The sequence below is a fragment of the Cibotium barometz genome, chromosome 60, assembly GCF_041138505.1.
Source record: "Cibotium barometz isolate CiBa-2024 chromosome 60, ASM4113850v1, whole genome shotgun sequence".
Lineage (NCBI taxonomy): Eukaryota > Viridiplantae > Streptophyta > Polypodiopsida > Cyatheales > Cibotiaceae > Cibotium > Cibotium barometz.
The window spans coordinates 25,674,986-25,819,164 of NC_141105.1; the positions used below are offsets into that span (position 1 = coordinate 25,674,986).

Here is a 144,179-nt window from a genome sequence, read left to right on the forward strand (position 1 = left end):
CTCCAGCAAATGCAACACAGAGAGAAGTAATACTCAAAAGCTTAAAATCAACACAAGAGCAAGAAAATAGATGTAGACCAATCCAATAAGTAGCTTCAAAAGGAAGTGGCACATGCGAGAGAAAAGAAAGACCAACATGCACAACAGCTTAAGGACGCCCATGCCACGTTCAAAGGCAAGGAAGAAGGGTTTAAGGGACACATCACTGAGCTAAATGAAGCCATTGTTGCCGAGTGTCCATCCTTTAAACCGGAAGGGAGCAGATAAACAAAGCCCATGCTGACAAACTCAAAGCCTTAAATGAGGTGATCCAAGCAAAAAATGTGGAGATTGATCAGATGCTAGCCAGCCCACCATAGGTGCTTGAACATGTACATCAGTAGCTAAGCAGTAGTAGCCAGAGCTTAGCAGCAAAAAGGCTAAAGTAGATTGAAGATGCTAATGCTACAAGAAGATATGAGGAGTTGGCCGCTACTAGAGAGGTACGAGAGGTTGCCATTTCTGACCTTCTTTCCACCAACGACTCCAGGATACAAGAACTAGAATGCCAGCTTGCCATGCAACAAAGGACTCAAAGGACAAAAACAACTGATGAATTACAACTCCTCATCGACGCCTCGGAGATAGATTCGTTGCCAATAACTCCTCGAGCCCCTCCTCAAACACTAACATTATTTTTATCTACACTAACCTTCACTCTCCTTCAATACGAGATTAACCTCACAGAAGACCTGAGTCTAGGAGACCTCACACTCATTTGTCAAAATACGGAAAGACATGCGGACCCCACTATCATAATGGGAATCCTTTGTGTGGGGACATAGTACTAACCGACCCAACTAATATCTTTTTATCTCCCTTACATCCCATAGTGCTCAACCTTCATAGTTGGTGTCGGGTGCTACAACAATCAAACATCTTGGTGACAATGTCAATAAACTCGACCTGTTTATGCCAGATGATATCCCAATAACATCAACCAACTATGACGTTGTTTTGCAAGAATCTATCAGGTTTTTAATAACCATTAGCATCTAAATCTTTCGAAATCCACCTTATATCATTCTTTTGGTACTGTAAAACTTTATCAAAATATCCATAAGCATTTGGAGTCTATGCTCACTACTGTGGTTTATAATTTTGATAAACAACATATTGAATATCCTAATATAATCACATAAGATATAACTAAACTCCAAGAATTTATGAAAACTAACAAGCACACCCAGCCACCCCTAAGTTCAAGAGAGGGTCAAGAAGAGACACATGGCTCATCTATTTCAGTTACTTATCTCATGTTCTCTTCAAACACAAGTAAATTACTAAATCCCTTTCCAAGTGTAGCTCCTACTAACAAATCTGAGGCATTGCACATTCGCTCACTTACCTTCTATCCCTATTGATATTCCCACTAACCCTCTTACCCCCGAGGAGATGCCGGCATCCAATTTGTCTCCACCACGGCCACTTGATGAGGTACATAATATCCAACCGAGGATGACATTGAAGCTTTTATTGACATAAATGTCCTTGAGTCCTTGATAGCTGCTGCAGAATATGAGAGCATGAAACCCACTTTTAAAGCCAAAACTCATGTTGAAGGTGTTGATGCAAACCACACCATTTGAACCCACTTGAAGGATCGTGCCTGATGCTTATTCTACAATGGAATCACGAAGGCAGCCTTATGTGCCTTACCCTCTCCATGCACCAATGCCAGATTTAGAAGAGTTGTTACCAATCGGGGGAGAAGGCACATTATGGGAGAACGTCGCTAAGCACACAAAGCTGGCAAACCCCCACTTAGCCAGCCTACTGGAAATACAGATTGTCACCTTCATGATTGGCTTTCCGGTGGTGCAAGGCACACCCAGTTCGTACAAGGGAAGGCTATACAACCATCACCACAAATGATACCAATCCCCACATCGAGGATTTTGATATACAACCGGATTGGCGAAAGGAATATCTGACGATCCCCACATATAGTCATCTCAGTATAGCAGTGCTCCCCACCAACCCAATGAGTGGATCCGCTCTACATGCCCATCAAGTGAAGGCTCACTCCACTCCAAGTCCACGACGCAAAGCAAAGAGATTCTCATGTTTGCTACAATTTTTCACAATTCTTGCCATCTACCTTCCCAGATATTATGAGCCAACAATTCTTGCCATCTACCTTCCCAGATATTACGAGCCAACAACAACAAATGCTCACATGAATACAAGCATGGCATAGAATTCCTGATCTAGACATTGTGGTCGCTGTCAGCTTTCGGAAGTTGATTGTAGTCCTTATCGATCAACCAAGGGAAAGGTATAATGGATTTGAGGCAGAACAGCTTCTCTTTGACATGAATAGAGGCCCCAATGAAAGAGGCATGATGTTGTATTATCATCGCCTACGGTGTCTTCCCAGATATATACACATCACGTTTGAAGACATGGTGGACATCGGGTTCTAGACTTCACACTCAGCATTCAGAAGAACCCTGAAAAAGCTTCAATCACGCCAGAACTTCTAAAGACATGAGTTCGGTGACCAGGTCTTTCGACCTCAGTAAAAGGTTCTAAGGACAGAACCTACATTAGATAGGGGGAGATGTTAATCCCATTTTGGATTAACAAAGATGCTCCTCCAATTGAGGACATTAATAAGTGTCATATAAAGGCACTATAAAAGTTATATTGAGATACGAGTTAGTAAGTTTTGGGCGCCCAAGTGTGAATAAGAGCCGATTGTATAAAAGGTAATTCTCATAATGAAATGATACAATCCCCCTTTGTGCTATGAGAACTCTTGTGCTTTGCCGAGAGAGAGAGAGAGAGAGAGAGAGAGAGAGAGAGAGAGAGAGAGAGAGAGAGAGAGAGAGAGAGAGAGCTCTAGTACATGTGCCTCTTTCTTGCATGCATGTGTGTGAGAGAGTGAGAAGTCGATTGCCTTGCATTCATGGTGCAAGCGACTCCGTGGTGACAGCATGGAGGTGGAGTTCGGAGGAGTGGATCTTCCAAAGCGAGCATGGGGAGCCTCGAGGTACATGAGCTCAAAGCATTGGTAAGTACCCTAATGATTGTTATGTCTATTGCGTCTCTCGTTTTTGCGGTTGTGTGGAGTTCCCTCTTGGGAGATGCAGTAGCTCATAACAATGTAAGTGATGCAAGCTTTATTAACGTTGTAAATTAGTTATGCACACTCATCATTTTCACAGAAGTACTTGGTATTTTGGCCTTAGAAGGTTGTTTCTCTTCGGTTGATAATGCTTATGATTTAGCCCTTACCTGAATTTTGACAAATTGTCTAATTTTGAATTACACAATTCACAATCAAAGAAACTAATGCAAGTAATGTAAGATTTATTAGCATCATAATTCATTTCATTTGCGCATTCATTCACAGTCATCCTATTCATAGAATTACTTGGTATTTTGGACTCAATCTCTTCGCTTGATAGAGATTTTGATTTAGCTATCATCTAATTTTTGGGGCAGACTGTTTGATGAAACTAATTCACTGTCAGAAAAAATGTAAGTGATCTAAGATTAATTAACATTGTAATTCATTTATGCAAAATCATGTGTTCATCCAATTTTTGACCTTGGGTATAACATTAATTGTTCATAACCAAATGCATCTAGTTCGTCAGCCTCTAGAAGTGGTTTATATGTGATTTCTTCATCAATAATTTCTCTTTCCTCGGACATGATTGTTGACAAACTTGAATGGAAATTGGTATGTTTATCATATCGATTTATTCTCTAAATAAAGCTCCACCCCATGAGATGTGTCTTCCAAGTGTCAAAAATTCAATACCTAGCCATCCTTTATACACATGATCCATAGACCAACAAGCATGCACAAATATGGATCCTCGCATAAATGGTGCTTAAAGTGATATCATAAGAGTCTTGTTGCTTTAACAAAGTTCATCACTGCACAAGTGTAATGATACATAAATGAGAAAATCTTGATTTTCAAGTCACAAGGTATTCCCATTGGTGTAATAATAGTTTATAATGAGGTTAGTTTATCCCAAAGGAGGTCTGCCCCATTTCTCCCAATAGGTAACTATCATTACTATACACTAGCACCACCATCTAAGATTTCTATGGCTTCCCAAGATTTGTAATAGTAATCTCCCAAATTATTATTATTGTCATCCTCCTTTCATAATAATCTCCCAAACTATTGATTGGTGGAATGTTGGCCAATTTTTGTATTTTAAGTTTCATAATTATTTATTAGAATGGTGGCCAATTCTTTTCCTTTAAGTTTTTCAATGACACTTGGTTCTTGCTTGGTACCATTCAACAACAACCTCATTTTCAATTCGTAGGTTTTCATCCATCTAGTCTTTAAGATTTATTCGAAGAATTGAATTTCCCTACAGTAATGACCCAATCGATATTCTGATTTTTAAAGATCAGAATGATGTGAGTACAAAGATGTCTCTTGGATACACTCTCTCAATTGTCTCATAACCCCTTATAGCTATGATTGGGGTATGTTTAGCTCTTCTAGACATGTGTACCATCCTTCATCAAACATCTTGGACATTAAGTTGGGTTCCAAACTCCATCTCTTTAGGAAATCTAGATTTTGACTTAGTATATCCAAGGGTTTTGTAGGTTGTGGGGGTTGGTAATGCCTTCAGATGTATTGTTCATGTGCTCTTGCTAGGCTTCAAGTTAGCTTCAAATTTCTTTTGACACACAAGAACTAAGTTTGCAACTTCTTTAAGTTGACTCATATCTTATTTAAGATTGGGGTAATCTTCCATTCCTTCTTAAATTTTAGGTTGAGTCTCTTTCAATGCTGAAGTAGATTTGGCTTTAACTATAGTTGGCTTAACTTATTCTAGTATCATATCCTTTTTCAAAGGAATAGTTGAACAAGTGGTAGCCATCTTCATCAAAGCCACTTTAAACAATTACTCTTTCATCACCTTTCCCTACCATCTTCACTCTTCCTCTTCTTATCAGTTTTACCTACCATCTTCATTATTCTTCTTCGTATGGATTTTTGTATCCTGATAGCAGTGTAAGCAAGTGGAGATCTTTGTCGGTAGGGTTAGGCATTAGATACTCTAGGACAATGATATGAGTTGGTATCATGATTACACCATCTATGATTTTAGTAGCATATTGCATAGCACACTAGACCTTTACAAGGATAAACATGTGTATATCCTTCAAAATATACAAATATATATATATATATATATATATATATATATATACATATATATATATATACATATATATATATACATATATATATATATACATATATATATATACATATATATACATATATATATATACATATATACATATACATACATATATATATATATACATATATATATATATACATATATACATATACATACATATATATATATATATATATATATATATATATATATATATATATCTTGCATCATCTTACACATCTCTAGTTTTGAGTTATGGTTCCAATTTCTCTAACAGTGCCAATGAGCTCATTAAAGACATCTCAGCAAGTTAGTTGCTCCTTGGGAAGAACTAGATTAGTTGCTTGGGTAGCATGGAACACAACTAAAAAGAATTCTTTACTCTTAAATTCTTCCCCACTTTATCTTTCATGACCATTAAAAAGTTATGACAACAATTGGTCTCATCACTCATTCGCACAATCCATTAAAATTTTGTGACAACAATTGGTCATTAGTCATTCTCTCCCTTTTTTCACATCTTTGATTCAGATGTTTCATGATACAAGCTATGAACTCACAAACACTTTCATACTCATTTTGAGTAATATTACTCAACTCCATCATTACACTCCATCTAGCCATAAAAGTTGCTCTTAAAATTTTAAAGATAACTTTTTCTTTAGTTTTTAGAAATCTAAACCACTCTCACCTACTCTTTAGTTTTTAGAGATCTAAACCACTCTTCTACTTTTCCGTCTAGCATGAGACTAAATTGGGTGTGATTTTATTTTGCAAGCTTCCTTCACGAGCTTTTAACAAGAAGTGGCGAGCTTTTATATTTCTAGGTTTTATTAAATAATTTGGAGAGTTTCATATCCTCTCTCCTTTCTTTTTTGTCTTATCTCTCCTCTCTCAAACCTAATCTCTCTCCTCTCTCATACCTTCTCTCTCTCTCTCTCTCACACACACACACACACACACACACACAATACAACACACATATATACACAACTCACCACTATTATAAAAATGATCTAATTGCAAAATCTCTCTCTCTCTCTCTCTCTCTCTCTCTCTCTCTCTCTCTCTCTCTCTCTCTCTCTCTCACACACACACACACACACACACACACACACACATATAAACAACTCACCATTCTATTACAAAAATTGATCTATTGCAAAATTTCATGATTCAAACTTAAAAAAAGGGCTTCAAAGGCCTAAATATGGTGAAATTGATTATAAACGTGAGTATCAAGAGCACTTCGAAGTTACCACTAGCAGTTGCTCTCGTGGGCTTCCCATACCTCTTTTTAACACACATATACACATAAGTCATCATTATATTACATAATATTTTTTTAAGTCCATAATTTCAAACTTTTGACATCATAAATAGACTCAAAAGGCCCAAATATTGTAAAAATGATTGTAAATTTGGGTATCTTTCAACAAGTTTTATGGATTTCTAGTATTGAAATAAAAAAGTTTGGGAAGCCCTCAAAAGCCAGCGCATGTGCTAGGCTGTGAGCATAGTAACTAGAAACGGCGTTTCCGCCCTCTGGAAACAGTTCGGCCGTTTCCGGAAACGGAGACCGGCGAAAACGCCGTTTCCGTACATTTTTTTGGCAGCCGGCATGTCGATTATTTTGTAGTTTTTGAACCATTTAATTTTGAAAACTTGCAGTGCCACAGTGGGCACCTCTGACTCCCAAGTTTGATGATCATTGCTGATATGTATGATGTATTATGATCACAATTTGCAGCTCGCTATGTATGCTTCAGCCTTCAGCCTTCAGTTTTTTATGGTTCACATGAATTTGCCGCGACATCATACATGTCCATTATCTACATTCTGTTAAGTGTTATGATTCTAATGTCCACTTGAGTCTTTGATATGTCTTGTTTGAGGTCTCTATGCATGTTTTTTGCATCTCTTGACATAAGTTTATTTAATAGGATGTCTCTATGCATGTTTTTTACATGTCTAAAATAAATTCAAAAGAAACTCCGTTTCTTGCCGTTTTTGACCTCGCGGAAACTCAGAAACACCGTTTCCAACCCGGTCCGAACGGACCGTTTCTGCCGGTCCAGGTTACTATGGTTGTGAGGGCTTTCTAGACTTTTTTGTTTTACAAACTTTTTTTTTTTCAAGTGCAAAATTTCAGACTTTGGACATCATAAATGGACTCAGAAGGCCTAAATATGGTAAAAACGCATATAAACTTGGGTATCTTTCAATGAGTTTTATGGATTTCAAATTCTTGAAAAAAAGTATGGGAAGCCCTTAGGGCATGGACTTTTTTTTCAATATTTGAAATCCATAAAACTCATCAAAATATACCCAAGTTTATAGTCATTTTTACTATATTTAGGTCTTTTGAGTCCATTTACGGTGTCAAAAGTCTGAAATTATGCACTTGAAAAAAAAAGTTTGTTTTTTAAAAAAATATCTAAGAAGCCCTTAAAAGCCAATGCATGGCTTATAAGGGCTTCCATAATTTTTTTAAAAAATATTTAAAATCCATAAATTTCATTAAAATATATCCCAATTTACAGTCGTTTTTACCATATTTGAGCCTTTTGAGTCCATATATGTTTCGGCATTACACAAGTCGTGAGCTCAGAGATTTCTCATAATCAATTATATGAAGTGCATTGCATGTTACAAAAAATAAGGCTTGAAAATGTTCCCGCCGTGTGTTTAGAGTAATGTGGTTAACAATATGAAAGCTTACCTCCCAACATAGATTTTTTCTCCCAGGATTCTAAGAGGAAAAGATGAATGAATTCTTGGAATTATCTTAGGCAGGGAAATTCATTGAAGCATACCATCAATCTTATGCAAGCCTTGTTTACTATGCTGCCATAATGGACGATGAAATTCTTCTTCATTGATTCATTCAATGGTTGGATCCTCCTCTTGATAAATTCATGAAAATGTAAAGCCCTCATCCATAGTAGTAGTAGTAAGAATAACTAGACTTTGCACAAACTTTTCCAAAGAAACAACTCCGCAAAGATCTTTACCGCCCCCACCCCAAAGAGAACTTTAACCCCCAACAAATTATTCAGGGTTTCCTAAACCAAAGAGAAGTCAAGGACAAAGAGAAGTTGAGGACATGACTGAAGTCAAGGCTCTAATGTCAATGGACCAAGAGAAAAAGATTCTTGCCCCAGATTGCTATTAGAACTATAGTATCAACTCAAGAAAGAGTGCAAATGCTTTAGATGCCAGCAACCAAATAAATGGTTATTTGAACGCATCCGTTGTTGTTGTTGTCTGTTTTCCCAACTTCAACTACCCCATATACCAAAGGCATGCAACTTTAGTGCAGAAAGTAATGAGGGACCCTTACCTTAGAACTAGAGAAATCAGAGGATGTAAATTCCAACCCATCCAAATGCGTCATTACAATTGTTGACTAAGAGGTAGGATTCATGCCACCATTGTGAGCCTCATGGCCAAAATTAGTAATTCTCATGTAATTCACAACCCAATTACCAAGCTTAAGATTTTGGTTGATTCAAAAAGTGCTCATTCATTCATTTTGACTGAATGCTTACATAAATTAGTAATTGACCACTAGAACGGAGTAAACCAATGCAAGTGAAATTAGCTAATGGGAATATTCTTTTCACGTGCCATGAGATAGTCGTGATTCTTAGATTGAAACTTGGTTGAATGTAAGTTCAAAATTTTACCCTTATGCATATATGATAGAATCCATTGGCTTACTTGGAATCAAGCTAATATCCATTATCTCACAAGGGGACTATTTTGTTCGTGGATCCTCATGGGAATAAGGTGCAAGGACTTGGAGTAGCTAGAACTCCTAGCTTATAACTTATAAAGGCATCTAAAGTATTGAAGGAACTTAGAAAGAACTAAAGTATCCTCATGGGAATAAGGTGCAAGGACTTGGAGTAGCTAGAACTCCTAGCTTATAACTTATAAAGGCATCAAGCTGATATCCATTATCTCACAAGGGGACTATTTTGTTTGTGGATCCTCATGGGAATAAGGTGCAAGGACTTGGAGTAGCTAGAACTCCTAGCTTATAACTTATAAAGGCATCTAAAGTATTGAAGGAACTTAGAAAGAACTAAAGTATCCTCATGGGAATAAGGTGCAAGGACTTGGAGTAGCTAGAACTCCTAGCTTATAACTTATAAAGGCATCTAAAGTATTGAAGGAACTTAGAAAGAACTAAACACTTTATGTTGTTAAGCTAAATCTTATAGACAAGGAATCACAAACTAAGAAACCTGAATAGTTAAGTGAGTATGCCAACATGTTTCCCAAGGACTTGACTGAAATACCCCCAACTCATGAGGTAGATCATAAGATCAAGCTTATACATGGAGCTTAACCCACTGCAAGGAGAGCATATAAGATGGCCATTCTAAAAGCAATTGAACTCAAGGAATAGTTAGGATATCTTTGGGAACAAGGCTTTGTTTGACCAATGTATCCCCTTGGGGTGCACCCCTACTTTTAAGAATGAGACTCTCAGGCTGAGCATTGATTATTGAGGGTTAAATCCGTTAAGCATTAAAAATAAATGTCATATTCCCAAGATAGTTGAGCTTTTAAACTGACTACAAGGTGCACATATATTTAATAAGATTGACTTGAAGTCAATGTACTATCAAATTTAGATTAAGAAGAAGGATATTCCTAAGACAATCTTTAATACCCAATATGGAAATTATGAATGTACAGTAATGCCATTATGTCCCTACTACCTTAAATCAATTAATATACAAGAGATCTTTAGCAAGCACCTAGATGAGTTCACCTTAGTCTTCTTTGATGACATCCCAGTTTACTCTAAATATATTGTTGATCATGAGATGCATGTGTGTAAAGTCTTGAAAACCCTTAAGAAGCACAAAATTTTAGCACTAAGAAGAGTAAGTATACCTTCTTCACCAATTATATTGAATATCTAGGGGTCATAGTGTTAAAGGATGGAATATTAACTGATCCCACAAAGGTGCAAGCTGTTATTGACTGGCTAGAATAAAAAATGATAAAGGAGGTCATAGGATTTTTAGGCTTAATAGGGTCACATCGGATTTTTATCCCTTGATATACCAAGATTGCTTCTTCTTTGACCACACTTCTCAAGAAGAACACTCTATTTTGATGGTCTCCTATGTGTGGAAGTGCCTTTAATAAGTTAAAGGTGCATTAGTGTGACAAATCCTGTGTTGAAACTTCCAGAATTCGAAAAGCCATTCGAAGCCATCTCTTTGATGCCAGTGGGTTTGTTGCTAGTGGAATCCTAATGTAGAAGGACGCCCCATAGCTTATAAATACCAAAAGTTGAGGCTGCACACGAGAGAAACGTTGTCCATGATTTAGAGCTACTTGTAATGCCTTAAAGCTTTGGCGACTCTATCTTCTTAGGCAAAAGTTCACCTGGGTAACTAATCATAAAAGCTTAAAGTAGATCTTGACTTAAAAAGAACCTTCAAGAATTTGATTTTAAGATCAAATAGAGGTCAGAGAAAGAAAACTTGGTCATAGATTTGTTGATGTTCATGGTGGATCAAAGACAAACATTAACATTGTGGATTAAGCTTAAGCATGTACATCATTGAGTGATTAAAAATAAATAGAGTAATCAGCACATGACCAGCTCAATGATAAAATGTGAGAGATGTTTATTCATGAATATGAGCCTCATTATATAGGCTTTGGGTACATCTGATTAGGTAACCCTAATCTTGCTTAATTTTTTAATGAGATGCTCCCGTTTTCTCTCCTTGATTCGAGCCCGTAAAGTGAGCTGTTAATCGGCTATATTCTCACTGATGATCTCTCATCTACTAGATTCCTCGTGAGTTACTTCCACCTACTTGGATAAATCCTTTTGATAGTTTACTTAAGGATCTCACCTTAAGAGCTCTTCTTGGTGGTCACACCTCTCTTCATCCACAGTTTCTTATAATAATTTTTCAAGTGGATGTTTATTTTACTAGGGCATCTATCTTCTCTCCTACTCTTTTGGTTTTCTCCATATTATGAGCATGTACAATATGTAGTTCATCCATTACCTTTGTAGATAGTTGTACTTTCTTGCTCCTTGTTCACCCTTATGCTCTTGCATTTAATGTAAACATGTTAGTATTGCAACAAAGAATATTTGCATGTTAATGTAAACATGTTAGTATTGCAACAAAGAATATTTGCATGTAAATTCTATATTTCCTCCTTCATCTTAGTGATTTCATGTTAGTATTGCAACAACAAAGACCATTTGCATATTCTTTGCATGTAAATTGTTTATTTTCTCCTCCATCTTGGTGATTTTGTTCAATAAAGTCTAATGTATACATTTTCTATTTTTTTTGAATAAAAGGATAAAAAACTATATTAAAAGAGGACCCAACATAAGAAAAGGCTTTGTTACATAATCAGAGACCAAAACATTATATAGGTACTGAGACTATAAGTTAAGTTGGACTTGGAGAACCATACTGTCACCAAAAGGAGCCAGTAGTACATTACCAATTTATCACCCAAAGTGCATACTGATTTTAGGTATTTCTCTTCTTTGCCAAACATTGTTGAGCCATTATGAGGTATTTTTGCTCTTTGCAGATTGAAGTGTTATGGACGCAAGCACTAGTAAAGCTCAACTCCTGGCACAAATGGTCTTATTTCTATCTGATACATGAAGATGAAACAACTAACTTCATAAGCTCTAGCTCATAATTATTATATGCACTTTAGAGATATAGATTTACTACATTTTGTAAAATTTTATTATGCTCTCTAGCAACATTTGGTTTGACTCACTATTTAGCCATTCATGCATCCTTGGTTTGCCATTGGCTCTTGTGATTGATTTAATTATGTAATGGCTAATATTATTTTTCCAATTTTTCTTTGAAAGTATTAAACATGGAAAAATGTGCCTTTTCAGTACGATTGCAACTTAGATTTGCTTGTTGATGGCACAATTCAATGGTATGTTGTGCTCATTTTGAGTCTTTCATTTCTCATATGTGAAGGTGCACGCACTCACACACACATCTTCGTTGAAAAAAAGGCCTTCATGCTGTTTGCCATGCTAATGCACGCATGGGCACTTGAGAGAGAGAGAGAGAGAGAGAGAGAGAGAGAGTGTTATGAAGATGAATTCATGGAATATTTTATATATTCCCATGTTGTGTAAATTATGGATTCTTAAAAGAATTCATGGAATATTTATATTCCCAGGTTTATATGTTATGAATTCTCCTACTGTATGCATCTACAGGTGAATCCGTACATGTGTGGGAGTATTGGTTGCATCATCTCGATGATATGAAGTTTCATATGATTACTTGTATTCTTAATTAATTTATTAATTGATTGGCGTAGTTGATGTAAGAACAAACCATTGGATGTGATAATGGAAGCGAGTTGGTGGTGGTCAGGAATATATTTGGTGAGACTCAACTTTGGGTGTCGATAGATACGCATGCCCAAAATGTCTGTTATAAATAATTTAAGATTGATTATTGTTGTAATTATCTTTACTCAAATTAAAATAATATAAAATATAAAAAGTAAAAATAAATATACTTTTATATCATATAATAATTATATATGTATACTAAAAAGCTAATTGATAGAAAAAGTAAACTTTTCTTAAAATAGGCCTCTCCAAAGTAGTCTATTTTTACATACAATTGAATTTAGAGAAACGGCACACAGTGTAGGTCGCCACTATTCTCGTAATTTTAAGTATAAACTTGACTATATTATGGCAAATGACTAGAGAGTTATAGCTGCTGCAAGTTGCAAGCCTATACCTGCGTACAGGGAGCCAGGACATGCTATGATAGGCAAAAGTCTACAGAGAGTATCGGTTTCTTTTATTGTTTTTCTAGTATGGTTTAATTATTTCATGAGAGAGAGAGAGAACTCTTTTAAACGTGTTTTGTAAGAATTGCAGGTTTCTTGGATGAAGCTCTCCTTTCTTTCTATATTCTCTTGTCTTCTTTGGACGAGATGTCTCCAAAGAGATTGATTGTACCAAATTACTTCATATCTTAATAAATCATTGAAATACTCATGTGTGAGATTGGGTCTCACAGATGGGGGGGCAAATTGGACCCAATATGGTGTTTATGTCTCTATGTTTTATTTTCTTACAAATTATTATTTGAAGTAAAAATTTGATTATTTTGATTTCAATTTGCTTCACTGCACGAGAGAGAGAGAGAGAGAGAGAGAGAGAGAGAGAGAGAGAGAGAGAGAGAGAGAGAGAGAGCTTTATTAATGGAGACTTGAATGACGTGAGGCCACGTACAATAACGAAGACCATGAAGGATCTTGAACTAGATCAATATTACTGAGAAATAAACATCAATAGAAAGGATAAAAAGAAAACCATTAATAGTTAAGAGATACACAAGCTACATAGTTTTGGTTTGTGAAAATTATGGGTAAAGGCTCTCATATAAAGGATGAGTTTCATGAGGCTGCTACGTGACAAGAATTGGGAGGCTCAAGCATGAAGTTTGGAGGTTTGAGGAGGGGTAAGCTCTCCTACTCGTCAAGACAACTGAGGTTACTCGTATTATAAAAGATTGCCCATTTGTAAGTTGCTTAAACTTTAAGAAGTTCGATGCCTTTATGCTTGATTTATGTTAAAGTGCGAGCTCCTCCATTGTTCATAGTTTTGTGCCCTTGATTTTCTTCGACCTCCAACCCTATTAACTTAGTGTTGTAGGTGATGATTGCATGGTTGCTAAGTTGGTTAGGCTTTGTTATAGCTAGCATATCATATTCCACTAGATTGTGATTGTGAAAGGATGGGTGAGGTTACTCGTATTACAAAAGACTGCCCATTTGTAAGTTGCTTGAACATTAGGAAGTTTGATGCCTTTATGCTTTATTTACGCTAAGGTGCGAGCTCCTCCATTGTCCATAGTTTTGTGCCCTTGATTTTCTTCGACCTCTTCAGAATTCCAATCCGATCAGCTTAGTGTCGTAGGTGATGATTGCAAGGTTGCTATGTTGGTTAGGCTCTGTTATAGCTAGCATATCATATTCCACTAGATTTTGATTGCCAATGTTGCTGAGGATACAAAATTCGCATCCTGCTTGCACCATACCTAAGGTAATTCTCATCCTCCTTGCACCATATGTGAGGTAATTCTAACTAAGACTTGAAAAGAGAGAGAGAGAGAGAGAGAGAGACGCCACTTCATGAAAACTTAGTCCATGACCATAGCACCGTATGGTTTCATACGTGCAAGGAAGCTCACACGAAGAAAGTAGACAATTGGCGAGCTGCAACTCGTCACATGCCCATTTTTTCTGACGTCCTCCTGCACTATACTCCAACTTTGTGTGCAGACTTTTCGGCTTTGGGCATATCTCGCTTTTTTGTATCCTTCTTTATTTCTATGTGCATGCTAGGGACCGTCTCCATGGCAGAGAGGGGCAATGTCAATTGCAATGTTAAGCAATGACTATGGCGATGGCGGGCAAGGGAGATGTCAACGGCAGGCATCGAAATGCCACTTCTCGTAGCCTGGATCGTCTCCGCTTTCCTCTTGCTCTCCAGATTTGTGTACATTGCAGGACGAATTGCGCTCTGCAGTCGCCATTTAGGTTATTGTAGCAAGTTTCTCACAACGCAGAGCGATCGCACGGCTTTCCGGTGACACGGTGAAGATGGAGAACACAGGGATGGGGACGCAGCAGCTGCTGGACGCATTGACGGACCATCTAGCCCTCTACCATAGGAAAGCATCCTGCCGTAAAGCTGATGACAGAAAAACTAAGGGATCAGTGCAAGAGAAGGTCTTGGAATGGTTTCGAGGCCTTACCACAGAGCAGAGACACTCCATCCTTACCATATCTGACAGAAGATGGGTTGCTGTTCTGCTGCAAATGCAGAGGCGCTTGGAGAGGGAAGGCCCGGGGTTTTTCTTCCTTCTCACGGATGTTCTTGAAAGTGAACCAGTGATTACCAGCAGGGAAAAACCTAGTGCGCAGACGTGCATCAAGTCAGGGCAGGAAGCAGAGTTCAAAGAGTCCAAAAAGTCTAGAAAATCTCTGAAGTCCAGGAAGAAAACAGTACCCCCAGCTTCCTCTTCTTCTTCTTCTTCTTCAGGAGTGCCTAGCAACATGAAGAAGTCATGCCAACATGCGGCTGTAATGGCTCTCCCAGGCCTTTGTTTTCGTAAAGCAAAAGGTCTTTTAGCAAGGTTGGATGAGGAGAAAGCTGCAGGAGAGCTGCTCTGCAGAAACTTGGAGCTTTTCAGCACGGTAGAGGCAACAGCTGCTGGTCTCAACTTGCTTGATACTGTCTCCATAAGGGAGGATCTACTAAAAAATGTGGATCAGTTTCTTGCAATGATGGATGTGATTACACACAGTGAGTTCTTTGCGTCAGTTGGGGCAGGGCGGCAAGATTCGTCGTGGGAAGAGCTTCCATGGCTAAAGAGTATGGGATACTACACCATGCCGGCATTTGTGGCCAATAAGGTAGAGCTAGCCATTTGGTCAGCATGGCTTCAAGACGAGGGTGCACACCGTCCATCTAGAAGCTTGTCCAAAGAGCTTCGCAAGACAGGTCGGAGTGTTAAGACTCCCATAAACGACGTTTCTGCATCGACCATCTGCAGAAGAAACAAAAGTTTCAAAGACTGGTGGATGACGCTCGCAGAAGACGTGAAGTCAAAAGCGTTAAGGCTTGCAGTGGCTAGGGCTGCCAAGCTGGAGGTGAGGATAGTCGTTTCCTGTCATAAATCATATCATTTTGGTTGAATCATGTATTCATATTGATGCTATTATGTTCCATGTCTTTTATATTCAATGTGGTGTATGTTCTTAGGCTGGCTTTGAATGCATTTCCATTTGAGAAATGAAGCTTATGCTGGTTGAATTGGAAACTGAGTACAATATTATTTAAGGGTGAGAAGAGTAGTCGTACTGCCTACGTGTCGACATTGTCCAAGGCCCCTATGAGCTGACTAATGGAAAGCGGTGTGTGTCCATATAAATGGTGTTACGTCCCAAGGCCCTAGCAGGGTTAACAGGTTTAACTTTAGATCAGGTTAACTAGGGACTAGGAGTTTGGATCTAAACGGGGAGGTTAGGAGTATTTTAGAGGCATGGGCTATGTATGGCTCTTGGGTTTATAGGAGCCCACTTCCGTAAAGGAAGCCCTTTCACAGGATACTTGGAGGAAAGCCATGCAGGTGGAACTTGATGCCATCGAGAAGAACAACACATGGGAGTTGGTACCGAGGCCGTCGAAGCGGTCAGTCATTGGTGTCAAATGGGTCTTTAAGACCAAATATGTGTCTGATGGGTCGGTGGACAAACACAAAGCCAGACTTGTGGCTAAAGGTTATGCTCAGCGGCCAGGCATCGACTATGAGGATACCTTTGCACTGACAGCACGGATGTCCACGATTCGGACCGTTCTTGCCCTTGCTTCTTCTCAGAGGTGGCCCGTGTATCAAATGGATGTAAAATCTGCGTTCCTTAATGGTGACATGCAGGAGGAGGTGTATGTTGAGCAGCCTCCAGGCTTTATTGTTCCAGGATCTGAAGAGATGGTTTACAGGTTACGTAAGGCGTTGTATGGTCTTAAGCAGGCTCCCAGGGCTTGGAATCAAAAGATTGATTCCTTCTTTATTCGGCCTGGATTTCAGAGATCGGTTGCAGATCCAAACCTGTATCTCTTTCGGGAACGCGGCATGGTCACGCTTATCATCCTTTATGTGGATGATCTCATTCTCACTGGCGGTCATGTGGAGCACATTAGAGTGACGAAGGCTGCCTTGTCAAAGGAGTTTGAGATGACCGACTTAGGCTTACTTCACTTCTTTTTGGGATTGGAGATGTGGCAGACCCAGAGGGGGTTTTTCGTCTCTCAGCAGCGGTATGTTCATGAGTTGCTTGAGGCCTTTGGGATGGAGAACTGCAAGCCTATTACTTCGCCGATGGACCCGAACACAAAGTTAACCATTACTGATCCTTGTGAGCCAGTTGATGCCTCGCAATATCGGAAGTTGGTTGGTTCATTGATCTAGTTGCTGAACACCAGATTGGACTTGAGCTTCTCCGTGGGGCTGTTGAGCTCTTTTATGCAGACGCCATTGAAGACTCATTGGGACGCAGGATTGTGGATCTTGCGGTATCTGCAGAGTACGAAGGATCTGGGACTCTTTTATACAAGAGGGGATGGAGTTAGGCTCCAAGGTTGGAGTGACTTAGATTGGGGAGGAGATCCAGACACGAGGAGATCTACTTCAGGATATAGTTTCACCCTCGGCTCAGGAGCAGTTTCTTGGAGTAGCAAGAGGCAGCCAACTATTGCCCTTTCTTCGACAGAGGCAGAGTACCGGGCTGCTTGTGGTGCTGCTTGTGAGGTTGTATGGCTGCGGAGGCTGCTAGGCGAGATTGGGTTTCCACAGAAGGAGCCCACAGTCATCCAGTGCGATAACGAGAGTTGTATAGCTATTGCTCAAAACCCGGTCTTCCATGCCCGGACCAAGCATATAGAGATATAGTATCACTTTGTACGTGAGAAGATCTTGGCTGGTGACATCTTGCTACTTCATTGTTCGACGGAGGACAATGCGGCGGACCTCTTCACAAAGTCCCTACCTCAGGCTACGCTCAGGCGGCACTCCAGCTCCCTTGGGTTGGTTTCACAGCCAGGAGCTGAGAGGGGGTGTTAGAAGTCATCTCCTGTCTACTTTTATACACCAGGGCCTTTGTTGTGGGTGTGCCCGCCCTTATGAGGTGTTCTATCATTTTTCCTCACTCCCCGTATTTTTTTCCTATTTTTCCCCATTTTTCAATGGTGTGGAGGGATGCCAAAAGTTGGCAGAAGACTCTGGTGGATGGCCGACTGCCCATTCTGCAGTCGTGTGGCTGGCCGACTGCCTAGACATCAGTTGTGGAGTATTGCTTGTCCTCCTCTGTATATTGCCCATTTGCCATTCTTTCTTGCTTCTTTAACTTTATTCAGCTCTGCCGATTTGTTCTTGAGTTGTAGCGGGGTGAGTTCATCAGCTATCCATACCTTTGTCCCTTGGAGAGACCTTGTTTGCTTCATCATTGCTATTTTCTCATTGTTGTCCATATAGGAGACTTTGCCTGTGTACCCTTTACTATAATAGAGATAGGGTCTCCTAAGTCCACGAAGGGGACTACTTTGCTCAGTTGTGCTGTAAGTACATCTGTATCTAATATGTAGTCTTCTCGAAGCTCTTGAGCTATGTCTGCCCTATCCCAGCCTTGAGGAAGACCACCGACTCTTATTACCTTTTTGTTACTTTCCATTCGTTCCTTTTCTTTGACCGCTGATATGACTTCTTTAACAAAATCTTGTGAGTTAACTGAATTTACCTTTGAAACATGGTTTGTCGTTTCTGTTTGTAGTGTTGTAGGTATGGGTCCTTCTCGTGCTTCCTCTTGCTTCGTCTTCATGGCTTGCACTTGCACTTTCAGGTCGTTGATTTGTTCATCTTTCTTGATAGTCTCGTGTTTCAGTGCTGCTAATTCTCCCTGGAGTTTCTTCAGTTCTTGCATGAGGTAGGCTTCCCATGGTGTCGGCTTGCTCACGGGTGGAGGAATGGGCGATAATCGTGAAGCGGTGACTGAGGCAAAAGACTTCTTACTTTCGATGTGTTGCTGCTGATAAAGGAGAGGGTTGTTGGTGGAACGAGTCCCCCCTCAAGGGTACCCTCTCCCCTTTGGGGGAGACTCAGAAAATGCGACCTACAAGATGAAGACCTAGCTAGAGTTGGACATTAAAGCCATGAAGACCTAGCTGGAGTTGGACATTGAAGACGAGAAGTTGTTGGACATTGAAGCCATGCAGACAAAGCTGAAGTTGGAGATTAAGAGCATTGAAATATTCTCAAGAGATGTGAGTGGAGCTTGGAAGCCAAATATCAAGTTAGAGGACAGGTTCCTAAATTTTTAAAAATCAATCAGAGGCATGATGGCAAAAGACAATATAACAAAAAGAACTAACATTGATACCTAAGTAAATGTAGATATGTATGAATCATCATCGTCATCCTCATCATGGACTCTGGAGGATCACCATCCTCATCATCGTGGAGAGAGAGAGAGAGAGAGAGAGAGAGAGAGAGAGAGAGAGATATTAAGTGTCTACTAAAGACCCAATGGGCCTGTGAGACGAAAGTGATGCAATAATGTCCATAGCATATCTCATCATGGAATGGAAAAGAAAATAGAAACAAAACATAGCTATTTCATTGGGGTGATACAAAACTGTCCATGGAAACTCATCATGGAATACCAGGAACATGGAACATGAGAGGAGCATCAGCCCCCAATAGATGGTATACCACTCTCCAAAATTTCAAGCATGGAGCTAATGAGTGTGGCCTAGAAATCTCCCTCTCCTATCTCACGTGGAAAGGTAGCTCGATGGCGGTGGAGCATGTCCTAGATTTGGAGCTGATGAGGGGATTGTGGCCAACGTCTGGGGGGCGAGGGGCGTCGGGCATGCTAGAATGTGGAGGCCCTGTCCGAGGTAACTCCTCTCAAGCGAGGTGGGCCCGCAGCAGCTCGAGGTGGGTCCATAGGATCCATTGTATGGGTGCCCTCCACATCCTGGGTCCGGAAGAAATTGGTGATGGTTGGCTGGTGAGGGAGGGATTGGGGTGGCTAGGGCCGAAGCTCTCTCAAGAAAGTGTCCCAATGTTTGTAGATCTCGAGTAGGAAGAGCCCTAGGCAACGCTGGTCCGGGAAGTCAATGATCTTGGAGAGTGGACCAAATCCCTCACGAGACAAATAGTGAAACCTCGTGTGGATCTCATAGTATATTGGGCAGCGGCATATACGATGCTCTTTTGTCTCAACCTCTGTGGCATAATCGGCAGATCCTTTCCTCTCTGAGTCTCTGTATAAGCTCCCTGGCTCCGAAGACGCGCTTAGCTTTACCTGTCTCCACTCTGAGGTAGTGGGATGAAAGCTGTATCTGGCCAATCGCAATCTGCATGGCATGTGATATGTGAACACTCAGGTAGCCCTATTGTTGGATGAATCCATTCTCAATGAGCGTGAGGAAGTGAGCTCTGTAGAACTGCATCTTCGTTGGGAGCTCTGAAGGTGTGATCCATGTGCAATGGGTGTAGAGGTTGAGAAGATCTAATTGAATAACCCGGTTGGTGTCCTCATGAGAGAGCCGGAGAAAAGGGGAGTCCAAACTGTACTGAAGGGGTGGTAGGCGGCGGTCCATGCGGAGCCCATATATTGAGAATCAAGTGGAAACTAAGGCATACCATACTCGAGAGTGGCCCTCGAGTGCTAGCTGTCCCGAGGACTCGGGGCAAGCTTCGGGTACTTGTGGGGATCCATGTGACTGATGCGATGGAGGTATGTGAATGCCTGGAAGAGTGCATCCACTACCATCGGGGCTACAACAAACTCCGCCTAGATAATCTAGTGTGGGGCTGATGGTTTGGTGCGGGAGAACATCATGGCATGGGGCTTCTCAACTTGGCGCCAATCCTCATTGGATAAATTTGGCCTCCAAAAGGTTGCTCCATACATCAAGGCTAGTGTGATGAGGGTGTCAAAAAGCCAACCCTTCATTGTGGGCTCTCGGAAATGTGACAAGGGTGTCAAAAAGCCAACCCTTCGTCCTAGGCTCTTGGAAATGTGCCTAGAAGCACTGCCGCTCAAGTAAGCCCAAGGCTGCATATTCCTGTGTCACTCTCGCATGTGTTGGAAGCATGGTGAAGCGTGGGCCATTGAAAGTGACACCTAGGTAGACATAGGATGAGACAATCTCCACAGGATCTCCTCTGTATGTGAAGCTCAATCTGGATGTGAAGGGGCGGGAAGTATTGAAGACCATTACCTTGGTTTTACCAAGCTTAATGGAGAGGTCCCGTGAATCTGAGAGGACGACGATGTGAGAAGGGGGAAGGAAAGATCTATTAACGTCTACAAAGGACCCGAAGGGCCTATGAGACCATGAATAGTACAATGATTCCATGGGTATACAGTGCCATGGAAAAACTTAAAAAAGGACGTAAAACTGAAAACTGAAACATGACTCTATAGGCCTCCTGATGGCAGATGTTGCTATGGTTGTCACGTGCATCCCGCACTTGGATGCCACGTAGACATATCTGCACAGAAGGTGCAGGACTTGGGATGGTGAACTGGTCCCATGTGAGCCCAGTCCGGGACGAGTTAGCCAGGGATCCATCTTAGTCGTCTGAGGTCAGGTGTGCATTGTCCTGCACACGAGTCCAAGGTCAGGTGTGCACTGTCTTGCACATGAAACAGTCCCAGTCCGTGCTGTGAGTCTCCCTCTAGAATGATGTCAGTGATTCTGTGTATCTGGTATGGTACCGGATGCCAGATCATTGTGTAGTTAGTTAGAGTTTGCTTTTAGAACAAGGGGCCAGCCCATAGGGCTACCCCAAGTCTTAGTGTGGGCATGGGGATGGTGTGAAACCACCCCCATGAGGGCTAGGAAGGCCCTAGCTGAACCCACCAGCCATGGAGAGGCTGTAGGACAGCCCCAGGGGCAGGCTAAGGACAAACATTCAGGAGATAGAGTCTTTGTATGGCTGTAGGGCAGGTATGGGGCAGCCCATGCAGGCTGCCCAGCCCACAGACTGTTTGCAAAACAGTGTCCAGCCCATGTAGAAGCATGCGCCTGATGTCCAGCCATATAGGGAATAATGCGCAGCATTTAATGGGGTTTTTCTAGCATTTAATGCTAATACTCAGTCGTGGGACAGGATTATTGCTGGCCGCCTGGACTTCAGCTGGCCGACTGCTATTGCTGGAGTAGTATAAATAGAATAGCCCACAACCCCATTGTTGTATCTCATTTTTTCACCAAGACCTCAAGCATACAAGGGCTAGGACAGCCAAGAAGGTGCTAAGCTAAGGGGTGAAGGAATGCAGGTCAAGGGCAGAGTTTTCTCAGCCAAGAAAGGTCAAGATTTTTGTATTTTCTTTTCAGATTTACATCATTCTAATAAAGCAAATACACCATCCGTGGTGGGGGCCCTACAGAGGGTATTTGGGACCCAATATTGTGTCCTCTCCATCTCTCCCTCTCTCTGTGTCTATTTTCTGCACATCTTCATTCAGTTTGTGCGTTAATTCCGTCGCGAAAAGAGTGCTGATTTCTGAGCATTGAAGTTACCGATCTTCTCCGAAGCTTCCGCATGTTACAATGGTGAGGGCACCTGGCATGTCATGTCATTGGAAAATCTCATGGATCTATCTCTGTGTGGTAGAGATCCTCAGTGCTCTTGGTTGGGGGCACTTGGCACATAGGATGGAGTAGGCCTTGTGGGTATCTTTGCTGGGTTTTTCGGAGTCTCTTGTGTCGTGTATGTCCACCTTTGTACTTGTCAGAATGTGTGTAACCATCTATATATGTTTGTATAGGTGTGAGTAGGCCTTGTGGGTATTTTTGCTGGGTATTTCAGAGTCTCGTGTTTTGTCTGTCCACCCTCTGTACCTGTGAGTATGTGTGTAACCATCTATATGAGTGTGGAGTGCATGTGTGAGCATATCTCGATATATAGTTCTACACCCACTATTAGGCATTGATGACGTTAGTGGGGATGCCGTAGTATCTAGTCCATACTATGCATAATGGAGTTGATAGTTATATAGTCTTGTGGGTTGACTACCATGAGTATATAACATGCACGTTCCTAAAAGGTGAATTTGGGCATGTTCCTGGATTCATCTAGGTATATAATTCAGCCGTATTAGCAGACATGCAGATTTCACATTGTGAAGTTTTCGTTCGAGTTGCGGCCAATTGATATTGTGCTTATTCTTTCTATCTTTAGCGGTGCATTTTGTCATGTGCACAGAGTGTATCTACTGTGTGCTACACGCACACAGGACTAGCTTCGAGGCTTGGGGAAGCTTGGAGCTAGGCAGGCTGATTGGCGAGCTGGGCTAGGGATAGACTGATAGGCAGGCATCCAAGCATGGATGGGTGGGCGCCCAAGTGTGGACGCCCGGTGACCGGCAAAGAGCCTATAAAAGGGTGGCCAAGGTTGGTTAGTTGAATTAGATTTTGGAGGATATGCTTCGTGCATATGTCTCCAAAAGATAGAGTTCATGGGAGGATTATCTTCCTATGTTAGAATTTGCATACAACAATACTAAGCATACGACTATAGGTTTTAGTCGTTTTATGCTTATGTACGGTTTTCAACCTAGATCACCTGTTACCGTGGGATTTTCAGGACTTCAGCATGATGCAGCACGTAATTTTTTGCAAGATATGCAAGAAATGTTACAAGTTGCAAAGGAATCTATTAGAAGTGCTCAAGATAGAGACAGATTTTATTCTAATAGACATCGTTCACCTAGAGAGTTCTCTGAAGGAACGATGGTGTATTTGCGAGTTCTGAAAGATTCCGAGACTTTACGGACGGGTCGATCTCCGAAATTATCCCCTAGGAACTGTGGACCATTTTGGATTACACGCCGGATTGGTTCAGTTGCATATGAACTGGACTTGCCTTCTCATGTGAAAGTTCATCCCATATTTCATGTCCTTAGACTTAGGGAAGCACTGGGTGGAACATACCAATTAGTTACTCCTCAAGAAATCATAGATGTCAAGGATATGACATTTGTCCCACACGAACTGGAAAAGATTCTTGGATTTCATGAAAGACGGTTGCGAAATACGCTACTCACGGAACACAAGATCAAGTGGAAGGATCGTGTTGAGGAGGACGCTACATGGGAGACATCGACTACTCTTCAGAGGGACTACCTTGGGTTTTTACTGAGTTCAGGAGTGAGCTCTTATAGAGGAAGGGGAGTGTGCACAGAGTGTATCTACCGTGTGCTACATGCACAAGACTAGCTTCGAGGCTTGGGGAAGCTTGAAGCTAGGCAGGCTGATTGGCGAGCAGGGCTAGGGATAGACGGACGGGCGGGCGTCCAAGTGTGGACGCCCGATGACCGGCAAAGAGCCTATAAAAGGGTGGCCAAGGTTGGTTAGTTGATGTTAGAAGTCATCTCCTGTCCAGTTTTATACACCAGGGCCTTTGTTGTGGGTGTGCCCGCCCTTATGAGGTGTTTTCCCATTTTTCCCCACTCTCCGTATTTTTTCCCTATTTTTTCCCATTTTTCTGAGGCTTGGGAGGGCTGCCAGGTGATGCCAGGAGCACCCTATTGCTGGCCGACTGGATCTACATCAGTCGTGGGCTTCAGGGCTGCTGGCCGACTGGATTTGATCAGTCGTGGGCACCTGTTTTGCTGGCCGACTGCATTTATGCAGTCGTGGGTCTTTTTTATCAGTCGTGGGCACTCCTGATGCTGGCCCACTGCCCTCTAGGGGGGTATATATAGGACCCCAGCCCCCATGCCTTATTTGTATCATTCCTCGGGATCTTCTTGTGTATATAGAGGAGAGTTACACGACTACATCTGTCTCTCTCTTGTGCTGTTTTTCTGCCTGCGTTTTTGCTTTTGCTCTTGTGTTCCCAGATTTGGTCATCATCTCCGTTGCGTATTCTGACATGGTATCAGAGCCCTAGGCTCTAGATAGGTCTTGGGATTTGTGTGAGCAAGAGGGGGCTATTTTGTGGCTGATTGGTGGACTGTTTTGGACTGTTCGGGAAGAGGAGAAGCAAGAGGAAGGCGGGCTGATTTGTTGGACAGCCACTTGCAGGTATCAGTTCTTCTTTGTTCCCACCCACCCACCCTTTTCAGAGTACATCCCCGCAATGGCAGATCTGTTTGAGATGGCCGAGAGACATGTGAAGATCCCGACACTCCCCACGTTCCCGGTGGACCGTCAGTTGGACGGGAGCAACTACGGCATATGGAAGGTGATGATGGAATCTGTTCTGGAGTCTTACGACCTCGCCGATTTCGTCGTTGTTGGTGTTCCACGGCTGGAAGTAGAGGAAGGGGAGTTACCGTCAACCCGAAAGGACCGGGAGGCCCAGACGCAGATGTGGGATCGCGTCAACGCCAGGGTCCGTTCGTTTATTTTCCTCAATTGCACACCACAGGTAATTAATCATGTAAAGCATATGACGCTGGCTAGAGGTATATGGCAGCATTTGGCCTCACTTTACAACAGGGTATCGCCCATGAAGAGGATTTCCTTGGAAGTACAGATGCGGGTTATGAGCCCTGCAAAGTCGTCGACGATGCGGGAGCATATTAACAAGCTGCAGGCTCTTCAGCAGGAAGTTCTTCAGGCTGGGAAGGAGATATCGTCAGAGGACATGGCCATCACGTTGCTGTCACATTTGCCCTCTTCGTACTCAGCATTTTACTCGTCGTTGATTACCAGTGGCAGGCTCAGCACCATCACGTGGGAGGAGCTTGTGCCCATGGTCCTGGACCAGGAGGAACGATTTACGAACCCTCCTCAGGGTGGAGGTTCGGAGGCCTTAATTGGCCAACGGTCGAAAGGCCGTAACACGGGCAAGGGGAAGGCTTCATCGGAGAAGTCTTCTGAGAAGATGTCCGTTAGTGACCGCGAGAAACTGAAGGCAGAGAGGACCTGTAATGATTGTGGCGAGAAAGGCCACTACTGGAGGCAGTGTCCCAAGCGGAAGACCGAGAAGGGTGAAGACTCCTCAGCAGCAATCATGAAGACTCCGGCTTTTGTGCACCTGGAGGTGATGGACACCGATGCTTCATTTTCTTCAGGCGGGGAGGAGATTGGAGGACTCTCCGCAACGGATACTCGGGAGTGGATTCTCGATAGTGGTGCTTCCAGGCACATGACTCCTTCCCGTTCCGGTTTACAGGATCTCTGCAGGCTTTCTGGTCATATTCTTACTGGGGATACGTCCACTATCCCAGTTCACAGTGAGGGCAGGATGGAGATAGTTCCCGATGGCAGAGGGGGGAAGCATTCCTCCCCGGTGTTGTATGTTCCGGCACTTGGTTTTCATCTGTTGTCAGTGCATCAGGTTTGCAAGACTGGCGTACGGGTGGAGTTTGATGAGCATTTTGTTGCTCTCCGGGACAAAGCAACAGGCCAAGTGGTTTGGGAAGGCGGAGTGGAGAATGGAGTCTACAGGCTTTCAGCACTCTCTCTCCCAGGTCCTCAGTATTGTGATGAGTGGCAGTCTGGTAATGGCTACTCATGTGTGGATACGCTGCAGGTACGAGCTTTCCAAGACCAGGTGGTGGATAGCATACCAGTAGATGGCAGCAGTTGGCAGGAACTGAGGTTGGTAGTTCTTGTGTTTGTGAGTCAGAGGAAGCTGAACAGGTCACTTATGCTCTGATGTCTCGTCGTGTTCGGGACATAGAACTTCCAGTAGTTAAGGATGTTCTTTCCACGGGGACCTTTCGGAAAGCCAGGCAGGTGGCAGGTGCTTACTTGCAGAAGGAGGTGGTTTCTCCAGGCTTTGTGGTTCCGGATTCAGAGGGGGTGGTTGACAGGTTTCAGAAGGCCTTGCGTGGTCTTCAGAAGGTTTCCAGGACTTGTATGTGCACCGTAACAGGTGTTGATCCTTGTGAGCAGTGTGATGTCTCTGTGACTCAGAAGCTATATGGTTCATTGATCTGGTTGATGGACACCGGATTGGACGGGAGCTTCCTGATGAGGCAGTTGAGCTCTTGGTTGCAGATGTCTCTTTGTGAGGCAGGATTGCGTTTCCTGTGGTTTTTGCAGCATGCGAAGGATCATGGACTCTTGTACACAGGAGGGGGATTGTTGGATAGAGTCCGACTCCACGGTTGGAGTGACTCGGTTTGGGGAGGAGATCCGGACACGAGGAGATCTACTTATGCCCCAGGAGCAGTTTTACGAAGCAGGAGGAGGTTACATTGCAGGTTTGGGCTTCCACTGGCGGAACCCTTGGTCATCCAGAGGCACTTTGTTCGTGAACAGATTGTTGCTGATGACATCTTGCTGGAGTTCTGTTCGACGGAGGACAGTACGGTGGACCTCTTCACGAAGTCGCTCTCAGGATTTGCTCAGGCGGCACCCCAGCTCCCAGTGGTTGGTTACACAGCCAGGAGCTGAGAGGGGGTGTTAGAAGTCATCTCCTGTCGAGTTTTATACACCAGGGCCTTTGTTGTGGGTGTGCCCGCCCTTATGAGGTGTTTTCCCATTTTTCCCCACTCTCCGTATTTTTCCCCTATTTTTTCCCATTTTTCTGAGGCTTGGGAGGGCTGCCAGGTGATGCCAGGAGCACCCTATTGCTGGCCGACTGGATCTACATCAGTTGTGGGCTTCAGGGCTGCTGGCCGACTGGATTTGATCAGTCGTGGGCACCTGTTTTGCTGGCCGACTGCATTTATGCAGTCGTGGGTCTCTTTTATCAGTCGTGGGCACTCCTGATGCTGGCCGACTGCCCTCTAGGGGGGTATATGTAGGACCCCAGCGCCCATGCCTTATTTGTATCATTCCTCGGGATCTTCTTGTGTATATAGAGCAGAGTTACACGCCTACATCTGTCTCTCTCTTGTGCTGTTTTTCTGCCTGCGTTTTTGCTTTTGCTCTTGTGTTCCCAGATTTGGTCATCATCTCCGCTGCGTATTCTGACAGTTGATTCATAGTCTCGCGAGTCTTTGTGAGAGCTCTATGGTTAGGATCCTGGATCTCATGTAGACGTGCACCTGCTGCATGCAGCCGAGGCCGGCAGCGGTCTCGAGGCCCACGAGGGTAGATCCGTGGTGGTATGAGACGTCATGGGGTAGAGATTGGTCGGTACATCTTGCTAGTTAGCTCAGCTCGTGGCTCGGTGGGGACAGCCAAGACTTGTGGGTTTTGCCCACGGCTGTCTAGGTTGGGTGGTGAGTCAAGCTTGCACCCCCTTCACGTGATTTGACTTTGTTTTGCAGGTTTCGAGTCTTGTTTAGGAGCGTTCTACAAGGAGATCCGTGGGGATTTGATACATTTGCCCTATCAACTACTTATTTGCTGAACTAATTCTTTCTATTTGCTACTTCCCTTAGTGCGAGGCTTCATTATGGTTGAGTTTGCCCTGCATCTCCGGAGGTTTGACAGAAACTCAGTACGAAGGGCTTTGTGTGAATATATGCTCTTTTGTGTGTGTGTGTGTGTGTGTGTGTGTGTGTGGAGTGGTGTGTGTGTGTGTGTGTGTGTGTGTGTGTGTAGTGGTGTGTGTGGGTGTGTGTGGTGTGTGAGAGGCCGCCGAAGACCTGCTCGACTGCTCTCGACTTGCTCCCTTGCTCTGTCGACCTGCTAGTCTGCTCCCTCATCCTGTTCGCCTGCTCGTGTGAGAGCACATGTGGTGAGGCGATTGTCCCAGGACTGTATCGGCCCTGTAGCCTATACTGTGTCAGCCCTGCAGCAATCTACGCGACCTTCAGAGGCTACCCTGATGCTCTTTTTTCTCATCGCCAATCTGCTCTTTTTCATCTCTTCCTCGACCTGAGTGCGTGTATAGGAGTGAGTGTGTGTGCGCGTATGTGCTGTGCCTCGCTACAGGTCTATTTTTCCCCTTCTGTATAAGTCGCTTTCAGCTTTCTGTTTTTCCCCTTCTGTATAAGTCGCTTCAGCTCTTCGTTTTTCCTCTCCTTGTAAGATTGCATTCCAATAGTGCTGTTCCCCCTTTTTTCCTGATCTGTCTTCCTGCTGAATTGATTGGTCTCGATGGCAGAATCAAGCAAGTATTATGTCAAGAGAGCTCTTTCTCCTGAACCTAAAAGACAATCAAGGGAATCTCTGCCCCCCATAGCTCCTTCATCTGAAGATGCTTCCTATGTGTTTGACATGTTGAATGAGGATTTTCAACAAAGTAGAAGAGAATGGACACTACCTGCTCCGGAACTCACTTACAAGATGAAGTTACCTTCTCTTGTGCATCCTCTGAAGAAGCTCTCTCAAACTGCAGTCATCATCTTTTTTCCAGGTAAAATACCCTCGGCTAATGATGTGGGACAATGGGTGAATTCTCTCCTAGGTGGATGCTATGTAGAAGGAGTCTATTTTGCCTCCAGAGGATTTTATGAAGTTCATCTCTTGGATGTATTGACAAAACAAAAGATGCTGGAAATGTCCCCTTTATTTTTTGGTCGTCAAATGGTGCACGTCATGCCCTGGTCTCCTAACAAGGATTATCAGAATCTCATCAAACATCACTGCCCTGTATGGGTTGAAGTTGTTGATTTCCCAGATTATATGAGAACAGAGCTTCCAGGTTTAGCGATGACTTTGGGACAAGTGATTTGTCCCCCTCGTCCCACAGGTAACAAAAATCGTTTTTGCATTTTATGGGATACTGATAGACCAACCCCCTCTTCTATTGCAGTTGAGATTGAGGGTGTTAATTTGGGAAAGAAATATTTCACTTTGAAATGGGGCATTTTTGCCGGAGCTTGTTTCTCTTCTCACAAGTTCGGGCATCTAGCTTCGGAGTGTCCCTCAATCCTTCATCCGCCTCCTCCAGCTGCCATTCCTCCACCATCTAATAAAGGAGGTCAAAAGTCTTATGTGGAAAAGATTGAAGCTAAAGGAGCAAAGCCTTCACTTCCTACAGGGAACCAAGCCAATTCAGCCCAAAATAAGGATAAAGGAAAAAGCAAGCTAGTGGAAAATATTTCATCTTCTCACGAGGGTTGGCAGAATGCAAAGAAGACGGTGCCTCTCAAACAAAGACCTCTCCAATCTCGCAATTGGGATGCTTCTGCTCCATCTCCTGGCCAACCTTCTACCTCTTCGGACAGCCCCATCTCAAAAGCATGGGTCAATGCAGTTAAGAAGGGTATTCCACTTTGTGAAGAAGATGATTTAGTCAGGGAATTGGATTTTGAGGGTCAGCAAGACCCTGTGGCAATGGCAGAGGCTTGATGCCTCCCTTTCTCTTTCAGGATTGCTCATCTCTTGTACATATTTTCATGCGTGCTTCTCTTAAATGTTTTTCTTATAATATACAGGGCCTCTGTAATCAGCACAAATGGAGACTCCTATGGCATTATATAAACAATACTCATCCTGATGTGGTGTGTCTGCAAGAGCATAATCAGCATTCTTTTGCTGGCCAGCATGGGTTCTTTTCAGGCTATGATATATTTTATGCAGGATCTGGACATTTCTCTGGGCTTTGCATTTTAGCCAGACATGATCTGCAGCCATGTGTAGCATTTAATGATCCTTATGGCCGATGGATGATTATCCAATGCATGATCAATGGAGAGATTTTTGAAATAGGCTCCTTGTATGCTTATCAAATTTCAGCTTCCAGAGCTCAAATGTGGGACTCCATTAACCAATATCCTTGGTCTTCAAATGCTCTACTTTGTGGTGATTTTAATAATTCCCCTCACTGGAAAGACAATACCACACATAAATCCCATATGATTCCCTCTGAAATCCAGCGATGGGAACATATGAATTCTTCTCTTCATACTGCAGATTTATGGACAGCAATTCACCCTTCGGTTTTGGGATTCACATATCATCATAATGCTTTTACAGAATATTGGGCCAGGCTTGATAGATGGTATCTTATTCATGCTCAGCAATATGATGATTATACATGTCAAATGTGGACTGATTATTCTCAACAACTATCTGATCATACTCCACTCTGGCTCAACCTTTCTTTTGGTATGCCTCTGGACGACATTCAGCCCTCTTTAGTCAGACACTTGCAGGTTAATCAATTATATCTTTCTCATGAAAAATTCCAGCAAATGATCAGATTGGCTTGTAAGCCATTGTTAGCTCATGCTCGGGAGGATCTGGATTTTGCATGGAACTCCTTTGTACATCGTATTCAAAATGTCATTAAGGAATATGGAAGATGGTACATGGCAGAAACTAGACAGCATATCCAGTGGGCAAAATCATACAAGCAGTCCTTGGTACAGATTAGCCATCAAAGGTCTCTTTCTGCTTCTGAACAGAATTCATTGTCTTGTGCTTCTTCCATAATTGATGCTAATGATAAACGCAAGCTTTCCAAATGGCAGATAAGGGCTAGAGTTAAACCTATGTTGGATAAGGGTTGCTCCTCGAAATCTTTCTTTCGAAATTTACACACGTACAGACAAAGTCAATCTATCATGAGAGTCACGAAATCGGATGGTCTTTGGACCCAGTCTCTATCTCAGTTAGAAAAACAATGCCTGGATCATTTTCGGCTTCTTTTTTCTCTACCATCTTCTTCTACATCTCAAGCTGCATTGGCTCGGAGCAAATTTATTGAGCTTGTTTCTCCTATTGTTTCTTTGCAAAAAGCTTCAATGCTGGAAATGTCCTTTTTGGATACAGAATTGGATGAAGCCCTCAAGCATTTGGGTAAACATAAATCCCCAGGTTGGGATGGTTTGACAGTTGAATTTTTTGTAGCCTTCTGGGCTGAATTGAAGGATCCAATCTTGAAGCTCGTTAATGTAGCCTGGCAGCATCAACATCTTCCCTCAGCTTGGAAACATGGTCTGGTTAAGCTTCTGCCCAAAAAACCTCTGTGTGAAACAATGGATGACTGGAGGCCTATCACTTTGATGCCTGTTATATATAAACTTATTGCTAAAATGCTGGTACACCGGATAAAGGATATCCTTCATGATGGACTTCATCCCACGCAATATGGTTTTGTTCCAAGAAGGCATATACATGATAATATCTCCAATACTCTCATTGCAATGGAATATGCAAAATACTCTGCTCAAGATGTTTTGGTCATGCAGGTGGATGTGGCAAAGGCATTTGATACGGTGCAGTGGGATTATGTTTCTCAAATCATGTCTAAACTTGGTTTTGGGTCAAAGCTAGTTAATGTCATATACTGGCTTTATTCAGATTCCACTGCTCAATGCTTTATAGGGAAACATTTATCTGAGTCTTGGACTCTAGAACGATCAGTTCGACAGGGATGCCCTCTCAGTGCTCTGTTCTATGCTATTGCTTCGTTATGCAGATGATTCATTCTTCATGCCAAAGAACAGTCCTGTGGAGCTTCGTCTATTGATGGATACTCTTTCAGATTTTGGGTTGGCAGCTGGTTTAAAGATTAATTTTCAGAAATCGAAACTTTTACCTCTCAAGCATTGTGATTGGCATGCTATCCTGTGGCCTGGCCAGATTATTTATCCGGAAAGCATAGTAAGACACTTGGGCTATCCCATTGGCTGGAAAATCAGAAATAAGCAACAAATATCTTGGGTGCTAAACAAAATTAAGGACAAATTAGAATATTGGAAGATCTCCACTTGACCATTACATGTACGGCTTCGAATTGTTCAGTCCATTGTTCTGGCTTATGTCCAATTCTACCTTCCTCTATTACATTGGTCATCTCGAGATCTTTCTTCTTTTATGTCTCAAGCCATGGAAATTTTTTGGAAAACTAAGCTTCATAAAAAAGCTTTAAGGCTGCTCAAAATGGACCTGCTTTGCTCGCCAAAAATGCATGGTGGTTTGAATATTATAAACATCAAATTTCATGTGCTGGCAAGAAAGATCACTATGCTCAAAACCTTCTTTCAGCAAGAACAGCCTTGGTCTATCATGTTGGCTATTCTGTGTGGTCGTATGCGCACAAATGCTTATGGTCGCTGGTTGGTTGATCCATCGGAAGTAGTGCTTGGCAAATTTCAAGGTAAAATCCCTGGTTGTCCATTTTCTACTTCCTTGATTCAGGATTGGAAGAAAGTGCTCTCCCGCATCAAATGGTCTCCCCATCCTGCTTCTATAGCTTCCTCGCTTCGAATGGAAAGCATACATTGGAGTGCTGTTTTTTACTCTCCCCTTGCTGTACAACAACCAATCAGAGCTTACAATCTTATGAAATTGGGCATCCGCTTCATCGATGATGTAGTGGATACTACAGGGCAAATTCTTTCTTTTCCGGGAGCTTGCCAACAATACAATCTTGGGATGCATCATAGATCTATATGGAAAGTTATTGCAGATCTCTTACACCCTTTCATTCCGATTCCAACATTGGATGTAAGAGACAGGCTTCAAGATTGGCATCTTCAGTCTTCAGGCTCAAGATTATCCTCTCAATCTTTGCATCAGTTGACTTCTATACAGGCTTATCGATTGATATTACCTCCTCCATGGATTGCTCAACATGCTAATTCTCTTTGGCATCTGGATAAGTCTTTAGCTTGGTGGAAAGCAAAACTGACTTTGATATGGAAGTTGAAAATGCCACTGAAACAGAGAGACTTTCTCTGGAGATGCATTGTTGGTATTTTTCCAGTGGGAGTGAAATTGGCTCAAAGAAGCATTGCCTCTCCTTTTTGTCCAAGATGTCATCATACTACTGAGAGTGTTCCGCATTTATTGTGGTCTTGCTCATGTTCCAGAATCCTTCTAGACAAGATCTCCTATTTTTTATCTCTCAGATTTCCTGCACACAGATTCTACAAGTTTTTCTGGATGTTTGGCACCTTATCAGCTTCATTGTCACAGTATTCTCTTTTCTTCCATTGGATCAGATATTGGGCCTTGTGGACCCTCTGGCTACAGCGAAATTATACATATCTGAATTCACCCCTTCAGCAGCCTTATGAGTTCTTCCGAGCCTTGTTGCGGCAGTCTTTATATGATGCCGTGCATGAGGGAGATTTGGATGTTTCTTGTGTTCAGCTTTTCTTTTACTGTTTCTGATAGATAGGGCATAGGCTCTTTTCTTGAGCACTGCCCTGCTCTTGCATAGAACTTTTTTACTGCTGTTTCTTGAGTTCTAGGGTTTAGACATCCTCTTGACGCCTAACCCTTTTGTACATTCATGATATAATGCAATTTCAACTAGTTTTACTAAAAAAAAAGTGTGTGTGTGTGGAGTGCGTGTGTGAGCATATCTTGATATAGAGTTCTACACCCATTGTTGGGCACTGATGACGTTAGTGGGGATGTCGTAGTATCTAGTCCATACTATGCATAATGGAGTTGATAATTATATAGTCTTGTGGGTTGACTACCATGAGTATATAACATGCATGTTCCTAAAAGGTGAATTTGGGTATGTTCTTGGATTCATCTAGGTATATATATGTGTTTGTATAGCTGTGAACACCTCATGTATGTGTAAGTATGCATATATGTGTGTGAACACCCTCCTATTTGGATAAGTGTGTGCCATGTGTCATGTCCCCTTATGTACAAAGGCGCCCGGCCTCTTCACCCGTTATCCTTGCTTACAGAGGACCAGCAATTAGGGCCCCAGCCCTCATGTAAAAAGGCGTCCCAGCCTCCTCACTCTTCATCCTTCCTTACAGAATTTCAGCATCCAGCGTTGCCCTCTTCTTTAAGTGTGAGCAAGAAACCAGCAAGTTTTATCATTTCTCCTCAGCATCTAGTGCTTTCTTGCAAGCAGAGGTTCTTATGCAACTTCTTGGGTTGTTAGGAGATTTTTCTCTAGTAGAGTTTAGGTTTACTTTTCAATTTTCAGCCTTGGGTCACTGGACAGTCTTTGTACATAGGGCATTTGCTCGTGATATGATAGAGATAGAGTAGTAGTTGTTTGCTCTTGTGTTTCTATTAAGTATGCCATTGCATCAATCAACTTTGTTAACACATGCACTTGAACAGTAGCCTTACAGGAGGAGGAGCAGGATGGAAAAATTATAGAACGTAGTGGAGAAGAAGAGAGGGATCCAAAGATGACCAAAAAAAAAAGTAAGAAAAAGTGGTAAAGGGTGGCCTCCCAAAAGCTGACAACTGAACCCATTTGGAGCTATCTTGAAGCGTGTTGTTCAAAAAACTTTGCATTTGTTCTGGAAGTTTGATTATGATGAAAACAAGGTCGGTTGAGAAGTGTCTATCTTTCAGGTTTTGAAACGCTGTGTTGTTTTTTTTAGAGAAATAATTTTATTAGCATGTTGTCGTCTTTACAGCAACTTGAAAATGTAATATAAAGCCAAATTACAAGCTTTGTTGGCAACAAGAAGGCGACCAACAAATACCATCTAGGCAATATATAAAAGGTGTACTCATTCCATTGAATGCACTTATGCATTTTCAATAGGGAAGTACACTCTGAACGGTATGTCTGCACACACTTCAAGAATGGTACATAAACTTGGTCTTATTATGAATCATTGGGTTCATTGCCAAAATAATGCATGGATGATTATCATAATTAGTTGAGACCTATATAATGATAGCCTCTACAACCATCTAGTGTCCAGGTTGCTCCACTATTTCCTATGACCTCTTAAACATGAGAGGCTCAGAACCTCGTCAAAGCATCCTAAGGGTGGAACATTGACTTCTAGCACCCCTCCTCAATGGTAACGTGGGTGACTTACCTCTAAAGCTCAATTCTGAGCAAACTGTAGATGCTGCATGAATTGGTCCTGCTAAAAACATTGATGAAGATATGATCATAATTCTGTCACATACGATATGTAGAGTATGCGTATGTACGTTATCGTTGGGAGGTGGCTATTTATATTTCAGCTTGTTATTGACTTTAATGATTTATCATATGACCTTGTTTGTATACAAGATATCAATCATGGTTCACCACTTGACATGTTACGCTTTGTTGAAATTTGTAAGTCATGATTGAGTCACTGATGCAAGATGGCTTTTTGATAATATTTGTTAGTTATTATTAATGAATTGTAATGTAACCTTTTTTTTAAAAAATGTATCATTTTTTAAATGTGTTTTGAGATGGGTTCATTTTTTCAAAATTTTGGTTTTGCTACATGTTGTAGACTGAACTCATTTCTCTGGGTTTATATATTAGGTCATGCAGGCTGTAAGAGCATCACATAATTCTGTCAAAGTAGCGTCTTCAAAGGCACGGAGAAGAGGTACCCAGAGTACACATTTTTTAGACTCAGATTTGGACCAGCGGGGTGCACAACTTGCTGAAAATCTAGGTGCCTTTGGGTCGTACATAGTTGGGCTAGATGCGATCCGAAATCTTACATCGTCACCTTTGCGCATTGCACTTAGTGAGCATGCGGATATGACTCAAGCAGCAGACTATAAGTGGCTTTTTTGTAGCTCATTGGATTCAGCAGATATGCTGCCAGGCCATGTTATGAGAAGGGCACGAAGTGCATTACAAGAGGTCATGGTGGAGTCTATGGAGGCAGACCTTTTGAAAAGCGAAAGCTGTATAAGCCAAGTCCCTTCAAAAAGTTCTGAAGGCAAAACAAAGAAGGAAAGCAGAAGAAAGAAGAATCGGAACTCTGTACAGAGTAAATCACATACAAGCTCTGGGAATGAGGTAGTCCAGAACGCTTTGGTACTGTCACAGGTATACATTGCATTGCTTTATCAGTTGAACTTCAAAATTTCAAAAGTTAGTATTTTTGCTTACGTCCTTGTATTCTTTGCAAAACTTTCCTCCAGTGTTTTCCTTGTTTATGTTTGTTCTCTCCTTTGCTTTATATGACCGCATGAGCAAATCTTGGACTTGGCCATCTATGCTATTGTCTATAAGCTATTCAACTTGGCCATGTATGCTATGTTTAGGGCCTGCTTGCCTGCTGGCAAGACTACCATTAGTCAATGTGACCATTTCGATGGCATTTTTTATTTTTCATTTTTGGAAATAATGCAAGCCTTGACTTTTTACAGGAACAGCCAGAAAACAGTGCTTTTCATGCAGGTGTTCTAGGAGAAAAGCATGAAGGGGCTGAAGGACTGATGATTGAAAAGTGTAAGCTGGGAAAGAAGAAAAAACATTCTAGAGTGAGACCAAATGATACCAATGAGTCTTGTTTGGCTATGGCAGGCAATGAAAGAAAGGATAGCCCTGGTTGCACTCTCGAAGAAGATGGGAAGTTGAGGTCTGAGAAGGCTTCTGCTAAAGACACTCATACCGAGAAAGCTATAGACTCTGATCTTGCAGACTTTAACAGCCAAGAGCTATTTGCTTCTGGTATGCTTACAACGCCGCATAACAATGACCCAGCTGATTCTGGTTTTCAGCAGCTTGAATTGAGTAATGAGTTGTATTCTTCAAGTACTATTGAAGCTTCAAAGATTGCTGATAGCCCAAGCAATGCAGATCTTTCTGATCATGAGATTAAAAGCATGTGCAAGTCAGATGAACAAGGTTTTGCTGAAAAGGGATTGAGTCAGGCTCGAAATGAGCAGTGCACGCTAGAAGAAAGCTCACTTCACATGCCTCTAAAAACTGCAGCAATTGACTGCAGCACTGAAAAAGTTTGCTGTGAAGATGAGCCAGCTGAGACAGCAAGAGAAGACATGCAGGTGGATGGTGTTATTGGTGGCCTGAATGCCAAACCCATGGGATTTGAAATCAGAGGAACTCAGTGTCTCTCTTCTCCAGCTAGTAACCCTTCTTCCACCCCAACTTCCTTTTCCAGATCCCCTCGTTCATCCCATGTGTCTCGAGAGAGATATTGGGAAGGTTTGAGATCTCAGACATTCAACTCCCAGAGCTCCACATTTGGCCTTTGCACAGCACATGAATGGCCTGGGACCTTTCAATTCCGGTTTTCAAGGGGAAGATCTCAAATCATGTCACCAGCTACCGAAAGGTTGCATTTAGATGTAGGTAGGAATTGGCAGCAGCGGTTGCAGGCATCACTGATAGCATTGAGAAGTCCTATCATGAAACAGCCATCAGGCCCGGGGTCCAACTCAAAACGAAGCAGCAGTATACAGAACAATTTCAAGAGTCCAGATTGTGCACCACTGTTTTCATCTGGTTACAATATAGCTCAAAACAGAGGTTATCCTTTTGGGCTTAGGGAAGAGACTGGTGTTTTTCCATTATCACAACCTTCCTTTCCCTCACCATTTGCAGGCCCTGAGCTAAATGCATTAGCTAGGGCTCAAGAGGAATCAAAACATGATGATAGAACACCAGATGATACTGATTATGATGACTCAAATTATTTTTCAGGAGACTTTGATGATCATGAGGGGTATTTTATCTCAGAGGAAGAGGGTGAAAGGCAGTTTTTAGACTTGAATATTCAACGTGAGGGAGACTATAACCAGTATTTTGGTGGTGGTGTCATGTTCTGGAATACGGCAGATTATGCTGGCACAGGGTACTCACGACCTCCTTCGCTTAGCTCCGAGGATAGCTCTTGGGCACGACATGAAGCTGATTTGAGCGTTGTGCTGGATGACATTATGGGACTCTCTCCAATGTCGGGGGCGTATACCAATGTGGCTTCTCCTGGTATAGTAAGTACATCTCCTCCAACAACCACATATCATCCAGGATTTGAACACAATCCAGTCAATACAACACCACGTGTTGGCTTGCCATTGTCTGCAAGTGAGTTTGCAAAGTTTCCTCCACTTCCTCCTGTTTTATCAGTAAAATCAGAGGATGAGCAAGTTAAGTCCCCAAATGATGTGAGAAAAGTTGGTGTTATAGATGGGATTGTACCTGATATTGTCACCAGGCCAATTTTGAGGCCCATCATAGTTGTTCGTGACAGAAGTCTCGTGTCCGGATCTGAATCTATAAGGCACCACGAGGCCAGAAGTCCTCATGTGCCCCGTGGAAGGCGCGAATTGCCTTGGCAGAGGCGTCCTGCTTCACCAGTTTTGAGGTGTGTTCCACCTTCACCTCCTCCACCTCCCCCTTCCCCCGTCAGTGGACTTGGGAAACGGAAGGGTTTAACAACAGTTCGTTCGGGCAGCTCTAGTCCACGTCGGTGGGGTCTTGTTAATTCCTATCACAAAGAGGAACAGGATGTCCCACTTGTTCTATCTGAAGTCTTAGAAAGTGCCTTTGGAAACATAAGTATGAGAGACAAAGCTGCCATTCATCCCATCTCTGGGGCACTTCTTCGGGAAAGATTGTTTGCCATTCCTCCTCTGGCAATAGAAAAAGATCATGTGAGTGCTTCAAATATATAGCTTAGGTGAGTAGGATGTAATTTTAGTTCTTTTTCTAACATGGAAGTGTTTATTTCCACAGCCAGATATTGCATTGCCTATGCAAACTACATTGCTATTTAAATCAAATCCCTCTCTGCAGTCAGCAATCACTAGGCTCCATAGCATTCTGCACGAGGAAATAGAAGGTTTTTGCAAACAGGTAATCATACACTCCTTTCTTAAATAGTTTTGTTTTTTTTTGTTTTTTATGGTGTACCAGTCATTTAATCTTTTTTTTGTGGGGTTCTTGCTTCATTCTGAAAAAGGTTGCAGCAGAGAATCTGTTGAGAAAGCCATCCATTACCACAGCAGTTGACAAGGTTGCTCATGCTATGCAAGTTCTGTGGCCAAGATCCAGGCTGAAGATATTTGGATCAAATGCAACCGGTCTTGCCCTTCCCTGCAGTGATGTTGATCTGGTTGTCTGCTTACCACCCGTTAGAAATCTGGTGAGTACATTATGACCTAAGGTGTTCATATGTGTGTGTGTGTGTGTACGCATACACATACTTACACATATATACATACGCATACATACATATCATATATATATATATATATATATATATATATATATATATATATATATATATATTTCTCTTTCTATTTGCTACTTCCCTTAGTGCTAGGCTTCATTATGGCTGAGTCTGCCCTGCAACTCCGGAGGTTTGACAGAAACTTAGTACGAAGGGCTTTGTGTGAATATATGCTCTTATGTGTGTGTGTGTGTGTGTGTGTGTGTATTATAAACATCAAATTTCATGTGCTGGCAAGAAAGATCACTATGCTCAAAACCTTTTTTCAACAAGAGCAGCCTTGGTCTATCATGTTGGCAATTTTGTGTGGTCGGATGCGCACAAATGCTTACGGTCGTTGGTTGGTTGATCCATCCGAAGTAGTGCTTGGCAAGTTTCAAGGTAAAATCCCTGGTTGTCCATTTTCTACTTCCTTGATTCAGGATTGGAAGAAAGTGCTCTCTCGCATCGAATGGTCTCCCCATCCTGCTTCTATAGCTTCCTCGCTTCGAATGGAAAGCAAACATTGGAGTGCTGTTTTTTACTCTCCCCTTGCTGTACAACAACCAATCAGAGCTTACAATCTTATGAAGTTAGGCATCCGGTTCATTGACGACGTAGTGGATACTAGAGGGCAAATTCTTTCTTTTCCGGCAGCATGCCAACAATACAATCTTGGGATGCATCATAGATCTATATGGAAAGCTATTGCAGATCTTTTACACCCTTTCATTCCGATTCCAACATTGGATGTAAGAGACAGGCTTCAAGATTGGCATCTTCAGTCTTCAAGTTCAAGATTATCCTCTCAACCTTTGCATCTACTGACTTCTATACAGGCTTATCGATTGATATTACCTCCTCCATGGATTGCTCAGCATGCTAATTCTCTTTGGCATCTGGATAAGTCTTTAGCGTGGTGGAAAGCAAAACTGACATTGATATGGAAGTTGAAAATGCCATTGAAACAGAGACTTTTTCTCTAGAGATGCATTGTGGGTATTTTTCCAGTGGGAGTGAAATTGGCTCAAAGAAGGATTGCCTCTCCTCTTTGTCCAAGATGTCATCATACTACTGAGAATGTTCCGCATTTATTGTGGTCTTGTTCATATTCCAGAGACCTTCTGGACAAGATCTCCTATTTTTTATCTCTCAGATTTCCTACACACAGGTTCTACAAGTTTTTCTGGATGTTTGGCACGTTATCAGCTTCTTTGTCACAGTATTCTCTTTTCTTCCATTGGATCAGATATTGGGCCTTATGGACCCTCTGGCTACAGCGAAATCATGCATATCTGAATTCACCCCTTCAGCACCCTTATGAGTTCTTCCGAGCCTCATTGCGGTAGTCCTTATATGATGCCGTGCATGAGGAAGATTTGGATGTTTCTTGTGTTCAGCTTTTCTTTTATTGTTTCTGATGGATAGGGCACAGGCTCTTTTCTTGAGCACTGCCCTGATCTTGCATAGAACCTTTTTACTGCTTTTTTAAGTTCTAGGGTTCAGACATCCTCTTGATGTCAAACCCTTTTGTACATTTATGATATAATGCAATTTCAACTGGTTTTACAAAAAAAAAAAAAAAGTGTGTGTGTGTGTGTGTGTGGAGTGCGTGTGTGAGAGCATATCTTGATACAGAGTTCTACACCCACTATTGGGCACTGATGATGTTAGTGGGGATGTTGTAGTATGTATTTCAGCTGGGACAGTTTATGCCCTCTTGCAATCGGATGCATGGATAGTCAGACATGGTAATCAGCTATGGTCTCTCTCCAAATCTTCAATGTGGTGGAAACGTACATTGTTTCGCATTTGGAAAAGTCATCTGCCTCTTAAAGAACGCCTGTTCTTGTGGCGCTGTTTGGTTGGTGCTCTTCCTGTTGGTAGCTTGTTACATGCACGTCATATTGCGCTTTCACGTTGTGTCCGATGTGAAGCTACTGAGGAGACTGTCCCGCATTTACTATGGGGTTGCGTATGCTCCAGATCGTTCATTCGCCGGGTCTCGACTGCTCTTCGCCTTCGTTTCCCTTCGGGCATTTTTCACAGATGCTTTTGGCTTTTTGGGGTGTTACAAGCATCACAGTCTCAGTTTGCTGTATTTTTCAGCTGGGTCCGATTCTGGGTCTTTTGGACCATATGGCATGTTCGGAACAACCTCATGTTCCAAGCCGATGACGTTGTTCCCTTCCATTACTTCAAGTTCTCGCTTGGTCACGCGCTTCATTTTGCTTATGATGCTGGGGACATCACTCTTGATGCTTATAGGATTTACTTTGATTGCTTCTAGGTAGTGAAGCCTATAGTTACTCTTCTTTTTCTGGGTTTTCCTCGCTTAGAGGTTTCCCACTTGTAAATAAAAAGTGTGATCTTTTTGGTGGGTTTTCCTCGTTTTGAGGTTTCCCACCTGTAATTAATGACATGAAGCTTTACAAAAAAAAAAGTGTGTGTGTGTGTACGCATACACATACGTACACATATATACATACATATACACATGCACACACAAACATATACACACTTTTTTTTTTTGTGAAGTCACTGCTTCATTAAATTATAAAATTTTACTCCCCCACCTTGGATACAAACACATGCAAATCACTTGTGGCGTGTAAACAAACCTCTTCGTTGGTGGAAGGCCTCTTTGACTACAATTTGGAGGATGTTTAAATGATGGATGCAAGTATCCTAGATACTTGGGTATTGGTATTCTAGATGTTGTGACATGTGATTCGCAGTACCTTGATGTTAAGGCTAAGAGATAGCAAAGAGGGAACCACTCACCTCAACGTGTTGTGGGGATCTTTCCGATGGCCGGCTTGTAACCCTTGAGGTCTCTAAGCTAAACACCGCTATGGGTAGCTTACCATTCACCTTCTCTGCGAGCGTTGTAACACCGTCGTGTTGTACTACGGGCACCACTCCCTTCTCTCACCTCAAATCACTCACACATACTCATTAGCATGTATTAGAGAGAAGATTAAATCTCAAGTGATCGTGTCTCCTGCGTGTGTCCAAAAAGAGGTCTGGTGCGGTATTTGTACTCCACCTATCGCTCCTCAATGGATTTGAGCTTTGTGTGGGCGGCATCCAATTGACTCTCAACCCACGGGCTATTTGGTGCACACTGCTGAAGTCGCTATACAGAGGCAAGACCCCTACGAATACTCCTCGGTTGCTTTCGGAAGCCAGCCAACTTACTCTACGCTACCTCCTGTAAATAGATTGCTAATCTCGCCAAGGCCTGCATCCAAGGCTCCTGTAGCTGCTCTTAAGTGAAAATCCAGCCTCTCCTAAATCCTCTCTATCGTGCTGCAGATCTCTGGGTCTTGAATGAGGCTATTTGGAATTGGATAGTCATCTGTGTGCTCTGCTTCCAGGGGTCATCCAAGGAGAGAATAATCAGAGCGTGGTTAGAAAAATTAGTGCCAACCAAAATACCGATCATGCCGCCACGGCCACAAGCCCACTTGTCAACATAGAACCGATCGAATCTGGATAGGCTAGGGCCGGTGTTCCTCCTATCTGGTCTGGAGAAACACAGACTCCTAGGGCTACATCCGAACTCTGGAAGGTGCCAAGGGTCCTGTCCCCTGAGGGCCAAGATCAACTCCTCCCATGTTGGGTACTTTGCACGTGATATAGTGGCCATGTCACCTCCAAGTCTGTCATCGGTTGACTCCAACATGTTAAAGTTCTGTCCCCTGAGGGCCAAGATCAACTCCTGCCATGCTGGGTACTTTGCACGTGATATAGTGGCCATGTTACCTCCGAGTCTATCATCGGTTGACTCCAACATGTTAAAGTCCTTGCCCATACACCAGAAATTTGCTTGTGGTGGTAGGGATTGATGGACTGGACTCAGAAGGTGGCTTTGTTGGCTGCCACGTTTGGCGCATAGACATTCAAGAAGCCAACACAGTCCTTCCCTATCTGATGGTAACCCACCAGTGACGATGGTGCGTGAGTCTATCCCACTGCCGACAAAAACTGCTCACTGACCGAAATGCATATTCCACCCTTTGTCCCGGAGGGCCCAAAAGAATGGGACCAGAAGTTGTGACTCCTGCCTTGCAAGATCTTTCGGCAGCGTTGGTGGTCCGTCCCTCTGAAAGATGGTGCTTTTGTAAGAAGAGAATGTCAATGGGTCCAACTGCTGCTTTGTGGAGCTCTTCTCTAAGGACACCATGCCTCTGGAAGCACTATGGCCCTCCCAACCCTTGGATGTTCCATGAGACAATCCACATAGCTAAGAGTGGTGAGAAGTAGAAATATCGGAACTGCCCTCCACTCGAAGATTCTTGGGCGTGGGTTTCGATGGAGAGTAATCATTGTTAGTCCTGGGGCGAAGCGATGCCAGATGGGTACATATCTTGGCCTCCATGTGGACCCACTCTGTTCGAGCCCTAGAGTATGCATACTCCGGACTTCATTTGTCACAATGCAGGTATTTGTAGGATGGGGGAAGAGGTACTGCCATTGAAACATGTAGGAAAACAAAAAGCAGCACCTCCAAGCTCGAGGATACCATCTCCCCTAGGCCGGAGCCGCCCAACTCCATCCGAGCCAAAGGCCAGAGGTGGGTAAGCACATCTGTGATGCACCACAACAGGTCATGTAGGTTGTGCGCCTGAATAGTGGCGGATAGTGACTCTGATTCTCCGTGCTCTTGTGCTGCACTCAGGAGGGAGGAGGAGATCATCGCTCCACTCTCTGGGGTGGATGGCGTGGAGTGGAATAACACGACACAAACGCGGATGGGAGCCATAAATCTCGTCAAACATGCCCGCTCCATCAACAGGGAGGCATTGGAAAAAACTGTAGTCGACTGGCTATCCCAATACCCTGGGGGGGCCTCTTGGCGACTCTGGAGGGAGAGCCTGGACCAGCGAGGCTGCAATGGTCATTTCAACTGGCTTCGAAAAAATGATGAATCAGCCGGCGAATGGAGTTGACTGGCTATTGCCGCTCCGGATCCGGATCTGGCACGACCGGCGGAGGGTGACGGGAGTGCTTTGGAGAGGTGGGGGAAGGGATCTGGAATAGCAGTAGTAGAGGGAGCTAGAGAGGGGAGAGTTGAGGCAGACTACGAGGGAGGGGGAGAGGGAGGGAGGGATGGGGAAGAAGGGTTCGGTTCGCTGGCCGGGGGGGGGGGGGGGGGTGATGGTGTCGGAATATGTAGTGGATATGAGACAAAAACATAAGAGCACATGTAGCAGGACTCTATGTTGAAGACGAGAAAACGCAGGAGAGAACTACTAGCCTGAATCTGAACACAGAACTGAGCGTAGAAGAGCAAACGCAGAAGAGAGAGAGAGAAGCTGTATAAGCTCTGCTATACACAAGATCCGATACAAATAAGGTGTGGGGGGCAGGGGACATCCTCAGTGCTGGTCGGCCAGCCAAAAAGCAGTCGACAGCACCCTGGATGTCCACAACTGCTAAAAATAGCAAGTCGGCCAGCACAAAATCTGCCCCACGACCAGAAAAATAAGGAAAAACATGGGAAAAAGTGGGGAAAAATGATAAGAGCTCCTGGGCGGGCACACCCACAACAAAGGCCTTGGTGAGCACTGTGATATAGACAGGAGATGATTGCTAACACCCCCTCAGCTCGTGGATGTGGAACCAAGTTGGAGTGCTGCCGGAGCATCGCTTGAGGTAGAGCCTTTGTGAAGAGGTCCGCCGCATTGTCCTCCGTCGAACAAAACTCTAGCAAGATGTCATTAGCATAAAATTTCACACGAACAAAGTGACTTTGGATGACCGTGGGTTCCATTAGTGGAAACCCAATCTCACCAGGTAACCTCTGCAACCACACCACCTCGCAAGTAGCACCACAAGCAGCCCAGTACTTTGCCTCTGTAGACGACAAGGCAAAAGTTGGCTGCCTCTTGCTGCTCCATGAAACAACTCCTGAGCCAAGGGTAAATTTGTAGCCTGATGTAGATCTCCTCGTGTCTGGATCTCCTCCCCAATTGGAGTCACTCCAACCGTGGAGGCTGACTCCATCCGTCGTTCCCCCTCTAGTGTCATAGAAGAGTCCAAGATCCTTGATACCTTGCAGAAACTGCAAGATCCGCAATCCTGTGTCCCAATGAGTCTTCAAAGGCGTCTGCATGAATGAGCTCGATTGCCCCACTGGGAAGCTCAAGTCCAATCCGCTGTTCAGCAACCAAATCAATGAGCCAAACTACTTCCGATACAAGGAGGCATCAACCTGCTCACAAGGATCATCAACTGTAATTTTGGTATGCCAAGTCTTGGGAACCTGTCGAAGACCATTGAAGGTCTTCCGGAACCTATAAACCACCCCTCTGAACCCGGAACCGCAAAGCCTAGAGGCTGCTCAACATACACCTCTTCCTGCAAGTCAACATTTGCCACTTGCATGGCTTTTCTACAAGTCCCGTGGGAAAGAGCTTCCTCAACTGCAAGAGGCTCTTTGTCCCGAATGATACGAGACATCAGAGCATAGTTCACCTATAAAGGCTCCTCTGACTGACGAATGCAAGAACTGGAATGTCCCTGCTCCTATTGCTGACAACATCTGGCAAGCCATCCACCATCTGGTCCCGAGAAACCTGCCGCAGCGTATCCACATTCAAGTGGTCATGACAAAACTGCCACACATCACCTAACTGAGAACTTAGAGAGTGCTGAGAGTTTGTAGATCCCATTCTCCACTCCGCCTTCCCATACAATCTGGCCTGTCGCTTTGTCCTGGATAGCAACAAAATGCTCATCGAACTCTACCCGTACACAAGTCTTGCAAACCTCTTGCATTGACAACAGATGAAAACCAAGAGATGGGACAAAAAGAATGTGGGAGGAATGCTTCCCCCCTCTGCCATCAGGAACGATCTCTAACTCGCCCTCACTGTGAATAGGGATAGTGGACTCCTCACCAATCAGGATGTGACCTGCGTGCCTTCTAAGATCTTGTAATAACTCTCAGGAAGGAGTCATGTGCCTGGAAGCACCACTGTCAAGTGTCCCTAGCGGTGAGTCCAACCGCCTCTTTGCTGGAAGAAGATGAAGCATCTGTGTCCATAATCTCCAAGTGCACAAAAGTTGGAGTCTTCATGGTTACTGCTGAGGAATTTGCACCCTTCTCGGTGCTACGCTTAGGACATTTCCTCCAATAGTGGCCTTTCTCGCCACAATTGTTACTGGTCCTCTTTGCCTTCAAGGCGTCACGATCCAAGTCGGGCTTCTGCCCAGAAGACTCCTCTTGTGAAGACTTCCCTTTGCCCTTACTGCGGCCTTGCGACTACTGGCTAGTCAAGGTCTTAGAACCTCCACCCTATGGAGGGTTCGTAAAACGCTCTTCCTAGTCAAAGACCATAGGCACAAGCTCCTCCCATGTGATGGTACTGAGCCTACCAGTGGTGATCAAAGAGGAGTAGAAAGCCGAGTACTGAGAAGTCAGATGAGACAGCAAAGTGATGGCCATGTCCTTTGAAGATATCTCCTTCCCAGCGTGAAGAACCTCCTGTTGAAGAGCCTGCAACTTGTTGATGTGCTCTTGCATCGTCGAAGACTTTGTAGGACCCATCACCCGCATCTGCACTTCCAAGGAGATCCGCTTCATGGGTGATACCTTGTTATACAGAGAAGCCAAATGCTGCCGAATCCCTCTGGCCAGTGTCATATGTTTGATATGATTAATCACCTGTGGTGTGCAATTAAGGAAGATGAAAGAACACACACGGGCATTGACACGATCCCACAACTGTGCCTGAGCCTCTCGTTCTTTCCGAGAAGAGGGTAAAAGCCCCCCGTCGTCCAACTCCGGCCGTGGAACACCAACAATAATGAAATCAGCCAAGTCATAAGACTCCAATACAGACTCCATCATAAACTTCCAGATGCCATAGTTGGTCCCGTCCGATTGTCGATCCATTGGGAACGTGGGGAGGGTAGGGATCTTCACGTGCTTCTCGGCCATCTCAAGCAAGTCCGCCATCTCGGGGGGTTACTTTGGTCTTGTGAAGGGAGGGTGGGTGGGAAAAAAAATGAAGAAGAGGCTGCAAGTAATCTGCAAGGTGGCTGTCCAATGGTGATGGCCGCCTTCTACCCGATCTCCAAGTCCCGAACAGCCCAAGATATCTCCAATCAGCACCAAAAACCAGCAGTCCCGCTAGCTCTTCAAATCTCCCGCAAGCTCTCCAAGGTCTTCAAGAAATCAACAGTCCCGCAAGCTCTCCAATATCTCCAAGCTTCAAGCCACCTGGGGCTCTGATACCATGTCGGAATACGCAGCGGATATGAGACAAAAACCTGAGAGCACACGTAGCAGGACTCTATGCTGAAGGCGAGCAAATGCAGGAGAGAATCACTAGCCTGAATCTAAACACAGAACTGAGCGTAGAAGAGCAAACGCAGGAGAGAGAGAGAAGTGATCCGGTACAAATAAGGTGTGGGGGGCAGGGGTGCCCCCTCAGTGGTGGTCGGCCAGCCTAAAAGCAATTGACAACACCTTGGATGTCCACAATTGCTAAAAATAGCAAGTCGGCTAGCATAATCCAGTCGGCCTGGACAGGTAGAGTCGGCCAGCACAAAATCTGCCCCACGACCAGAAAAATAAGGCAAAACCTGGGAAGAAATGGGGAAAAATGATAAGAGCTCCTGGGCGGGCACACCCACAACAAAGGCCCTGCTGAGCACTATGATATAGACAGGAGATGAATGCTAACAGATGGGGGGATGGTTGTGAGGCCAGGCCTGCTGCGCTGCAGGCACAGAAGGGTCAGCGATCTCCACTGGCTGAAAACCTGGAGGGGAGTCCCGATGAGGTAACAATCTCCAGAAAGGGAGGGAGGGGCGGGGGGCATAGTCACAGGGGACGGAGGGGACGGAGGCTTGGAACGCTAGGACGGCGAATCGGGACGGCGCAGGGACGGGGACGGACGGGGACGGACGGACGTCCCCCACGGGACGTTTCTCACAGGGGACGGCGATAGGGACGGCGCTGTGCGGGGACGGCAGAGAGCCGTTGATCCTGCCGTTGCTCCTGCCGTTTTTGGCCGTTGCACCTGCCTGCCCGTTTCTAGCCGTTTATGGCTATTGGGCCTTGGCTCTTCTAGCCGTTTATGGCTGTTGGAGACAGCAGTAAGAGAGACAGTAAGAGAGACGATTTTGAGTTCGTTTCAAGATTCGAGGGCGCCGGCCCCCCTTGGATCCCCCCGGCGGCAGAAATTTAGAGAGAGTATTTTTTGAGTGCCGTTCCCTCCCCCGTCCCCGTTCCCTACTTATGGCCGTCCCCCGTCCCGTCCCCGTCCCCGTCCCCGTCCTCGTCCCCGTCCCCTGTCACCGTCCCCCGTCCCTTGTGACTATGGGGGGGGGGTTCCCTCAAGGGAACTGCAGGGGGCCCATCACCATCAGGGGACTGTTGAGATAAATGCTCAAAACTGTTTTTTGACAAAACTGTATCCTCTTGGATCTTGCCAGCCTGGCATGCTTGTTGCCGACGCCACTCAGCTTGTGGTCCCGCTGGCCGACAGGCTAGAGCGGTCTGCCACTCTCCTGCATCGGTCTCTTCCAAGGCTTGGTGCTCTGGTACATAGGGACGCGAGTCTCGCCCATCCCCTTCTGGAGGGTTTGAACGGGGAGGTGGCCTCCTGGACTGCCAGCGAGGGAAGACTCTTGGGAGGTGTCCCATCTGGCGACAGATGAAGCATTGGCCTAGAGGCTAGGAGACTAGAGTACTCCACTCTTTGCAAAATACCCCCCCCCCCCCCCCCCCCCCCCCCCCCGCCCCCGTGCAGACTAAGGAGCGAAATGATGTGAGGCACTGAGTCTGGGGAGGCGATGCAGATACAAAGGGATGGAATCCCAACTGTCTGCGCAAGAACCAAAGTGGCGGTTGGGGGGGGGGGGAGGGGGAGGATTCCATCACCCTCTTGATAGCACCACCTATCACTAGGAGGAGAGGAAGGTATTCCTTCCTAAGGCCTAGAAAGCAGACTGTCACCATAGTTGGATTCAGATGGGTATGATTGGAAATACCATACGTATCATACTTGTCATTTCATACAGGTATGAAATGAGATTTCATACTTGACTTTTTTTCCCCTTTAAAAACATGTTTTTAGGGTGTTGAATTAAAAAAAATGGGTGTCAGATAAAAAAAACGATTTCAGCTTTTGCAGTGCGTGCAACTGTTGGGTTTTGTGAAGGTACAGACATTTGTCTGAGTGGCTTTCGTGACGTGTGACTTGTGAGCAGCTGCAGGTTAAGGACTTTAAACTTTTTTTGTTGAATTGTTTCAGTTTTCAACTTTTCTCTCTCTTTCTCACTTTACACAGTGAGTTCACTGTGGCAGCAGAGAGTTGTAAACAGGTTACAGAACTGATTCACTGAATACTCTCTGTATTTATCAATGATGAATGTTCAATGAATGCATAACTTTGTATTATTGTAATTTGTAAGTTGTCACTTGTGCATTTAACACATTTTCTCTTTTTTTAACTTAAAAAATTAGGGCCACATATGATTCGTCTGAATCATACTCCAATCATACTTTCATACTCGTACATGTATGACGTATGGAAACGTATGAAAAAAACTATGACTGTCTCAGGAAAGCCTGAGACGCCCTAGCCAAAGGCTCGGACGCCCGGTCGAAGCTATGCTGCCAAGAAGGCCTGGGTCGTACGCAGTGCGACGGGGCTCAGCTGCATGACTCTATCTGAAGTTGCAGGCGAATCGAACTCAACCTGGTAGTAGCCACGCCCAAGAGGATGAATGTTTGTGGATCTTTCGAGGTGCGCCGAGAAGGCTTGCCTGTGATAGATCCTTGAACTGTCCGTGCGTTGGGCGGCTACCGACAATCTTGCATACCAAGGTGGAGGCCTCCAAAGAGGCAACTCTCGATGTGAGGAGTTGGAGATCTTCTTTGGAAAAGGAGAGGCAAGGGATGGCGGCCTCAGTCGAGGATGATGGAGCGGCTGCCATGGAGTCGTCCTGGGGGTACAAGATGAGAGAGTGCTGAAACTTGCTAGAGATAAAACTACCCTGAAAGCTATAAGCAACTGACCAAGGAGCCGCCCCCGGGAGGGTGGGGAGGGGGGGTTGGTAGCGCGAAAGGCAGGGGGCAATGGAACACAGCGGGTCCGGTCTTGTTGCGTGAGGGGCTGAGATGGAAAAAGAGCAGGTGAGGGGGCGCGAAGGAACATGGGGGGGGGGGGGGGGGGGGGGGGGGGGGGGGGACATGAGGCACTGGGGGGCTGCACGAAGGGGTGAAAACAGAGCATGAGGCGGGCGGTTGGCGAAGGCAAGGTGGCACAAAGGGGGTGGGGGCTTATTGGGCGGAAGAAGGCTGGGAATAGAGGCCCGGTGGAAGGGAAGCAGGGTGGGGCACAGGCAGACGGTACACAGGTAGAAGGGGAGATGGAATGGAAGAGTAGCACATGGTTTGGTTGATAGTGGGAGTACACATAGCTTTGCCAACAAGAGGTCTATGTGTAATCTCGGGCAAAGGCAAGGCCGTGCGAGGCTAGGGCGGAGGGAAGCTAGTGACGGCAGGCGCATAGTTGGGGGAGGCTTTGTGGTAGACCCGTTGGGTCTTTTCATGAGGACATTTACAGGGTAGACGTAGGCAAAGTAGGGTAGAAAGACTATTGTGAGCCCTTGATTGCAAGGGCAGGGCTGTTGGGTGTGTGTGAGATTAGGTTAGGGTTTGCAGAGAATAGACTAGGTGCATGGCAACGAGGGTCCAGCAATCCTTGGAGGCACAAGCTTATCAGAATGATCAAGTTGGGAACGCTTCCTGAAGAGCAACGAAGGTTGGTGTTATGTCAACACCAACCTTTGTGAAGAGCAATGAAGGTTGGTGTTATGTCAACACCAACCTTTGTGAAGAGCAACGAAGGTTGGTGTTGAAAACCGCTTTTGGAAGAGCAACGAAGGTTGGTGTTGTGGCAACACTATTGGAAATGCAGAAGGCTTGCATTAGGTCAAATCCATAGCAAATCAGCATGGAGTCGAAATGGACAGGTATGGGGCAGTTTCAGACGAGTTTTGGGCAGCCTAAGCACTTGTGGACCAACCTGGCCAAGGAGCCTATGGTTGGGCACTTTGAGTGGGTAAGTGAGTTTTATCATACTATTTTAGGGTTTCGAAAGGGCTGGCCCACTTGTAGTAGTTGGAGGGGTTTTTTCCTATAAATAAGGTCCAAACCCCTTCATTCCTCATCCTCTTCTACTTCAGGCTCCGGAGCAGCAAAGGTAAGCCCACAAGTGCTCTGCAGCCCGATTCAGCTGCACAACGAGCAGAATTGAGGCAACTTTGCAGTTTTTCAGCCACAGCCTTTTGTACTTTCATGCTTGTATCAGAAATAGATGCCCACAGGAGGGAGGGAGGGAAGGGAGGGGGTGGGTGGATGTGGTGGTGGCCATTAGAACGCAGCAGTTGTGTATGTGTGGATGATTTCAGTTTCTGTTGTCTATGTGATCCAAACTTTAATTTGATTTTGTTCATTAAATCACTTCGGCAAGGCTTATGTGTCATTTTTTTTAATGGATCATCAAAGTTTTTTTGAAGAGCTTTTGTGCGTGTCAAATATTACATTTCTCGAGTATACTTGTTTTTGAATAGTAGGGCATACAGATTTTGATGTCTCTTGTTGTGCATCTTGGTCAAGTAAGAACTTTGGTTTTGAAAATAAGAACTTCTGGTTTTCATAGGAACCAATCAAGGAAGCAGGCATTCTAGAAGGTCGCAATGGGATCAAAGAAACTTGTTTGCAGGTATCTTTTCTATGGGCCTTCTTTCCCATTTTCTGCTATACGTTTTCCATTTTATGAGTGGGCATCCAGAGTTTTTAAGAGCCATTGTAAAATATGAATTCTGGAATCTTCTTGAGAACATGGCTGTGGAGATGTTAAAAGGAAAAAAGTGCAGCTTCAGAAAACTTTCACTAGGTGCTCCTGCAGTAAGATTGAAAGCTGATAATGTAGGCATGCAAGAACCTCATCACTTAGGGTTGAGATGGTGAACCTCTGATTCTGCAAGTAAAAGATATTGAACGTGATGGGTCTCTTCTGATTTGCCTTGAGTTGAGCTGTGACTGGGAGGTTGCGGGGGGTCATTGTGACCTATGTTGTGCACTTTATGCTATGTTGACAGATGTTGTGCAAGTAGAGAACTACACGTCTTTTCTCATTTCGGATGATTTTTCCTTAGATCGAACCTATTCTTGAAAAGACAATGTTAGTGTCCTCAAATTCCATAGTATGATGAAAGGGTGATGGGTGTTTTTGGAGGCTTTCACATGTCTTCCCCTAGTGAATGTTCCTTTGCCCACTCCTTTGGTGTGGTACTTATCCTCCATACTTGGGGCTCAACTGCTGTTCCACCTGCATGTCTGATGAGACGTGTGTGTATATATGTTCGAGCTTGATGGGATTACACAGCTGTTTGAGGACCTTGTCCTGAGATGGTTGTGAGGGTGAGCCAAACTCATAGGTCGCTGTGAGAGAAAACATGGTCCTCTGTCCGGGAGGAGGGATGTGTCTACGGGTGTGGCCCCACAAGGCAGGTGGTCTCCTTTGCTGAGCTTCAGGTCTTGGATGCGTCCTGCTCATCTTTTGAGGATGTCTAGGAGAAACTCTTTCTTCTCCCATACTAAAATAAGGTATGGTGGATACATGGCTGAGACTTGGTAAGCAGCCCCCTTAAGCTATCCCCTTAAGCAGGTCTCTTATTAATAAGGTCTAAATAGCTAAGGCTACAATCGGTACACACCTAGGTGTCCAAGTGGCCACCCACATTGGGCCAAATTTCACCATTCACCGAAATCTTTAAGAGTGTTTTTTTTAAATTTTTTTTTGAAGATAATTTATTATTTTTCTCTAATAAATTCCTATTACACCTTACCCAGGCCAAATCAGGATTTATCTGTCAGAATACGCAGCGGAGATGATGACCAGATCCGGGAACACGAGTAAAACGCATGCAGAAAAAATACAGCACAAGAGAGCGAGAGAGATATAGGCGTGTAACTCTGCTCTATATACACAAGAAGATCCCGTAGTATGATACAAAATGGTATGGGGGCTGGGGGCCCCCATCAGCAGTCGGCCTGCTGCTGTAGGAGGGCAGCCGACTGGACACAAAAACCTCCACGACTGAATAATCACAGTCGGCCTGCAGCAAAAGTGGGTCGGCCAGCATCAGAAAAGTCCCACGACTCATGCAGTGCAGTCGGCCATGTCACAGATGCGGTCGGCCAGGTTCAGGGTCCTCCTGCCACTACTAGACTGCCTCCCATGCCACAGAAAAATAGGGAATAAATGGGGAAAAATACGGAGAGTGGGGAAAAACACCTCATAAGGGCGGGCACACCCACAACAAAGGCCCTGGTGTATAAAAATAGACAGGAGATGACTTCTAACACCCCCTCTCAGCTCCTGGCTATGAAACCAACCACAGGGAGCTGGGGTGCCGCCTGAGCAAAACCTGAGAGAGCGACTTCGTGAAGAGGTCCACCATACTGTCCTCCGTCGAACAGAACTCTAGCAAGATGCCATCAGCAACAATCTATTCACGAACAAAGTGCCTCTGGATGACCATGGGTTCCACCAGTGGAAGCCCAAACCTGCAATGCAACCTCTGCATCCTCACCACCTCACAAGCAGCATCACAAGCAGCTCGGTACTCTGCCTCTGTCATCGACAAGGCAAAAGATGATTGCCTCTTATTGCTCCGTAAAACTGCTCCTCGGCCTGAAGTAGATCTCCTCGTGTCCGGATCTCCTCCCCAAACTGAGTCACTCCAACCGTGGAGTCGGACTCCATCCAACAATCCTCCTCCTGTGTACAAGAGTCCATGATCCTTCGCATGCCGCAGAAACCACAGGAAACGCAATCCTGCCTCCCAAAGAGTCATCCGCAACAATGAGCTCAACTGTCTCATCAGGAAGCTTCCGTCCAATCTGGTGTCTATCAACCAGATCAATGAACCATACTGCTTCTGAGTCAAAAAGGCATCACACTGCTCACAAGGATAAACACCTGTTACGGTGCAAAAACAAGTCTGGGAAACCTGATGAAGACCATGCCAGGCCTTATGAAACCTGTCAACCACCCCCTCTGAATCCGCAACCACAAAGCCTCGAGAAACCACCTCCTTCTGCAAGTAATCAACTGCCACCTGCCTGGCTTTTCGAAAGGTCCCCGTGGAAAGAACATCTTTTTCTACAGGAGGTTCTTTGTCCCGAATACTACGAGACATCAGAGCATAAGTGACCTGTTCAGTTTCCTCTAACTGACTAACACAAGAACCACCAACATCAGTACTGGAGAGTTCCTGCCAACTGCTGCCATCTACTGGCAAGCTATCCACCATCTGGTCCCGAAAAGCTTGCACTTGCAGCGTATCCACACTTAAGTGGCCATTACCAGACTGCCACTCATCACAAACCTGAGGACCTGGGAGAGAGAGTGCTGAAAGCTTGTAAACTCCATTCTCCACTCCCCCTTCCCAAACCACCTGGCATGTTGCTTTGTCCCGGAGAGCAACAAAATGCTCATCAAACTCCACCCGTACGCCAGTCTTGCAAACCTGATGCACTGACAAAAAACAGATGAAAACCAAGTGCCGGAACATACAACACCTGGGAGGAATGCTTCCCCCCTCTGCCATCGGGAACTATCTCCATCCTGCCCTCACTGTGAATTGGGATAGTGGATGTATCCCCAGTAAGAATGTGACCAGAACACCTACAGAGATCTTGTTAACCGGAACGGGAAGGAGTCATGTGCCTGGAAGCACCACTATCGAGAATCCACTCCCGAGTACCCGTTGCGGAGAGTCCTCCAATCTCCTCCTTGCCTGAAGAAAATGAAACATCTGTGTCCACCACCTCCAGGTGCACATAAGCCGGAGTCTTCATGATTGCTGCTGAGGAATCTTCACCCTTCTCGGTCTTCTGCTTGGGACACTGCCTCCAATAGTGGCCTTTCTCGCCACAATCATTACAGGTCCTCTCTGCCTTTAGTTTCTCGCGGTCAGTAAACGGACTTCTTCTCAGAAGACTTCTCCGACGATGAAGCCTTCCCTTTGCCCGTGTTACGGCCTTTCGACCATTGGCCAGTTAAGGCCTCCGAACCTCCACCCTGAGGAGGGTTCGTGAATCGTTCCTCCTGGTCCAGGACCATGGGCACAAGCTCCTCCCACGTGATGGTGCTGAGCCTGCCACTGGTAATCAAAGACGAGTAAAATGCTGAGTACGAAGAGGGCAAATGTGACAGCAACGTGATGGCCATGTCCTCTGACGATATCTCCTTCCCAGCCTGAAGAACTTCGTGCTGAAGAGCCTGCAGCTTGTTAATATGCTCCCGCATCGTCGACAACTTTGCAGGGTTCATAACCCGCATCTGTACTTCCAAGGAAATTCTCTTCATGGGCGATACCCTGTTGTAAAGAGAGGCCAAATGCTGCCATATACCTTTGGCCAGCGTCATATGCTTTACATGATTGATTACCTGCGGTGTGCAGTTGAGAAAGATAAACGAACGGACCCTGGCGTTCACACGATCCCACATCTGTGTCTGAGCCTCCCGGTCCTTTCGGATCGACGGTAACTCCCCTTCCTCTACTTCCGGCCGTGGAACACCAACAACAACGAAATCGGTGAGGTCGTAAGACTCCAGAACAGATTCCATCATAACCTTCCATATGCCATAGTTGTTCCCGTCCAATTGACGGTCCACCGGGAACGTGGGGAGCGTCGGGATCTTCACATGCCTCTCGGCCATCTCAAACAGATCTGCCATTGTGGGGATGTACTCTGAAAAGGGTGGGTGGGTGGCAACAAAGAAGAACTAAAACCTGCAAGTGGCTGTCCAGCAAATCAGCCTGCCGTCCTCTTGCTTCTCCTCTTCCCGAACAGTCCCGTACGGTCCACCAATCAGCCACACAACAGCCCCCCTCTTGCTCACACAAATCCCAAGAACTATCTAGAGCCTAGGCTCTGATACCATGTCAGAATACGCAGCGGAGATGATGACCAGATCTGGGAACACGAGTAAAACGCATGCAGAAAAAATACAGCACAAGAGAGAGAGAGAGAGAGAGAGAGAGAGAGAGAGAGAGAGAGAGGCGTGTAACTCTGCTCTATATACACAAGAAGATCCCGTAGTATGATACAAAATGGTATGGGGGCTGGGGGCCTATTTATATTCCCCCCCATCAGCAGTCGGCCTGCTGTAGGGCAGCCGACTGGACACAAAAACCTCCACGACTGAATTATCACAGTCGGCCAGCAGCAAAAGTGGGTCGGCCAGCATCAGAAAAGTCCCACGACTCATGTAGTGCAGTCGGCCATGTCACAGATGTGGTCGGCCAGGTTCAGGGTCCTCCTGCCACTACTAGACTGCCTCCCATGCCACAGAAAAATAGGGAATAAATGGGGAAAAATACAGAGAGTGGGGAAAAATGAGAAAACACCTCATAAGGGCGGGCACACCCACAACAAAGGCCCTGGTGTATAAAAATAGACAGGAGATGACTTCTAACATTATCATCGTGACTGCATATAATGCTTTGCTTAAGAAATTTTCTAGCTCATTATGCAATAAAAAATTTCTACTATTGCCTTGTAAAATTTAGACAATTACTATTGCTATCTATTTCTGAGTCTTAGGATTAAGAATTACTATCATGTCCCCTTATAATGCTCAGCTTTAGATTTTTTCTAGCTTGTTCCCAGTAAAAATTCTCTAAAACCAATTGTTACAACACAAGTGTCCTGCAAAAATTAGGAAATATTAGGTATTATCTATTTCTTAGACAAAGGGACCCTACATAATAGATGGTATAACACTCCCTATATCAAGCATGGGGCTAAAGAGTATGGTTGAGAGATCTTAGGTCTCCCTTTGCTATGTCATGTGGAAAGGTAGCTCGATGGCGGTGAATATGTCGTGGATCTAGAGTTGATGAGTGGATTGTGGCTTTTGTCTGGGCGGGTGTGGGCACTGGGCACATTGGAGTGCGCATGCCGGGTCCAAGGTAACTCCTCTCGGGCGAGGTGGGGTGCAACAGCACGAGGTGGGTCCACGGGATGCATTGTGTGGGTGTCCTCCTCTTGGGTTCGGAAGAAGTTGGTGGTGATTGGTTGGTGAGGGATGGGGCTGGGTGGGTGGGGCCGAACTCTCATAAGAATGTGTCCTTGTGTCTAAAAATCTCGAGCAGAAAGAGCCCTAGGTAAGCATTGGTCCTGGAAGTCAATGATCCTAGAAAGTGGGACAAACTCCTCTTGGGATAGATATCGAAACCTCCCCTGGATCTCATAGTATATGGGGCAGCGACATATGTAATGCTTCTTTGTCTTAACCTCTTTGTGGCATAATTGGCTGATCCTCTCTTCCTTTGGTCTCTATATAAGATTCCCGACCCCATGAAGATGCGCTCAGCGTGCCCTCTTTCCACTACCCGTGGTAAGCCTCTCTCTGGGCTTTCATGTGTCTCTGTCAGAAACATGATGTCCCGGTTGAAGGCTTTCAGCTGTTAGGGTTAGGGTTTGGAGGTACTGCAAACACAAATGTGGAAAGCAGAGAGAGAACACGACTCTTGTTGTGTATTCAGTTGATAATGTGAAGTACAATAGCCACATAATAAAGTGACCTAAAAGATGTGTTCACATGTCCGGCCATAAAATGTGCCGGGTGGACCAAAACACTTATAAACTGTTTATAAGTGAAACTAAGCTAAACTGGGGGAAAAAACCTCCACTAGCTGAAGTAAAAAGTGCCCCAGTAATCTACTGATGATCACTAGCACTCCTCTTGGTGCATACACAGCATAAAACCCAACAAACCCCCCTGGAGTGATATGTGATCACTGTACATCATCCACCAAAAGGAAACAAATTCAAAGCAGTGCGGAATGCTTCGAATTTCGGACGTGGTAATGCCTTGGTGAAGATGTCTGCCACATTCTGATCTGTAGGACAGTAGATCAGACTGATATCACGTGCCTGGAGTCTCTCCCGAACAAAATGATAGTGAATCTCAATGTGTTTCGTGCAAGCATGAAACACAGGATTCCTGGCCACAGCAATGGCACTTTGACTATCAGTATAGATAGGTGTAGGCTCCTCCACTGAAATATCCATATCAGTCCATGAGACGACGTAGCCAAACACACTCAACAGTAGTAGTGTAGGCTGCTCTGTACTCTGCCTCACAAGACGAAGTGGCCACTGTGGTCTGTTTCTTGCTTAGCCAAGAAATGCATGAAGAGCCAAGAAAGAAACAATTTCCACTAGTGGAATGTCTGGTATCAAAATCACCAGCCCAATCTGAATCACTGTAAGCGTATAACTGCATGTCACCCCCCTCAGGATAAAGCAATTCGAGAGACAAGGTACCGTGCAAATATCGGAATACACGCTTCACAGCTTGCCAATGTGACAACCGCGGGCTGTGCATGAATCTGCTCAATTGAGATACGGCATACTGAATATCTGGCCGTGTAGTACACAAATAAATAAGGCACCCAACAGCCTGAGCATATGTAGTGGCATCAAAGGAAATACTGTCATCTTGTAGTGACAGTTTCATCCCTGGCTCCATAGGAGTGCTAATCGGCTTGCAATCCTGAAATTTAAACTTCTCTAGAAGTTTAGCAACATACCGAGATTGCAACAACCCAATGCCTCTGTTATCCTATACAAACTGTATGCCCAAATAATAGTGTACAACCCCCAAATCAGACATGTCAAATGTCTGTTGCAGTATCTCTTTAAAAGCTGCAATTTTGTTATCATTTGATCCCATGAGCAAGAGATCATCTACATAAAGACTGATGACCAGCAGATCTGTCTCTTCTTTCTTTACATACAAGGTGGCTTCTGATGGATTGTTCACAAATCCTTGAGTGAGTTGGAAAGCATCTATTTTTGCATACCAAGCTTGTGGAGCTTGTTTCAAACCATACAAGGCCTTTTTCAGCCTGCATACTTTCCCTTCATGACCATGTTCTGCAAAACCTATGGGCTGATATACATAAACTTCCTCCTCGAGGTCCTTATGTAGGAAAGCAGTCTTTATGTCCAACTGGTGAACAACCCAACCACGATGTGCAGCCAATGCAATGACACACCTAAGTGTCGACATACGGGATGTAGGAGCAAATGTCTCCTCATAATCAATGCCCTTCTTCTGTGCATAGCCCTTTGCAACTAGATGGGCTTTGTACCTGTCAATGGATCCATCTGCATGTCTTTTCAACTTATAGACCCACTTAGTACCAATTGCTTTCTTGCCTTTGGGCAGATCAACCAAATCCCATGTTTGATTCCTTTTAATAGAATCAAACTCATCCTGCATGGCTTTGTTCCAATGCACATTGTCTCATGCATCCACAAATGAATCAGGCTCATCATCATCCTGTAAACTGGCTGCCATAACCATATTCAAATCCATGATGTGTGCATGGTCATTGGTCCGTGTCTCCCTACGAGTACGACCAGCAAGAGGACCCTCTAGATGGCTGTCCTGTAATGTCCTCAAATACCATCTAGGTATGTGTCTGACCTGTGGTTCCTGCTGCCCCATATTTGGTTCAGCTTCTGGCTCAATTTGCTGCTGAATTTCTGCACCACCTTCATGATTTGCTGGCTGTCCTGTACCCTCATGAGTTGGATCACCAACTGTGGAATGAAACTCCATAGGTAGTAGACCTTCAAACACATCATTTTCAGCCTGATTTGCATCATAACCAGCCATGGATATTTCTGATTTTTCATCAAAAATCACATCCCGACTAGTGAATATCTTCCTGGATAGTGGGTCATATAAGCGGTAGCCCTTGCTCTCACGGCTATACCCAACAAAAATGCATTTTGTGGCTTTATCATCCAACTTCCTCCTCAACTCTTTGGGTATGTGTGCATATGCAAGACACCCAAAGATACGAAAATGTGATACCGAAGGCTTGCGGCCATGCCAAGCCTCAAAAGGAGTAATGGAAACCAATGCCTTTGTGGGACATCGATTCAAAATATGACAAGCACACATGACAGCTTCCACCCAAAAGATATGTGGTAGCCTCTTTGCCTTTAGCATACATCTGGCCATCTCCATGAGTGACCGATTCTTCCTTTCTGCAACCCCATTCTGCTGTGGAGTATAAGGAGTAGTAAACTGATGTTTTATACCTCTACTCTCAAGAAAGAAATTCAACATGTGTGACATATATTCCCCCCCTCGGTCAGAACGGAGAGTCTTAACCTTGCATCCTGACTCTGTTTCAACAAGTGCTACAAAGGCCAAAAATGCATCATATACCTGTGATTTCTGTGTCAAAGGATAGACCCAGCATATACGAGAGAAGTCATCAATAAATGTAGCAAAATAGAAGCAACCTCCTAATGACTTCGTCTGCATGGGACCACAAAGATCACTGTGTATAAGCTGCAACTTTGCAGTTGCTCGTAGAGCCTGATCACGTGGGAATGAAAACCGATGCATTTTTCCCAAAATACATCCTTCACAAATGTGATCTGGAGGCCTCTCCATGAGAGGTAGGTCTGTAAACATGTTATGTCACTGCATAAGCATAAGACTACCAAAATTTACATGCCCCATGCGAGCATGCCACAACTCCGCATCAACCATAGTTGGAGTAAGAGTGAATGCATTATAAGTAGACTGATCCACTGGCTGAAATGCATCCAACTGATAAAGTCCACGACATAATGTACCAGTAAGCATCAAGGTCAAAGCATTAGCTTTGTCTCTGACCATGCATTTGTCATCATCAAAGTGGACTTGCATACCACAATGTGCTAAAGAAGAAATGGACAACAAATTCTTCTTTATTCCTGGTACATATAAGGCATCTGTAAGGCGAAGAATAGAGCCATCAATGGCTGTGAGCTGAATCTCCCCAATGCCATGAACTGGATATGAAGCATTGTTGGCACACTGCACAGTTTTGCCAACAGGGGCAGGGCCTACATGACAAAACAAATCCCTGCGAGATGTGATATGCTTTGAAGCACCACTATCAAAATACCAAGTACATGCATGCTCTGTCATACTGAGTGCCTGTGAAGACCAAGAGGCATCATAGCTGCATGTATAGAAACAGTAGTCCCTGTCCTCAACAAAAGAAGCAGTCTCCGGAGGAGCTTTAGAGGCATCATTTACAGACATCCCAGATTCTTTTGCCTTCTCTTTGGCAATCCTCTTTCTACACTCTGTGATGTAGTGACCTGGCTTCTTACAATAATGACATTTGCCCTTCTTCTTGGGCTGTCCATCACTTTTCTTGGCATCCTGAGATGAGCCACCATCACCTGAATTCTGATTTGAACTCTTTGGCTGAGATTTGCCTTTCCCCTTTTGACTTGTAGTAAATGCTTGTTCAGCACTTGTGTTCATATTCATATTCTTCCTCATTTGCTCTTCTTGTAGCAAGAGAGCAACAAGTTCCTGATACTTGAGGGGTTCAACAGCATTCCTCATGCTGAGGTTCAAAGAGGTATGAAAAGCCAAGTAAGATCTTGGCAAAGAGTGCAAGATGGTGGACACAAGCTGTGTCTCAGGAATAATCTCATCCACATTGATGAGTTGCTCTCTCAAATCCTGCCACTTGTTTAAGTGGCTAGACATATCATCTCCTTCATGCATTTTCTGATTTTCCAGCTCTCTTTTCAAAAACGAGATCCGAGCCTCATTACGAGCAGCATACATCTGCTCCAAAGTCACCCATGCATTCTGTGAAGAGCCAGCTGAACGAATATGAGGTATAATAGACCTCTGTACTGACAATGCAATGAGTGACAAGGCTTGTGCATCTCTGGCATCCCATGTCTTCTGAGCATTTGTTCTTTGAACAGGCAATGGCTGACCTGGAGCCTGTACCTGTTGTCCTCGTCCACGAGCACCCCTTGGGGAGGAGTCTCTGGAGCCAATGGACCTGGACATGGTTCATCACCACTAACAAAATCCCAAAGACCTTTTGCCACGAGCACATTTTTCAGCATAAAACTCCACAAGGGGTAGTTCGTGCCGTCCAATTTGTCTTCCTTAGACAAATACGTGAATACATCACTGTGCTGTTGATTTGCCATTATGCCAATGCACAATGTTGTACCTGTGTATCAAAAAACCCAATAGCAAGAACCCTGAAAGCAACTGTACTCCACTGAATACAGTTAACCCAAATATGCCTGCACTCTCAATCCTCTGAATGTGCAACACAATGCACCACTGACTGAGTAGAGCAGCAAAAATGGCTTACACAGTGCCAAAATGCCCAAAATTGCCCAAAGTTATTGCACCCAAAACCTTGCAAGAAACCTGTAGAGTTTTCTTTGCAAGAAAGTCTGCCTGTATCTGCCAGAAGATTTTCACAAAGAAAAATGCCCAAAATTCAAAACTTGTAATGCTTACCACAGCTGTACGGAGTAGGTTGTGGTAGTTGTAATGAACAAGTACAGTTGACTGTACTGTGCAGGTACTCATCAGCTACAGTCGAGGTACTGTATGGAAGCAGGTATGGAAGCAGTACTGTACGGAAGCAGGTACGGAAGCTTCAGTCGAATGCACATCAGGTACAGTCGACTGGTACAGAAGCAGGTACGCAGCACTGAATGATGTACGGCTGTCTGCGCAGGACAGTACTGCTGTCTGTGCAGGTTTGTACGGAGGCGCTGTCTGTGTACGGGCAGGCACAGGTGTACGGAGCAGGACAGTAGCTGCTGTCGGCGAACTCATACGGAAGGCTGCAGTGTACGGGCTGTTGCAGGCGAAGCTGTACGGGCAGTGCAGTACGGAAGGTGGTGATGAACAGTACGGGCAGGGCAAGGGCAGGCCAACCTGGAGGCTCTGATACCAAATGAAGGCTTTCAGCTATTAGGGTTAGGGTTTGGAGGTACTGCAAACACAAACGTGGAAAGCAGAGAGAGAACACGACTCTTGTTGTGTATTCAGTTGATAATGTGAAGTACAATAGCCACATAATAAAGTGACCTAAAAGATGTGTTCACATGTCCGGCCATAAAATGTGCCGGGTGGACCAAAACACTTATAAACTGTTTATAAGTGAAACTAAGCTAAACTGGGGGAAAAAACCTCCACTAGCTGAAGTAAAAAGTGCCCCAGTAATCTACTGATGATCACTAGCACTCCTCTGGGTGCATACACAGCATAAAACCCAACACCGGTTCTCCATAACCTCCTCTAGTCTGCTTGGAGAGCCCCATTGCAATTCCAAACTGCTGCATATATCTCCTTGTGCTTCTTGATAATTTCCTGTGTCCCATAGGCCATATGGCGCTATGCCACCATCTTGCCCTCTATGTATACATGGCCGTCTCTGTAATGTGCCTTTTTCCCTCCAGCACGTGGTGCTTTAATTTGTGGCATGCATGATTTCCTATGTTGTCTCTGCATCCAAGTTAGGTCATCATCAAAGTAGATGGGTCCCCCTAGTAGGTTTCTCAGAATAACTCTCTGTCTCATGAAGGTTTGCCTACTCACTTCGTCTGCAAACTGTAGCATTAGGGCTTTACTTTGGGTGGGGTCCTTGGGTGGGGCTGCCCTCCATATCTTGGTGAATGGAAGTGGTTCATCCTCCACATGGTCTAATTTTATGCACAAGTTTCGGCCGTCCGCCTCAGGGGTGCACCCCTCTTGTCTCTGGAATACCTGTCACGCGTATGTTCAGGTGACGGATTCTCCTCATCTTCTCTTCATCTAGTGTGGATTGGACCATGTGCGTGTCCTCTTGTACTTCTTTCTTAATGTTTTTCTTGACCACTTCCACCCATCCTTCTCTTACTGCTTCCATCTTGCCCTCCAGGGTTTTGGTAATCGTCTGGGTGAGCTCCTCCTTCATGGCTTCTTTGTCTGCCTCCAGGATTTTCCCTTCTTCTGGGCGTTCACGCAGTGAAGCTACTTCGCCTTTAAGCTGGGCAATCTCCTCCTGCATTGTTTCTTTTTCTTTCTTCCATGTTTCTGCCTCGGTCTCCAGCTTAGCAATGCGATCGAGGAGGTTCTTCTGGACAGTGTTGAGGTTGCTGTCCGTGGTTTTCTTCAAATCCTTCAGCATCTTTTGGAGCTTTTCCATACGTGCCTCCATGACGTTTCTTTTGTCGTTAATCCTTGTGGGCTGTGACTGTTACTTGAGAGAGAGAGAGAGAGAGAGAGAGAGAGAGAGAGAGAGAGAGGCGCCTTGATAAATGTAGATTTTACTTGCATGTTCAAGATGTGTAGATCTTCTCTATATAGTGTATATCCTGATTCCATTGTATGCATCTCATGTTTTGTTGCTTGGTGTTGCATGTGGTTTCTTTTCCAGCATGCTGCCCGTTACCTTGCTGATCAGGACTGGGTCAAAAGTGACACCTTAAAAACAATTGAGAATACGGCTGTAAGTTTTGGACTCTTTTTGGTTGCATGAAGATAACAAGCACAGTCTCAACTTTCACTTGCTATATTTTGTTAATTTTTCTCCATTTGACTTGATAATCAGCTTAGTTTTTGGAAGCATTAGGTATGTAACAATCTTGGTGCTGCCTATGATTTATAACAATGACCGCAGATCCCGATCATCATGCTTGTAGCACATGTGTCTCCTCAATTCTGCAACATATTGGATATCGGTGACTCTGCAGATGATTTGCCTTCAAATCTGAAGGAGGCAAGTATGCCATCCAAGCAGGCTTCTCTTTTATGGAAAAATATGCAAAGAAGAACTAATTTTGGGAAAGTGTATTGATTACTTTCCTGACAGGCAAACTCGAGTGAGGAAAGAAAGGGGCCATGGGGTGGCAAAGTAGATAGGGAATTAGTCCGGTTGGATATTAGTTTTGAAGCCCCATCTCACACAGGCCTTCGAACAGCTGAACTGGTAATATTCCATTTTTACATTTCTTTGTGGCTGGTCAATTGATAAGATTTCAAACTCTTTTGAGGCTTTGCTTCTAGGTACGGGAGTTGACTGCACAGTTTCCTGCTATAGTTCCTTTAGCATTAATACTGAAGCAGTTCCTAACTGACCGGAGTTTGGACCATCCTTACACTGGTGGACTTAGTTCATACTGTTTGGTATGCTCTGCCTCTCTCTCTCTCTCTCTCTCTCTCTCTCTCTCTCTCTCGCGGATTTGACATTCCTAGCTTATAGCTCTAGTCTTTGTTTTCTTTTGTACCATTATGTGAATACATGGACACTATTGTATCACTTTTGGTCTTTTTGAAGACGTTTAATGCTTGATATTTTGGAGAGTGGTATACCATCTATTGGGGGCTAATGCTCCTCTCATGTTTCATGTTCCTAGTATTCCATGATGACTTTTCCATGGACAGTTTTTCATCAGGCCAGTGAGATAGTTTTGTTTTGTTTCTATTTTATTTTTTGTTCCATGATGAGATATGCCATGGACATTATTGTATCACTTTGGTCTTACCATTGGGTCTTTAGTAGATGCTATATATATATATATATATATATATATATATATATATATATATATATATATATATATATATATATATGTATGTATGTATGTATGTATGTATGTATGTATGTATCATTTCATTTTTGTACTATCGTGGATGAGATATATTATGGAATTATTGAAACACTTCAGTCTCATAGGCCAATTTAGCCTTTTGTAGATGTTTAATAAAAATCTCTCTCTCTCTCTCTCTCTCTCTCATGCTCTCACAGATGATCCGCAGCAAACCCTCCGTCCCACATAACATTGTCCGGACGGAGTTTGCTGCACCTCCTATGCTAGTAGAGGCCCTCTTCCAGACGATTTGCTTCATACAGTGGATCATAGATATGCCATTAGATCGACTCTCACATAGAGCTTTTGAGGCGTCTAGGTAGCTCGCAGAGAGTGGAGATAGGAGATCATGGTATTCACAGATGATATAGTGGCTCACTCAGCATGGTCTCGACATAGATCACCTGCCACCTTTCCAGTATGATATACATGCACCACACATCCAGCTCTCTCACAGTGAGAGGAACAGAGTCCTTCGGCAGGATTTATGGCAACGTTACACTCAAGAGACTTGGATTACACCCAGTCAGCCTCTACCGCCGAAGATGCTATACTATAGAGATCAGTTTATGCGTATCTCAGCGGATGGATTCATACATAGACCTGGATACATGGATGTGTACATGCCTCACAGTGCCCGAGTGGCGATTGGCCAGCTCAGAGTGTCATCACACCAGCTTGAGATTGAGGCAGGTAGGGCAGCACGGATCCCCAGAGCAGAGAGGATATGCAGACTCTGCCAGGAGGAGGTTGAGCATGAGGAACATTATGTATGCAGATGCGGAGCATACAGTGTCATTAGAGAGAGATACACCACCATCTTCAGTGGACATTCCTCACTCCGCCAGATCATGGAGTCCGCAGACCAGCGCAGATTTGGCCAGTTCTTGTTAGAGACACAGCGCCACAGAGAGACACTGATACGGACTCATACCACAGGGAGAGGTGGGCGACAGCTCCAGCTCATTGGTTTCTTCCAGAGATCTATCCCAGTGCCTACCCTGACACAAGAGGGGGTTACACTTCAGCGCGCTGCAGACCTCCGAGCCAGACGGAGACCGAGAGCACCAGGCTACCAGACCCCCAAACTACATCACAAGGAGATCACAGAGATACGGGCTCGACATCAGCACCATATCCAGTAGCGGCTAGCTCACTTACACTCACACTCGGAGATCATGCTCCGAGGTATTTTTGCCTCGCCATCGCCTATGTATCACATATTACACCCCCATTAAGGTACTGGTTGGAGCTAGACAGATCTGCATTGCATTCTTGTATACCCTACGCATATAGGTTGCATACTGAGCCTCTAGCAGTAGTGCTCCATCCATCACACCCCCCCACTAGCTCAGTACTTTCATACTTTATTTCATGTTCATTTTGTCCTTTTTTTTCTGGACATCCAGAAGACATTGACAGTTGTATATTGATTTGTCTCATAGGTCGAGTTCGGCCTCTAGTAGACGTTAATACAACTTTCTCTCTCTCTCTCTCTCTCTCTCTCTCACCCAAACCCAGGTACAGCACAGACCGGCAAACATGCCTAAGGTGCACGAGGCTCACATGGCGGGGAAGTGGGTAGTATACAGGGACGGGCGAGTCATCATCACACAATCACACAACGGCGGCATCCCAAATAGAGACGCGGGGCCTGTGGGACCATACACTTGGAGCTCGCAGTTTGGAACTACAATGGGACACTACGGTCGAACATGAAGCTCAAAAGTAGTGTCTAAGTCCTTTACACAGTTTGAGATCACAAAACACTTAATGTTGCACTCTCCCCCTTTGATTGAAAACTTTGTGAGAAAGGTTAGTGCATGCAAATTGTCTTTGTAGAAGGTGCGGTGCTCATGAGATAATTGATGGGGATCTTAGCCAGTGTCTATCCTGTTTACAACGAAAATACACTAGACGAATGCCTAGGTGAACAAGCAAAAAGCATTTCAATAATTAAGCTTCCCTAAAACATTCTCAAAAGTTTAAGTGTCAAAAGTTGCAGCACTTTGAAAGCTTTTAATGTCCCCCAAATGTCCTCCTTAAGCCTGGCAACGATGACTTTGTCGTAAGGTATGAAGAAATCACAATTGCTGTTTTTGCAGGTCTTCGCGCAACGAGCATAGATTTCCTTGCTCTGATACCAATTTGTGAACCTAAGGTTTGCAAATGAGTAGCTATGGAGGATGGAATTTCATGGTTAGTGTGTGTGTGAGAGAAAGAAAGAAAGAAAAGATATATTAACGTCTATGGAAGTCCAGATTGGCCTATGAGACAAATCTATATACAACAAGTCCATGTCCCGAGTATCATGGAAAGAAAAACTGAAATGAAAAGCTAATCCTAGTCATATGCAGCTCACTATGCAGTCAAGAGACACAAGATATGCATGATTCAATGAGGATTGTATTGATGTATACAACCTCCACCAAATACATGCTTTTATGCAGCTTTTGAAGACAAAGAGCTTGGAGATGGCATACGTAGATCTTGCACTTCGTGTATGTATGAGCCAACAAGAAGGGAGACACTGAATTTACAAGGGTGTTGAGTTTTTTTTATAAAAAAGGTATACTTGTTTAGTTTTGTGCTTTAAAAACAAAAAAAGCTCCTTTTCGCTTTAGCATAAAAAAAGCTCACCTAGGCTTAAAAAAAAAAAACCCAAGCTTTTCTCTATATTAATAATCACGCCTCTTTTAGCTTTCCTCCACATGGCCCCTTATGTCCCTATGTACACATCCAGCTTGTACGTGTTCTCCACTATCTCTCCAATACCCGCCATCTACGTGACCTGTCCAAGCTCTGTCCAGCTTGTCCACACTACTGAGATCTCTGGCCACACTGCCCGAGCTATTGCCCACTGCCCAAGACACTGCCTTGCTGCACGGCTTTGATTTACCTACTTGCATGCCATCTACCCGCCCCTGCTTGCATACCTAGGTGTCCAATATGCTGGGTTTTTTTCGCCCAAGGCCTAGGTACCTCCCTTTGGCTGTCTCTTGGCTGGCTTGGCCACCCACATGGCTCTCTTGTGCGTAGGCCTCCTTAGCCCTCCTCTTGGCTGGCCAATTATGGCCAGCCTTAGGGGTGCTCTAGCCACCATCATGGCTGGCTGCCTACCATGCTCACAAACCTGCCTCTATTGTGCGCAAACCATGTTGAAGTGTGTAATGTAAAATGAATGGGTTATTTGGTTAAGTATGTGGGAACGCACCCTAGTGGTGCTAGATATTTTCTTGAGTGTGTGGATGGATAAGAATGCCACATAAGATGTGTGAATGGTGAGAGCCACATAAAAGAATGTGGAAAAGGAGTTGTCACATGGCATGATGATGTGTAAAGTGAGATAAGGCTAGAAGGCCTATATCATTGTATGGTTCATTGCGATATGCAATAGAGATCTTGTGTTGAGTGTGCAATCTCTCTCTTCGACCAGGCATCTCACTATGGCAGATATCCAGGCCATCCAGCAGAGACCCATGCTAGAGCTCCTAGGATGATTACGACTCTAGCCATATATTGTTGTACTCATTGTCACTTTTGTACTCCCCCATATTCATGTATTCAGGTATCCATGTACTCATGTACCCTATTTTGACTAGTAGCATTAGCTTTCCCCCTACTGATGTATTGTGGGGCTATCTCTTTTCTTTTCCAGACAGTGTATCAGATGTCACATGGTTGTAACTTTGGTCTCATAGGTCACTTTGGCCTTTTGAAGACGTTAATATAACATTTCATTTCATTTCATTTCTCTCTCTCTCTCTCTCTCTCTCTCCCCCAGATGTTATCCATTAGGAGCTCCTAGTACCGGACTTTTCCTCATAGTTGTTTCAGTTTCAGTTAGTTGTTTAGTTATTTTTAGCTTTTCTTCCACAGACATTGTATCAGATCCACCAATTGTTGTAACCTTTTTGGTCTCATAGGTCATTTTGGCCTTCTGACGTTAATATATCATTTCATTTCATTTCTCACAGAGTTTCTTGTGTGGTACAACCCACCTTGATCTTATGCCTAATCTTGTGTCTATCACCATGATCAATCCCATGTTAGGATTGTTAACATGGTATCAGAACTAGGATGTGCTCTTGGTTAAGGTGAATATTAACGTATAGTTTTCTTGGTCATGAGGTTATTTGATTAAGCATTATTTTCAGTTTATTATGAAAAAAAATTATGCACACTCATCATTATGGATTGCATTTGGAGTCTTGGTAGCTGCTGATGGAGAGTTAGAGATTATGGTGCTGCCATGGAAGCTGAAAATGAAGATTTCAGCATAATGAAGACTATGAAGTCTTGATCAACATCAAAGAGGCTGCCCAAGAGAGTTGTAAATGGGAGTTTTGCAACATAGAGAGTTTGCTCATCATTCAAGAAGATGAAATAAGGATTTTCAGCATGTATGAAGGCTATGGAGTCTTCGGTGTCAACAAGGAAGCTGCTAAGGAGACAAAGGTGTCTCAAGAAGGTTGGTTTTGTGAGTTTTGCCTCATTAATTTTTTGGTTTGAGCATCAGAGATTGCTCACGTTGAGAAGGGTTGCTATTTTGGGATGTGTGAATTCCTTGGTACCTTGCAATTTGGCAAGGATGTGAGGTGCATGCTTATTCATGTGAAAACAAGCAATTATGGGCTAGTTGGAGCCCAAGTGGAGCTTATTGTGCTCACTGATTTGCACATGAAAGATGAGCTTGTTGTGGATGCTATTGGAGCATTCATTTTTTTGGTTTATGTACCTTTGGTTTCAAGAGAAACCATGTTGAGAAGCATCCTTGAAGGTTTAGCATGCAAAGAGGAGGAGCACGCAAGTTTTGAGCTCAATTGGGAGCTTGAAGAGGCCAAATCTATAGTCACATTTAACCTCATAAAGGAGGTTTTATTGAGAAGTTGCATATTAAAGTTCTCAAAAAGGAGAGCTTGAAAGAGAGAAGAGCTACACACAAAGGTTGCAGCTAAAGAAGACTATAGATCACAGTAGCTACATGTCACCTCAGAGAAAGAGTGAGCATGAAAGAGGTGATTGGGCAAGCTAGAATGATCAAGGCAATAACTGCGGAGCAGCGACAACAACATACTTCAAACAGCCGCTAGCAGGTTTGCATGAGAAAGAATAGGCGGTAGTAGGTGGTGCTGTAGCCATGTCATGATGACTTTGACAAGAACAACGAAAGCTGTAGAAAGAAGTGGCAGAGAGTTTACAAGTCATTTAAGACAACAAGGCACCTTCACTACCCTGGCTTGAAGCGCGACGGCAAGAGTTGCCGCCTGCGCTACCTCAACCAGTTGAAGAGGGATCTTCCATAGGGCCTGTTAACCCTGCACGAGGAGTGCATCATCATCAACGTCCATAAGCAGCGAGTGGTCCAAGATCGCCGCCCTAATCCCTGGTGTAGAACCAACAAGACTGTGAAAAAAAAAAATCATCCAAAGGGTTGGCGTTTCCAGCAGCCACCATAGGCGGTAGCGCATACAGAGAACCTTTGTATGGGAGCAAAAAAAGAAGCTGTGAAGAGGAGTAAGGGTAGCTACTATCGTAGTCAGAAAGGGAGTTGGCAGGTGGAACAAAACAAAACGGCAATCAGCCAGCTATGGCGCATCAAGTAGCATAGGTCAGTTAGGGAGGAAGCTGACTTACGTGGGGTCTGCTTGCAGAACTGAGCAACGACAAATGCAACAAAAATGACGGTGCGCAGGTGTCATTACAATACGACCTGCAAAATCAGAATTTTAAATACTAATAACACTTATTATCAATAAGGGTGCATTCACACCAATGAAAATTAAACCTTGTTCACATGTAGAAAAGAATGGGACATGTGTTGGTTGTGTATATGTATTCATAGTTGACTTCAAACAAAATGCTTGGTAAAATTTCACGCATGGTATGAGGGTAACCATACCCGAGCTCACAAGGAAGCTCAAAATGGTTTTGTAGTAGTGTGCATAGGCGATGCACATGCAAGGTGCATGCGCATGGGTTGTTTCCTACCCGAACATTTCTGTTCAAATTGGACTTAGTAGTTCTGCTCTGGGCAAGTGGGCTCCATGAACTTCATTAGTATGACTGCTTTAGTACCATAGGTTAAACTTCGTGTCTAGGATGGTAGACATATACACATAATTGTTGAACACTCCAATTTGCATTGAGGTTGAGTGTTGAGATTGGCAATGCCAAATTGATGGGTGTGAGAGATGAGTTGGTCGATTGTATGCACACACCCAAGTTTACATTGAGGAGAGGTGTTGAAATGTGCAATGTAAAATGAATGGGTTATTTAGTTGGTATCTGGGAACGCACCCTAGTGGTGCTAGATATTATCTTGAGTGTGTGGATGGATAAGAATGCTACATAAGATGTGTGAATGGTGAGAGCCACATAAAAGAATGTGGAAAAGGAGTTGCCACATGGCATGATGATGTGTAAAGTGGGATAAGGCTAGAAGGCCTATATCATTGTATGGTTCATTAAGATATGCAATAGAGATCTTCCGACTGGCAGTGAGTCCACACAGAGACAGATTACTGACTTCTTTAGAGGGACTACCCGGGAGGACACATAGCCGACAGCCCAACAGTGGGCATCCCGTGGGACTCTAGTTGAGAGAGCTATCCAGTTGGGCAGATCCAGACGCTGGAGGGTTCGCGGATCCTTACATGAGAGACGGTGCCTACACCGGAGGATTCAGAGCATCATTGCGAGGCATCGGGCTCGTCCGACCAGGCATCTCACTATGGCAGATATCCAGGCCATCCGGCAGAGACCCATGCTAGAGCTTCTAGGATGATTACCACTCCAGCCATATACTGTTGTACTCACTGTCACTTTTGTACTCCCCCATATTCATGTATTCATGTATCCATGTACTCATGCACCCTATTTTGACTAGTAGCATTAGCTTCCCACTCTCCCTAGTTGTTGCTTCCGGATGCTCCCTACTGCGTATCAGATGTCACATGGTTGTAACTTTGGTCTCATAGGTCACTTTGGCCTTTTGAAGACGTTAATATAACATTTCATTTCATTTCATTTCTCTCTCTCTCTTATGGAGTTTCTTGTGTGGTATAACCTACCTTAATGTTATGCCTAATCTTGTGTCTATCACCATGATTAAGCTCATATTAGGATTGCTAACATGGTATCAGAGCTAGGATGGGCTCTTGGTCATGGTGAATATTTATGTATAGTTTTCTTGGTTTTGAGGTTATTTGATTAAGTATTATATTTAGTTTATTATGAAAAAAATTATGCACACTCATCATTATGAATTGCACTTGGAGTTTTGGAAGCTGTCCATGAAGAGTTAGCAATTATGGCGCCGTCATGGAATCTGAAAATGAAGATTTCAACAATATGAAGTCTTCACCAACATCAAAGAAGCCACCCAAGAGAGTTGCAAATGGGAGTTTTGTAACATGGAGAGCCGGCTCATCATCAAAGAAGCTGAAATAAGGATTTTCAGCAAGTATGAAGGCTATGGAGTCTTCGGTGTCAACAAGGAAGCTGTCAAGGAGACAAAGGTGTCTCAAGAAGGTTGGTTCTGTGAGTATTGCCTCATTAATTTTTTGGTTTGAGAATGAGAAATTGCTCATGTTGATAAGGGTTGCTATTTTGGGATGTGTGAATTCCTTGGTACCTTGCAATTCGGCAAGGATGTGAGGTGCATGCTTGTTCATGTGAAAACAAGCAATTATGGGCTGGTTGGAGCCCAAACGGAGCTGATTGTGCTCACTGATTTGCACATGAAAGATGAGCTTGTTGTGGATGCTATTGGAGCATTCATTTTTCTTGTTTATGCACCTTTGGTTTCAAGAGAAACCATGTTGAGAAGCACCCTTGAAGGTTTAGCATGCAAAGAGGAGGAGCATGCAAGTTTTTAGCTCAATTGGGAGCTTGAAGAGGCCAAATCTGTAGTCATATTTAACCTCATGAAGGAGGTTTTATTGAGAACTTGCATATTAAAGTTCTCAAAAAGGAGAGCTAGAAAGAGAGAAGAGCTACACACAAAGGTTGCACAACTAAAGAAGACTACAGAGCACAGTAGCTACATCTCACCTCAGAGAAAGAGTGAGCATGAAAGAGATGTGTGGGCATGCTAGAATGATCAAGGCAACAACTGCGGAGCAGCGACAACAGCATACTTCAAACAGCTGCTATTAGGTTTGCATGAGAAAGAACAGGCGGTAGTAGGTGGTGCTGTAGCCATGTCATGATGACTTTGACAAGAACAACGAAATCTGCAGAAAGAGGTGGCAGAGAGTCTAAAAGTCATTTAAGACCAGAAGGCACCTTCACTACCCTGGCTTGAAGTGCGACGGCAAGAGTTGCCGCCTGTGCTACCTCAACCAGTTGAAGAGGGATCTTCCATAGGGCCCGTTAACCCCACACGAGGAGCGCATCATCATCAACGTCCATAAGCAGCAAGTGGTCCAAGATCGCCGCCCTACTCCCTGGTGTAGAACCGACAAGACTCTGAAAAAAAAAATCATCAAAAGGGTTGGTGTTTCCAGCAGCCACCATAGGCGGTAGTGCATACAGAGAAGCCTTGTATGCGAGCAGAAAAAAGAAGCTGTGAAGAGGAGTAAGGGTAGCTACTATCGTAGTGAGAAAGGGAGTTGGCAGCTGGAACAAAACAATACGGCAATCAGCCAGCTATGGCGCATCAAGCAACACAGGTAAGTTGGGAAAGAGGGGTCTGCCTGCTGAATTGAGCAATGGTTTGATGCAAATGCATTAAAAATGACGGTGCACAGGTGGCAGCACAATATGACCTGCAAAATCAGAACTTTAAATACTAATAACCCTTATTATCAATAAGGGTGCATTCACAGCATTGAAAATTAAACCTTGTTCACATGTAGAAAAGAATGGGGCATGTGTTGGTTGTGTATATGTATTCACACATGGGTCCGCTGTCCGTTGACTTTAGACAGAATGCTTGGTAAAATTTCACCCATGGTATGAGGGTAACCATACCCGAGCTCACCAAGAAGCTCAAAATGGTTTTTTAATAGTGTGCATAGGCGATGCACATGCAAGGTGCATGTGCATGGGTGTCATGTGCACAGAGTGTATCTACCGTGTGTGACACGCACACAAGACTAGCTTCGAGACTCGAGGAAGCTTGGAGCTAGGCAGGCTGATTGGCGAGCTGGGCTAGGGATAGATTGACGGCGGGTGGGCACCCAAGTATGGACAGGCGGGTGCCACTGTGAACGCCCGGTGACTGACCAAGAGCCTCTAAAAGGGTGGCCGAGGTTAGTCAATAGTTGATAGAGTCTGGCGCTGATGAGTGGGCACCCAAGTATGGACAGGCCGACGCCCAAGTGTGGACGCCCGGTGATTGGCCAAGAGCTTATAAAAGGGTGGCCAAGGTTAGTCAATAGTTGATAGAGTCTCACGCTCTATCAACTATTGACTAACCTTGGCCACCCTTTTAAAGGCTCATGGTCGGTCACCGGGTGTCCACACTTGGGCACCCGCCTGTCCGTTCATACTTGGGTGCTTGCCCGTCACTCTATCCCTAGCCCAGCTCGCCAATCAGCTTGCCTAGCTCCAAGCTTCCCCAAGCCTCGAAGCTAGTCTTGTGTGTGTGTAGCACACGGTAGATACACTCTGTGCACATGACAATGGGTTGGTTCCTACCTGAACATTTATGTTCAAATTGGACTCGGTGGTTCTGCTGTGGGCAAGTGGGCTCAAAATGGACTTTGTGTCTAGGATGCTAGACACATGTACACACAATTCTTAAACACTCCAATTTGCATTGAGGGGGAATTGGTGAAATCGAGAGATTGTATCCACACACCCAAGTTTACATTGAGGAGGGGTGTTGAAATGTGCAATGTAAAATGAATGGGTTATTTGGTTGAGTATGTGGGAACACACCCTAGTGGTGCTAGATATTATCTTGAGTGTGTATGGATAAGAATGCCACATAACATGTGTGAATGGTGAAAGCCACATAAAAGAATGTGAAAAAAGAGTTGCCATATGGCATGATGATAGGTAAAGCGGGATAAGGCTAGAAGGCTTATATCATTGTATGGTTCATTAAGATATGCAATAGAGATCTTGTGTTGAGCGTGCAATCTCTCTCTCTCTCTTTCTCATGGAGTCTCTTGTGTGGTATAATCCACCTTAATCTTATGTCTAATCTTGTGTCGATCACCATGATTAATCCCATATTAGGATTGTTAGCATGGTATCAGAGCTAGGATGGGTTCTTGGTCACTGTGAATATTTATGTATAGTTTTCTTGTTTTTGAGGTTATTTGATTAAGCATTATTTTTAGTTTATTATGAAAAAAATTATACGCACTCATCATTATGGATTGCTTTTGGAGTTTTGGAAGCTCCTCATGGAGAGTTAGAGATTATGGTGCTGTCATGGAGGCTGAAAATGAAGATTTCAACAATATGAAGATTATGAAGTCTTCAGCAACATCAAAGAAGCTACCCAAGAGAGTTACAAATGGGAGTTTTGCAACATGGAGAGCTGGCTCATCATCAAAGAAGCTGAAATAAGGATTTTCAGCAAAAGTATGAAGGCTATGGAGTCCTCGGTGTCAACAAGGAAGTTGTTAAGGAGACAAAGGTGTCTCAAAAAGGTTGGTTCCGTGAGTTTTTCCTCATTAATTTTTTGGTTTGAGTATGAGAAATTGCTCATGTTGAGAAGGGTTGCTATTTTGGGATGTGTGAATTCCCTCGTACCTTGCAATTTGGCAAGGATGTGAGGTGCATGCTTGTTCATGTGAAAACAAGCAATTATGGGCTGGTTGGAGCCCAAGTGGAGCTGATTATGCTCACTGATTTGCTCATGAAAGATGAGCTTGTTGTGGATGCTATTGGAGCATTCATTTTTCTGGTTTATGCACCTTTGGTTTCAAGACAAACCATGTTGAGAAGCACCCTTGAAGGTTTAGCATGCAAAGAGGAGGAGCATGCAAGTTTTGAGCTCGATTGGGAGCTTGAAGAGGCCAAATCTGGAGTCACATTTAACCTCATGAAGGAGGTTTTATCGAAGAGTTGCAACAAAAAGGAGTTGCATATTAAAGCTCTCAAAAAGGAGAGCTTGAAAGAGGGAGGAGTTGCACACAAAGGTTGCAGCTAAAGAAGACTACAGAGCACAGTAGCTACATCTTATCTCAGAGAAAGAGTGAGCATGAAAGAGATGTGTGGGCATGCTAGAATAATCAAGGCAACAACTACGAAGCAGGGACACCAGCATACTTCGAATAGCTGCTAGTAGGTTTGCATGAGAAAGAACAGCCGCTACTAGGTGGTGGTGTTGTTGGGTAGGAGGGAAGCTAGCCTACACACACACACACACACAACCTCAAGCACAGAGAAACGTGAGAGTGCTGGAAGAGATGTACTCAATAATGATATGAAATGAAAGTACAAGTGAGTACTAAAAGGCCTAAGGCAAAGTGCCCAACACACATAAGTGTGTTCACACGGGGAAAAAACCTATGTCGAGTCACAGGGAAAAAGTGCTCGTGAGTAAGCTGGGTTCACACCTGAACTAGCCGGGAGTGGACATGACCTACAAGCCCCCCTCAAGTGAATGGTGTGAACGGGTAGCAGCAGGGTGATAAAGCTGTGAATGCTGCCTTGCACTATGCTCCACAGTAAGAGTGAACTGTAGTGCCAATGGAAAAAGCAAGCACTATATGACGGGAAAAAGGAGAATCCCCAATGTCATAGTGCTAATGCTAGAGCACAGTAGTACATTAATGCATCACCAGAAATGCATGGCAAAGATCATGTGGACATCAACTGCATCAAATCAAGGGGCATCGCATAATATCCCCCTGAAGGCAAGCATCCAAATGCCAAGCTGAACTGCATGTAATCCACATCAATGCTATGTAACTGCACCAATGATAAGCATAAGAAGAGGTAGCAGGTATACACATGTGTAAAGGCAACAGGATCTAGAAGTCATGCTTGTGAGACATGCAATGTAAGCTGCAGAAGTGATACTCATCCATGGAGGATCCGATGAGGAAAAATCAGCAATGGTAGGGTTGATATAGGTAAAAATTCAGCAATGGGAAAAGCTGAAAATGGGGAGAGAAAGTGGGGACTCGAGGCGGGCATCAGCCAATGCTATGAGAGGATAGGTAAACTCTCAACGATGCCATGATTAGTGGCATGTATGGCAAGTGTAAAGATGCATAATCCCACAGTGAATAATATACATGTGACATGTCAAAACCATGAGAGCAAGCCAACACTGGCCAAGTGTGTAAAAGGCACTCCTAGTAAACATCACATGTGAGAAAGTGACAATGTCAACACTGCAGAAACAATCCCGCTGCAAGGGAAAATAGCATAAAAGGCATCTCCAGTAGACATCACATGAGAGAAAGCGTCTAGCATAGACCAGCATAAGGGTCAACAAGCATAAGTGACCATGAGGCATCACCAACTGCATGTGGGCAATAGAATCCCCCCCTGAAATGCATCTGCCAGACAATGCATACCATGGAGTACAGACTATAAAGCATAGTCATCAAAAGCAATGGCATCAGAAGACATCTCTGCAGGCAATGAATATGTAAGTGTCAAGGCTGACACGTGTAGCCAAATTGGCCTAATCTGCACTTGTGCAAGAAGATGCCAGCTTCTTCTTTTTTTCACTCTCAATACGCTTCCTGCATTCCTCTATGGTGTGCCCTGTTTTCCTGCAATAGTTACATCACTTTTTCTTTTCTGGCTTGTCCTCTGTCTTGGGAGGATTCGATAGGCTAGGTTTAGGCCCAGATCTATTCCCACGAAAGGGAGCAGTCATTGCTGACTCAACAGACATCATGTTGTTCCTGTTGAACAAGATTGCTCTTCACTGAGCAAGACTGTCACAAGGTTGTCAAAAGTGACCGCATTAGGTGCATTGCCAGCCAACAACCGCAAAGTGGTGCCAAATGTCTGATAAGAGTCAGGCAAGTTACGCAAATGTCTGAACAAGATAGCTATCTGTCAAGATCTCATCAATGTTAATGAGCTGCTCTCGTAGGTCCTTCACATGCGTAAGGTACTGATCGATAGAGTCACCTGCAAGCATGCGGTCGGACTCAAGCTTGCCCCGAAGGTAAGTTACACGTGCCTCATTGCGACCTGAATACAACGCCGCCAAGGTATCCCAAGCACCCTTTGCAGTGGTGCAAGAACGAATGTGCGGAATTTTATGCCTGCGGCACGAGAGAGCAGTCAATGCATGAGCCTGAGCATCCCTATCATCCCAAGTACGTTGCTGTTGAGTAGGAAGAAGACGAGGAGGTGGATTTGCATGAGGGTGAGCGGGAATCACTTCACCTTCCGTTGGAGCAGGTACAAGAGGACGCTTCTGAGTGCCATCCACATATAACCGTACATTTTTGGCAACCAAAACATGACGTATCATATAAGCGCACATAGGGTAGTTGTCCCCATTGAGCTTGTCCTCTTGAGATAGCATTCCAAAGAGGTCATTATTACTGTTGGCCATGTTAGCACAGCAAATCTGTCACAAGTCACCAAGAGTAGGCAATGCCCAGTAAAATCGTAAGAATGCGGGAGATAAATAGCAGGATAACCAATGGACTGAAAGGGAACTCCTTCACCATGAGAAATACATATGCATGTCCCAAATATGCAAGTGTACTGCACGATGATGCAAATCTGTCAAAGTGTCCACAATGGCATACATATATTGCAGGAAACCACAAATGTATACATGTGCCGTGAAAAACACAATCAGCTGACATCTATGAGAGTTGCAAGTGCTCAAATCCTGGCAGATCAAATGTAAATTGGTCGAATGCTCCAAAAATGGGCTCAATGTAGAAAAGCCCTAATTTTTAGGCAACCAATTAGACCAAATCTGAACCGGATCTGCACTTGTCACTTGTACCAAGTGCTGCAATGCCCAAAAATTCGGGGAAATGCCCCAATGCCAACCAAATGTGCCTGTAATACCCAAAAAATTGGGGGAAATGCCCCAATGCCAACCAAATGTGCCTGTAATACCAAAAAATTTTGGGGGAAATGCCCCAATGCCAACCAAATGTGCCTGTAATACCCAAAATTGCCGGCAAATAGTGTCAATTTCTGCAAAATAGTACCAACTTCTGCAAAAACAAGGCAATTTTTGAAAAATCGAGTCAATTTCTGCAAAATCCCCAAATTTCTAGTGCAATTATGTAAATTACATGCTCAATTGTAAAAAGCCCCAAATTTAAACCGGCAATGTGTGCAATTTCAGGTCAAACCTTGCAGATCTGGAATTTGAAGTTGCTTTGGGCAGTGCAAAGCAGGCACAGTTGCAGGTACAGCTGTACGGTACAGGTGCAAGTACGGTTGTGCGGCGGTCCACTTAGTACAGGGCGGCGTAGGCGGCGACTGCTCGTGAGGGCGACGGCAGAGGCGCAGGTGGCGGCTGGCACGGGCGTAGATGGCGGTGGCGGCACACAACGATGTCAGATCTGGGGCGGCGCGGGCAGGGGCGACGGCGCCAGATCTGGGGCGGCACGGCCAGGGGTGGCGGCGTTAGATTAGGACAAGCGGCGCATGCAGGGGCGGTGGCGTGCAGCTGAGGGCGCGGCGGCGGCGGGCAGTACGGTGTACGGATAGAGGTATAGTCGGAACAGGGACGGCGGTATGACACAAGCAACGCCGTACGTCGACGGCGGTTGAGGGCAAAACCCTAACCCTAAACAGCAAAAAACGTTTGGCTGCAAACCCTAATGCAATAGGATGAAGCTCAAGCTCTGAAGGGCAGCAAGGGGCAAACCCTAATGCTAACCATAACCCTAACCAGGCTCTGATACCAATGTTGGGTAAGAGGGAAGCTGCACACAAACACACACAACCTCAAGGACAGAGAAACGTGAGAGTGCTAGAAAAGATGTACTCAATAATAATATGAAATGAAAGTACAAGTGAGTACTAAAAGGCCTAGGGCAAAGTGCCCAACACACATAAGTGTTTTCACACGAGAAAAAAACCTGTGTTCAGTCACAGGGAAAAAGTGCCTGTGAGTAAGCTGGGTTCACACCTGAACTAGGCGGGAGTGGACATGAGCAACAGCTGTAGCCATGTCATGATGACTTTGACAAGAATAGCGAAAGCTGTAGAAAGAAGCGACAAAGAGTCTACAAAGTCATTTAAGACAAGAAGGCACCCTCACTACCTTGGCTTGAAGCGCAAGAGTTTCCGGTTGCACTACCTCAACCAGTTGAGGAGGGATCTTGTATAGGGGTCCGTTAACCCCGCACAAGGAGCGCATGCATCATCATCAACGTCCATAAGCGGCCAATGGTGCAAGATCGCCGTCCTACTCCCTGGTGTAGAATTGACAAGACTGTGGAAAATCATCAAAAGGGTTGGTGTTTTCCGTAGCCACCATAGGTGGTAGCGCATACAGAGAAGCCTTGTATGCGAGGAGAAAAAGAAGTTGTGAAGAGGAGTAAGGGTAGCTACTATGGTAGTGAGTAATGGAGTTGGCAGCTGGAACAAAACAAAACCGCAATCAGCCAGCTATGGCGTGTCAAGCAGTACAGGTAAGTTGGGAAAAAAGCTGACTTACGTGGGGTCTGCCTGTAGAACTGAGCAATGGCTTGATGCAAATGCAACAAAAATGACGGTGCGCAGGTGTTAGCATAGTATGACCCGCAAATTAGAACTTTAAATACTAATAACCTTTAGTATCAACAAGGGTACATTCACACCATTGAAAATTAAACCTTGTTCACATGTAGAAAAGAATGGGGCATGTGTTGGTTGTGTATATGTATTCACACATGGGTTCGCTGTCCGTTGACTTTAGACAAAATGGTTGGTAAAATTTCACCCATGGCATGAGGGTAACCATACTTGAGCTCACCAAGAAGCTCAAAATGGTTTTATAGTAGTGTGCATAGGCGATGCACATGCAAGGTGCGTTGGTTTCTACCCGAATATTTATGTTCAAATTGGACTCAGTGGTTCCACTGTGGGCAACTGGGCTCAAAATGGACTTCGTGTCTAGAGTGGTAGATACATGCACACACACTTGTTGAACACTCCAATTTGCATTGAGGGGGAGTGTTGAGATTGGCAATGCTAAATTGATGGGGGTGAGAGATGAGCTGGTCAAATCGAGAGATTATATGCACACACCGAAGTTAACATTGAGGAGGGGTGTTGAAATGTGCAATGTAATATGAATGGGTTATTTGGTTGAGTATGTGGGAACACACCCCAGTGGTGGTAGATAGTATCTTAAGTGTGTGGATGGATAAGAATGCCACATAAGATGTATGAATGGTGAGAGCCACATAAAAGAATGTGGAAAAGGAGTTGCCACATGGCATGATGTTGTGTAAAGTGGGATAAGGCTAGAAGGTCTATATCATTGTATTGTTCATTGAGATATGCAATAGAGATGTTGTGTTGAGTGTGCAATCTCTCTCTCTTTCTCTCATGGAGTTTCTTGTATGGTATGATCCACCTTAATCTTATGCCTAATCTTGTGTCTATCACTATGATTAATCCCATATTAGGTATCAGAGCTAGGATGGGCTCTTGGTCATGGTGAATATTTATGTATAGTTTTCTTGCTTATGAGGTTATTTGATTAAGTATTATTTTTAGTTTATTATGAAAAAGATTATGCACACTCATCATTATGGATTGCATTTGGAGTGTTGGAAGCTGCTGATGGAGAGTTAGAGATTATGGTGCTGTCAGGGAAGCTGAAAATGAAGATTTCACCAATATGAAGACTCTGAAGTCTTGATCAACATCCTCTCTCCGGGCTCTGGTGGGTCTCTGTGAAGAAGATAATGTCCCTCTCTGAAAAAACATCCCTAAGTCCCCCCAATGTCCGACCATAGTGTCCCATTGTAGTTCCAAACTGCCAACTCCAGGTGTATGGTCCCACAGACCCCACATCCCTATTTGGGATGCTGCTCTTGTCTCTGGATACTGCCCACTTCCTTGCCTTGCGGGCCTCGTGCACTTTGGGCATGTTCACCTGTCTGTGCTCTACCTCGGTTTGGGTGAGATCATCCCTTAGGTATATCTTCTCCCCTTGGAGAGCTGTCCGTGTGTCCATGAAAGCGTCTCGGCTAGCAAGGTCTGAGAATTTCAAGATGAGGGGGCACTCCCGTGAGGTGTCTCGTTCCACACACCATGTGTCCACATAAGGTCCCTTCCACTTTGAGTTTCTTGCATAGGGCTAGAGCGTCAGCCTTGGGAGATTCCCCCTCCTTTAGACCTGTCACCCTCACATGAAGAGCGTGGATCTTCCTCCTCTCCCTCTTCCAACGTATCATGTATGATGGGTGTGGATGTGGGGTGTTTTCTCACCACTTCTGTCCATTCTTTCTCTACGTCTTCCTTAACCACTGCGGCCCACCCTTTCTCCATCTCTTTCTTTGTGGCCAGCAAACCTTCCTGCAGTTTGTTTTTCAGGCTTTCAACCTCCGAGGCAAGGGAGGGATTAATTTCCCCTTCTTTCATTTGTGCTTTGCATACATGTAGCTCCTCCTTGAGGTCTTCAACTTGTGCTTTCCACTTTTCCACTTCGGTCGCATGGGCTTCCTTAAATTCCCGATCCCGTGTATCTCCCTGGCATATCAGGATGTCCCTGATAACTTTCAGTCCATCTTTTGCCCATCTGCGTAGGGGGTGCTTCTCTGGCTTTTCCGAGCTTGCGAGCATGTGTTTCTCCATCCTATCAATGATTGTGAATGTAGGGCCTCCCATTTCCGGGATCTTTTCATCTTGGTGCAAGCGAAAGAGAGAAGATTATGTTGCTGCTTCCTTGGGGGCTTGAGAGAGAGAGAATTATGTTACTGCCTTGGGGCCTGAGGAAGGGTGAGTGGCTGGGTGGCAGCAAAGCGGGTAGACGGTAGGGGAGTCGGGCAGCGCAGCGTGCAGGTGCACAGGTGGGTGCCAGGCAAGCAGGCGTGGTAGCATGCGGGCAGCGAAGTGCAAACGCCAGCGGCGCGAAGCGCGAGCAGGGGTGCACACAGGTTCACGCTATTGGTGCAGCGTTCCTCAAATTGTATCACCTAGTGAGTGGTCCCAATTCCTCTCGGAAGAGGCAGTGGAATCTTCCCTGTATCTCGTAGTAGTAAGCCGGGCAATTGAACATATAATGGGCCTCATCCTCTACTGCTCCTGTGGTGCATACGATGCATGTTCTCTCCTCATGTGGGATATCCTCAGCGTTGCCAGTCTCTACTTTAGGTAGGAGGATACCCTGAGTTGGCCGATCGTGATACGCATAGCATGTGACATGTGTATCCGTATGTATCCCGGGATCTCAAAGAATCCATCCTCAGAGAGGTTCAAGAAGTGATTTGTGTAGAACTCACTTCTTACCAATGTCTGACGGAGACACCCATGTCTAGTGTATGTGTAGCCCAAGTAGATCTAACCGGATGATCAGGTTGATCTCCTGTCGTGAGAGATCAAGGTAGGGGGAATCCAGGCTATACTAAAACGGGGGGAGACAGTCCATCTGTATGCCATGTGCATGAAACCACTTGACTACCTCAGAGTACCATGCATGTGTCGGTAATGGTGGTGGCCGTGTCATTGGGGAGGGTAGTCCAGCTCCTCTCAATCGCTCCCTCCCCCTCTCGCAGTATAATTGCATAGAGGAATCTAGTGCTAGTTGTGGGAGGCGATCTTTGTCAAGCGTGTATACATGCTGAATATAAGTGAGAGTCTGAAAAAGGGCATCTGTCATCTGTAACCACTGGGGCCACCCCAAACTCTGCATGTAGAATGTCATGTGGTACATATGGCTTACTTCTGATCATGTGTGACAACATCATCACCTGTAGTCTCTCTATGCTCCTTCAGTAATCCTTTCCTAGGCCTGGCCCCCAAAAGGCTACATCACATATAGCCGCTGGTCGTTCTAAAGAGTATCAAAGAGCCAACACTTAGTGCGAGGTTCTTGGAAATGGTTAGCCCTCTGGAGGCTTATCTCAGCCAAGTCAATTTCTGAGAACATAATGGCATCTCCTTGGAAGTCATATGTTTGCACTTGTTCCCCTTTTGTCCGTGCATTAAAGTCTCCTGATAGGAGGACCTCTCCTTGTCGGGAGAACTTTGCAATGTCTGCAAATAATGGCGCATATGGAGTCTCCCCTTTCTCTGTCAACCTGCATGCATATTCTGATTTCTCTGGTGGGAAGTAGCATACTGCAATATGCATCACTCTCAAACCAAGCCTGGCTAATCGCATCCACGTGAAGCGAGCCTCCTCATCGTGTCTAATCATTGTGAGCATGCATCTCAAATGAGGGCGAAACAAGCATGCCACTCCTCCCGAGCCACACCCCCCCCCCCCCCCCCCCGGTTGGTGCGTGTTTGTCCTCTGAAAGCTGACTCCCATGTGTAACCCTCCACTTTGGGTAGCCCTCTCTTAGGGCTTTGATGTGTTTCTATGTAGAAGATAATATCCCTATCTGTGTAAGTCTCTGTGAAGCCTCCCGTGTCTGACCATAGAGCTCCATTGCAATTCCATACTCCCATCCTCAATGCATCTGTGGTCTCATAGACCCCACACCGTCATGTGGGGCGTTTATCCTAAAGTCTCACCGTCCTCTTTTGGTGAGTTGCCCGCTTGCAATCCTGTTACTCGCACATGTAGAGCCCTCGATTGGCGATGCTTCTCTTCCTCAAGCGTAGCCGTCATGATGGATGTGGCATTTGAGGTGTGGATTGTTTTTTGTTTTTTCACAACCTCAACCCATTTGGAGGTTTCTCCAACCTCTTCTTTGGTTGCTTCCATGCCTTTTCGGAGGCCTGCATGCTCCTCCCGGAATGTTAGGGCTTCAGCTCACAACCACATAGAGAGATGGAGATAGACATAGTACACAGATTTTTGAGAGTAAGAATCGGTGGAGGTTATGGAGTCAACCATCCACATACATCCATCTAGATTTGTGTGTGTGTGTGAGAGAGAGCGCTTTGTGTTTAGAGGGAGTACCACCTTGGGTTGTGGGTGAGTAAGGTGTGATAGTTGGAGTGTGTCTTGGGAGGTTTGCTCTTCAAGCACTCTCTAGGACTTGATTTGATGATGAGACCTGAGTCCATGGAAAGGATTTGTATGCGGTTTCATCGTAATTCATTGTGTGGATTTGTACTTGGAAATCTAGTGACACCCTAGGGCACCTTAGCCTCAATGTGGTGTCAAATTGTTTCATGCCATTATACTGTTGTTTGTGAAGATGTGAATGTAAAAAAAAAAAAAAACTTTGTTATGTAATTATTTTAATAATTAAGTGATTCATTTTACATTTGAGTCAGGGTTCATTTGGTATAAGAGCATGGTTCTTCCCATCCTTGTGATCAGAAGGGGTGATGTAATACATGACTCTAAAGGAAGGGTTTCTTTCAAGGAGGAATCCAAACTTAATCCTCATGGTACTGCATCTGAGAGGATTAAGTCTACAGCTCAATGGGAGGAAGTCTGTGTTACTTCTAGTCATGCCTCTAGTCATCATGGTACCTGCCTTCTGCTCTTGTTAGAGGATGATGAACCAGGAGTAGATGTCCAGGGACAAGCTACTTGATAAGGGTAAGAGGAAGATGTATGTAGAAGATCATACTCCTCATAAGAAGTGGGTTAAGGACTTTAAATCTGGAGAAAAGACCATGAAGTTTGAGAACTGTAATGGTGATTTTGATGATATCTTGTTGGCCAACCTCCGAAACTCACAGTTGCTCCAAACGATTAGTGGTGGCCACTAATATTCCTCATACAACACCTATGCAAAGGGTATGCTTTTTAAATCCATGCAAGGTTGCCTGCTCCCCCATGCGAGGTTGATTAGTGCCGGCCGCTGATATTCCTCATACAACACCTATGCAAATGGTAAGCTTTTTAAACCCATGCGAGGCTGTCTGCCCCCCCAGCCTGCAGATATTGTCTGCAGTTGGTCTTGAACATTTATCTAGTGTGAGTGGTCCAACCTTGAACATGACCAATCTGGCGGTGTGAGTGAGACCTTCACAAAGCTGTTACAACCATCCTTGTCACACATTACGTTGTCCAGTGGCAGCACTGGGATGCCAGGTGCATGACTGCTCATACATGGCTGCTCCTTATAAAGCAGGCCCTTACTCATGAGAGCAAGAATGATGAGGGTGGGGCATTGATTTCTAACATGAGATGCACAGAGACCATTAAGGGACACCTTTTAGAGTCTAGGAAGTAACATACAAGTCAAACTGTACCTCTTAAAATCATGAACTGATCTCTCAAAGCTGTTAGATTTTTGCATTTCTATTGACAATCTAAAACTTCAAGAATTCTATTTTTCTATTCATATCATTTACAGACATTGAGTACTTGTGATTACAAATCTTTGTCTTGCTCAACCTGCAAAAAGGAAAAGAAATGTACGTAGTGCTTGAAGTTGCAAGAGCCCTTCTCCCAAATCAAAGCTGCACTTTGGCCAACTTTAGCCAAGATGCTTTAGGAGACCTTATGCTGGGACGTTTTGTATGTGCTCTCCTTTAAGAGAGAATCCATGAAGTACTTCTAACTAGGAGAATGTGCAAATCAAAGATGGGTGCTGAAAGGATGTTTTGTAAGACCACGTTTACTTTAGTTGATCTATTTGTGCAATGCCTTTTTTGACAGGTATTGCTTATCACACGATTTTTACAGCATCAGCATCATTTGGGATGGCCTTTTCAACAGGTAAGTCTACAGTATGTCATGTCTTCTTCTAGATATCTTCCAAGTTTTGTTGCATTGAGCCACAAGTACACAAAAAGCCTATGCTGTCTTAGGTGTGAAGCATATATTCTGTTACATGAAGTGTAAAAGTTTTGTGACCTTTGAGTTTCTACGGTTCCTTTACTTTGGCTACCTAGGTCAAAAGTGCTGACACAGATTGTTTAAATGGATGCAGAACCTTGGAAGCTTGCTGATGGACTTTCTGCATTTTTTCGGGTATACAATGATTCTATTTCTCCTGTCTGCACCTTTCTTTTTGTCACATGTTTGACCTCTAGCATGCACCTTTCCCATCTAGTTTTCTCCCAAAGACTGCACCGTTTGGGAAGTAATTCTTACATGCAAAAGCTTCTGCGAACAAGCAGATATCATGGGCTGTTCATCTTTTTTCCCCCATGCAGATGCATATCGGGAAATTCACATGCATATCCCAAGACAACCAATGCATGTGTCATGACTACTGGGCACTAGGTGGCCTTAGACAACCAGAAAATAGAGAAAGATTTACCCACACATGGGGCACTCTGTCTCAATTAACAATTTAGGGCCCACCCTTTCAGGTTATTTTCTTTACAGATAAGGGAGGGCAGGGCAGAATCGGATTTTACGGCATTCTGTCTGCTGTAGTAGGCTGTCCGAAACTCTGACACACATCACACTGCTTAGCAGAAGACTTGGAGAAGCACCCCTAAATGGACTGCATGTGTGCATCTTTGAAGTTAATATGAGAGATGGAGCTTAGGCTTTGTGTGTGCACTTATGCGGGCGTGTGTGCGCACCTTTGAATTGAACATGAGAGTTGGAGCTTATGAGAGTCTTATCCCATAATGTGCTCCTTGCAGATGCGTTTTTGATCCTCGAAGAATGGGTATCTGCATTAGAGGGGGTGGACTGTATGTCAATAGAGACCGGGGTCACAGGTATTAGTATGTTCTGTTCATGAGAAAGCTATGTGCTTGTTTCTTAAGTCTCTGGCTGAAACTAATTTGCCTCATAACCTTCTTGCAGCATTGATCCCCTACACATCGAAGACCCACTTCATCCATCTAATAATGTTGGACGGAATTGTTTCCGGATTCTTCAGTGTGTCAAGGTATGCTTTGCTTGACACTTCCTGCTCTCTTATGCTGTCTCATATAGGTATTATGTTCAGTCCATGCTGCTTACATGGTGTCCAGTCCAAGTAGTGCAGACAGTGATAAGTGAATCAGCTTTGACACTCCGAATGTAGGATGCTTCCAGAACCATGCAAACAGATTCCTTCCAATTCTCAAAGAATAGGGAAAAACTGACTCAGGTACAAGATTGGTGGCTGGTGCCCTGTCAATGTACTTGGCAGACCTAAAAGCGACCAGCAAAGGCCTATCAGGCTGAGCCTATGCAATGATGGGAGTACTTATCCCATTATAAGGACGAAAATCACTTTTTGGACTTTGCCACCGATGCAGGATATGAGGAAACACTTGGCTCCCTCGTGGATATGACCAGGTGGATGGGTTATATCTTTATATTTATAATAATTCCCACACACTTTTTTTATAATAATTCCCACACACTTTTTTTGTGAAAACCATGCTTCTATTAACAATGACGTATGTACAATATAGAAGATGGACTCAAGATAAGTCCATCTTCAGAGAACTTTAGAAGCACTGGAAAAACACCTCGAAGTGGCTAAAAGCAATGTCCTCCAACTGTAAGCAATCATGGAGGGATTAACGCAAATTCATCTTAAAGTAAGCATATGCCTCGAGAGGCATCTGCCCAAACATAGCATTGTTTCTCATCTTCCATATTGTCTAGAGAGCCCAATATCTAGTCCATACAAAGAAAACATCAAAATCAGGAGAGATGGGCACACCAGTCCCAAAAATTGCTTTCCGTATCGCCTGCCTAGAAAGCGTCCTGTGATATCATTGGCCAATCGTCAAAGAAACTCCCTTGTCTGCAAACAATGCCATAACAGATGTGGTGCAGTTTCAGAACGAGCTCCACATCTGGAGTAGGTGGCTCCTCCTATCCCTCTTTAGCAAGCATGTCCGCAACAGGGAGGACACTCACTTAACAGGGCCAAAGAAACAATCTTTGCTTTAAAGGCAGCTTACTTCTCCATATGTCACCATTTAGCCACCCAACTAGTCCACCTGTGCTTTCTTATTATGTATGTACATTGGATTGGCATCCATGGCAGTTGCATATGCTAGGATTGATGCCACTTATGTGATACTGCGGACTTGGCCTTCCGTTGGGACTTGTGTTTGTGTGTACATGCCCGGAAATGCCTGGAGGATTGGTGTTCCATTGGGTCTAGTACCTCGTGTACTTGCCTGGAACACGTCTATTTTGGTATAGTCTCATGAATGGGGATTGTCCATACTAATGCTACATTGCATAGCATCTTTATGTGCTTGCTTGCAAATTGAATTTGCATGCTGTTTTCATGCTTGCTTAACCAATGTGTAGTTCAGGGTAAGGGGACGCCCTCCCGTGACCTGTGCGTGTGAAATTGTCTGCTGATATGGTCATGTGGCATGTGATAGGTGGTAAGTATTGGTTAAAACCTAGTCTTAGGAACTAGCATTAATTTATAAGTAAGTGTGTACACACTTCATTAAGTTTTGGGCGACCAAAACTCACTTATAAATTATGACCAGCCATGTGTTTGGAAATACCGATGTCCTAAGGCGCAATCCCCACTGCCCAAACCTTATCCCCTTTGTTTAAAGAGAGAAACCAGCCATATGTCCATCCATAGCTTGCACCACAAGTCACTTGTCTTCTTTGCCTAACACCCAGCGTGGAAATCTCATAATCTCTCTCTTCCCTCTCTCTCTAGAAGTAGGCACCTCCCTTCATGAGGCCTTTTGGCTGTATTTTCTCCATTTTCTCCTTCCCAACTCCATATCCAAGCTTGCTAGTCTGTTTTCCAAACTTCCAAGAGTGTTTCCAGGTGGTATTCACTCTCCTCCACACTCTCAATGACTGAAATTCAGCAAAATAGCTCTTATATTTGCTGTAATTTTTAGTCTTTTGGCTGAAAACTCTAATTTCAGCCTTCCTCTCTCAAGTTGAACCATAGGGGAAGCTTTCCGAGGGTTCCCTTCATCCACTTGAAGACTATTCTCATGAAGAATCCCGACAGATTGAAGGTTTCAACACTCCAGACGCTTCCATCGTGAAGACTTCTACTGTCATTGACTCTACTTGCAATTGGTAAGCTTCAGTGCTCAATTATGGAAGCAAGTACTAGGACTCCATGTTCACATACCTTGTGTAGTGCTCTCTTGTCCTACATGCTCTCTTGCAGATTGTTTCAGCCATGTGTTGGTGATGGTAGGGAACATGGGCACTTGAGAGGGTAGTGTGAGTTTTTAGTGCCCCGAACCACCTCCAAGCTTGAGGTCTCATCCTCATTCTCCACGCAACCTTTCTTTTTGGGCCGGTTCGTTAGGCGTAGCAAAGAGTTTCAGTGGCCATTTTTCACGAGAAATAAGAAGAGAGGAGCCAGCAAGTGATCTGAAGACAACCAGCCAATACGCGCGTAGTGATTCCGAGACTGACGGGCAGGGACATACGGAGTGGCAGGAAGCAAGCTGGGAAACCACCTTGTCTTATTACCGCGAGCCTGCTTGGTAGCGATGGCCTCAACCTAGTGTCTCATATCACTAGGCCGAACCACCCAACCTTGCAGCTCCATGGCTGTGAGATCTTGCACACTTTCCACCACCCACCTTGCAGCTCCATGACCGTGAGATCTTGCACACTTCCCTCATAGCCCTAGGGCCACCGTGTGACTACTTGACATCTTGTATAATAAGTGACCCCAAGGTCACTTATACAGCAATAAGCTAGCTATTATATATTAGCTTTCCTGCTTTATTTATAAGCATTTAGCCATTATTAGCCCTAGGCTATTAATTATAAGCTTTTAGCCAATCTAGACCTTTTTTTGCTAGCGCCCTTAGCCCACGTGTGAACCCTCCAAGTCCCCCTGTCCTACCTAAGCCTTAATCCTGTCTTGGGTTAACCCTAACCCTAATCGTTTGTTAGAACACATCCCTTGCCGTAATCCTAGGCCTATCGGGACATAACATACTTCCCCCTTTTGTTCAATTCACGTCTTCGTTAATGCATTAGGAGACAAGCCTATGTAAGCGAATCCTTGGATCCGGACATCCATCCATAGCATCTACTCAAATCTACTGTCTCTTACCTAGGCGAGTGTCCTTTTGTAGATCGTGCTACAAATTTCCAATTGCATGCTATCAATCAAACTCTCATCCAAGAGGTGAATCTCATTAAGACATCTAGTCACAAAGTGCAACAAGCTATTACTTAAAAACAACCCTAGCATAGACCCATTGCAGAACTCAACTATCATATCAAATGGCATCCTGCATTAGTTGCCCGCAAACGCTAGTCCACTGAATGCACAACCAAGTCCTAGTGCCATGTACTTCCAGTACAAGATCTCCCTATCCAATCCTCATCTAAGGCTGAACAGAGATTGTGTTTTCTTCACGCATAACTTGTAGATACTCACATCTACTTTAGGGAAAGCACAAAACTCCCTGTCAACTTTTGCGTATGTCCCATGCCTAAAGATAGCATACGGTTAACAGCCACTTTCACCCCATCAAATTGGGATGAACCAAATGTCCATGCAATCCCATTAACAGAGATCTTAAAGGACAATGGTTATAACATATTGCACCTTTAACATGCCCATGGGTTACACTCTATTGAACATGTGGAAAATCCACATGACTCCCAAGTCCTGGAATCAAAATAACCCAGTGGAATTGCACCCATCTTGGAGTATCAAACAGTTAAACCATCAACTGGTCTATACAGTATGTCTAAGACCAAGAAGTTCCAAGCTTCTTATCTCTTTCATGTACAATTTTGACGCTGCCTCATGCATCAATATACATCAATATCTTTTGGCCATCACGACAGAGTGTGTGATGAATCGTAAAACTTGTCACCATACGAGTTACATGGCAATGCCGAGACAGCCAAGAAAGTCCCTTATCTTGTTGTCACTCATAGACTAGCACTGCTCCTTACAGTTATCAGAGGTTAACTATGCCAAACAAATCACAGAGTGTCCTAGACAAGAAACTTGCGAAGCCTGAGGAGATCCTACATGAGAATACACTATGGCATCCCATACCACCGAGAGCCCACCCCACACAAAACCTCCGGTAAGCATGATCATAGGTGAAATGGCCAACTTTCCTCCCTACAACCTAGCCTTGAAGCAACCGAATTCCCCTGTGAACACCAAGATCAGCACTTCAAGCAGCAACCGATTGCGCAACCAAGTGCCATGCTGCAATCGCCACCACGCCTCTTTATAGCCGTCCCTCCGCTAGCCGACAACATCTAAGCATTTGCGTCACAATGCCTGCCTAGTCGCCGCTTTTCATATTTGTAGCGTGAAGAACACTTGCAGAGAGAGCCATTGAACTTGTCTATGAACATGTGAGAGCTCATAGTTGCATAAAAAATAAATGATTTTTTCTTCATGCCCTAGGAAAAATAAGAATTTGGGTTTTTTCGAATTCAGGATTTTTGAAATTAGGGTTTTTCAAAAATAGGGCTTTTTTGGAAATGATACTATAGGAGGCTATAGCAACACTTCATTGCTTGTTATATGCCCTCAATTTTGAAAATGATTTTACTTTCTTAAAATTTTTGTTGATTTGATGTAGGCTCTCTCTTCTTCTCTTCAAGTTAGTTGCTCTCTCTATGTTTGAGACAACTGCAATGTGGAGAAGCTTTGCTTCTTCTTTTTTTGGGCTAATTCGGATGTAATTGAGTCCAAGATTCAAGGTTTCCACACCTGGCAAATGAAGTAAAGTTACATTTGATAAAAGAAAGTTTGTGAGGTTTGGTAAAGAGCACTACTAGAACAACCTCTTTCTTTGGTGCTAATGCAACCAATGAAGAAGAGCCCATAACACAACACGATCTATTTGGAGAAGAGAGGGCATATGCTATCATTGCTCTTGGCTTGGGTGATGACTATTTGCATCACATTTTTGATCTATAATCATTGGCTGAAGCTTGGGCAAAACTCGATTTGCTTTTCGGTGCCAATACTAAAAACTCAAAGCTATCTTTGAAAATCACTTTCTTGAGTTGCAACTGATGACAGTAGAATCTCTTGCTGCACATGTCAACAAAATGAGGAGTCTCATGACTCAACTATTTGCAGTTTAGTCTCGAGTAATTGAAGATGATGAACATCTGCACGAGATTTTGCCACGCAATTGCTGGAGTGTTGGAATCGTGTATGTGTTCTATCATCGTGTCTGTTCCTAATTCTACCTTGTAGAGGGAATCATTAGTTCTTTACCTAAAGAAGAAAGAAAGAAAATGGAAAGGTCAATAGAAGCTGTCACAGAACAAGGTTTTGCTGTAAAGACCAAGGGCTCATACAGAGGACAAGCCAAAGGAAAGCCTTGTAGATAATGTGGAAAAAGCAATCACTTGGAAAAGGATTGTTTTAGCCTAAATCCTTGTGGTATCTATGGGAAAAGCAATCATCTTGAAAAAGGTCGCTATTCCAAGAAGAACATATTCTTGAAGAGCCTTGCCCATAGGAGGCCCACTTTTGTATTGTTGATTGGGGCTTTATTTAAGTCCATTGTGTGTGTTGTTTTTTTTGTGTGAATTGATCTCTTTTATGTCCTTACCCTTGGGACCCTATAACTGGCATGTGAAACTAGAACCATGTGATTTATCCTTGACGAGGAAAAGTGGCATGAGAAACATGTCATTGGGACAACCTTTGTAACCTATAAAGGTGCAATCAAGAGGCGCATCATTGAACTGGATACTTCACTCTTCCTAGCATTGTCTACTATCTCTGAACTCTCTCTCTCTCTCTATTTGCTCCATAGCCATGGCTGCCTTCACCTTCAAGCCACAATAGGCGCAACCCTACCAGCTGAGCCATGGAAGACCTTCTTGCTTGGCCAAATTTCCACCGTACCCCTCTCTCGGTGGCCTCAGGACTCCTAGTGTGTGGTGGATTTTCATAGAGGCCTAGTCTCGAGGCTTGAACATATCTTTTGAGGACAGATTTTTAGCAAGTTTGACGAGAGCTTGGGGTTATCTCAAGTCAGCCCTTTCAGTAGCTTCCCTCGTCCTCGGATGAGGAGAGACTTTGTCAGCATTTGATTTGGAACCGACTAGTAAGGGTGCCTAGAGGCAACTCCTTGGGCATGTGCTTCCACATTGCCCGGGGTGCTTTCAGCTCTGGCGCTTTGGCTGAGCCTAGTCTCTCAGGGAGTGGACCAACTTCAAACGACACCCCCACAGAGGTCTAGGACAGATGCCTCGCCGGGTGCAGGGCAGAAAGCCGATTACCCTTACCATCGACTCTGCCATCCCCCGTGACTGGCTGAAACCCCACAACCCCACACCCACTGGGAGCCTTCACTCACTAGACATAATATCCCATGGTGCCCAGTTCCAGCAGGGCTCATCTTCTCAGTTGGTTCCCAGGGGTGCTTGACTCTCTCCCCAGTGGAGGACTATAGTGGTGGATCGTTGGCATATAGACCCCCACCCACTCAGGTGGCTAGGGACAGATCCTGGCGGGCAGCTTTGGCTCTGGGGAAGCCATCCTTTCACTCTCTTGCTGCATTTAGTGGCACCCGGGAGAGTGGGAGTGGACAGACCCCTTCAGCCCAGAGAGTCCTCCCACCCCTTTCTTTCATTCTTCGGCGAAGATAGGCCAACAGATTCAGATGCATGGGGTAGATAGGACCCCGGCAGCTACAACACACTGGTCTTCCTAGGGTATTTCATCTCGCTTCTTGAGAGACTTCTGGAAGCAGCTGTGGGACAGCTTTCGGCCTAGGAAGGTCACTGTCCTCTGGCGGTAGCCCACTTCAGCTTTATCAGTAGGCACGTGGCTGGTTCTTGAAGGTCACTCGGCACAGTGCATGTGATGGAGCCACCCCCAAGAGTCGCAGTGGCACTGCCTTTGAGATTCCCCCAAAGCGCAACATGTTTGGTAGAGGATTCTTCGCCTCTTCATGACACATTGGTGGGACTGTTCCCCGCATCATCACCTGGGAGCAGTGGCCTGGGTGACATGTTTGGTAGAGGATTCTTCGCCTCTTCATGACAGATATCGTTCACACCCTGTGCGGCCTGCGGGGGAAGCTTCAGGGAGAGTTGTATCGCATGCGAAAGCATTGCGAGGGTTTCTCGTGCAGTTGGAGCCCCGTCCCCTTTCCTCACAAATAGGGACGGGGACATCACACTTGGTATACAGGACACCAGTTTGTCTCTTCCCTCCCCTCCCAGTTGTATGAGGTAGCTTCCCTCCGAGAGCGGCCATGGAGGGAACTACCGTCCCCAGTTTTTTTCCTCACTTAAGGTTTCTGAGCATGTACATTCAGCCCTATGGCTGGTATTTTAACTAATAGAAGGATTTTGTTCTTGTTTAAAAAAAAAAAGACGAGACATGTGCATGTCATATGCTTGAATAACATCATGACAATTCACTACTGTGCTACAGCATACTTCTGAATGGATGGGTATGTCACCTTGTTAAGATGTCTTCCAAGTTTGATGGACTACATGGCGGTGGTGCTTGTATACTGATACCTCGTTTTTGGCAGGCTTTTGCAGATGCTTATTCGTATTTTGAAAAGGCTCTCGTGGAGTTCGCAGATAACACTCACAAGGGAGAATATTTCAAAATGCTTTCAAACATTCTACCTAGTGTAGAAAGCTTGGAACTTATTTCAGACTGAGCTAAAAACTGAGGCTTCCGTCTGGCTTGTTATGATTGCTAAATAGGTATGCTCTTCTATGATTTGTTCTTTTTTTTTTTTTTGTTGGGGGGGTGGATGAGTGGGTGGATCGGGGTGGTGGGTGGTGGTGAGGGGTGAGGGGTTGTTCTTGGTGTAAGATTCTTGTTCTCATCCTTTGGCTCTGTTTCTCTGTTTAATTTAATTTGTTTTGATCTATTTATTTTCTTATAAGTGAAGAGATGCCTGCACATATGTTTAGTGTACATGTTCATATGCATACGTACCTACATGTATACACATGCATACACTGCATGTACATGCATGCATACATGCATATGTGCGTGTTCACCTGAGCGTGATGTGCGCAGGTGTGTGTGATGATGCATGTATGCTGCATAGATATGTCTGTGTGCACCCAAGCGTGATTTGCAGAGGTGTGTGTGATGATGCATGTATGTTGCATAGATATGTCTGTCTATGACTACCCTTCTGTTACATATTAGAAAAATGATTTATGTTACGTTCAAGAGTGAATGTAAGAAAACTGCATTTTCTTAATATATATATGTACACATTTCCCCAAAATGGACTGCATTTTACTTGCATAGTCTTTCATGGTACTGTTCTTGAAATCAGCTTGTGGAGAAGTTTGGCCTTGTACACAACTTTTTTGAAATCAGCTTGTGAAGGATCGCAGAAAAAAGTGAAGGAAATATTCGGAGATAGTAATACGTAAGTGAAGGCCAAAGTGGCAAGTGAGACCAATAATTATACTCTACAGTGCAAGAGTCAAAGGAAGGGAATGTTTTCTCTGGTTAGAAATTCAACCTTCAGTTACAGATGCTTAAATGCAAGGTAAAAAGTAAGCAGTCAAATCTATCCTGTAGATTAGATGGATTGCCGATTACAATTATTTTTACAAATTAATGTGATCATAATAAAACTTTTCCTAAATTTTTATCTCTAGACCTTGTAATATATAAATCTGTGTGTGTGTGTGTGTGAATTACGAGGTGTGAGGGTTTGAGCTCATGACCTCTTGGCAGGGGGGGACCGTGAACTAACCACGTGGGCTTTTCAATGGAATCTGGTCTTTTAACGCATCCAAAATTTTGTTGGTTTTTTCTTATTTATTGGTTTACTAATTTGTACCAATTGGTTCAACCTCACAGAGGATGTGAGGTAAGTGGGGGCACACCTTAAAATTATCCAAGGTAGTTTTTCCAAGAGTTTACTCAGAATGTGATTGCTTTTGTTGCAAGGTTTCTCAGTGTTCACATCCTTCCAGGCAGCATGGGCGGGCTGGACATCTTGTGCACGTGCTAAATGTGGGGCCTTCTGCAGGAGATTTGGTATTCAATCTGTGAACCTGATGATCCCATCATAATTACATTGTGTAAGGGGTATTCAATCTTGGTTGACAGAAAAAGGTTGGAACCCCATTTGGAGTGATCACTTTTTTATTTGCTTATGCTGATGGTTTTACTCAACCAGGTGGCCGGATGTTTCGGATAATCTTTTAGCACGGCGAGAGTTTTGCGACGGGCTCTTCAGTCAGGAATCTCCATGAGCAACTGCACACTTGTAAGGCATGCAAAAGTACAAGTTATAATGGATTAATCCCTTCTTGTGGATCCATTATGAGAGAGGCTAATTATATTATTATATTCTTCTCTCTTTCGGCAGCGACGTTGAGACTTGGGGTCAGCTACATTTGGTGTCAAGTAAAGATGCAGTTCGTTGCATTTATGATCTGATGGGGATTGTATACAATCAAAGTTGTGTTGTCAGCTCATGATAGTTGTGGTGTTTCAAAAAGATTGTGAGGTATGTATTGGAGCGCTCAAGAATAATCTGGGTAAGGAGTAGCTTCCAAAAATGAAGAGGATCAAGGGTCAACTTGTCATAAGAACAACAATGGCACTTTCAAAGTAAGGTCCACCTGCCCTCCTTGAAGAGGCCAAGATCTGACAACAGGCTGAAGAACTCATGGAGGCATGGGTCCAAAGGAACGATCTTGGTTCTAACCGGATGTTTGGAAACTCACAGGGAATATCTCAAAGCAGCCAGAGCCCGGACTGCACTTGCACCATCCGATGCGGTCAGCCAGCAGAGTGGGAGGACTGTAGCTTTCAGCATCATGAAGGGTGGGAGGTTGCATGCAGAACCGACCAATCAGAAGGAGAGCTGGTGAAGTCTACCCGGCGGTCAGAACCAATGACGGTAAAATCCAGGAACTGCACACTGGGACCTATGGGTCGATGCCATATGTCATTCTACAATCTGTAACAGGGAGAGGAGTTCTCCTCTGTCAATCCTCTGCAAAATGGCATAAAACAGGGAAATGTATCTAATAATACTGTCACCAATATTTTTATTTGAAACCTTCCCGTGACTCCAAACAGATTCCATTTTTGCCTCTTTATAGTGGAAGAGCATCATTTGAGAATCCTGTTTGGATACATAAAATTTGGAGTAATCCAATAAGAGGCACATTCACTGCGGGTTCCAGTGAGATTCAAGAGTCTCATCAGTTTCTTATTCATTAATAGTCTTGACTCAATGAATAAACTCTTGTTCTGTGTGTCGAGATTGTTACACGAGGCAGGTCCTCAGCTACTTGCCACGAAATTTTCCAAGCAACTAAATCGTGGAAAAAGAGATGCTTTTGAGCATCTTTGTTGGATATGAAGGGAAACAGGTCGCCCATCGTGAATTGATTCATCGTCCCCTAATGAATGCAACCAAGAAGTTGTCGAAAAGAAAGGAGAGGCCACCACAGGCCAAGCCATTGGAGAAGTTGGAAAGGCCACTGCAAGTTGGGCATGGAGATGAACATGACATGAGATAATAATGGTATTTACAATTGTCCTAAAAGAAAACTAAATGCTGCAGAAATGGGATGCAAGTGACTGCACTAGTGCCCTGTAGAAGTAGGGGCATGTCGGAATGCAACATATGAGAACCTTGGGAGCACTTAGAGTGGCACCTAGCGAGGGAGATGGAGGAGTGAAGATGCCGCGGAGGGTAGACTGAAGAGTGTGATGGATGGCATTGAACTGGGCCGCCTGGTTGTGGAGTGGAGGGTAGATCGACGACGTCGGCCTCAAGGGAGGAGAGGCGGTTGTGAGACACTGTGAACTTAGTGTGTAGCTCAGTAATGTGTTGGCAAAGATTGAGCTCAGTGATATGTGCTTGGGAGAGTTACTATTGTAGTGGTGACCTCATATTGCAGGTGACTCTCGGCTTATCCAAGGCCCGAACCAAGAGTCTAGTGCGAGCTGGTCGAGGAAGATGCAGATTATCGAGAAGTTGACTGAATGGAAGAATGTCCCACAATGGGTCGAGAGTGACGTCGATGAATGGAGATGCAGTCTGGCGACAACCACGAGATAGGGATCTTGGTGAGGAAGGAGGGGAGGTGGGCCGATTGGAGAGAAGGGATGAACAAAATGAGGAATCACAGACATATGAGAGGCCATGGGTGGGCTGGATGTGGTAAGCGGCGCATTGGTGGGAGGGGGGGGATGATGAGGCTTAAGGTGGTGTGGCTATGGGATTGGTTGGGGCTGGGATGGAAGATGTGGTGGTGAATAGGTGGAAAGGGCGGAGGACAGCACTGTCAGGCTAGAAAGCCAGGAAGCAAAGGTGGTGGAGGTGGTATCTGAAGCAGTGAATACACCAAAGATGACTACAAGAGTACCTGTGGCAGAACATTGAGGTATACGGGATGTGGGGGCTGATGGTCTGGCTGTGGTGGATGAAAGTTGGGACCGAGGAGGAAAGGGGTGCTATACCCGAGGCCAATGTCGATGGGTCGTGGAAGTACCTGCAAGAGATGCACAAGGAGTGTTGAGGAAGTGCTGGAGAAGGCAGGTGAGGAAGCCAGCATTGGGTAAGCAGAACTGAGAACCGTTGGGATTGCAATACTGAGCTCGGAAGCATGGGTACTTCGTTCTTTGGTGTTGTGGAGGAGGTGTGCAAAGGAGAGTAGTGATATGACTGCTTAACTTGGGTAAGAGTAAGTCCCGTGTGGAGAGTAGAAGAGTGAACATCAAGGGCGGATGGGTGTGCAGGGTTGACGACAGAGGGCTCCAACGTTGAAATACGGTAGCAGAGATAGGGTCCAAAAAAAGGGAAGTTGTGGAGGAGTGTAAGCCCAACGAAGCGTGCAGTGACAGATGCAACCATGTGTACGAGAGATAAAGAGAGAGAGAAGGGGGAGGGAGAGAGATGGGAATAGGGGTTTCACACACTACACCACATTGACCAGGGAACAGGCCCCGCCCCCTCTTCAGGATTTTATTTCAGGAACAATCCACGGGCTTTTCCAAGCCAAGACCAATACAACAAATAAATACAATATCAAACAAAAGTGTCAATGTCGAGATCGGGCCGAAATCGATGTTGAGGCAAAAGATAACTGATGCCGAGCTCCCCACAAGGATGACCCACAAGAGTCTTACACCGGGCTAGTACCAAAATCCAATGTTTGATGCTCCAAATATCCACAAAAGCTCTCTACACTTAAGTCCGGACAAAGGCAATTCTAAGAAGCTTTTCACCAATATGATAAATAAGTGTCTCCACAAAGTAGTCCCCTTCTTCTCAGGGTTTCAAAGAAACTGGCGATGGTGGTACTCTTAAAGTTGGCGTAGGTGGTGGGTGCTGACACCTGTGGCTTCAAGAGGTAGCAAATAGTATACAAAAGTTGTATACTGGGTAGAGGCAATACAATGGTTGTTTGCTGATTGAGCTGCAAGCGGCATCTGATGGCGTAGGCACACATGCGATGCACAGAGCTGATACAGGTGCTGCAGGTTGTACACAGGGCAAAAATAGGTGAGGCAGCGCAGCCAGGCAATAGGCAGGGAGGTGGCGCAACTGCGGGCAGGCAGTGTTGCTGCAGGCAAAGGTGGTGCTGTTGGACAGAGGCAGCACAGTTGCAGGCGGAGGTGGCGCTGCTGGACAGAGGCGACGCTGCTCACAAGGTGATGCAGGGAGGCGGAATAAGGGCGGAAACCAGTGTTGTTGGGGTGGCTACCGCTGGCTAAGGTGGAAGAGATGGATAGTGTGTGAAGAGAGGAAGTTGATGATGAATCCTTTCAAGAATCTCCACAAATATTTTTCTATGCTCCTCCATGAGGGTACATGCTTCTTATATACTAGAGGGGAATCCATGCTTTTGCCTTACCTTGTTTTTGTTTTATTTTCTTACTTTTGCTTTACCTCCTTGCTTTTGTTTTATTAATTATTAATAATAGTCAAAGTTCTTGATTGTGCTTTTACAACTTCAGGGCCTTGCTTTTTGGCCTTGGAGCGGCTTTTAGCTTTTTGATCTAGTTCGATGTCCTCTTTCCAACGGTGCCCTCAACTTTTTGATCAACAAAGTTTGACTTTTGCTTCTTGACCAAGAGTGATGCTTTTTCCAATGCCTTCAGTAGGGGTCCTATTCCCATGTGTCCATCATCCTATCCATGTGTCCGGGCATGAGTTCTATTATGTGAAAAGAGCTTGGAGGAACAAATAGTTACAAGGAGAGGAGCAGATGTCAGCGTTAGGGATCGTCTCATTCGATTTAAAAAGGTTAAGGTGGAGAGGTGTGTGGGGGAGGTGGGTGGAGAGGGAGGGCCGTGACTAAGAGGATGACTCATGGAGATAGATAAGAAAACTGTAGTGATTGTTGGAGGTGGGGAGGGAGCTAACTGATAAGGGGTAGACAATTGGGAGAGATAAGAAAACTATAGTAAATGGAGGTGGGAGAGGGAGCTCGCTCATAAGGGGTAGATAACTGGGAGGAAGATGTTGTGAATGGGTGGTGGTCCAAGAGGTGGGGACCGGGGCATTAGGTAGATCATCTTCAGATGAGCCGGAGGCAAAGGCAAAAGTGGAGGATGGTATAGGGGAGACAAGCCTAAAGGAAGTAGGAGTGACTAGGAAGATCAACGTGCATGTGGCCACCAAGGGTGGTGTGATCGTCCAGATGGCAATGACGAAGATGTGGATGGAGGAGGGGGTAGACGTCTGAGAGTTCTTGGATAAGTGCACGGTCGATGGGGGGGAAACATGTGAAGAGTCAGTGGAGAGAGGGTGTCTCGTGTGGAAGAAGGAAAAAGCAAGAATGTGTGGGTAAGTCGATGGAGTGGACGTGTGGCGATGAAGAGATGGGAGAGGGAACACGGATGCACGGAGAAGCATGTTGAGACCTTTCGCCAGGAGAGAGAGAGAGAGAGAGAGAGAGAGAGAGAGAGAGAGAGAGGATGTCGCTTTTGGTTAGTCAGAGAGAGAGAGAGAGAGAGAGAGAGAGAGAGAGAGAGAGGATATTGCTTTTGGTTATGTCAAAGAGAGAGAGAGGGGAGAGAGAGAGAGAGATGGCGCTTTTGGTTGAGACGAAGAGAGGGAGAGTCGAGGAGAGAGAATTAGAGGATGGCGCTTTTAGTTGTCTCTAAGGGAGACATAGGTGTTGATTGTCTAAGAGGGGTTGCTATGGTGAAGAGAGAGGAAGCATATTGTCAAGGGGGACACGTGTCGAAAAGAGAGAAAGGGGACTCTTATGTTGAGGAGAAAGAGAAAGGGGAAACTTGTGTTGACGAGAGAGAAATGGGACTTATGTCGAGGAGAGAGAGAGAAAGGGGGACAGTTTTGTCAAAAAGAGAGAGAAATGGAAATGATTTTTATCGAAGAGAGAAAGGGAAACACTTTTTGTCAAAGAGAGAAGGGGCAACCGAGAGAAAGGGAAACACTTTTTGTCAAAGAGAGAAGGGGCAACCGAGAGCGAAAGGGGGCACTTTTTGAACACTTTTTGTTGGAGGGGGAAGTTTTTTGTTCAAAGAGGGAGAAAGGGGGACAAATTGTGTCAAAGAGAGAATATGGCCATCAAGGAGAGAGAGGAGGGAGATGTGGACATTGGGGCCACTGAGAGAGTGGCGGGTTGTGACACCAAAAAGGATGCGGAATTGGCGATGCCTTGGAGTGTGGAATTCCCAGTGTGGTGAGATGGTGTCAAGGAGAGAGAAGAAAGACAAGAGAGGGGGTGCATGTGTATCTAAGAGAGAGAGTCTCTCTCGAAGAGAAAGAATATATTATCGAGGAAAGATTGGAAAGGTGGAAGAAGAGAGAGGGGGGAAAGATGGTGATCTTGGGTGTCAAGGAGAGAAGATGGAAGTGGCGAGGAAAGTGAAAAAAAGTGACAGAGAGAGAAAAGGAGGGCAATTATGAAGTTCATGAAGAGAGGATGAGAGAAAGAAGATGTGCCTTTCCTTGTTGAGACAATTTTCAGGTAGGAGGATTTTTTTCTCTTTCTTTTTTTCCTTCTCCTTTTTGTTTTGGTTTTTTGTTTTAACATTCATTAGCTTGGGCCTACCAAGAGATGGTTTTCGAGGCCTATGTTGAGTAGAGCTTGAGTCTAGACCCATTCACTTGAGGAAGGCACTCATTGGACAAAGTGCACAATTGCACTATGCCTTGTGGCAGGATTTCTTGAACCTTGTAAGGTCTTGCCCATGTAGGAACTAGTTGCTTGTCTCGTTTAAGGTACAAAGCTTGGTAAAGAAGCACTAGGTCACCTTGAGAAAAGCAAGGGGAACGCAAATGTCAGTCGTGCCAGGCCTTGCATTTGATCAGCTTCTAGAGCGAGGTTGGCAACAAAGGGCATAGGTTTCTTCCGAGACAAAGAGACGATTGAGGGAGGAGGAATGAGAGGCACCAAAGTAGGAGACCCAAAGCGTGCCCACCTAGTAGGAGCCATGGTTGAATTCGAAAGGGGAACCCAAAGGCCGATTGGAAGGGGCTGTGTTGAGTACTGACTTTGTTAAGTAGTGCGATACATCCATAGTGTGTCGAGAAAGGGGGAGCCGAAAGGCCAACTGGAAGGGGTTGTGTTGAGTAGTGGATTTGTAAGCATTGCAATACACCCATAGTGTGTCGAGAAAGCTTCCAACCATTACTTGGGATGTTGATGACAAGTCTTGTGGAGAAGGCGACAGAGCACTTTGTTGGTGCTCTTAGTCAGACCATTGGCCCAAGAGTAGTAGGCACAAGATTTGCGGTGGACTACTTGGTAATTATCGAGGAGGGTGGTTATGATTTCATTGACACAATGGCAGCCTCAATCACTGGTCAGCTCAAAGGGACAACCAAAGCGGGTGAGGATGTGCTCATAAAGGAATCGTGCAGTTATACGGAGGCAGTGGCATTTTTGGTGGCTTGTGCTTCTATCGTCTTGGGGGCATAGTGAGTAGAGATGTAGCGATATTTGTTGGGATAAGCTATGGTATCGATGGGGCCCATGAAGTCAATTCCCCATCACTCGAATGGAGACCAAGCAAGAGAGACTTAGAGGGGTTACTCGAACGGAGACCAAGCAAGGGAGACCTATAGGGGGCGGTTGGATTGGAGGGTAGTTTGGGTCCACACTGTTGGCAAATGTGATAGCTCTGAGTTGTTGGGATAAGATATGGGATGGATGGGACCCATGAAGTCAATTCCCCATCACTCGAATGGAGACGAGGCAAGGGAGACCTAGAAGGGGGCAATTGGATGGCGGGGGTAGGTTTGGGTCCACTTCGTTGGCAAATGTCACAGCTCTAAGCATGTGCTTTATTGTCTTTAAACATGTTGGGTCACCATATGCCTAGGTGAAATATGCAGGGTGTGCCTTGGGGTAGTGACCACTAGAAGATCCAGTGTAAGCGTCCTCAATGAGGTGAAGAACTTGAAGAGGATTAGCATGATGCCGTCGTGATCGACTTTGTAGAGCTGCCCACCCATGAGTTGGTATGGTTGTAGCTCTTAAAAGCAGTAGTTGCCTTTTGCCTTTCGGGGACATACCTCTAGGAAAGGAACTTATAGGGAGCAAGAGCACATCGCCATACCAAGCCGGAGCATCATCTACTTTAAAAAGCACATTGGCAGGGAGGTCATTGTGGATACCTCCAAAGGTGGCAGGGTCACCACTATCTATGTGGGGAAGGTGATCCTCCATGACATGATGCTTGCCTAGTCGGTTTGGCGTGATTTCCTCAAGAAATTCACGACATAAGTATCTAGGAGATAGTCAAGCATGAAAAACTTAAGAAAGTCATGGTCATGAAAACTATGGTTTTTCATGTCAAAATTTTCCCAAGATAGGAGAATAAGATTTCAAGGATAAGATTTTTTTTTTTTGGCAAGGCGATCCCTCAAATCAAGGCGTGATTTTGGGGACTTTCTGTAGGCATGAATTCCTTTAGTTTTTTATAGCATGAACTCTTAGGTGTAAAGCCAGTAATTAACTTTGATCTATGTTTTGGGGTCCAAATGTTGTTTTTATCTGCTGAAAAGGTGCAATTTGAGCCTACTTTATCATAGGTAAGGTAATGAAATCTTAAGCAAAACTCAAATAACAATATTTTTTATTTTAAAAAATAAAAATATATATAACACCCTACCTTGGCTTTTCATATGAAAAATAAGGATTGCTATAAACATAAAAATCAAGCAAGAAATTGATTGAATTGCTTCCATACAAGCTTTCCGAGTGCTCACAAACCAATCTTTCAACCAAAAACAAAAAAAAAAACTTCTACCATACCTTTTACCATTCTGCAAGAAACTTACCAAGTCACATCTTCACACAAAACCTCAACCAAACTAAATATATAGATTTTTAGGCATGCGAGGAAGGATTTGAGTGATTTGAGAAGAAGGAAGAAGTAAGATTAGATTCTCGCCAGTGGCGCCAAAAATGTTATGGCGTGTTTCTACCCTTTCAAGAACTCTCTCTCAATCATGTAAGTATTGAAACAGACAACAAAGAGTTGTGTGATTCTTGCCCAAGATCTCCATAACCTCCAAGCTTCCAAGTCTTCCTCTTACTGTTAACAAGAGATTTGTTGCACCTCCTTGCAAGGACTCACCTCTCTCACTCTCTACACTCTCTCACACGAAGCATAGAAAGGCACATGCTAGGAGTCTCCTCTCAACCCTCTCTCTCTCTTACACATAAACACACATAACAAGAGAAAGATCAAGGAGATAACAAGAACTCACTTACCACAAAGGAGGATCGTGTCATTTCATTATTGGAAAGTTTCGTATATATTCAATTGGCCCTTATTCACATTTGGGCACCCAAAAATTAAAACCTAACTAATAAGCTTGGTCATTGGTCAACTTTTCTCATAATCTTTACAACTTTTATAGTGTCTTTTCATGACACTTATTTCTACTCTTGTGTGTAGTAGATTGCTTCTGTTAATCCCGAAAAAGGGATTCACTTTTATAGTGCCTACCCTCATGTGTAGTAGAGAGTGCTTCCATTGATTCTAAAATGGGGTTAACACATGGTATCTCCCATGAAGAAGTGCAGGCATTACCTGTTAGCTACCAAATTTATTTTCTTTGTTAACTATCAAGCATTATTGCATTTGGTGAATAAGCCTTGCACCAAAGAGTGCATCATGAGATGGTTACTTATACTTTTGGAGTTCAATTTTCCTATCAATGTGCACGAAGGATTATGTACATGTCCATGTCGACCACCTTTCCAGAATTCCAAATACAAAACCCCCTCTCGATGTGCCAATGTTCCACATTGATCATGTACCAGAATGGAGTGAAGACATCACCCACTTCTTAGCCCCAATGGATTTTCTATTAACATCCCATAAAAAAGGGTAGATCCATAGATGCCTCATTATCAAGGTTGCTCCCTATCCAATTAATAGCGGGAATGCTTTACAAGAACGGTCAAGATGCATCTTGAGAAAATGCATTCATGAAGATGATGTCACCATTCTCAAGCAATCCCATTATGGCATAGGTTGATAAGGACACTTGTCTAGGGACATGACTACCCCGCAAGGTTCTCCAGGTCAAACTTTGGTGGCCTCCACTCTTTGGAGACGTAGCTGAGTTTGTCAAATGTTGTGATAAATGCTGAAGGTTCACCATAGTCAAAGAAAAGGATCAAATTCCCTTAACTCCTGCAATTTTGGAACATCCATTTGAAAAATGGGGTTTAGACTTTGTGGGTCCCATTAGCCAATCGCTACTAATGGAACCCATGCATGTTTTATCATCATCACCACATATTATGTCATGAAATGGGCCAAGGCGAGGGCCAAGGCCAAAGCTACGCAAAAAGCTAATGCGAGAGCTATCGCCAAGTTCCTCTTACGAGAATGCAATTACCTGTTTTGGTTGCCCACTAGAAATAGTGAGAGAAATCATAGTACATATTTTATAAATAGTAGTGGAGTTCTTGATCAAGGAGTTCCGTATGGTGCACAAAAAGTCAACACCCTACCATAAGTGAACAGCCAAGACAAAAGCACAAATAAGACTTTGTACACTCTATTCTCACTAAGATAGTAGAAGCATTGAGAAGTAACTGGGAGCACAAGTTGTACTCTACTCTATGGGTCTACCACACAACATACAAGGTGGCTCTTAACAATACAACTCTTTAACTTGCATTTTGGCTTCACATAGTCATCATGCCAAATGGGAACATGTGGTTCCAAATTATGGCTAGACATAACCTCAAAGGAAACCCTCTCACAAAGAGGTTATTTACATTAGAGCAACTTAGTGTGAGAAAATATTGTGATCCACTTACAAGGATTGATGATTGAAAAACTACGATGCAAGAAGTGATTACAAGCCTCCAAATTGTGGCTAGACATAACTCCAAGGAAACCCTCCCATGGAGAGGTCAGCTGCCTTGCTGAGAGCAACTTAGTGAGCAAAGATTACAATCCAAACTATGGCACAAAGCAGTGGTTTGACGACCAACTCAAGAATAAGTGTATGGAGGGAGGACACAATGTGTGGATGTATAGTGTCAAGAATACCAAACTGAAACTTAAGTGCAGAGACCAAGGTCCCTATTGAGTCACAAAAATTTCTCCTTAAGGTACAGTAAAGATAGAGACCTTCTATGGGATTGGATGGGATTGAGATGGAATGATACTTCAATGGTAGCAAGCTGAAGTGCTACTATATGGACCTCTCACCTGGCATGCTCTTCCAAATCCATAAGAAAAAAGAGGAGAAATGAGAGGATGACAATGAAAAAAGGAGAACACGCCTCGAAGCAATGCTTGATAAAAAAGAACACCCAAAGATGCCATAGACCCCCAAGCATACAAATTTTTGTACATGCAACCAATCTCCACAATGCCAAAATAGAAACACCCATGAAACTTGCTCATCTTGAGTTGGACTTTCCCTAGGAAGACCATCTAGTGGCGTGGCCAACCTTGGTGGACACCGAGGCTAGCCACAATGTTTTGTCTTGGGAGATGTGGCCTCGTTAGGCCACCCACCCCTCACACATTACACAGTAACCATTATTGTGCGGTAAACAATTCCCAATCCATGAGTATGGATTATTTTGATGTGGAGTTTCTTATTGGATCTAAACATATGTCGTGCAAGTTTTATGTGACTTCTTGTAGAATGAGAGAACATCATCCTTAAAAGGGGATGGATCACGGCGGTGAATGAAAACCATGATGTGCTTGATCTTCCCTATAGAATGGTTACCATACCTTTGGTAAACAAGGTCATCCCAAACATACCAATATCCCAAGCCTTGTCCTCCACTTACAAGCCACCGCCTCATGTAACCTCCTTTAACAATAACAACACTCGCCTTGCCACATCGACTACCCCCTCAAACCATTATGGATATCCAAACCCTCGCTAGCAGTGAGGATAAAGACCATCTCCAAAATCTCAACTTTAATAGACTGTAGGGGAGGTCTTCAAGAAGGAGTGAGTACCCAAGAGTACCTTCGCTAGCTAAGGCAGATTTAACACCCAAGCAAAGACTTGGCAGCCACCATTTGGCCCAAAGCCCAACCAAGCGGGAGCCCCATGCAACAAAGTTCTACCAAAACCTTGAGCGTCGTTGTATCCCCCATCAAGCTGCTAGAAGCCCAAGACTTCTAGAAAGGGAACCCATCTATTTGGGTCCCAAGAATCTCGCCATCTACACAAAACCTAAAGTCCAAAAATATCCAAGCATGTGGCAACCTCATTACCTAGTACCACAATGCTTGATGCTTCATTAGATCTTAGATCTTAACAAAATTGCAAACACCCACATCTAGGTGATAACTTTAAAGCAAATTATGCCCCAAACCCCTGCAATTGCATCCTTGAATGTTAAATCCAAGTGGGTGTGGAGAGCCAAGGCCCTACCTCTGATGCCACCCCAAAAGTATAAGCAAGAATGGAGAGCAACACCCTCAACACCTACCAATGCAACATGTGGAAGAAACTTTGGTCGTGCCACCAAGCCCGTGCGCACCATGGTTGCACTCATGTGATAGTTTTGATTTTTGTTGAGCCACCCAAGGTACCAAGTGTTCCACTGTGTCTCACATGTGTCCCCCAAACCTAGAGGGATCCCAATGGCCTCGTGACACCCACACATGCCATGCCACAACATCAACTCACTTGGAAGGCCAAATTTTAGCTAAGTGCACCAATAAAGCCAACCGCGGTGGCATCCAAGCTTTCGTTGTGGATGGGCAAGCTATTCCCCACTCTAACCCACTGAGCATTGACATGGTAAGCCACAAACTTTAAGCCCATATGTATTCCCCACATGAATTCTAAGTCCGTGTAAATATGTAATGCAGCACCCTTGCTTAAGTGTAGAGTGATACAACTTTCACGAGGAATGACACAACCTTCACGAGGTTTTATAGTGATACAACCTTCACGAGGAATGATAAAAACACAAAACCCCAAAAAAATAAATAACTATAAACATCAAAAGACAACTAAAAACATAAACATACTTGAGGTGAAGGCAGCCATGTTTGAGCATGGGGGTTTGCCGAAGTTTAAGGTTGATGGTATACATAAAGTATGTGAAACACGTCAGCTTGGTAAGCATGCCAAACATGCTTTTCTACATAAGAATCACATGGGTGTTATACATTCGGATGTATGGGGACCAACCAAGACTATAACAATTATAGGTTTTTGCAGGTATTATGTTACATTCATTGATGATCAAACAAGGAAAGTGTGGGTTTATTTCACGAATGAGAAAAGTGAGATATTTACTCACTTTCAAATATTTAAAGCCTTGGTCGAGAAAGAAAAAGGCATTCAAATAAATGCATAATATCATCTGTGGTGGGGGAGAGTATTTTCCAATGAGTGTTTAGTGATTTTTTGAGAAAGTAGGGAATCAAGAGAGTTCACATACTCCACACAACAGAATGGTGTTGTAGAAAGGAAAAATAGGCACATTGAAAAATAGCACATGCCTTGATGTCTGAAAAGAATATGCTAGATTATTTTTTGACAGAAGCAACTGCTGCAACTATTGTTTACATCATGAATAGGATCCCCACCATTGCAGAGCCGTGTTCATAGTATGACACGTGAATAACAGTTTACAAGCATAAACCAGATGTGTCTCTTAAAAGTGTTTAAATGTATTGCATATATGTATGTTCCTGAGATAAAGTAAGAAAAAAGTTGGATCCAAAGATAGAGAAATGTATCTTCATTTTATACTTTAGAGTAGAAAGGTTATAGATGTTATAATCCTACCACTCATGAGATGCAAGTAAGTAATGTTATCTTTGATGAGATGAGCAGCTGGTATGTACTAGTGAAGATAACAAAAGATGCAGATGGAAAAAGTAATGATGTTGCCCTACACATAGAGCACTTATCACAGGTGCTTAGTGGACATGGAGAGTCCTCTAGCACTGGATCTAGTGTTAGTCCATGGTCAGGAAGGTTGAGGATAGATGTAGCTAGATTAACCTTTTATGCCTAATCTATCAGTAGGTCACTCATATATGGATGGTAACTCTAGTGGTTCTGAGAAAAGCCTTGATGAGGAGCTTAGTGCTCCTAATGTACAGAGAACCAAGATTGTTTTGAGGAGACCTGGCAATGATCCAAGTATATACAAGTCTATGAGAGGATTAGATACCCTTTTGATAAGTTAAGATATGATGGATATATAGCCCATCATTATGCTTACATAGTTAAAGCAATACATGAGTTGGAGCTCACTTGTTTTGAGCATGCACTTAGAAATAAAAAATGAGAAGATACCATGGATGATGAGATGGCAAGATTGGATGCAAATGTAACATAGGAGCTGGTGCCTTTGCCTAAGGAAAAAGAAGTAATTGAATGCAAGTGGGTGTATAAGGTCAAGCATGACACTCAGATGGATCAGTGAGACTAGATATAAGGCACGATTGGTTGCTAAGGGTTAAGCGCAAACCTATGACATTGACTATGAGGAGACATTTAGCCCGGTTGTGAGAATGACAACCATGAGAGCTATCATTGTTATGGCTGTAGTGAAGTGTTGGTCTTTACACTAGATGGATGTAAAGAATGCTTTCTTGCATGATGATTTACAATATACATGATGCAATGAAGCCACCGGATTATAAGAGTGATGCGCACATAAATTTTGTGTGCAGGTTATTTGGCTTGAAGCAAAGCACCTAGAGAATGGCCAAACAAGATTGGGGAGTATCTTCTTATTACCATTGGATTTCAGATATCCAATGCAAATTTTTCACTCTATGTGAAAAAAAACAGATAGATGGATCATGCTATTAGTCATTTATATGGATGACTTGATTATATCAGTGGTGATAGTGATGTTGACATACATGATGGCAAGATGGTTTTGAGGCAGAAGTTTGAGATGAAAGATTTGGATATGAGCTATGATATTTCTTAGTTATAGAGGTGGTGAGATCACCTTATAGCATTTTATTGTTACAGAGGTAGTATGGCTTGGACTTGGTTGTTATATCCAAGTATGGTAGGACAGGTTATAAGCCTATTTCAATGCCATTGGAGTAGAACACAAAGATTTTCATATATACATGTGAGCTTTTGGGTGGAGTATCCCACTATGTATAGGTGCATAGTGGGTAGCTTAATCTACATGACCATTATTAGGCTAGATTTGGACTGTGTTGTTGAACTTGTGAAGCCACACTTTTGGATATGGTAAGATGGATTCTTAGGTATATAAAGTTCATATTTGATTATGGAATTTTCTATGAGACTAGCACAGAGAAACAAATACATGGGTACATAGATGCTGATTAGGCTGGTAGTATCACAGACAAGAGATCTACCAGCGGCTTTATGGTAAGATAGATTCTTAGGTACATAGTTGATTATGGATTTTCTATGTGGCTGGCACATAGAAATAGCTACATGAGTATATAGATGTTGATTAGTCTGGTAGTATCATAGAAAAGAGATCTATCAGTGGCTTTATGTTTACTTTTTGGAGTGTTGCTATGAGTTTGAGTAGTAAGGAATAGTTGATAGTTTTCTTATTGAGTATAGAGGTAGAGTACAAGGATGCTGTTATGGCGGCTTATGAGAGGTAGCTTAGATATGGTGATATAGGTGAGCCGAGATAGGGCCATTGTCATTTATTGTGACAATATGAGTGGCTAGTAACCTAGTATAGATGCTAGGGTGAAGCACATTGAAGTTCATTATCACTTTGTGAGGGAGAAGGTTCTAGCAAACAAGTGATGTAGATTTGGTATATGCAAGCACAGGAGTGGAGCTCAAGGGGGAGTATTGAGATATCGAGCGTATATAGTTCTGTAGACATTGATGACTTGCCTGAGTAGTAGCTTCTACACTTATGCCACTAGCTTCTGCACTTATGGTTAGTGAGATTATGGTTGATATGCTACCAGGATGATGCCCATATTTAGATTACTAGAGTATGGTATAGTTATAGCATTAGCTCATATAGTGAGGTGGTTGATATGCATATGCTGTGGGCAACTCCCATATCTAGATTACTAGAGTATGGCATAGTTATAATGCTAGTTCATATAGTCGGCGGGTTCACACTATGGACCCCGACCATTGTATGTTATAGTAGGAGAGTACTTACTTTCCCTAGTATATACTCTTATCTCTTTAGTTTATGGTTCCTCTTTTTTCTTTTTCTTTTTTTCTAAAATAATAATTATAAACAAAACATAAATTTAAAAATCAATCAATTATTTAATTACTTAATTAGTTATTTAAAAAACTTACCTTCGGCCTCGCAGTCTACGCACCCCCTCCCCTCGACCTATGCACCCCTCTTATGGTAGGGGCCACCCCCGCCTTCCCCCATAGCCTTGATCTCTTCCCCTTTGCCTCTTTGCATCCGATTTCAGCTCCACAACCCGCCCTGTCTCCTCCCATGTCCTTTGCTCCCTCTCATTTGCTCTCGGTGATACCCATTGCTCCCAGCAACATTTGCCACCCCTAGCTCCTCCCACGCCTATTGTTCCCAGCAACATTTGCTGGCCGCCCATGAAGTATCATGGTAAATGTCCTTTAAAGTGTGTGTCGGGTCTTCAAAAACCTTTCCTTCTCCCTTACTTATCTAGCTATCCATGTATAAGGTTATTTTTTCTTAGTTCATTTCACTCTATCGCCACACACCCATACAAGCTTGGCCGTGACCTCTCCAACAACAAGCAACTCTAGCCTCTCCCATCACACCAATACCTTTATATGCACCCGAGCGTCACTGAGACACCCGCGCAACCACTTGATACACTATTGCTAGCAAGAAGCCACTGAGACGAGAAGATGTACATAACCGTTCTTCTTGGCAACAATCTCGGTAAGTTAAGGCAAACACTTCTCACCCTCCCCAATGCAAATTTTCAAGTCTCTTGGTGCTCAAGAGGCTATGGAAAATCCGGCTCTTCCCTATAACATTGTACCCAAACATGCTCCGATGGAGACAAAATGTTGCAATATGGGGGGAACCAACCTCCACATGCTTGCAAAGTTTGGTCCCCATCGGAGTATGTTTGTGTTAGTAATTAGCGCCCACTGCGGATTTTTCAAGTCTCTTTGTGCTTAAGAGGTCATGGAAAATTTGGCTCTTCCCGATACCATCGTACCCAAACATGCTCTGATGAAGACCAAACTTTGTAAAAATATGGGGGGGACCCACCTCCACATGCTTACAAAGTTTGGTCCCCATCAGAGCATGTTTGGGTTAGTTCTTAGCGCCTAATGCGAATTTTTCAAGTCTCTTGGTACTTAAGAGGCCATGGAAAATCCGGCTCTTCCTCATACCATTGTACCCAAACATACTCCGATGGAACTTTGCAAAAGCATGTGGGGGGGACCCACCCCCAAATGCTTGCAAAGTTTGGTCCCCATCGGAGCATGTTTGCATTAGTAATTAGCACCAAGTGTGGATTTTTCACGTCTCTTGGTGCTTAAGAGGCCATGGAAAATGGGATCATCGTACCCAAACATGCTCGGATGGAGACCAAACTTTGCAAGCATGTGGGGGGAACCCACCCCCACATGCTTGGAAAGTTTGTTCCCCATTGGAGCATGTTTGGGTTAGTTCTTAGTGCCCAGTGCGGAGTTTTCAAGTTTCTTGGTGCTTAAGAGGCCATGGAAAATCCGGCTCTTCCCCATGCCATTGTACCCAAACATGCTCTGATGGAGACCAAGCTTTGCAATGTGGGGGGGACCCACCCCCACATGTTTGCAAAGTTTGGTTCCCATCGAAGCATGTTTGTGTTAGTAATTAGCACCCAGTGTGGATTTTTCAAGTCTCTTGGTGCTTAAGAGGCCATGGAAAATCCAGCTCTTCCCCATACAATCGTACCCAAACATGCTCTGAGACCAAACTTTGTAAGAATGTGGGGGGGACCCACCCCCACATGCTTGCAAAGTTTGGTCCCCATCGGAGCATGTTTGCATTAGTAATTAGGGCCCAGTGCGGATTTTTCAACTCTCTTGGTGCTTAAGAGGCCATGGAAAATCCAGCTCTTCCCAATACCATCGTACCCAAACATGCTCCGATGGGGACCAAACTTTTCAAGCATGTGGGGGACCCACCCCCACATGCTTGCAAAGTTTTCTTCCCAAACAACAGGGCATGTTTGGGTATGATGGTATGGTGATTTTCAACAAACAATATGATAGCCAAAGTGTTAAAAAACCATGAATATCAACTAAAATGTAATGATACTCAATAATGAAAAAACTCATAAAATGATAAAAACATCAACTAAGTGAATCATAATGTGAGCTAACCCAGCCACTTTGGGTTTAGCCACTAACTCAAAAGATGAAGGCATAATGAAAATGAGCTATCCCAACTATTTTGAGGTTAGTCACTCCCAATGTAAGTGAGCTAACCCAGCTAGTCTGAGTTTAGTCACTATATCAAGATAGAGATCTAGTCAGCAACACCCTCTCTAGCTCTAGAATACTCTCATGATCATCCACTCGAAGGCAAAAACAAGAGCGAGAACTGTGTTTTCGGCTCCGTACTACTCGATCAAGAGTGAGCTTGGTAGCAACCACCAGATGAGAGAGCTGAAATGCCTCTAACTCCCACTTCCACTACTGGAACTCAAGACTCCCCCGATGAAGTCAAATCTGCTGGTAGAACCAACTTGCCACAATTATGCTATGGGCGTCAAAAGAAAACCCATGATCATCCACTGTATCCTGGTCAAGGATGCACTTTGGCCTAGTGCAACTCATCAAATAGTAGTCTACTCCCTCGCTATTTCCCTCACCAGTAATAACAGCAAATACATCACCCTCCTGTAGAGCAAATCTATTAGGTCATCATAGATGGCCACCATGAAAATAGGACCTGTGTGCTCACTGGACAACACACTGGGATGTGAAGGATGCTCAGGGGAGAGGACTTTCTGTATCCATGCATCTGCCCATCCTCTCGAGGCACAATGTGACCAATCGCCATCCATACATGCTCCACAGAAGCATGCAAACCATCGTGTGTAAATCGTGGGGACCGCCATGCACGTGCTCCTGATGGAATGTAAGCCCAAGGTGCCAGGTACTGTGTCACAATCATGGGAGGCTCTACGGTCAATCATGCCACCATCCACATGCTAAAAAATATTCTCCTCACAATCCGAGCATCACGTTTGGGATGATACGATGATGTTGCACTCCCACACAAGTGTTGAGAGCACCACTCGACCATGTGGCCCGCATCTCTGAACCACTCAACATCCTGTCTCGCAGAGCTGATGATGTCTCAGGGCAGGTTTCACACACGCGCCCGCACCATCATGCTGTCCCTTCCCGTGGACCAATCTCAAAGAATGACCAAATCACTGGGATTCTAGACTGCACATGCCACTTATAAATCCATAAAACAAAGTCTTAGTTATTGTTTTCTTTAAGATGTTCTAGTGAATTTAGTTTGATTGTGAATATAAGAGAACCATAAGTACTACCTGTAGAGCCAAGAATTGTCATGACGACTTGAACTGTGCGCCACAACCATCCGACCAAACTATCACACTCGTTAAAAATCGTCATGGAGGCGAAAACAGTGTTGCACAAAAATGTGCATCATGTGAATGATCATCACTGATATAGAAACGATACTCTCGAATAATGACACCGGCCTCGGGGGTACTCGATATCCCATCTACATGGGTCTCTGCATGTCGATAGCTAATGTGGACCATAATAGCAACTTGGTGAGGTAAGCAAGAGAGACGATTAGGACACAAAAAATCAAGTAAGTTATATAGCTCAAACAACATGAAACAAATATTATGAAATATAACCATTACCTGCTCTGAGAAGTAAGATTGTATCTCCTGAAAAGGTGTGAAGGTGTAGTTCTCTACAAAATCAACCATAGAGAGGACCACACCAATAGGAAACTCTGCCAGGCATGCTTGGAACTAATGATGATCATGTCACTTGGCACAATGACTGTGCCGTATATAGGGGTAGATTTTCTCCCTAAATGTGGCCGTGAAGTGACAACATAGTGTATGTTTGTCCACGAGCTGCAACTTCCTGGATTGCCCACCACTCTGGAGCTGGTGTGTCATATACTCATAATGTTGCCATGGCACTATCTCTTGCTCACTTGCATCAAGATCTACCATATGTAGATGTGCAAGTGAACCACATGATATGCAATTGCTCTCCACACAAGGCATCCTATGGAATTGGGCATCCTCTGTGCGTGCACACAAAAGAGAGTGGATGAAATCACGAGGACTATGAGGCAACTTTCTATGCCCACTAAGACAATGGAACACATCATAAAAAAGTTTGAACTCAACATGGTAGCGACACGTGTCACGTTGTCGTCGTGAGTACCTCACAAACCAAGGCTTACACCCCTCAAATGACCTTTGCCCAATTTTAAGCTCTAGATATGATGCCACAAACTGAGAATAAAACTCTGTTTGGGTCATTTCAAGAAAGCAAGCACCGTGCTCAATGCACACTCCTCTTGTCACTCTCTTACGCAAAGCGTTCTTGAAAACTGGTGAGGCACGGCAATTCTCCTCCCAACAAAATCTTTCTATCAAGGCTCTAGTGGTTTCATCTAGTAGGCGATCATGCGTAGCTACACGACCACTACTCTCACGGAAGGAGATCAACCACATCATCTGCCTAGATCTAGCCCAGCTTCATATAGACTGGACATAGCCTTTCCCTTTCTATGAGCATCGATGCCAATGTTACCATGTGGCACAAGGATTAGACACTCTTTTTGGGTGCCCTTTTAACAAAGAAGAAAAAGAGTAGTGCTACCTCCAACCACTTGTCTTCAAGGGTGAGTTATTTCTCTCTCTCTCTCTCTCTCTCTCTCTCTCTCTCTCTCTTCAGGAGGAGACCTAGACAGACTGGACACAGAGCACCCCGACTCTGTCACCCCGAGAGATACCAGATGGAGACACAGGAGAGGGTAGCTCACTTTCATTCAGACTCAGGGTACATGCATGCCACTCATAGCCTCAGCATCGGCGATGTATGATATCTTATATCCCTCTTGTGGCACTGGATGGAGTTAGACATAGATCTGCATAGCATGCTTGTACTACCCCTTCAGCAGTATATAGAGATGCATCTTGCCTTAGCACTCCATCCACATCCCCACCCCCCCTTTATATTGTTTGTATATGGGCTCCACCGATCCATGATGATTCACAGTTGTATCCAGGCACATGCACACTTTTTCTTTTCTTTCTTTTCCTTTTCTTCCGATGACAAGAAGAACACAGTTGTATTATTTTTTTGTCTCATAGGCCGACTTTGGCCTCTCGTAGACGTTAATATATCTTTCTTTCTTTCTTTCTTTCTCTCTCTACTAATTTGCATGGTGTGGTGGTTTTTTTAAACTTTTAGAATAACACAAAGTAGTGAGGCGTGCAATAGAATTCACACTAAAAAAGAGAGGATTGTTTACTAGATAAATTCATGGATTCCATAAGAGATGCTAAGCAAATTAAGACAAGATTTTATATGTTACATAGAGATGAATTGGATTCTCCTTAAACAATTTGTGAACGAATTGATGTAAGAATGAGGGCCAACCTTCTAAATGTGGAGTTTCCCCTATAGAATGAGCTCCAGTCACACTAGTATGTCTTATAAAACAGTAGTCCTATAATTGAGCCACAAAAGTGGCTTAAGGATAATTTTATGAACTTTAAAGAAATGAAAAGGTAAATTAGCATAAATTTTATTTCTTTACAATACTTCTTTAGAATGTTTGGTTAGCACCAATGAGGTGATAGCTCAAGTGGTGAAGGTGTTTGCCTAGGTCCTCGGTTTAAAACCTGCTTAATGCTTCCTCGACGGCATCGCCTATGGGTGGATAAGTAAGCACCTACGAGCAGTGAAAATTCGATAACTACCAAGAGGATCTTGGGCCTAAGGCCAGGTGAAAAAAAAGATTGCTTGGTTAGCATGTATATGTAACTATGGTATAATTGTTAGAAAAAAATCATGAACCTAGTAAATCTATGATTTAAAATTACTGAGAATAACACAGAATATTGTAATAGCCTTGTCTTTAAGGATATGTGTATAAAAAAGTGGTGTGTCTTTAAGGATATGTGAATAAAAAAGTGTGTCCGTATAGTTGATAGAAGGTACATGCTAATGAACTAAATACAAGGTTCATTAGCATAGTTGATAGAAGGTACATGCTAAAAAGTGTGTCTGTATAGTTGATAGAAAAGGTACATGCTAATGAACTAAATACAAGGTTCATGCTTAAAAAATGTGTCTTTAGTTTTTAGTTAATAGAAGGTACATGCTAAAAAGTGTGTCCGTATAGTTGATAGAAGGTACATGCTAATGAACTAAACACAAGGTTCATGCTTAAAAAACGTGTCTTTAGTTTTTAGTTGATAGAAGGTACATGCTAATGGACTAAAAACATATAGAGAGTTTTGTATTGCATTTGTAGTGTGCTTGAATAATTATTTATGGTAATTTTTAAAATAAAATTATGAAATTAGATCCCTTTTTTTGTAAAAGTTTTGTCTTCAAACTCTAAGGTGATTTTCAAAGAGAATTATCCCTAATGAGGGTGTGAAGAGTCCTCCAAACCTTGCCTTCACAAAAGAAATTTACTTGTTTTCTTTTAGGTGGATATCATGGTAGCACTAGCATAAGTTTCTTGCATGCTTCTTCTTGTAGAATTGGGATTGGTTGCTTTTTACTAATATTTAGCTCAACAAAAGGAAGGGGGGGTTGTGGGGAAGAAATTCTAGAGATTCCTCCTTGACTAGGATAGGCATGGGGGAGAGTTCACCCAGCAGCCAAGAGGTGGATGTTGTGAGGAGGATTTGTGCAAGATACCACCATTTGAGTCAAGAAAGTAGAGTTTGTGGTAGGTAAAAGTGGGAGGAATATTAGCAAAAAGGGGTCGAGGGGGGTGGGGGTGTGTGTGTGTGTGTGTGTGTGACACGCACACACGTGTGGGGGGAGAGCCATCATAGGTGGTTGGGTACAATAGCATATGAAAACATGAAGGGGAAAGGAAAAAGGCCACATCACCTATTGAGCATTGAACATTTGGGAGGGATGAAGAAGAGAAAAGAGGGCTGGTATGTAGGGAAGGAGGGTGGGACATGTGATTTAGGGTTGAGGCAGAGTATATAAGGATGTTGTCACCCTCACTCTAAGTCCCCATTCTAAGAAGCTAATAGGCCCTTAGCTTGAAATATAAGTCTATTATGTACATGATAAATTTGTCTCTTTATCTTGTAAATAGAGGCTATCTTCCACTATCCTTATGCAACCTTCGTAAGACAACGTGAATTCCCTGCTTTCCTTCTTCTAGATTTAGAGCTTGCTTGATCCAAATGTTTTTTGAGCTTTAAGGGCTTCCAAATGTTTTTACAAAATTCCTCTCAAATTTTTTTTTTGGAAAAACGATCCTTCTATTAGTTAATGAGAAAGCGCCGTAAGGCTACAAAGCTCACCTCACAAGGAGGGATAATAAACACAGTGAATACCGGAGCTCCACCCCCGTGGCTGGCCGCTCTCTGGGGGGGGCTACCTAGTAGTACATGCGGGAGGTGAGAAGAGCCAAACTGGAGGCATGTAGTGCCAAGTGACATCCTCGCCCCTCGCGACGATGAGGAAAGGGCCAGGCTGCCAAGTGCGGAGGAACGCCTTGCGGCGATCTCTCATGCGATCCGAGTCGCCCTGAAGTTTCCCCCAGTGTCCTCTCAAGGTGTGAATGATGTCCACCCAGAGGGCCTGTATGACCTCCGCCGGTGGAGTCGCCTGGCGGTCTATGGCCTCCCTGCATCGGGCTCTCCATATGTGCCAAGCCGTCATGCTGCTGATCATCTCCCATCTGTGCCCGTCCCCCTCCTGGGAGACTGCCGAAGAGAAGTCTGGCGTCGGAACCACCGCCATCGCCCTGTCAGAGACTTGGATGGTCACACTGCCAGGGACGTCCTCGTATCCAAGGGCCGGGCCGCTGTCCGTGGCCCAAGCCACCGCACCCCACGTCACCATCATCTCACCTGGCGAGCCAGCAAAAACCATCCTGAGAGCGTGCTGCCAGACCTGCTGTGCCTGTGGGCAATCCCATAAGCAATGCCGCTGCGACTCCTGTGCATGGCCGCACCGCGGGCAGGACGCTGGGTGTCTGCCAAAAGCTAGCCAAGTCCCCACAGCCAGTCCTCTATGCGCTGTAAGCCAGAGAAAAAGCGTCACCTTTTGGGGCCGGAAGCTGGCCCAAAGGCGCTGCCAGAAGTCCTTAAGGAAGGCAGGGGAGAGCCCCTGTCGTCGCCGCCAATGCTTGGCCGCCCCCGCCGGGGTGCCCGCTATCCTGTGCCTCTGGATCCGTCGCCCCAGCCTCGCTGTGTACTGAAAAAAGGGGATGCCTGAGCGGATAGGGGCCGTGTAGGGATCTCGCCAAAGCCACTCGCCTGGATCCCACTGAAGGCGAATAAGAGGCCTGCTGTCCCAAGCCCATAATCTCCAAGAATAGTCCTCCCCTATCGAGGCCGGTGAGGGGTCTACATGCCACTGTCTCTGATGAAAGCCGACCACCCGCACCCTCTAAAAGATACAACCCTGGAACTCATCCAAATCTAGTCGGGTCCTCTGAAGCTGGCCTCCCTCTCCCACCTCGAAGGTGAGTGGGGCGACTCTCTCTGCTGAGCCGTAGACCGCTAGAGCAGGATCTCATGCCGAGTAAAGACGCCCATCCACTATGGAGGTAGAGGGTCCGGTACTGGAGTCCGCCACTCCCGGGGGATGGCCGCCTCAATGTCCTGCCTCATCAACTCTGCCCCTCATCCCGCTGAGTCTCCTCTCCTGAACCTCTAGAGGCAGCTGGTGAAAACATATCCAGTCATCTAAGGACTGGGCTGGGTCGGAGCTCAACGGGCCCCACAACACATGAGATCACGATCCAACCATATGACCACTGGGAAGTCGGATCAAGGGGTTCCAGATCAATGGCTGCCTCAGGCGCTCCTCATCGGTGCCCGGGGGGGTCTGGAAGAGTGACGGCCTCAGATGCTCCCAGGCCCTCAGAAGGCTAGCTGCAAAACACTCCTCGAAACCAAGGCCCACTCCTCTGGATCACTGCTCTGTAAAGATCCACCTGATGCTGGGGTTCCAGGGGCCGCTAAGAGAAGGAGTGCGGCTGAGAATCCTGGAAACAAGAAACTCCTTCCCCACGGCTCAGCGCCTGGTAGGAGGCCACGAACCACCAACTTGCCAAGCAAAGCCCGGCTTTGACAAATAGGATCAACTATGCCCAGGCCGCCTCTATCCCTCGGCTGAGTGATCACAGCCCATGCCACCTTGGCCCTGGTGGGCCGCCCGTCGCCACCGGACCAAAGAAAGTTCCTGATGAGCCTCTGCCACCTGGCCAATGCACGCCCGAGAGAAGGCCGAGCAAGAAGTGATGTACCACATGGTAGCAAGCAGAACCTGGTTGGCCACAACCACTCGGCCAGCCAGAGGTAAACGAGTGGTACTCCAATACAGAAGCTTCTTCCGAATGCTCAGAAGAAGGGGGGCTATCTGCTGCTCCGGAGATATGTCGATGCCCACATAGCATCCCAAATAGCACACTGTAGTGCCAGGGGGCAACCACTGAAACCCATCAACTGGCCTCCAAAGTCGGGGGCACAGAACTGACCCACAACCCACATGACTTGTGCCAGTTGATCAAAGCGCCCGAGGCTCTGCAAAACCTGTCCATGGCTGAGGCGAAGCGGTGGAGGTTCTCCTCCCCTCCCTGAAGATAGACAGCAGTGTCATCCGCAAACTCCGAGTCTAGGAGCTCCTCCGAGGTGCGGATGGGGAGCTGACTCCGAGTCTAGGAGCTCCTCCGAGGCCCCGTAAACCTGTATCCTGTGCCGTCAAGAAAGTGCTCATGGCCTCCACCACAAAAAGAAAAAGAAAGGGTGCCAAGGGGCACCCCTGCCGCACCGAGCGCGAGAGCTGGAACCTCTCTTCGCGCATGCCCTGTATCAGCACCTGGCTATGAGCCGATGTGTAGAGTGCAGAGACCCCACGGATCCACTGAGGGGGGAAGCCCATCCTCTCCATAGTGCCTTCCAAGAAGGCCCAGTCCACCCGATCATATGCCTTCTCGAAGTCGAGTAGAAGCACTGCCAGATCCTCCTGCCGAAATCTAGCCAAAGCCGTAGCCTCCCAGAAAGAGAAGATGTTATCCAGGATGCTCTTATCCTGGATGAAGCCAGTCTGCGTGGAGTGGATGATGTCCGGAAGGTGAGGCTGAAGCCGCATGCTGATCGCCTTAGCTAGGACCTTGTAGGCCGTGCCTAGCAAGGTGATCGCGGTCTCCACTGTCTAATCTCTAGTCTGTCTCCTCCCTCTTTGGGGATCAAGTGGATCAACCCCTCTGCCATGCTGTCCGGCATGTCTCCCGACTCCATGATCTCCTGGAATGCCAATCTGAAACCCCTATGCAAGAGACCCCAGTACCTCTGGAAGAAAGCCACTGAGAGACTGTCCTCTCCTGGGCATTTGCCCCGAGGAAGTGCCCGAAGAGCCTCCTCCAGTTTCGTATCCGAGAAGGGGGAGAGAAGGGAGTGCTGCAAATGGGCCCGCACAACCGGTCTCGTGAAGCTCCAGACTGCCTCCCGAGCCTCTCTCACCCTGTCATCTGCTGTGCTGCTGGCTCAGCAAAGAGCAGATCCCTGTAAAAATCTGTGGCGATCACCCGAACCCTGGGGGGATCCACCACTACCTGGCCATCAGCCTGCCAAAGACGCCTGAGACCCTCTCGTCTGAAGCGAGGCCCTGTCGCCTCAAAGAAATCTCGAGTCACTCTGTCTCCACCCTGTGTCCAAAAAGAAGCCCGAGCATGGAATCGGAACTCCACCCTCCTCTCCTTGATGGATCTGATCTCTGTGCGAGCTGACTCCATCTGCTCTGAAATCCAAGGGCTCGTAGGATCCCTCTCCTGAAGTCTCTGAAGGGAAGCTAGACTCCTCCGCAGGCTCCTCTCCTGCTCTCTGAAAGCCTCAAGATGGTCCAGGGCAGCCTGTCTGAGCATCCTACTGATCTCCTGCAAACCCCTGTCAAGATCGCTGGTTGCCGATCCTCTCCTGAACTGAAGCTCCTGCCAGACCTGCTCAACTATGGTCGCAATCTCGGGCTCCTCTATGAGAATCTGGAATCCGGACGCTCTGGCCTCGCTCTCCTCTCGTAGGGTCCTCGATCTGGAGAAGCACTGGAAAGTGGTCTGAAAACGAGGAGCCTGCAAGTATACCCACAATGCCACCTCTATCGCAAGCCCACTCATCAATGTAAAACCTGTCGATGCGAGAAAGGTTAACTCCTGTGGCCCGTCTATCCGAGCGCGAGAAAGATAAACTCCCCTGCAACTTGCCAAACTCCGAGAGAGTCCACGGATCCTGGCCTCTCACCTGCAGCACTAGTTCCTCCCAGGCAGCGAGCTCTGGCCCATGAATAGTCTCCTGGCTGCCCCCCATCCTGTCCGCTGCATCCTCCAGCATGTTGCAATCCCCCCCTAGGCACCAATGGTCTGCCCATGGGGAGGGACTGCCTAATGGTGCTCCAGAACTCAGCTCTCCCGGTCGTCCCATTAGGGCGTAGAAGTTGAGGAAGCCAATGCGGTCTTCCCCAACCCGAAGGATGATCCACTGCGCTCGACCCTGGACCAGAGTGCCAGAATCCACAACCTCGGATAGAAGCTGCTCGCTGATGACTGAGATGCATACTCCACCCTGGTTCCCTTGGGAGCCATATGCCGGTGACCAAAAAGTGTGACTCCTACTCGACAAAATCTTCCCGCAGGTGCAGGTACGCCCGGTAGAAAGGTGGTGCTCCTGGATGAAAAGGATATCTATGGGTCCTCCAACGAGAGCCCTCTGGATCTCCTGGAGAAGTCTGCCCCGACCAATGTAGCAGTGAGGTCCACCAATGCAGAAAGATAGATCAGGAAAAATCTTATCCGACTCGAACCTTGAATCAGACTATAATCAAGATGAAACTCTTTTGTCAGTTTCGAGGAAAAAAGGTGTGACCAGTTTAGAAAAATACACTCAAAACTCCCGCCAAATCTGAAACTAAGTTTGAGACCCTTTGAATTAATCTGTGGATAAAGGTTATAGAATTCGAGAAATTCTGGTATGAAATTCAGAATTCCGATCAAATAGTTTTGGGGATACTGATTCAAGCAATACTCCTTGTATTCAAAAGAAAATCAAACTGAAAACTTGTAAAGAAACCCTGTTTTCTTAAAGGACTGTCTTATGCTAGAATGCTGAGAGAGCATAGATGTGAAGAGTTGTGATGTGAATACATGTGATGTCATGTGAATCAAATAGATGTGAATGAATGGATGGATGGGATGTGATGTGAATAGATGTGATGTGAATTAGATAGATGTGAATGAATGAATGAGATGTGATATCATGGGACTCGGGATGTAAATGAATGATATGGAAGGTGAATGGATGTGAATGAATGGATGGATGGGATGTGATGTGAATAGATGTGATGTGAATTAGATAGATGTGAATGAATGAATGAGATGTGATATCATGGGACTCGGGATGTAAATGAATGATATGGAAGGTGAATGGATGTGAATGAATGATATGGAAGGTGAATGGATGTGATGTGAATGAATGGATGGATGGGATGTGATGTGAATAGATGTGATGTGAATTAGATAGATGTGAATGAATGAATGAGATGTGATATCATGGGACTCGGGATGTAAATGAATGATATGGAAGGTGAATGGATGTGAATGTGTATGTGAAAATGGATATGGATGTGTATGTGAAGAATGGATGTGAATGTGTATGTGAAAGGATGGATGTGGATTTGTATGTGAAAGAATGGATGTGGATGTATGTGAAAGGATGGATGTGGATGTATGTGAAAGAATGGATGTGGATGTGTATGTGAAAGAATGGATGTGGATGTGTATGTGAAAGAATGTGATGTGATGTAAAGAGATGTGATGTGACATGAATATATGTGGATGTGAAGTGATAGACATGAATGTATGGATAGATAGGAGTAGTCATACATGTGAACGATTGGATTTATGTGGATGAATGAGATGAGATGTGTATGAATGAGATATGATGTAGATAGAAGTGATGTGATATAATGTGGATAGAATGCATGTGATGGGATGGTTATGAGAATGAATGTGGTGGATATGAATGAATGAATGGATATAAATGAATGTTATGGATATGAATGAATGTGATGTGATGGATGTAAATGGATGTGATGGACGTGAATAGATGTGATGTGATGTGAATCGGGATGTGAATGAATGAGATGTGATGTCATGTGAATCAGGATGTGAGTGAATGAGATGTGATGTAAATTGGGATAGATGTGTTATGTGATGTGAACGAATATGATGTGATGAGATGTGGATATGGGTAGATGCAAGTGGATGTGATCTGATGCGGATAAATGAGGAAAGATGTGATGAGATGGAAAATGATGAGATGAAAAATGATGTGATGAGAATGGGAATACATATGAAATAAATGAGGATTGATGTGGAACAATGTGGAAAGACGAGAGTTCGTTATTTATGACCTTTTTTTAAATGACTGTTTTATGTCAAAAATGATGGGTAAGCATTTTGACCGTCTTGTGAATGAGGTCGTGGAGACCTATCTGATAAAGTTGCAACAGCTGAGGAAGAGTCAACAGAGGACGTCTCACGGAGCAAGGTCGACCGAGGTCGTGACTAGCCTCGGTTCGATTTAAATGGTGAGCTTCTGGTACGGTGGATGAGGGACCAAGGAAGCGGCCTATGAGTGAAGCACTAGGTGACCTGCGAAGGATCCTAGAGGGTGCTGACCATACGGTGCTCGGGCTCTGGGTTGCCGAAGATACCCACACGTGCATCGTGGAAGATATTGGAACAAGGAGTAAGAGTTGTTTTCTGAATTCGGGCATGGATCGGGTTGATTGACCTTGCTGCACCTGGATGTTCCATGAGAGGATTGTTTACTAGATAAATTCATGGATTCCATAAGAGATGCTAAGCAAATTAAGACAAGATTTTATATGTTACATAGAGATGAATTGGATTCTCCTTAAACAATTTGTGAACGAATTGATGTAAGAATGAGGGCCAACCTTCTAAATGTGGAGTTTCCCCTATAGAATGAGCTCCAGTCACACTAGTATGTCTTATAAAACAGTAGTCCTATAATTGAGCCACAAAAGTGGCTTAAGGATAATTTTATGAACTTTAAAGAAATGAAAAGGTAAATTAGCATAAATTTTATTTCTTTACAATACTTCTTTAGAATGTTTGGTTAGCACCAATGAGGTGATAGCTCAAGTGGTGAAGGTGTTTGCCTAGGTCCTCGGTTTAAAACCTGCTTAATGCTTCCTCGACGGCATCGCCTATGGGTGGATAAGTAAGCACCTACGAGCAGTGAAAATTCGATAACTACCAAGAGGATCTTGGGCCTAAGGCCAGGTGAAAAAAAAGATTGCTTGGTTAGCATGTATATGTAACTATGGTATAATTGTTAGAAAAAAATCATGTACCTAGTAAATCTATGATTTAAAATTACTGAGAATAACACAGAATATTGTAATAGCCTTGTCTTTAAGGATAAAAAAAGTGGTGTGTATTTAAGGATATGTGAATAAAAAAGTGTGTCCGTATAGTTGATAGAAGGTACATGCTAATGAACTAAATACAAGGTTCATTAGCATAGTTGATAGAAGGTACATGCTAAAAAGTGTCTCTGTATAGTTGATAGAAAAGGTACATGCTAATGAACTAAATACAAGGTTCATGCTTAAAAAATGTGTCTTTAGTTTTTAGTTGATAGAAGGTACATGCTAAAAAGTGTGTCCGTATAGTTGATAGAAGGTACATGCTAATGAACTAAACACAAGGTTCATGCTTAAAAAACGTGTCTTTAGTTTTTAGTTGATAGAAGGTACATGCTAATGGACTAAAAACATATAGAGAGTTTTGTATTGCATTTGTAGTGTGCTTGAATAATTATTTATGGTAATTTTTAAAATAAAATTATGAAATTAGATCCCTTTTTTTGTAAAAGTTTTGTCTTCAAACTCTAAGGTGATTTTCAAAGAGAATTATCCCTAATGAGGGTGTGAAGAGTCCTCCAAACCTTGCCTTCACAAAAGAAATTTACTTGTTTTCTTTTAGGTGGATATCATGGTAGCACTAGCATAAGTTTCTTGCATGCTTCTTCTTGTAGAATTGGGATTGGTTGCTTTTTACTAATATTTAGCTCAACAAAAGGAAGGGGGGGTTGTGGGGAAGAAATTCTAGAGATTCCTCCTTGACTAGGATAGGCATGGGGGAGAGTTCGCCTAGCAGCCAAGAGGTGGATGTTGTGAGGAGGATTTGTGCAAGATACCACCATTTGAGTCAAGAAAGTAGAGTTTGTGGTAGGTAAAAGTGGGAGGAATATTAGCAAAAAGGGGTCGAGGGGGGTGGGGGTGTGTGTGTGTGACACGCACACACGCGTGGGGGGAGAGCCATCATAGGTGGTTGGGTACAATAGCATATGAAAACATGAAGGGGAAAGGAAAAAGGCCACATCACCTATTGAGCATTGAACATTTGGGAGGGATGAAGAAGAGAAAAGAGGGCTGGTATGTAGGGAAGGAGGGTGGGACATGTGATTTAGGGTTGAGGCAGAGTATATAAGGATGTTGTCACCCTCACTCTAAGTCCCCATTCTAAGAAGCTAATAGGCCCTTAGCTTGAAATATAAGTCTATTATGTACATGATAAATTTGTCTCTTTATCTTGTAAATAGAGGCTATCTTCCACTATCCTTATGCAACCTTCGTAAGACAACGTGAATTCCCTGCTTTCCTTGTTCTAGATTTAGAGCTTGCTTGATCCAAATGTTTTTTGAGCTTTAAGGGCTTCCAAATGTTTTTACAAAATTCCTCTCAAATTTTTTTGGGAAAAACGATCCTTCTATTAGTTAATGAGAAAGCGCCATAAGGCTACAAAGCTCACCTCACAAGGAGGGATAATAAACACAGTGAATACCGGAGCTCCACCCCCGTGTGGCCGCTCTCTCGGGGGGGCTACCTAGTAGTACATGCGGGAGGTGAGAAGAGCCAAACTGGAGGCCTGTAGTGCCAAGTGACATCCTCGCCCCTCGCGACGATGAGGAAAGGGCCAAGCTGCCAAGTGCGGAGGAACGCCTTGCGGCGATCTCTCATGCGATCCGAGTCGCCCTGAAGTTTCCCCCAGTGTCCTCTCAAGGTGTGAATGATGTCCACCCAGAGGGCCTGTATGACCTCCGCCGGTGGAGTCGCCTGGCGGTCTATGGCCTCCCTGCATCGGGCTCTCCATATGTGCCAAGCCGTCATGCTGCTGATCATCTCCCATCTATGCCCGTCCCCCTCCTGGGAGACTGCCGAAGAGAAGTCTGGCGTCGGAACCACCGCCATCGCCCTGTCAGAGACCTGGATGGTCACACTGCCAGGGACGTCCTCGTATCCAAGGGCCGGGCCGCTATCCGTGGCCCAAGCCACCACACCCCACGTCACCATCATCTCACCTGACGAGCCTGCAAAAACCATCCTGAGAGCGTGCTGCCAGACCTGCTGTGCCTATGGGCAATCCCATAAGCAATGCCGCTGCGACTCCTGTGCATGGCCGCACCGCGGGCAGGACGCTGGGTGTCTGCCAAAAGCTAGCCAAGTCCCCACAGCCAGTCCTCCATGCGCTGTAAGCCAGAGAAAAAGCGTCACCTTTCGGGGCCGGAAGCTGGCCCAAAGGCGCTGCCAGAAGTCCTTAAGGAAGGCAGGGGAGAGCCCCTGTCGCCTACCAATGCTCGGCCGCCGGCCGGGGTGCCCGCTATCTTGTGCCTCTGGATCCGTCGCCCCAGCCTCGCTGTGTACTGAAAAAAGGGGATGCCTGGGCTGATAGGGGCCGAGTAGGGATCTCGCCAAAGCCACTCGCCTGGATAGTCGTCCCCTATCGAGGCCGGTGAGGGGTCTACATGCCACTGTCTCTGATGAAAGCTGACCACCCACACCCTCTGAAAGATACAACCCTGGAACTCATCCAAATCTAGTCGGGTGCTCTGAAGAAGCTAGCCTCCCTCTCCCACCTCGAAGGTGAGTCGGGCGACTCTCTCTGCTGAGCCGTAGACCGCTAGAAGGATCTCATGCCGAGTAAAGACGCCCATCCACTGTGGAGGTAGAGGGTCCGGTACTGGAGTCCGCCACTCCCGGGGGATGGCCGCCTCAATGTCCTGCCTCATCAACTCTCTGCCCCTCATCCCGCTGAGTCTCCTCTCCTGAACCTCTAGAGGTAGCTGCTGAAAACATATCTAGTCATCTAAGGACTGGGCTGTGGGCTGGAGCTCAACGGGCCCCACGACACATGAGATCACGATCCAACCATATGACCACTGGGAAGTTGTATCAAGGGGTTCCAGATCAATGGCTGCCTCAGGCGCTCCTCATCGGTGCCCGGGGGGGTCTGGAAGAGTGACGGCCTCAGATGCTCCCAGGCCCTCAGAAGGCTAGCTGCAAAACACTCCTCGAAACCAAGGCCCACTCCTCTGGATCACTGCTCTGTAAAGATCCACCTGATGCTGGGGGTCCAGGGGCCGCTAAGAGAAGGAGTGCGGCTGAGAATCCTGGAAACAAGAAACTCCTTCCCCACGGCTCAGCGCCTGGTAGGAGGCCACGAACCACCAACTTGCCAAGCAAAGCCCGGCTCTGACAAATAGGATCAACTATGCCCAGGCCGCCTCTATCCCTCGGCTGAGTGATCACAGCCCATGCCACCTTGGCCCTGGTGGGCCGCCCGTCGCCACCGGACCAAAGAAAGTTCCTGATGAGCCTCTGCCACCTGGCCAATGCACGCCCGAGAGAAGGCCGAGCAAGAAGTGATGTACCACATGGTAGCAAGCAGAACCTGGTTGGCCACAACCACTCGGCCAGCCAGAGGTAAACGAGTGGTACTCCAATACAGAAGCTTCTTCCGAATGCTCAGAAGAAGGGGGGCTATCTGCTGCTCCGGAGATATGTCGATGCCCACATAGCATCCCAAATAGCGCATTGTAGTGCCGGGGGGCAACCACTGAAACCCATCAACTGGCCTCCAAGTCAGGGGGGGCACAGAACTGACCCACAACCCACATGACTTGTGCCAGTTGATCAAAGCGCCCGAGGCTCTGCAAAACTTGTCCATGGCTGAGGCGAAGCGGTGGAGGTTCTCCTCCCCTCCCTGAAGATAGACAGCAGTGTCATCCGCAAACTCCGAGTCTAGGAGCTCCTCCGAGGTGCGGATGAGGAGCTGGATGCCCCGCAAACCTGTATCTGTGCCGTCAAGAAAGTGCTCATGGCCTCCACCACAAAAAGAAAAAGAAAGGGCGCCAAGGGGCACCCCTGCCGCACCGAGCGCGAGAGCTGGGACCTCTCTTCGCGCATGCCCTGTATCAGCACCTGGCTATGAGCCGATGTGTAGAGTGCAGAGACCCCACGGCGGATCCACTGAGGGGGGAAGCCCATCCTCTCCATAGTGCCTTCCAAGAAGGCCCAGTCCACCCGATCATATGCCTTCTCGAAGTCGAGTAGGAGCACTGCCAGATCCTCCTGTCGAAATCTAGCTCAAATGTTTTAGGGCTTCCAAATGTTTTTACAAAATGTTGAGATGTCAAGCTCAACACGAGCCGACACGCATGATATGCCTGGGTGGCCATTTTTGCCACTTACATCACTAGCGTGTTTGGTAGGATGCTGACATGATAGATCTTTGCCCAGTGATTCTACAACTGGACTACACCAGCTTTTAGTCTGTACTAAGTTGTGGCATACTTATCTTGCCAGCTCACTCACTTAGTGTGTTCACGTTATGGACCGCATGTACATAGTACTTTAGTACTTATGTTGTATTTCACTTATCTTTTGGTAGAACCCTTTTTTTGTTGTGAAGAAGAAGAAGATAAATTTTTAGCCTCTCATCTTGTGTGTTCTCTTCTAGGATTTGTATGAGTGTGTGTGTGCTTGCAAGAGCTCAAGGGTATCTTCCTCCTTGTATCTTTTCACAAAATACATCTCAAGCTCCAAACTTTTAAGGATTAATAATAGTTGTGTCATTAGTATTTATTTCGCCATAGAGGTGGATGTTATGAGGATTTGAGAAAGATACCATAGTTTGAGTCAATAACGTAGAGTTTGTGGAGGTAAAAAGGGGAGGAATATTAGTAAAAAGGGGTCGAGAGGGGTGGGGGTGGGTGTGTGTTGGGGGAGGGGGGGAAGCTATCATAGGTGGTGGGTATAATAGCATATGAAAAGGTGAAGGGGAAAGGGAAATGGAAAGGGCCACATCACCTAATGGAAAGGTAAAAAGGGGAGGAATATTAGTAAAAAGGGGTCGAGAGGGGTGGGGGTGGGTGTGTGTTGGGGGAGGGGGGGAAGCTATCATAGGTGGTGGGTATAATAGCATATGAAAAGGTGAAGGGGAAAGGGAAATGGAAAGGGCCACATCACCTAATGAGCAATGAAACATTTGAAAAGGATGAAGAAGAGAAAAGAGGGTTGGCATGTAGGGAAGGAGGCTATTTGAGACAGAGTACATAAGGATGCTGTCACCATCACTCTAAGTCCTCATTCTAAGAAGCTAATAGGCCCTTAGCTTGCAATATAAGTTTATTATTGTACATGGTAAATTTGTCTCTTTACCTTGTAAATAGAGGTTATCTTTCACCATTTTTTGTAACCTTCTTTGTCTTAATACTTGGTGAATTCCTTGCTTTGCTTCTTCTAGATTTAGAGCTTGCTTGGTCCAAATGTTTTTTGAGCTTTCCTTCTCCCAGATTTAGGGCTTCCAACAAGTGTTTTTTACAAATACCCCTCAATTTCAGAATTTTAAAGATTAATGAATTAATACTTTTAGTTGTATCATCAGTATTTATGTCACCTAAACTTTATAATTAGCATTTATTTTAAGGATTAATAAATCAATACTTTTAGTTGTATTATTATTATTTATTTTAAGGATTAATAAATCAATACTTTTAGCTATATTATTATTATTATTATTATTGTTAATTTTAAGAATTACTTTTAGATGCATCATCAGTATTTATTTCAACTAAAATTTTGGGAAATGTCTAAAATCTCCATCGAATTTCACATAACTTCATCAATTTTGAGTCACCATAATTCTTTTTGTAAATATTTTATATGTACTTACCTTTATATAGAAGTGACATTTGATGTGGCATGTAACTCCCCTAGATCAAGTTAATACTGTCTACTAGCATTTTTCTAGTCTAATTAGACAAGGATTTTGTACCCAAATTTTTATTTTAATAATTAAATTATTTTAATCCATTGATATTTTATATTTTGTGCTAGGATTTTTTTAATTTTTTAGTATCAAAGTATTTCACTTGCAAACATCTACAAATTTTATTTGCTCAAAAAATTAATTATGCATTATTTTATTATGTTTTGGTCTTGTTTTACTCCACCTATTGCATATGTGATTTTAGAATATCAATTGTTTCTTTGACTTTTTATCCACTATGATTCATATTACATCACTTGTTTATCATTTTTTAAATTGGATCTATTGAAGGTGATAATAGCATTTTATTTAGAGTTTTGTTAACTAAATTCCATCTCATGTAAATAGGTAGAATATTCCAATATGTGTTTTTATTGCTAATTTATAGGTTCTTAGATATTTTTTCTTAATTTAATAACAACATTAGATGTCGTACATCAAAGATTTTTTATTTGATATTCTTGTCATGTAGATTTTTTTCTCCTTATATCACTTCATTTCTCAAGACTCTAAAATTTTCCTTTTATTCTAGGGTTAACATTTGTTTTAACCTATGCATTTGGATGCTTTTTGAGTAAACTTGCACTCTCAAAGTTGGAACTACCAACTTCATGGAGACTTCTACTATAAAGACAAATGCCAACAAGAATGGGGTACTTCTGTGGTTGTCTTATATGTTGTTAAGTTTTGATTTGTAGTCCCAATTACATCTATTTCCATTAATTAATTTAATAGGTGTTCTACATAGGATCTTGTTTGTGATTAGAAGTAAATCCATGTGATCTAGTAATCACATCTATTCTACTTACCAACTCTACGGGGCATCCATATTTGGAGGTTATGTCTTCATATAAAATTTTTAATGTCTTATATTTATTCTTTTGATTCTACCTTATTTAGCCACAAGAATATATTTATTTCTTCTACACTTTGTAGCTGGTTTAAATGCTACAATATAGTCTAGCATGCACATTAAGAATGGTTCAATAAGCATTGCCAACAAGAGGAGTTGTGGCATAGCATTGGTTTTTTACTATGTTTAACACATTATTAACAAATTCTCTTAACATCTATAATAAATGTGGGCCATCACAAGCATGATTTCAATATGTTTTTGGTAGTAATTAGACAAAAAATATGTGTCATCCATTGATTCCATTGTGTGAAGTGTTTTTTTCATACGTGTTAGTAGTGATCAGAAAAAAATGTGTCATCTATGGATTCCCTTGTGTGATTCTATAAAAGAGTACTTTTTTCAAAAGTCATGGTAGAACTTGATAACTTTTGGTAGTAATCATGCAAAAAATATGTCATCCATTGATCCCCTTGTGTGATTATGTAAAAAGAGTACTTTTTTCATTCAAGATAGTGATCAGACAAAACAAAACATCCACTGATTCCCTTATGTGATTCTATAAAAAGAGTACCTTATAAAATGTACCTTAGAGTACATTTTTAAATAAAAAGAGTACTTTTTTTATAAGTCGTGGTGTATTTTCTCAAGAATTTTTCAGGTCAAATCTTGTAAAGTTAACCTACTAGAATATGGCTATTTATTTCTCTTAGCTAAAGTTCTTGTTTTTAAGACTTGCAAAAAATTTATATTTGCACATTTTTTTGCTATGACAATATATTAGGTTTATGATAAACAATGTTACACCTAGTAGTTGAACTAATTTATTGTTCAATGGTGGAACTCATGTAGTGATCCTTGACTAAACACATTATGCTGAAGCATGTTGAGTTTTGTGTTTACAAATACTATTTTAAAGTTAAATTATTTCAATAATTATTATAATACCCATGTTTCTAGTCTTCAATTTAAAGTAAATTGTTTATGTATAAAAATCCATGATGACCATATAAAACCAAAATTTATTTCCCAAAAGATAATACATGAGATCTTGGTAGTTCTTTTTTCCATTTGACAAAAATATGTGTGCATTTTAGATAGGTTGATCTTTTTTGTATGGTCTAGGTTTCATTTATACCCACCCTAATACTACCCATGACGTGTAATCTACACACACAGATAAAATTCTTTATCCTATGATGTACTTGTCAAGTTCTTATCTATTTCCAGGAATTATATCTTTCTTTGTACTAGAGGTTCTGGTTGGGTAATATTCTTTTGGTTTCATCTAAAACGGTATGCCCCGTTTTAGAAGGGTGCACCCTTTTAGAAGGGTATACCCTTCTTTGAGTTTCATCTAAAAGGGTATACACCATGCACCCTCAAAGCCCTACTACAACCCCCTTTGCATCCTTTGTAGAAAGGATACACCCTTATACCGTTTTATAAGGGCACCCTTGCACCCTTTTAGAAGGGACCACTTAGATAGTATAGAGGGAAAACAATATTAAGAAATTCACTCAGACTTATAGTTTTCAAATTTAAAGCAACAAAATACTGCATAAAACACTGAAGATACCTTGTCAATAATACCATAATCCAGAGCTTCAGGAGGACTAAAATACTTTGGCCGTCTGATATCTTCTTCAACCTTATCCTTATCATTCACATCAAAATTGACATAAAATACCTGTTTTATCTCATGATATTGTGGAAGATGGAAGTGCTGCACGATTTCCTTTAGAACCAGCTGACAGAAGTAGTGCAGCTTCTCCCCAAGCATTGCCAACACAAAGTGTGAAAATAGGAGGCTTCACATTCAAAGGATGGGTTATACCTTTTCTCTGGAGGAACAACACAAATCCATTTATCCCACTTGGCAAAAATCTCATCTCTCCTTCAATATAAAGTGCAAAAAGCAGCAAATGGCTTATTAGAGGACAGTAATTCAAGGCTAGATTTCAAATCGTACCAGGTTCTACTCCTTAGAAAGACAAGGAACCTAACCTCAGGGTGTAATATACTCAGTACCCGAAGCACTAATGATTGAGGTGCTTACTGAAAAGATTGAGGTGAAAGAATATTATTAACTTATAGCACTCAGGCCTCTCTTTATCCTTTACTTTTCACCTATAAAAAGGCCACTTTAGCATAGTCACAGGAAACGGCCATTTCAGCCCCTAGAGAAGCGTTTCTCCATTTTAGGACCCCATTTGTTTCCATGGTCATTTCTCGTTTCCCAAGTGATGTTGTCACAGGAAACGGCCATTTCCACCCCTAAAAACTCGTTTCCCCAAGTGATGTTGTCACAGGAAACGGCCATTTCCACCCCTAAAAACTCGTTTCCCCATTTCTATTCCTCAAACATTTCCATTTCTATTTCTCATTTCTGGTGACTATGCACCTTAGACTCATTTCTAAGCCTCTTATCTCTTGGTCCAATCATTTACAAGTGTGGATGCACTTTCCTACCACATTTTTGGCTAAATTGCTGATTTCTCATGCTCCAAAACTGATAGCACCAAGTGTCCAGGTCTTGTCTTTTGTTGCTCCTCTATTTCTGGTTTGCTCAATCTCAAAGGCCTTTAGCCTAGGGGCACTAATTAATCCTTCACAAGCATGTACCTACACTAAACTGGTGCAAATCCAAATCCTCTCTGTCACTAAATGACACTCTCTCTTTACCAATACAGCTCACAATGGCCTACTATCTTTCCTAAGGCCACTAATTATTCCTTCAAAGGCATGAACCTACACTAAAACTCGTGCAAATACAAATCCTTTCTGTCACTAAATAAAACTCTCTTTACTACCAATATGGCTCACAATGGCCTACTATCTTTCCTAAACTACCCTGGACATGGTCTTAGAAGTCATGTCACATGCATTTAAGGCCTGATGCATGTGATAGGTTCCTACAAGCACCTAGGTCCCAACGAACTATCCGGTTGTCCTAGATCCATAATCACTAGGGAGGATCCTCTGCAACCCCCAAGGGGTGGGATCGATCTACCAGCAAATGCAGACATGCAAAAGAATGACCCGAATGGATGTCACATGCACTCAGCAGCACTGTAGTGCATATTGACAAGATGGCTCATCATCAATGCAACACTATACAACAGTAGAACCCTTTAGGATTTGATATTTTTCGTACGTCATGTCCCATTGTAATCCTTACTCCAGGATATGTCAAGCATATGAGCTACGTAGATCATTCCTCAGCTGCCTTAGAGAGTCAGTCAGTCAGTCAAAGTTCTTAACCCACTTGGAGAAAATCATTCATGCTTATAGAAGTCATAGAAGCCTTCGAGTTTGCATCAGGACATGTTTGCATTTTGCATAGCATTCATCCCATATGCATATAGACCATCTAGACCATTTCAAAAGCCTCAGAATATCATCTAGTATTTTTCTCATATTTTATATCGTTTATCTGGCATTTTACCATATTTTTATCTCACTATTATTCATTTAATGCAAGACATGAAGTAGTCGACCAGCTTTCAGGTAGCGGACCTGCTCATGAAAAGCATATAAATAGCATCACTTGCTCATTCCATATTCATTCATTGATCAAGTCACTCAAGCATTTCTTCCTTGGACCTTTAGCCCAAAGAGTGTCCACGATTAAGCATTCAGCTTCTCATCAACAAAATGTAGCACCTTCAGCATTCAGCCTCTGCAATACCTTGCGTTTTCAGCATATACACAGTTTTCAGCATTCATTCATATCATCATTTTGCTACAGCCCTTCCAGTGAAGGTGGAATGCATTTATTCATTCATTTTTAGCATATATTCACAGCCTAGAAGAGTCCCAATCAGCCCCTTCTCTCAACCTTAGATTTGCAGCCTTCCTATATTCCATTGGAAGTGTAAGATTCCTCCCACCAGCTTTTGAGGTGTGCAGGTAGAAGAACCTCCCCTTCTGATCTTATAACTATTCCCCTCTCTGAAATAAAAGAAAGATCCTATTTTACCCTGTTTTGGCCCGGAGAGAGAAAATGTCTAGAGGGAGGTAATTCAAAATTGAGATATTTTTGGATATAAAAATCCTCCTAATGTCTAAAATGGTTTCCCCTGAAATAGAAATTCAAAAAGAACTTTCCAATGTGCAACTGGAATTAACTGAAAATAGGTATAAAGGACCTTAGCCTAAGGGTCCAGATTTTTAGAAATTTTTGGATTATGATCCAATTAAGGTTCCTATGGACCAATAAGATTAATCCAAGTGTAGGGAGGAGATAAATTGAAGAATAAAAGGAAAACCTCCCAAAAATGAGTAAATGCTCAGATAAGATGAAGAGTGGACTAAGGACCAAATAAAACAATTAAAAATGAGTAAATGCTCAGATAAGATGAAGAGTGGACTAAGGACCAAATAAAACAATTAAAAAATTGAATTTTGACACCTCAGAGTGGGGATCTCCCCTCATGAAGAAGGCAACTTTTTTCTCATCATTACCCCTAATTTTTAATCAATTAAATGAGATATTTTCATATCTCCTCTCTCCTATTTCAAAACTATATCCCAAAAGTAAGCAATGGTCAAAAATTGACCAAACTGATATTGAAAATTCTAGAATCAGTTTGCTTGGTTAGAGGCTCACTTTTTCCTATAAATAGAAGCCTCCCCCTTTGTAAAAGCTTAATGGTGTTTATGCACTGCTACTCTGCTCCTGCCTTGAGCCATCTACATTGAATTTTTTAATAATTTAATTATTTTTCACCTAATCCTCTCCAAACTAAATTGGTGGCCACTCTTGCTTCAAACAGGAGTAGAACCCTCAATCCCTCAAGCCAAAGGAGATCTTACAAGCTCTATGTAAGTTAATTTTCTTACTTGTTTAATTTTAAATCTATGGTTTTCTTGATTTTTATATTTTACAGTTGATTGAACCCTTAATCCCTCAAGCCAAAGGAGAGCTTACAAGCTCTATGTAAGTTAATTTTCTTACTTGTTTAATTTTAAATCTATGGTTTTCTTGATTTTTATATTTTACAGTTGATTGAATTAAATTCAAATGCTATGCCTTTGAGGAAAAGACCACCCCCTTCTCTTCTTTACATTCCAACCTTTCTTAATCCTTGAAAGACTAAGAGATTAATTAAACTTTTCTTATTGTTTACTCTCTTGAATTTAGCAAATTGTGTAGATTAGAGTTTTATGAATCTAATTTGGGTTAATTTAAGCTAATTAAAGAATGATAAAAATGAGAAATGGTCAGCCATACAAAGGAGGTTATGGCAAAATTTTCTAAAATTTTATGGAAAAGAAAGTTTGTTTTTATGTTATTCCAAAAGAGTAATTCCCACCATTTTTGCATCTAAAAGAAATATTCTAATTACTCCATGTACATATTCACGTATGAATATGCATGGATATCACTTATATTAATTATTAAATTTGATTTTTATGCACAGAAAGATGCATAAAGAAATTATTTTTATTTCAAAAGTGTTATTCTCATTAAAATTGATTTTTATGCATAGAAAGATGCATAAAGGAATTATTTTTATTTCAAAAGTGTTATTCTCATTAAATTTGATTTTTATGCATAGAAAGATGCATAAAGGAATTATTTTTTTTGAAAAGTGTTATTCTCATTAAATTTGATTTTTATGCGTAGAAAGATGTATAAAGCAATTATTTTTATTTCAAAAGTGTTATTCTCATTAAATTTGATTTTTATGCATAGAAAGATGCATAAAGTAATTATTTTTATTTTAAAATTGTTATTCCTATTAAATTTGATTTTATGCATAAATAGATGCATAAAAGGATTTTTTTAAATAAAAGTGATATTTCCATTGAAGTTGATTTTTATGCATAAATAGATGCATAAAGAATTTTTATATCAAAATTAAAATTCTCTTAAATTTCATGTTTAAATTCTATGAGTATTTGGTAAATAAATAATTAAATACTCTAAGAGAGAAATTTCTATCGTTTTATATTCACACGGATTGTAAAAAGAGAATTCAAGAAATCTATTGAGATCAAAATATTCAGATAAATGATTAATCTTTTCCTCATTGAAATTCGTAACTAATTTAGAAATCAGTTAAGTGAATATTCAAAGAAAGAAATTCAGTATAATAGGAACTGAATTATCAAACCTTTTCGAGAAAGATAGATTAGGAAAAATCTTATCCGACTCGAACCTTGAATCAGACTATGACCAAACTCTTTTGTCAGTTTCGAGGAAAGAAGGTGTGACCAGTTTAGAAAAATACACTCAAAACTCCCGCCAAATCTGAAACTAAGTTTGAGTCCCTTTGAATTAATATGTGGATAAAGATCATAGAATTCAAGGAATTATGGTATGAAATTGAGAACTCCGATCAAAAAGTCTTGGGGATATTGATTCAAGAAATACTCCTTGTATTCAAAATAAAATCAAACTGAAAACTTGTATAGAAACCCTATTTTCTTAAAGGACTGTCTTATGCCAGAATGCTAAGGGAGCATAGATGTGATGTGAATAGATGTGATGTGATGTGAATCAAATAGATGTGAATGAATGGATGGATGGGATGTGATGTGAATAGATGTGATGAGATGCGATGTGAATCAGATAGATGTGAATGAATGAATGAATGAGATGTGATGTCATGGGAATCAGGATGTAAATGAATGATATGGAAGGTGAATGGATGTAAATGAATGATATGCAAGGTGAATGGATGTGAATGGATGTAAATGAATGATATGCAAGGTGAATGGATGTGAATGTGTATGTGAAAATGGATATGGATGTGTATGTGTGGATGTGAATGTGTATGTGAAAGGATGGATGTGGATGTATGTGAAAGAATGGATGTGGATGTGTATGTGAAAGAATGTGATGTGATGTAAAGAGATGTGATGTGACATGAATATATGTGGCTGTGAAGTGATAGACATGAATGTATGGATAGATGTGAGTAGTCATACTACATGTGAAGGATTGGATGGATGTGGATGAATGAGATGAGATGTGTATGAATGAGATATGATGTGGATAGAAGTGATGTGATATAATGTGGATAGAATGCATGTGATGGGATGGTTATGAGAATGAATGTGGTGGATATGAATGAATGAATGTGATGGATATGAATGAATGTGATGTGATGGATGTAAATGGATGTGATGTAAATGAATGTGATGGACGTGAATAGATGTGATGTGATGTGAATCGGGATGTGAATGAATGAGATGTGATGTCATGTGAATTGGGATGTGAGTGAATGAGATGTGATGTAAATTGGGATAGATGTGTTATGTGATGTGGACGAATATGATGTGATGAGATGCAGATATGGGTAGATGCGAGTGGATGAGTTCTGATGCGAGTAAATGAGGAAAGATGCGATGAGATGGAAAATGATGTGATGAGAATGGGAATACACATGAAATAAATGAGGATTGATGTGGAACAATGTGAAAAGACGAGAGTTCGTTATAGAAACTTAATTTATGACCTGTCTTTAAATAACAGTTTTATGTCAAAAATGCTGGGGAAACATTTTGACCCTCTTGTGATGATGTCGTGGAGACCTATTTGATAAAGTTGCAACAACTGGACGGAGAGTCAACGGAGGACGTCGCACGTAGCAAGGTCGGCCGAGGTCTTGACTAGCCTCAGTTCGATTTAAATGGTGAGCTTCGAGTACCGTGGATGAGGGACCAAGAAAGCAGCCTAAGAGTGAAGCTCTAGGTGACCTGCGAAGGATCCTAGAGGGTGTTGACCATACGGTGCTCAGGCTCTGGGTCGTGGAAGATATTGGAACAAGGAGTAAGAGTTATTTTCTGAATTCGGGCATGGATCGGGTTGATTGACCTTGCTGGTCCTCAACGGATGAGTCCATGGCTCTTTTATATGGATTTGTTGGTTGATCTTAGTGATCTTCGACGGAGATTCCATTTTGATTTTTATAAGTAAATATATTACCGGGTACTATGAGCTAGGAACTATTGTAAAGGCCCCTTAGTGGACAGGTGGTGAGCATTCTGGTTTTGCCAATGATGCCATAAGTACACCGATGAAGAAAAAATTGGGAATTAGGATTCAACCGGATATTTTGGAAGATTATGATCAATGATACTATAATTTCATTAAAAGATTGTTTTAAAGACAGCTGAATCTGTGAAAAAGACAATTTCATATTGGGTGTGTAAGTGGTGTGACTAGTTTAAGTTTGCATAAAAGTCCGGCTAAGGGGGCCTAGGAACTCTTTTCCTTGGTACCCGGGACAAAACCTAACCAAATTCTTAAATGGATCCCATCACTAGAGTGGTTGGGTAGTTGGCTAACCCACGAGACTGGATGGGGTTAGCTGGACTGATGGATCCCTAAAATGAGACTCAATTCTATTATGGTACGATAGATGAAGTAAATCCAGGATAAAAATTATTCTATGAAAAAGAATCAACGGCTGTGCCTCTCAATGAGAAAAAAAGCGTTGGTCTCTATGATCCAAGTGCAAGTCTTTTCCATGATCTGACTATGATACTTACGGGTTCGGTCAGATCAGTTTAGTTAATTAAGACTCTTGACTATATTAGAGTAAATTTATCCTAGAGGAATCGCCCGTGCTTTCCGAGCGAGGAAAGTTTTTCCGGGTTCGGTTTTGGAAGAACCGATGGATTAGTCTCTTGTCCGGATATCCGTGTGGTGGGCGAGGCCCCGAGTGAGGGACCCTGCCCCCCACATAAGAAGTTCTACTTCCGCTGCTAGTATGCCTGAATTCATTGCACGGTGGGGGACAGGGATCTTTCAGCTGGTATCAGAGCGAATTGGCTAAAGTGGATCAACCGAGAAACCAAAAATCTCAAAAATTTATGAAGTAGCAGAAAAAGGTTGTAATTGTATGATGAAATTCATACAAATTGATATTCAGAATGAAGATTCATAAATAGGAAATTGGGTCTTCAAATGAAGGTATCGCAATTGTATAGAATCTCTGACTTGCTTGAGGCCTAGACATGATGATATTTACCTTAAAATTCCAAGGACCGTGACTACCCGTATATAACGAGGGTATAACTGCAGCTCTTTACTGGCAGTATATATGAGTAAATCTAAGACCTTGAAATTATAAGTAAATCCAAATAATGAATTCAAATGTGGTTGATATGATTATAAAATTTTGGTTGAGAACCGATGAGTTGATTTGGATTCTGAATGAAAAATGATGATTCCTGAATTTTGGTTGAAAAGCGATAAGCTGAGCAAAACCACAATGAGGATGAATGGGATGAGTCCTTGTGATGATGTTCGTAACTGGAATGACGATAATGACTTCAGCAAAACACTACGAGATTAGTGGATTGTGCTGACAGATTGCTACTGTTAACACTTGACCCAGTGGATCAAGTTAAGGGATGACAAATTAAAAACCTGTATAATTGAAATTCCCATGGAGGAATGTTCAAATGGCAAAATTAGTCTAATGGACCATTATTGTGTTAAGGATATGAATGATATGATCTAAATGAATTGTTATCTAATGATGAGTTCTATATAAGGGATCTCTATCCCAGGATTCTGTTGGGTTCACCAGACTATAAGGAACCCCAGAATCAGTTGGATCTTAAGGGAAAGAGTTGTCCTCTAGTTTGCGAGATGAGGACATCTCGCTTTTTTTAAGTGGGATAGGA

The 144,179-nt window shown here is 43.9% G+C and overlaps 1 protein-coding gene across 13 annotated transcripts; it reads left to right on the plus strand.

Moving 5' to 3' along the window:
- Positions 1-14,588: 14,588 nt before the first annotated feature.
- Positions 14,589-99,149, plus strand: MEE44 (Nucleotidyltransferase family protein). 13 transcript variants are annotated; one of them, XM_086794352.1, is made up of 19 exons: positions 14,589-15,935; positions 35,867-36,385; positions 36,709-38,958; positions 39,041-39,160; positions 39,267-39,449; positions 52,205-52,267; positions 64,836-64,907; positions 65,079-65,177; positions 65,271-65,387; positions 65,465-65,584; positions 87,683-87,742; positions 87,957-87,997; positions 88,624-88,701; positions 88,790-88,874; positions 96,427-96,607; positions 97,242-97,416; positions 97,824-97,913; positions 98,056-98,145; positions 98,248-99,149. In XM_086794352.1, exons 1-15 carry the CDS (start codon positions 14,883-14,885, stop codon positions 96,559-96,561), a joined length of 4,995 nt encoding a protein of 1,664 aa, XP_086650478.1. In that variant the 5' UTR covers positions 14,589-14,882; the 3' UTR covers positions 96,562-96,607; positions 97,242-97,416; positions 97,824-97,913; positions 98,056-98,145; positions 98,248-99,149. The 13 variants fall into 13 exon arrangements, with proteins under 13 accessions (XP_086650478.1, XP_086650481.1, XP_086650477.1 ...); XM_086794355.1 differs by having other exon boundaries at positions 97,833-97,913; XM_086794351.1 differs by having other exon boundaries at positions 97,259-97,423.
- Positions 99,150-144,179: the final 45,030 nt, after the last annotated feature.

What these genes read in the sequence shown, in the direction of transcription:
- MEE44 (XM_086794352.1), top strand. Translation starts at nt 14,883, where the DNA reads ATGGAGAACACAGGGATGGGGACGCAGCAGCTGCTGGACGCATTGACG. An exon ending in ACGCTTTGGTACTGTCACAG is followed by an intron (nt 36,386 to 36,708) that starts GTATACATTGCA and finishes GACTTTTTACAG; the next exon opens with GAACAGCCAGAAAACAGTGC. An exon ending in GGATTCTTCAGTGTGTCAAG is followed by an intron (nt 88,875 to 96,426) that starts GTATGCTTTGCT and finishes CGTTTTTGGCAG; the next exon opens with GCTTTTGCAGATGCTTATTC.